Source organism: Corvus moneduloides, chromosome 10, assembly GCF_009650955.1.
Source record: "Corvus moneduloides isolate bCorMon1 chromosome 10, bCorMon1.pri, whole genome shotgun sequence".
Taxonomy (NCBI): Eukaryota; Metazoa; Chordata; class Aves; order Passeriformes; family Corvidae; genus Corvus; species Corvus moneduloides.
The window spans coordinates 23,763,797-23,881,424 of record NC_045485.1 but is presented as its reverse complement, the minus strand read 5'-3'; the positions used below and the strand labels follow the sequence as shown (position 1 = coordinate 23,881,424).

At 41.1% G+C, this 117,628-nt stretch overlaps 5 protein-coding genes and 1 long non-coding RNA gene across 20 annotated transcripts; 4 read left to right on the top strand and 2 right to left on the bottom strand.

Annotated features, from left to right (window-relative positions):
* Positions 1-6,651: 6,651 nt before the first annotated feature.
* SAMD7 (sterile alpha motif domain containing 7) lies at positions 6,652-24,902 on the top strand. Its single transcript, XM_032120209.1, has 9 exons — positions 6,652-6,812; positions 14,123-14,226; positions 14,933-15,059; positions 15,203-15,339; positions 16,432-16,510; positions 18,867-19,546; positions 20,211-20,332; positions 20,599-20,709; positions 21,368-24,902. The coding sequence occupies exons 2-9, from the start codon at positions 14,124-14,126 to the stop codon at positions 21,638-21,640; spliced, it is 1,632 nt and encodes a 543-aa protein (XP_031976100.1). The 5' UTR covers positions 6,652-6,812; position 14,123; the 3' UTR covers positions 21,641-24,902.
* Positions 24,903-30,600: 5,698 nt separating this feature from the next.
* On the top strand, positions 30,601-47,260 carry SEC62 (SEC62 homolog, preprotein translocation factor). The gene is made up of 8 exons (XM_032119638.1): positions 30,601-30,706; positions 38,594-38,702; positions 39,083-39,188; positions 40,204-40,414; positions 42,117-42,209; positions 44,226-44,286; positions 44,588-44,707; positions 45,264-47,260. The coding sequence occupies exons 1-8, from the start codon at positions 30,671-30,673 to the stop codon at positions 45,728-45,730; spliced, it is 1,203 nt and encodes a 400-aa protein (XP_031975529.1). The 5' UTR covers positions 30,601-30,670; the 3' UTR covers positions 45,731-47,260.
* LOC116448750 lies at positions 44,594-55,038 on the bottom strand. The gene is made up of 3 exons (XR_004242102.1): positions 54,952-55,038; positions 49,609-49,744; positions 44,594-44,938 (listed from the first exon to the last, which is right to left on the bottom strand). It is a non-coding gene; the product is annotated as an uncharacterized LOC116448750 (long non-coding RNA).
* GPR160 (G protein-coupled receptor 160) lies at positions 54,625-58,467 on the top strand. Of its 4 annotated transcripts, none has more exons than XR_004242101.1 (3): positions 54,625-54,886; positions 54,977-55,114; positions 55,489-56,160. XR_004242101.1 is itself a non-coding variant. In XM_032119639.1 (3 exons), the coding sequence occupies exon 3, from the start codon at positions 56,221-56,223 to the stop codon at positions 57,238-57,240; it is 1,020 nt and encodes a 339-aa protein (XP_031975530.1). In that variant the 5' UTR covers positions 55,023-55,114; positions 55,489-55,672; positions 56,167-56,220; the 3' UTR covers positions 57,241-58,274. The 4 variants fall into 4 exon arrangements, 3 of the variants coding, with proteins under 3 accessions (XP_031975532.1, XP_031975530.1, XP_031975531.1); XM_032119639.1 differs by lacking the exon at positions 54,625-54,886 and adding an exon at positions 56,167-58,274 and having other exon boundaries at positions 55,023-55,114; positions 55,489-55,672; XM_032119641.1 differs by lacking the exons at positions 54,977-55,114; positions 55,489-56,160 and adding an exon at positions 56,167-58,467.
* A 2,684-nt stretch (positions 58,468-61,151) lies between these two features.
* PHC3 (polyhomeotic homolog 3) lies at positions 61,152-86,995 on the bottom strand. Of its 10 annotated transcripts, XR_004242100.1 has the most exons (16): positions 84,938-85,025; positions 82,018-82,165; positions 81,124-81,282; positions 79,650-79,727; positions 77,970-78,128; positions 77,438-77,536; positions 76,084-76,318; positions 73,731-74,605; positions 72,155-72,305; positions 71,581-71,834; positions 70,722-70,878; positions 69,343-69,457; positions 68,466-68,616; positions 68,143-68,374; positions 67,886-67,986; positions 64,213-64,299 (listed from the first exon to the last, which is right to left on the bottom strand). XR_004242100.1 is itself a non-coding variant. In XM_032119631.1 (15 exons), exons 2-15 carry the CDS (start codon positions 82,141-82,143, stop codon positions 64,145-64,147), a joined length of 2,946 nt encoding a protein of 981 aa, XP_031975522.1. In that variant the 5' UTR covers positions 82,144-82,165; positions 86,744-86,995; the 3' UTR covers positions 61,152-64,144. The 10 variants fall into 10 exon arrangements, 9 of the variants coding, with proteins under 9 accessions (XP_031975522.1, XP_031975524.1, XP_031975516.1 ...); XM_032119631.1 differs by lacking the exons at positions 67,886-67,986; positions 84,938-85,025 and adding an exon at positions 86,744-86,995 and having other exon boundaries at positions 61,152-64,299; XM_032119633.1 differs by lacking the exons at positions 67,886-67,986; positions 84,938-85,025 and adding an exon at positions 86,890-86,978 and having other exon boundaries at positions 61,152-64,299.
* Positions 86,996-87,011: 16 nt separating this feature from the next.
* On the top strand, positions 87,012-114,167 carry PRKCI (protein kinase C iota). Of its 3 annotated transcripts, XM_032119636.1 has the most exons (19): positions 87,012-87,413; positions 87,920-87,964; positions 94,547-94,668; positions 99,087-99,176; positions 100,540-100,590; positions 101,714-101,799; positions 102,827-102,967; positions 103,813-103,867; positions 104,350-104,408; positions 104,876-105,052; positions 105,776-105,873; positions 106,851-106,937; positions 107,529-107,664; positions 108,172-108,259; positions 109,179-109,304; positions 109,408-109,487; positions 110,428-110,517; positions 110,820-110,935; positions 111,648-114,167. In XM_032119636.1, exons 1-19 carry the CDS (start codon positions 87,298-87,300, stop codon positions 111,733-111,735), a joined length of 1,851 nt encoding a protein of 616 aa, XP_031975527.1. In that variant the 5' UTR covers positions 87,012-87,297; the 3' UTR covers positions 111,736-114,167. The 3 variants fall into 3 exon arrangements, with proteins under 3 accessions (XP_031975527.1, XP_031975526.1, XP_031975528.1); XM_032119635.1 differs by lacking the exon at positions 87,920-87,964 and having other exon boundaries at positions 87,201-87,413; XM_032119637.1 differs by lacking the exons at positions 87,012-87,413; positions 87,920-87,964; positions 101,714-101,799 and having other exon boundaries at positions 94,546-94,668.
* The last annotated feature ends 3,461 nt before the right edge of the window (positions 114,168-117,628 follow it).

Sequence of the window (117,628 nt, the reverse complement as noted above, 5' to 3'; positions counted from 1 at the left end):
AGTCACTTCATGTGTCCAGGCATCTCAGCTATGCAGATGATGGAAAATCCCAGCTTTTCTGTTCGTAAACAACTGAATTTGACAGTTCTTCGCTCGTGCTTAACAACAGTGACCAGGAATGAAGCAGAGACCAAGGAACCCATGTTTGTGAACATGTCCCAAGACTTCTCAATGCCCACTGCAATTCAATGAGAACATGGAACAGAAATATTTGATAATCTCTGTCCTGTGAAACTGGAGAAATCTTTAAGCATGTTAAGCACTAATTACAGTGGTTAGCCTGGGCTAACTCACATGCTCTGATATCAGTATTTCAGGTGATGTGCTGCCAATTGAGCAGTTCTTTCACCATTTGAGGCTGTTGAATGACAGTGACAATACCCCACAGAACCATGACAGCATCCCTGTAATCTGGTGAGAAGGGAAACACGGTGGTCTCCTCTTCCTAAAAAGCAAATCTTTACCTTTTTTCACATCAGCTATGAGGAAAGAGGTGACAACAGGGTTATCCCCCTAAAAAAGCAGGATAATGAGGATGAGGTGGCTGCACTGGGCTGAAAACATGAGCATCACTCTGCAATAGGCCCAGGCTGTGCTGTGAACATGATATATCACACCAGCCAGGCCCAGCCGTGCCCTGTGAGCCGCTCTGTCCATCTCCTCCCTGCCACACTTCTGAACAGGTGTCCTGCTCCTGCCTGGCAGAGCCCTGTGTCTGCTTCCTGCAGGATGTCATGGACAGCACGGGGCAGGCTTAGCTTTTGGAGTTTAAAAATAATAGACGCCTTCTCCTTTCTATCCAGTTAAATGACCTGTGACCATCTGCCAAGTGCTCAGTGTCACACTTGTTTACATCTACTCTTCCTTCTGTCTAGACCTGGGGCAAGGTTAGGAACAGAACCAATTTTGGAACAAAATAGTTTAAGTTGCATCCCACACAGCACCCACCGGGGAGAGATTAATGTGGATTTTTGTACTTTGCCTCATTGTGACTCCTTAATCCGGCATATATTCCAAAGAAATAATGCCATTAGGGGATTAGTGCCACAAGTTCATTTGAGAAAAAGGATTTGCAAACACTGAAATCCTATATTCTATGTGCTTAATCACTGAGTATCATTTTGGGGATTTCCTCTCCCTTTAGTAGTGTCTCTTTCAATGAAACCCAAGCACATCAGCAACTCTGTTTTGGATGGCCCTTATTATCCACTAAAGGAAAACAAACCCCCAAGCATCTAGTTAAAATAATACAGAGTCTAAACACACTGGACTAAACCCATCCTTGCTGTTGTACAATCACAGTTATATCAGGGAGACACTTGGCCCAGTATTTATATAGAATGTAATTATTTGGGTTATATATCTGTTAGGGAGTTTTGATTATCTGAGTCCTGCAGCACTTAATAACACTGTGACCCTTGTTTGCTTCCATGGCCATTCCCTTCCCCAGCTTTGCCTCTGCAGGGTTCTCTTGCTTGGCCTGACTTGTTGCTGGCTGTGCTGATGAAATGGGGGCAGTTACATGGGGCAAGAAATTGGTGGGGTTGCAAAAATGTTCATTGCCCTGTGGCTAACTTTGCCAGTTCCAGGTGATGCACTCGTGGGCTGCACTGACTCAGAACACACATGCCAGGAGCTGCTGCCAAGGGAGGGTAAAGGAAGAGTGGCCTGGTCCAGCACCAGGTTTGCTGCCCTATTCTTTCCCAGACACATGCTTCAAACCATGATCTCTACAGCTTTCTTCATCCTCTCTCTCCTGCTCTGTCCCTTCCACTCATCCTCTGACTTTGACCCCTCAAAACTGAGGCAGGAGAATTCAGTGTTGCCCACACAGCTGGGAATCCCTCAACTGGCACTGATGCTTTGTTGCTCATGCCAAGCATCTGTGTCACCCACTAATTTAGTGTTGACTTTCTTTATACCCAGGCAATCGACAGAGCAGGAGGGATGGGCTTCAGAAGAAACTGCACACACAATGACCTGGAAGGACCATTCCCCAAGGAATGCCTGCCTGACCTGAAGGGGCTGCACACTTGGCAGGACAAGGCCAGGTTCAAGGCCAGGTTGGATGGGGCTTGGAGCAACCTGGGATAGTGGAAGGTGTCCCTGCCCTTGGCAGGGGGTTAGAACTGGATGAGCTTTAAAGTCCCTTTGATACCAAACCATTCTGGGAACCTATGACAGTCTTGTAAGAGCATGTGCTGGGTGAACTGGTTGTGTGCAGAGCTGTGTGACAGCCCCTGTTGTCACTGATTTTTAATAGCTGTAAGAATTCCAACCTTTGCATATTCCAGCATGATCAGCTAAACATGATCTATAGAATTCTGAAGCAATCTTTTTTTCAAAGCCAGAATTTACATTACCTACTATTAAACAGTAGTGACAATAAGTAGATTTTTCCAACTAAGTCATACTGAATATACGTTTTGAATTCCATAAAAAACAGGACTTACAGATCTATTGCAGCAAATGTATATTTATACACAGAATGCAGATACTTTTAACACTCAGATATCAAGTTACTCTTTTTTAAATGGAGCTACACAAATGCAAACTTAACTTTCAATCTCTATTACAATACACTAGATTGATAGAGAAGATTTTCAGTCTGGAAAATTCTTTTTGGTTGAACTTCTGCCAGGATTAATCCCCCTTCAGTTAATCATTTACATGAATGGGCAATCTGCAGAGTTCATGCAAGGCCTGCAAACTATATTAATTACTAGAAACCTAATTACAAATCAACAGAGTCACGGGATCAGTGTTGCCTCCATAGAGTACCATCTGGTACAATGGGGATGGATAGTTCAGCAAAACTCCTCATTGCATTCTGTGGAACCTCAACCTGGACATGTGTTGCCAGAGAGAGCAAGTTGATGCAGATATAGGAGCTGGTTATAAAGCATTTTTAGGCTCATCCTAAATGACAGCATCCAAGCCCTGTATTCTAGCTGCTGTTTCAAAAGTTACTTCAAAAAAGAGTATTTATTCAACACTTTTCTTTTTGAATGTGATACCAATGCTGTCATAACTTGCCTTTCCACATCCAAAAATACCCTAAATCCATACAAAAGGTAATGAAAAAAATCACTAAACAAGCAAATATGAAAACACGTCTACCATAAAATGTTTTAATTAAAGGTATTGCATGTATTGTCATTCACTTCACTAATTATTAGTCCAATTTAAAAGTTATGTCCAGAAATTCCATAAATGACAGGAACATGGCACAGTGCAGCTTCCATTAAAATGAAATGTTGCCAATACATTTGCTCTTTCAGAAAATGGCCAGTTTGAAAGTTTTGACCAAAACCTGTCAGTCTTGTTTTACACCATGTTAGCCAAACAAAAATTCAGATATTTGAAACCTCAACTTGTATGGTTTTCAATCCAGACCTTCTAAACCATTTTGATTCAAGGTCACATAAAACACAGTATTCTTTCCACAAACAATGTTTGATCAATTGAATTTTGGAAGGAATTCAAAAGAATTTTCAAGGGTTAGCCATATTTCGTCCCTGAGGTTCACTCATGGGCTTTTGGAATTGAGATCAGCCACACTAAGCACAATTCAGTAGCTTGAGTTTTGCTCAAAGTTCTCCCTGATTAATTCTAAGATTTCCATCAGGAATGAGACAGCTGTGTAATCCACCTAGTCTCTCCAAATTCTCTCAAGAACTGTAAAGTAAAGCTTTTCCACTGGGTTGCAATCTCTTCCCTTTGTTGACCTTGTCAGTGTGAATTAAGTACAGGAGAACACACCAAAGTTGGGCACTTTTTAGTGTCCTGCAACTCAGGAAAGAGCAAAAGCACCTACCCTGCAACCAAGGGATTGGGAAAAAAATTAACTCCAGAGGAGTGTTCCAACTTGAAGGACATTCTGCATAGCCAGTCCATTACAGTGATTCTCACACACAGGTTTGCCTGTTCCCTTCTCTGGTTGTTTTTCAATTTCTTGTGGACCAAGACCCCATTTCTAAGCCAGTGTATCACTGTAAAGTCTGATGTTTGTTTCTGATCCCAGGATCCGAGGACACAGCTTTTGTTCAAGTTCATTCTTGAACTGGTCCCAGACTTCCTAAACCATCCATCAGACTACCTGCTCTTTACTTGGCTTGTGGCAATTGTGCTCTTCTATATTAGACCTTTCTGGGGAAAACATGAAAGGAAGCGAGGTTTAGCTAAATCTGAACACAGATTTCATGTTGGAAAAAGACAGGCTGACCTGTGATACATAAGCCTTTTATCAAGTTCTGTATCAGTTCATTTCATGATACGTCTCCATTAAAGGGGAGATAAGTAGATTTTTATCTCACTCCAGTAAACTTGATAAGAAGAAACAGGGATTATCACTCCTTCACAGATTCCTCACTTATGACAGACAGTGTTTAGAAACAATGGATTAAAACCTGCTCAGGCTCTAGTTTAGCAGGTTCTCTACTTCTACAAATCCATTCCAGCACTGCATTTTGGTAACCAACATAATTCTTGAACTGGTAATAAAATTGTCTAATATAATTTTTACTTTCCATTTCTGAAGACCATAAATCCCATCAGCTGAGCTATGTCTGCCATTGATTTTGTCAAAAGAGAACAAAGAAAGTTCTGACCCAAATCAGTGCTAATAAAGTGTTTAGTGACAACGGTAAGACTGTATCTACCTTAGTGCGTAGAGCTAATTGCACACTGATAACCTATCCTGGTACTTTGGGAATTGTGAAAGATGCAAAGCAGTTGACATTTCTTTTGAAATTAATTGAGAGAATCTCCTTGTTCTAAATTCAGCTTTAGAATAGTACCCAGACTGCCCAAAACTATTCATGAATTTCTTCTGTTCATAGCTAATTTCCTACATGCCTCTCTCTCCCTCCTTTGGTGCTTTGCCATTTTTCCTAAGGTGAAGACAACCAGCAGGAACAGAAATGCTGAGGGGCACACAGACCAGTGTGCAATACAGAAGTGCACTCACTCCTGCCTGATGCCTGCAACATCCAGTGAAGAGCAACTGGCTCTTCTCTGGAGAGGGACCACTGAAGGGTCTTTATGGACTGTGTTTGTCACAGTTCACTACAGCGCACAGCAATCCTGCTTCTGTGCCAGAAACCAAGGGCTACGTGCCAGAGACCTTGCAAAGCAACATCTCTCTCTCCAAACTTCCCCCATTAGATAAAACAGGAAAAAATAAATATATAACCTGATTATATTGCTGGGTTTATTCCTACCTAAGGAAGTAATTTTTCCTGGTAATGAACTTTTTGTGGTTTTCCTGAAACGTGATTCACACAGACTAAAACATCTGATAGAAAATGGATGCTGATGCAAGGTTTTACTTTTATTTATTTGGACAATCCCACATCTTACACAGCATTTGCTCCAGCCTCACTCAGACAATCTTGAAAAAATCCCAGTAGAGGAACTTTTTTCAAGGCTGTATCTACTCACTACATTTCAAGTCACGGGTTTCTGTAGGCAGCTACAGACTGAGTGGACTGAACTGAACACAAGGTGAAAATTATCTTTAAGCCTAGAATGCTCCTTTGCTCCCTTGTCTGCCTGCACTTGCAAAGATTTGGATAACCACATGAAAATTATTTTCAGTTTATTGTAACTGGTCTCTAAGAATTTAATTTTTTAAAAGGAGGACCTAAAATTATTTTTAAAACCCAGTAGTGGATTTTAAAGCAGTATTTCTGGGTGTGATTTTCTTCTGTATAAAGAAGGTCCAGGCAGCAACAAAATAGTCATTATGGGATTTACAACAAAAATATTTAGACTCACAGTCACTTAAAAAGAATTAAATAATCCCACATTAAAAACGATATATTTTGTGTTATAATAATTTTTTTTTCTGTGAGGTTGAGAAGTATAGCAGAATTATACCCCTTTGCTAATGACAACACTTCCCTAAGAGTGATTTTCTATAGGAATGAGCCCACTTGCCCCAGGTTTAGGCGCTGTGTTAGTGTTCGAGAGAGAACAAGGGGCAATTTTTTGTTGTTGCAGAGAGCACCTGATGAATTTTAGGCAGGTGATTAAGGATTAACAAACATCAAGCCTGACATCCCATCAGCTGACACAGATATCGGAAGAAACTAAGCAGTCCCTGACATTCCAAACTTGCCATTTCTAGGCCTTGGTTCTGAGAGCCAACTCATGGCCAGTGAGAATTAAAGAGTAAATTGCCAGCTTGAGCAGTATAACCAACTGATCCCTGTGTTAGCCTCACAATATGCTTAACAGGATTTCCACCTTACAGCTCCCCTCAATCCCATTGGATACACAGCTCTGGGATATCACACTTCTGGGACAACTGCTTGCCAAGCCAGAAGTGCACCTTTTCTGAAAATCAGTATAAATAGGTAACAACAGCAAAGAGCCAAGCAATTGCAAACCTTATTTTGTATTTCTTGTTGGAACAGGAAGATTTTAAGTGAATGCATCAAGCATCTTAAAAGCTAACACCGGCTTAGCAGGTTAAATGTAAAATAGGTTTATCAGCTCAGTGTAGTGCTCTTCATGTAATTATGTTTTTACAGCCTGGTTAGGGGATGGTATTGGAGAAGAGCTTCTGATGTCAGAGTGGGGAGGGCTTAGGAGCAGGGATGAGGGCTAATCAAGACAAGTTCAGTTTGTATTTAAAGTAAAGTCAGCGTTAGTTAAGGCAGTTTTTGACACGTTAATCTTGATGTGTTTTAAAAGCTGACAAACACATTCCTGAGGCAGCCCAGAAGGACGACTCAAAGACGAGGGACACACTCTTGGATGTTCACAGTGGCTTCATTGTACCCAAAACCAAGGTCTGCACAATAGATGTAAGTATACATGAAATAAAATGTGCTGGGTTTTTTAATGTAAACGGTGATGAAACACCCGTTAAGTAATATCAAAACGTGTGCGATTTTTCAGATTAAATAGGAAAGATTTGTCTCACAGCAGAAATGGAGCAGATCAAAGCAAACTTGTTTGTGGTGACTATTTAAGAGCAGCACTTGAGTGCCCAGAGTAAAGTTAGGAACAGGCAGGCTGATATAGAAAAAATAAAGTATATGATTATTCTGATTTCTCAGCAATCTGCTATAGGTATTCTTCTGGGTAAATAATTCTGCATATTCAGGTACAAATGCTGTATTTCTTATGACATAACTTGATCATTTTAGAAATACTTAAAGATCTGTTTCACAGACGGAGGATTTTACTTCAGGAAGGCTTGTCATTGCATATTCAGTATTTTTCTAGAAGGCTTTGGATTCAGATTGCGTTGCTTGTTATATATGCACAAACATTTCCCTCTCTTGTCTATCCATAACAAAATATTCTTAAAAGTTAAGTGGTTGTTAATACATATATCTTAATCTTTGTGCTAATTTATCTTTTAAAGTACAACAGAAAAATCTCAATATTTTATAGTTATTTCCTGGTGCAGTGGATTTTCCAAATCAGCGTGCAGTCAGAGCTAATCAAGGTCATCATCACACAGATATATTTGGCTGCTTTAGTCTGATGTACCTACATTAGATTTACCCAGTGGAAATTTTGCCTATATGTGTACAGCCATCATAACAAACCCCAGTGCTGGCAGCTTTGTGGGACACTAATGTATGCAGTGGGATAAAATTTTTTAAAATAATATCATAATGTAATGAGGATTCCTTACATTTTGTTATTATCTGAATATGTGGGCAGAATTAGCTGTAGAACTGAGAAAGGCTTGGCCACTATTACATTGTCTTTGGAGTGAAAAATTCAAGTTCCTTAGTTAGAGAACCTGTGAATTTCCAGACCTCCACAGTGCACCAGAATATGGAAAGAATAAGAGAGGGAGGCAATCCTACCGCAAGTAATTCTATCTTGGTCTGATCCTTCAAACTGGAGCTGAAAATGTTCCGTCTGAGATGCTGAATTCTGAGCCTGTTCACAGGGTCAGGTGTGTAATTTCACATGCTTATCTCACAAGGAGAAAAAGTTTGTATTAAAACCTGTGACTTCATACATGAATTTGGATAATAATAGTGGGTTTAGTACCTGGCATCTGTGACATACATACATTTTAACAGACCTGTAAATATTTTTAAGATGTGTATGTGCTGTATTTTGCTTTGTAATAAAGAAAGCTGACCTGAAATGATTAGTGTTAGAAATCCACATCATTTTGATTTACCTTAGTGGTGGAAGACTCATCAAATGTAGAATTTTGGAAAATCCGAGTGATACTGCTTCAGTATTTAATATTCTAACTGAAAAGGGCAGGTACTGAGGATTCAGTACAAATTTTCTACATTCAAACTCTTAGTTAGCCAGTTAAGTTAGAGAGTTACTATTTAAAAATAATTTAAAATAGCCTACCTAAAATTTATTCCTTTTTCCACTACCTGGTTACTTTTGGCACTGGGAGAGTTATCATTTGCATTAATATTTCATGTAAAAGCAAGACACAAATCCCACTAAAATTCAACTGCATTTCATTTGGGAGTACTAGCCTGGCTCTCCAATGATCAGAAAGCTTTCTCTCCCACAGTTTCCATTCCCAGTACTCAAAAATAAAACAAAAAAGCAACACATTTCTTTTTAATGCTTTAAAAGTAATAATTATCAAAAAGTAAAAAAACCCAGAGTTTAGTTTCCTTTTAACTGATCCCACTTTTGCCATATTTTGCAATCTCTAAGCTTCTGAAAGTTAAAGAAAGAGGATAATGTTTCAAGTGTCATCCCTAATTATGAAATAAATCCACAAGGAAAACAAATGACATCATGCTTTTATCTCTGTGTATATAACTGGTGTAATTGAAAGACCCATCCCTTGTAAACATCTTCTCCTGTGCAGTGTGCCAGGATCCAGGGTGGGCGTACAGTGTTCTGTGTGTGCACGCACACCTTCTCCACTGTTTTCATTAGTTCTTGCTTAGTTCTTGTACTTAGTTTTTTAGCAGGAGTTGTTAAAGCCCTCAGAGTGATCCCAGAGGAGCCCTTGGGTGCTGCCACAAACACAAACAGGTATCAGCCCTGGGGTTGTGCAGAGACCAGTCCCGTGGTCACAGCACCGAGCTGAGAGGGAGAAGCACTCAGCACAATTCCCACCTCAGCTGCTGACTGTCCTGGATCTCTGTGCCTCCAATACCACATCAAACAGTAGGAATTCAGCTCCATTTTCCTCCACCACCTGTCTCTGTCACCTCATAGGCTTCGCAGGCCCTTGCTGTGTGTTTGTGCTCAGCACAAAGCATCTCTACCTGTGGGTTTAGCCCATGCCTCAGGCTGACTGCTGCCTTAGTGGTACACAGGAATAAGTCTCCCCTTGCCTGCAGCCATTCCAAGGGGCACAAGATGAGCCTCTCTCATGAACCCAGCTTAGCTCCTGAAGGATTGAATTTGCCAACACTAAGCCTTGACTACTTCCTGAGAACAGTGTGTTCCAAAAACAGTGACTTGCTCCTCACAATTTTACCAATCAGGTGGCTCAAGAACAGGGAAATATCCAAGACAGTGTGAAGGCATGCAACACAAACTCTGCTGGCTGACACACACAGTATAAATATAGTTATTTTCCTTTCTTTAGGGAATGTATCGTTCTCAATCCAGTTTTAGGATTACACTCTAATCTCAGTCTCTGAGCAGTCTGTGCCCACGTATCTAGGATTAGAATTTAGCCCCACAGCCTCTCCAATGGCACCTTACTCCAATTAATAAGACATATTTCATGCTCCTGTATGATATAATGTTAGTATAATTGCTTTTTTCCTTTCCAAAAGTTATTTATTTTGCTGACTCTGGATTCTGGAATAATTACAATCTATAGTTTTATGACTCTTAGCATAGATTCAGAGCAAGAACCCTTGATCCTACAACTAATAACATTAAGACTATTAATAATATTGGAATATTTATCTGTTTTTTAGAACAGCACCTGGTTTCTCAAGCAATCAGATGAGCTTTTTCTAAAAGGGAAGCCAATGGAAATGTAAATGAGATTATATATCTCATTATATATCTCCATTCATATGTTTAACTCACAAGCATGAATACATGTTCATATTACACGTTTGACTGATTTATCTGACACAAATTTACCCGAGCATTTTAAACAACATTCAGCTTCTTCCAAACAGTCTGTGGAGCCACTGCTGAAGTACACTAAACATTGACTTTTAAGAATGCTAATTCCATGTGTTTGATGTAAATAAAAGCAGTAATAGTTAATGAAATTTCAATGCATTTACCTAAAAAAACAGGTCTTCCAACAAGTCTATACTATATACAAGACTAAACTGTATTTTGCCAATGCAATTGATAACATCAACACCTAGACTGCTATAGACATTTTGAAACTGTTGCATGATCAGATTTGCCAATGCTTCTGGTTCATGAAGTTCGTGTCTTGCCACTTCTCATCTAATAAATTGAGACAGAATTAGTCCTGGGTGAGTGGTTCTGCCTGCTGCCAAGAAGGGTTTGCTAAGGGTAAGACTCTAAAGGTAGAGATTAACTTGTCTTCATCCCTGTAATGTGCTGTACAGCCAGGATTTGTGCAATAGGATCAGAGCAGAGCCATATATGAATCTAACACTGGACAGCTGGTGTGTATGAATTTATATGAACCCTGATGCCAGATTTTGAGCTACTCTCAAATCCCAGCTAATAAATGTATCAGAAGCATACTTTCCCTGTTCCCTCACAGATCCTCCTCTGCTGATGTGGTTTGTAATATGCAAGTTGTTATGAAAATAGTATGAACCTAAACCACCCTAAATTTGACCTGCAGGTCAGAACCCCAGCTAAGTAACTGAAAAAGGTGTTTTTCCAAATGGAATAACATGGATTAGTGAGGTTCAGCACCTCCTCCTGACACAGAGTTACATACAAATCTTTATATTAGGTTACTAAGCTATTTATCCCACCTTATCATTTCAATACTTCACTAACAGGAAATTCAGGGAAATAAAGAAGTAATTTAAAACAGATAACACATACATACAAAACATGTCCTTTAAATTAAGTTTGGACCATACTGATATTTTGCCATTCAACTTGGAAAAAGAGATTTGAATTCTGGTGGGAATAACATCTCAACTTTATATCACAAATACCAGAGTTATTTTTACACATCTGAGAAGAAATCCAAGATAAGTTAGATAGGATTGATTGGCACACCAATGAAAAAAACAGAATGATTTCACGAAGCAACTCCAGTGAAAACCTCATTAAGGAAGCAAACCCTCCTTTTGGCTCATGATGATGCAAAAACTGGGTCAGTGGAAGCAGTAAGCTACAGTTTTAGTGGAAGAAGATACCAAAGAACTTTTAAATCATATTATTCCATTATTTTTTCAATACTATATCTTTTCCATACTACATCTTTCTCTTCAAACCAACAGACCGCGTAGTCTGTCTTTGCAAGGATAAGTTGTTTAACTGATGCACGTTGTCTGAAATGGTGGTCTCTGAATCTTGGTCATCTGGTGGATAATAATTATCAGTAAATATGGATCACTTTGCTGTGGATGCTGCTGTAATCAGTACCCTACAATCAGGGAAAATACCAACATTTAAAAAAACCTCATATATAAAAGGAAGTTTTAAAGAAAGTTCTTACATAGTTTCTGCTTCAGCTCTGAAAGAAGGCAGTGTGAGACTGCCTGTCAACAGCCACTGTATCATCCTTCACATCCAACAAAAAATCCAGACTTATTTTGGGAATTGCACAGACTACACAGAGAATACCACAGTGATACTGGTGCTCCTGGTTTCTAACCACTTACTGCTGCTTGCTTTTGGATAGATATCTGTCAGAACAGGCAGGGTATATGGGATCCCACATGAGGGATTTGGGCCAGAACAGATGGCTCTTTTCCTATTAGGTTTTCCATGATTCTACAGTTTAAAGCTGCATCATATAATTTCAGTCACCAGTGTGATTTTAGGGGGAAGCGTAGAAGTTCTAGGAAGGCCTGATGAAGACATTCCCCCAGAAAAAAGCACATTCACAACCACGATTTAAACAGGGGACTGACACATGCTAGAAGATCCTAAAGAGCAAAAGTGGCACAACTTGTCAGTTATCTGACAGACAAAAATCTACCAGTATTAAAGTTCACTATTAATTTAAATTTTTTTCCCCTGATTTACAAGAATAAAAAGGTTAAAACCTCCTGGGTCTTTTTTCCATTATGTCTATCTGAACCTCTGATGGTTTCTTTGCACCTTCATATCACAGAATCACAGAACAGTTTGGGTTGGAAAGGACCTTTAAGTCCATCTAATCCAACACCCCTGCAATAAGCACTGACATCTTCAGGTAGACCAGGTTTCTCTAGTCAGGTGCACCAGGCAAAGGCCAGGCTGCAAGAAGGGCAGCATGAAGTTTAAAATTTCAGTTTGTTTTGCAGAGTATTCAATACAGATTCTTTATCCAAGAAAGGAAAACACCTAAGTGGCTACTGAACAACATGGTATGGCAAATACCATCATCCCAGTTACCACCTATTTTTTGAGCTGCTGAAAACTTTAGTCCAGCATTAAATCGCTTTAGTACTTAGCTTTAAAATGCTTTAGCAGCTCAGAAGCACTTTGGCAGCTCAAATGCTCTTCATGAGGCACCCAGCATCCTAAATCGCTTTAAGTCTAAAGTATCCTAAAAAAAAAAGGCAAATGGAAACATGTCCAGCAGCACACGTTCAGATACATATGTCAAGAACAAAGGCCATGGTGCTGGTCTGGGATTTGACAGACTTGTCTGCTGCCAGGACGACCTGAATCTTGGCAACACAGAATCCAACATCTACATTTACAAATGTAAAGCACTTTTTATTTTGGGGAGCACCAGTGATTTAGTCCAAGTTCAGCCTCTACTTTCAGTCTAAATGGCTGAAATGACTCACTTGTTTACCTTTTGGAAAACTGATTTTGAGACTAAGTATCTTCACCATACCAAAGAAATGGTAAATTCCTGAGGCACATGAGTTAGATTGATATCTATAACTTAAATTATTTTAAACTCATCAATAGGTCAAAGGTAATAAAAGAAGTTGTAATGATAAATCTAATTTATAAATGGCTTGGGTAATGAAATGAAGGACTTGGCTTTTATCTCATTTTTGGATAATGAACAGTGCTCCTGTCTTTGCATTTCTCCTGCTGTTATCTCTACCAAATGCTGGTTGAACTCCTGGAGCTGTAAGTCTCTATCTACAGGATGAGAACACTTCAGCATTACATTTCCCTTCTTTCAGAAGACAGAATGAATCCATTTCATCAGAGCTAAATAGGGATGGAAATTTAACTCCTTACTCAAAAAAAAGTTTTTAAAATCTAGTCATTTGCTGTGCAAGTCTAGTGTGAGATGAATGTACAGATGCTTCCGCTGCTGCCTTTGGAGCCAGCCTGCTCCCTCTGCCAACTCCTCAACTCAAAGCATTCCATACAGGATAGCTTTTTAACATCCAGGCTCTGGGTTACAGAACTTGCTTCCTTTATAATTACTAATTATATATATATATATATATATATATAAAATGGTATATATTAATTATATATATAAATTTACAATTAATATGAGTCTTACTGGTTTTATCACTACAAAACATGTTCTTCTATATTTTTACTTCATTTGGCAGGCTTAAGGGGCTGATGTCATTTGGAACAGATAATTTCTACCATTTTTTTCCATCTGCTTCACTTAGTTTACAGTAGACAGGGCTCCAAACTATTACAATTCTGAAATTAAACCAAAGATAACTGCCTTCCTAAGTATGAGCACATCACTGCTCTCAGAGCTGCTGTGGGACACCAGGGGCTAAAGGAAAAGGCTTGGGCTTAATCACATCCTTTTAAGCAGGTGTTATTTCCAGCATCCTGATTTTCCTTGCATAATAAGATCCAAGAACACTGAACAACTCAGTGTATACAAGGGCAACATTTGCATTGTCCTGAAAACTGGAAGTTTCTACATGGAAAACACTACAACCCACGAGCAGTGAAGGGTACGGCTGTGACCGGCAGGACCAGCTGCTTATCTGAGAAACAACCTGCATAACCTGCTCTGTTTCTCGTTGTTGAATGCCTTATTCCTCTCTTTGGTGCAGCTGCTTCAGTTCTTTACATCAGCAAAGTTGTTGCTGTCTCCCTGCAGCATGACGCCCAGGGAGCACATGAGGAAGATGTCCATCCTGGGGGAACAGGGAACACTGGAGGAAAAGCACCTGTACCGACTGGCAGGCGGCATGGCAGCAGGAGGTGAGCAGCAAGGAACCCACCTGCACACGTGGTTGTAGGACTGCTGATATCTGTACAAGCTGCAAGAAACAGCCAGCACCAGGTTTGGTGTCTTTAAAAGGTGTTTCAAATTTATCTTAGGAGTAACTGCAGAAACACTTCTTTTAAAGTCATTAAAAAGTTAACACAGAGGACTCCTGGAATTCAGTGTTTGATTAAGAGATGCTGAGCATCTGGAAGACAAGTGAATGTCACACAAGAGCTCTGAACAAAAGCCACAGCTGGACATTATGATGTTCTGGCTCACCATTGTAGGCTCTTTTTTCATGGCAATGTCGGTTCCACCTAGTACGATTTTTCTAAAAATGAAACTGCATTAGAAAGAAAAACCCTCTCAAGCAGAGAACTTAACATGCATGGCTATTTTCTTCTCTTTCATAGTGTTATATGAATTATTATTCATTGTAATTTGTCCTTTGGTACACTTGACTGAGCACATCCTGTTTATTTTTACTGCAGTTCAATTGCATAAATCTACATTATTTAAACGAAGTAGTTCAGGTGGCAGTGAAAACATGTTTTTAATTGCTGCTATTAAAAAAAAAGGGTGTGATTTTCACTTGAGGAAACAAAACAAAACCTTTTTTTTCTGGTAAAGTTATACTGCAGCCAGAACCACTTCCCAACTTACCCCACTGACAGCAGAACTGTGTGTGCTCTGTGTCAGAACTGCGGCAGCGGCAGGAGATGCTAATGAGGAACCAGCTGATGGCAGTAAACCCGCAGCTGATGGGGCCGGGCCCGCAGAGGATGCAGGCGATCCCCGCCCAGTTTGAGCCGCGACTGCTCGACAGGTACCAGGCACTGTTTGTCTGTACCAGCACTGCAGTTAATCATGACTCTGTGTGTGCTGTCCCTGAGGTTGTAAAGATCTTTGGTTATTCTTAACTAAACAATATCCTCTGCATATCTGGATGTATTTTTTTTTTCCTCTCAGAGATCTGCTACCTTCAACTGAAATGATGGCCTCAGCTGACCCCAGACAAATCCATATAGCATCCCACCTGGGACCCACAGTCCCACAGCACCCGAACATGCCAAACCTATTGGCCAACCGTGTCTACCAAGGCCCAGGTAACAAAGCACCCCCAGCATTCTGAGAAGTGGGAGCATGTGGATCAGAAAGCAAACTGCACGCACTAGTTTTCCATAGATTTATTGGTAGTGTCAGTAACAGTTAATTTTATTTAGAAAAACAGTCTCAGTAAGAAGAGGCAGCCTGCTCATCAGAGATTCTAAACTGTGCCAGTTTAGGTCTAAGCATGTCCATCCCAGCTTTTGTTAAATATACTGTTTTCAGAGTCTTTTGCATGTTTTTGTTCACTCCTTTTCTTTTTGCATTTTCACACCCAAAAAAACGGCTATAGCTAAAAAAGAGCTTCTCAACAACACTTTTACACTACATTTTATCCTTGCTCTTATATGAGCTTTGGCTGCTTTAATACTGATCATATTCTCTAATGATAATATCCCATGCCACTTAATTCATGTAGGGCAAATACATGTCCTTTTTAATAAAAGGCTCAAAATTACAGGGCACAGCTCCAAGGGGAAGGCTGGACATCACAACTATGGCACTCATGTCATGTTGCACACAAATTTACATATTACTTTATGCAAAGTGAGCTTAAGATTCTTTATTTGAGATGAGCGAATGAATTTTCAATGCCACACCAATCTACCAAGAAAAATGTCTGACTTTAGCTTTTTTCCCCCCCTTAACGTGGATCTCAAATAAGAGATTCCCTCAAGAGGAAATATCATTTAAAATTACTCAGCCTCCAGGCTTAAAGCAGTCTTGAAGGAGCAGGTTTGCTTTGCTCAACTGATGGCTATTATTTTCTGAGCAGTTATATGTACTTCAAAGTCGTAAGTCACCAAATAAAACCACCCTGCTGTCTCCTTCATTTATGGTTAGTGGCAGGTATTCCTAATTACCAATCTGTTCCTGAAAACACCTGATGCTGTACTTCATGTTCCTTCTACAAATTCCCACTAAAACAACGACTACAATTAGGATTTAACTTGAAATCCTGTCACCTTCCTGGTGAAGCCCGCAGCTGAAAACTTACAAAGCTTTTTAAAGTGTCTGCATTGCTTTGGGGTTTGTGCATTTGCATGAGGAAACAAGTGAATTTAAAAAAAATGTTTCCCCTTCCCTTTAAGGATACAGCTTTCTACAACCAGAATCCATGGAAGCTGTGGCCAGAAGACAAGAATTGGTTCAAAAGCAAAATATTGCCAGGTAATTAATAGCAAGCTTTACTCTGAGATGCATGCCATGATTAAAGCAGCAAAGTGATTGGGATTTTTTTCAAGTCACCCAGAGAAGCACAGGGTCCTTGAGTATCAATTAAGGCCTGAAGCTACTGACTTTCTGCTTGCCCTATTGTGCTTTTATTCTTAAAATGATACAACAAAAATAAATAAACCCCTTAGCTTGGTTAAGGAAAAAAACAAGGTACAGCTACAGCCCTTGAACTGTGGATCCAAACACCCTGAAGTTACAAAAGTTCAGAAACAAATTCAAACTTTACAGCTGTGTGATATCACACACAACACTTTAAGCCTCTGCAGCTGGGCCCTTGGGATGAGCAGCTGTGTCTCCACCCTACCGGGGTGGGCAGCTTTCCTAGTTCAACCAAATAGTTGGAATATCAGAATGACTGTAGAAAGTCCAGTTATTTGTACCAGTTTCAGTGTAGTCAGTAGCTGGTTAAGAAACCACCAGTGCCTTCCCTCATAGCCACACCATTTCCACAGAGGAACTCTACCCTCAGCTGCTCCTGCACTGGGCTGTAGCACAGTACTCAGTGGTAGTGTCCCTCACACAGTGAGACTAAGAGCAAAGAACAGAGAAGTTCTTTATGTACATCTGAAAAGAATTATGACAGAAGTGTTTTGCATTTCTCAGTCAGCAAAGCTCGATTACTGAACTCCTCCAAGCACAAGATGTGCATCAGCAATGTGTTTCCTATAGCTCTTGCCACATGGCAAAAACCCTGAGAAAAAACAAGTGAAATAACAAGCGGCAAACATGGCCATCTCATATACCCACAGCCACATCAGAGCTGGTCCTACCTGTTCAGGCTCTTCCCTCAGCCCACCAAACAGCAAAACTCCAACACAAAACAGCTCACCTAAACCTCAAAAAACTTTTAACCCCCATTTTTTGCCACCCTGGTAATTTCTACTCTGTTCACACAGCTTTCTGCAGCACAGGTCATCTTTAGGGCTGCACTTCCTCCTTTCAGCTATTCCAGAAGTCAGGTGTTGACAATCTCCTGCACTTGGTGCAGCTGTGCTGCTGAGCACCTGGGCCCAAATCCTTGTTCTCCAAGGGACTCTGCCTCATCCCAAAGCTCTGTCTGCTGGTCCTGGCAGGAACAGACTATCTCAGCTGGAGGAGTAGGCAGGAATGTAATGCTTTCTGCTGTTTATCTGCACCTCAAGAGCTGAGTGGGAGTAGTGACAATCAGGCAAAACGTACAAGGACATGGTACACAGACAAAACACTTCCTTTGTATCTCTGAGAGCAGAAAATCAATAACTTGGATGTTGTTTCAAAGATGAAAAGAAGACAGAGAAAAAGCCCTGAATGAAGTGATCAAATAATTCCTCCTCAAAACAAAAACCTGCTTTTGCCCAAATTATTTTCCTGACAATTTTACACTCTCCTAAAAGTCAGACTTTCTCTGACCTGTTATCCTCATTGCAGCTTTAAGAAAGCTATCTAGGTGCACTTTAAAGTGCTTTACTTCACAGGCTCTTTTCCAAAGATGCAGAAATCCCAATGAAAGCTCCTCAAAGCTCCTCTAGGAGCTCTAGCTTTCTGTTTGATCACTGGCCTGGCTCCAGAGAAAGCTGATGCCAGCAAAGGTTGGTACAGCAAAGACAAATACTACTACTTGTATTCTCTGTATCCCACTGGTAAGCCCTCCTACCTACTATGACAGGAGCAGGAAGCTGGCACAGACTCTGGAGCATTTATCCACAAGGAAGGAGGTCAGTTGAACATTTCCCACCAGGATCTCACCCTTTCACACCCTCAGAGTCATGCTCAGGTGCCAGGCACTGTGGAGAGTTACTCAAGAGACTTAGCTTTAGCTTATTCTGAATGGATGCACAGGTTTGATAGATTAAATCATTCTAGTTCTTTATCATTTACAGTATCACTGGAATTTTGCAGTTTTCAGTACAAATTTCTGACTGATAATGTAAATCAATTGTTTTCTTTAGTTTTCAACACTTATGACCTGGGAAACAATTTTCCAAATCCCAAGTGAATATAATCACCATGCCTGGAACAGCAATACACAAATAACACTTTTTCTGTCTGAAGTATTTTCTAGAGCCATCACACAGAAGATATGCTTTCTCCTTTTTTAACTCACTCTGTGTATCTGACAGCACATTAAATACAGCCAGGTTTGCCATTCCATATGCAATTTGTGCCCTCTCACACACAACAATGTAGCGGAGAGACAAAACAAACAGTACCCTTGCATATTCCTTTATCTGAGTTTTAATCTGCTGCTGAAAAAAAAAGGTGATGAAGGAACTGAGCTGCCCTAACTGCTCGTGCTCTGTGTGTCTCTTAGAATGGAAATGGAGATGAGTGCTATTTTTCAGCAAAAGGAAATGGAGAAAGCCCACCGGAAAGGACTCCTGGGCCTGGAAGCCCCTTTCCTGTACCACGGGATGCCAGCGAGTCCCATTGCTTTCCGTGGCAGGCACAGACTACCTGAAGGGCACCTTCCCAATGACCTGTATGTTCATCGTACCACCCTGGATGAAATCCACGGCAACACCATGCTCATGGCAACCAGCCCATACCCGCCAGTCACCACACTGCAAAGGGAGAGGGGACGCCGCCCAGGGAGAAGAGCTGGAAATCACAAAACTGCCGAGGGCAGCGCCAATGGCACAAAGAACCAGGCAGATGACAAGTCCACAGACTCTGCCTCAGCTGCAGTGGATGATGAGAAAGAAGACAAGAAAGAAGTAGAGGTGGAGACACCAAACAAACATGAGCAGATCAAAACCCAGACTGAGCCATCTGCAGTTGCCAAAAACTGTAAAGAGTTTGAACAAGGCTTGAGAAAAAACTGTGCTACTCATGAAATTCCTACTGAAACCACCAGCTGCAGCAACACAAATGAGAAGGAAGCCAACAGCTCCTGTGCTGCTTTTGATGACAAGTACCTGTACCCTTCTGCAATCCCATTCTCAGCATTACCATATGGATTTCCAGTGCCCAACAACCCATTGCTACCTTCAGGTTTGTCAGATCTCCAGATTACAGTTACAGTGGCATGTTGATATAATCTGCTATTGATTTGGTCTCTCAATTATTCCCTCTGATGTAAGTGAATTTTTGGTATGGTAGAGTCATTGCAACTAAAAGTAGAATTCCAATGCTGCAAACAGTAATATCTATATTCAGTTCCTGTTTTAAAAGGGAATTTCAATTAAAATAAAGAAAATTGCTGAATGAAGTTGTGAGTTAGCCTCTCTCTTCAGCCCACAATTTTTCTATATGTCCTAACTCACAGTAGGCACTAAGGACTAGCAAAGGCTTGGATCTGTTCTACTGAAATATTAGTCAAATCAAAGTAACAGTAAAGTCTAAAGAAGAAAAAGCATTGGATAATGTACTCATCAGAGGAAGTCCTGCAGCATGATTTATATGTGTAGTGACTGGTAGGTACAATGCCAGCAGTAAACAAAAGAAGCCACCAAAAAACCCAAAAGACCTTCAGAACCAGGTTCTGCTCATTACCCGGTGATTTTACATCTAGGATTCCTGTATCTGCCTGTTACTACACCCTGTTGTTAATATATTAGGGTCTGAGAAGGTGTAAAAATTGTCATGATAACAATAATTTCCTCCTGATTTGCCAGCAAAATTCTACCAACATAACTTCTGTGTTTCCTCCTCAAAGGAACTCATGGCCTTATCCTGAATGGAGAAGACATTTCTTCCATCGAAGACATTCGCAAGTGGACAGTTGATGATGTGCACAACTTCATCGTCAGCCTCCCAGGCTGCTCAGATTATGCCCAGGTGATTATAAACATTCACTACATTTTCAGGTCTTTAGGACTATCGGGATTTAAATGTCAGCAAACAAATGTAAATGTGAGCGGATAGTTGATTGTCCCAAAGTTGCAAATATAATAGTAGTTTTCATTGTGCAGTTAGGAGATAAATACAAAGATAAAATGGTAAAATTATTATTTCTTCTTTTTATTGTTTAATCCTCAGAGTTAAGCATGAAAAATAACAAAGTCTATTTTATCACACTATGATGTGTTTTATTATTTCCCCAGATATTTAAAGACCATGCTATTGATGGAGAAACACTTCCACTGCTAACAGAGGAACATCTCCTGGATACAATGGGATTAAAACTTGGACCAGCATTAAAAATCCGCTCTCAGGTATGACCATTAAATATATGCCAAGATGGTGAGTCACAGAGACATGAAAGAGCCAGAAGCTGATAGGAGGGAATTTTTCCAAATTAAAGCACTTTTTTTTCACTTGTAAGGTAACTGCCATAATACTGGGAGAAAAGAAATTACTCCAGCAAAATTTGCTTTACTTCTTTATATATTACCACAGCACACAGGGACACACTAAGGAATATGACTATACATTTTTCAGGAACAGACTGTCCCTCGCTGTTTGCAGTTTTCTTCCTTTAATTTCATCCATTAATATCAACCCTGTGTGTGTTTCTGTTGTTGTCTGGTTCTTTTCCTTTTCTCTAATCCCTTGTACTCTCTCACTCTTCTCTCATTCCAACCACCTTCCCCAGTCCTGGCTGGCAGTTTGCCTCCCCTCTGCACTTCAGGAGCAGGAGGATCCTGCTGTCAGGCCCAGCCATCCTAAGATGAGTATTGACAAGCTCCTTCCACAACCCGGGCCTAGAAAAATAGGAGAGAGAGAAAATGGAAGACACTTTTTTCCCAAGCATCTGATAACCCTTTGAGATGACTGGGATGTCCCTGGCATTGCTGCACCAGAGTCAGGCTTGATGTTTAATGGCTTTAACAGCAAGAAGTAATTGCTGCAATTGTGCCTTTGTCTTTACAGGTGTCCCGACGTCTGGGCAACGTGTTCTACATGATGAATGTCCCTCTGTCCGTGCCCCTGCCTCCTGCTCCAGGGAAAGCCTCAGAGCAGCCCTCTGACATGGCCTCCCCTCTGCACTGCAACAGCAGTGGTGACACACTGGACAGTCCCTGCTCCCAGGACCCAGAAACCTCCCAAGCAGTGGAACAGATCGTTTCAGAAAGCAGGGAAAATCCATGTGACACAGCTGGAACTCAGGCTGACTTCCAGATGATTGCTTTCCAGAAAAGTTGAGCTAAGTCCAGGACACAATGTGTTTTTAATAATACAGGAACCTCTAGTTACAAAAGTGTTTGAGAAGAAGCTATAGCCTGAAACCTCAGTAAGGCCGCGGCTGAAGGAAGTAAGCTGCCAATGCAGCATGAGGAAGTGTTGTATCTGAAAGGCATTAAAAAATGCAGCTACACGTTAGTGCAATTACTTTCAAGTGCAATTCATTGGAAACAATACCAGTAGGGTTAACAGGTAAATTGAATTTTTCATTGAAGTCCAGGGTCATCACTGAAAGCTACCAGAGACTCAGAGTGCACTGTATGTCTTACAGTGTGTTCCAGTGGGCTGCTGAGAAACTACACGGAAAAGTCACGGCTTCCAAACATAGCTGACTTCTGCTTCTGTTGAACAAAATTTATACAGAACATTCATATGGAATTCATTGGGAGAGTATGGAATTGCCTGCAGAATATAGAGAAATACATCCCAGACTCAGCAATTTGAGTTAATCCATTGCTATTCCAGAACAAAGCCTTTCTAAGTGCCTGGCAAGGGTATGCAGCTTATAAAGATACACAGATTGAACAGGAAAATACCATGTTTGACAGTAGTTTTAATTACTCCGAGGCATTCTTATCACCAGGGCTGGAATTTGCTTTGCGTGACTGCAAGATGAGATGAGTCACCATGAATGAAGTTGTGGCCATGAAGGCCAGTCACCGGGACAATGACATTCCCTGCAGGCAGCAGGCTCAAAGCCACCTGGTTCCTGCCAGCCTCTGCCAGAATGCCCTTCCCATCAGCTCACCTGGACAAGCCATGGAAAGCCCTTCCCTCAGCAGCACGTTTAGTGTTCTTTACTTTGGAAAAGGCCATCATCTTAGCCTGAAAGCTCCCTTTTCTCTGGAAAAATATGGTTTCCCCTCACTTCTGCCACTGATGTGACAGTCATTATCTCACAGCACACAAGAACAAGAAATAGAGCTTTTAGCTAAGGACAAATCCCCAGCATTTACTGTGATTCCTGTGTGACTTATCCTTGTTCCCTTTTTAGGGGTTTGGTCCTACACTGGTTTTCCACATAGACTTTGGAAGTCAGTACACTTCCAGTCTCTTCCTTGCAAGAACTCTTCTTTACTCCAAAAGACACACAAATATCTTTGACAAAATCAAGTTGAGGGCTGATAGACTGTGGACCTGCTGTATGTTGCTACTTTAGATTCTCTCCCCTTAGTTTAGTTTGAGTGGCCTCAAGTACTTAAACCCCAAGAAGTATGAAGCTGTTTAGATGGTGAGTGGCTAAACACACGAGGAGGGGAAGTATTCCCATATTCTATTATTTTACTTTAGCCAGAGATAAATTGTTTTATATCTTTGTTATATTTGTGCACTAGATAATATGGGATTAGATATTTGCAACAGCAACCTCAGATGTCCATCTTACCATACTGTCCAAACTTTGCAGCCTTTGGAAAAATGGCAAATATCTGTATTCTTTTTAGCACATGAAACAGTTTCTAACTTATTTTTTGTACAATTGACAATCATGTTGACAGCGTCACTTATCTAATTAAAACAGTTAATGACTTGGTTTTCAAATGGCATCCTACCTCCTCTCTGTGTGAAATACTCGACTCAATCCGCATGAGACCTTCTCCACCCTGGAAGAGGAATCTGTGACACTGTTCCAGGGGAGTCAGGCCACGAGATGTCGCTGCAAAGCTACTCGAGGTCACCTGCTGCCCCTCCGGAGGGAAACGCAGCGCATCTGAAGTACCGGGGGCATATTAAGGGCAACGATATGAAGAAACTGAACTTGTTTTCCTAAAGCAACAGCAGAAAATCTTGACTTGAAGTCCCATATGCCAGGGAGGAAGGACTGAAACGTGGTTCTGAAGAGTGTGATTATTTTTGTAAATGGGTCAGACATGAACAATGCCAAAAGCTGAGAAAGTTGGGATGCAAAGTTTGCAGTCTTGTATTACTTCTGCAATTAAAAAAAACTCCACGAAACATACAATCCTTTGCACATACTGGGCTCTTCTTCCCAAAATGACAAAAGGAATTACTTTATAGCTTCCTGTACTGGGGGCAGATGTGCTGGAGCAGCCAAAATGCAATAAGCCCTGAACGGTAAACAGCTGTGAAATGAAATAGGAAGGAAAGGAATTTACCTAAACAGACATAATAGATCCTATTTCTAATGGAGGAAATACCGCTGGTAATGAATGTTTCCTCTCCTACAAACGCTTCAGAGAAAATGAAAATAAAAGGTAAAAATAATAAAAAAGTACATAGAATCAGTAGACAGACCAGTATTTCCAGACTTTGATGTGTTTTCAGGAATTGTGTTTATGTGTAAACACTGAAGTTTTATTGACTCTCGTGTTCTTTTTTGACATTTATTGTTTATTCCAGCTGCAAAGGGGTTCAGGTAGCAATCACAGGTACCTAAGGAAGCTGGCAGAACTCTGCTTCCTAATGACTTTCTGGTGCCTGTGCCACAATTGCATTCATTTTTTCTGCCATGCAACAAAAATCCAATGGGATGCAGATTATGTGTTTTAATACGAGTTGCATCATTAGAAATGTTTCATTTAACATCTACTGCTGCATTAGTCCATAGCAGTGATGCAGTTAATGAAGAAGAGAATGTTTTCTGCGAGGTGTTGTAGAAGTTCCTGATTTTGTCTGTACTTCCACTAAATGTGTGGGCTCCTAGGGACAGAGATTTCCAATTTTTAATTTTTTTTTTAATAGGGCCAAGGTTAAAGAAAAGATTAATAAAAACGTACAACAAACATATAGGAAAATGGTCCTGTACCATAAATAACAGATTTAGGAAAGTCCTGAAGAGGAAGAAATGTCTTTCCTACAACAATCTGGGTTTCTGGCCTCATGTAGGCTGCAGATGATGATGATGTGGAATACAAACTCACATGGACCTAAACAGATAATTCTCTGATCAATTCCCCAGGTGAAAAAATCTATAAAAAATGCTATGAACATACCAAAGTCATGCAGAATTCCCATCTGGTCCAAGCCAGGCAGTCACTCTAATCCAGCACACAAACACAAGAACAGACAAGTAGGTCCATAAGGTGATGGTATTTCTAACTGACCCATACCCGTACCACCAGCTACTTTATAAAACTTTATCTTCTAAGACTTTATACAATTGTGAATCTGCCACAAAACAGTTTTCAAAATGTTAAATTATCCTTTGAGTGTGAAACAGAAAAAATACCCCCCTCTGGTTTTCAAAATCACCTCTAGTTTTAAACTCTCTAGAAATGTCTTGTATTTTTGACTTTCCAAATACCCTCATACAAAGTTGATTGGTTGTGCAGTGTTTTGAGTCACCTTCAACATCAGAAACTTTTCAGAAAAGCATCCAAAACTAGATATAACTCTTGTTTTGGTACCTTGCCATGGTAATGTTCTACCTAAGCCTTTTATTATTCACTGGAAAATAACAAGTCTACTTTATGAGGCTGAGTGTTCATAGAATTACAGAATTGTTTGAGTTGAAAGGGACCTTAGAGATCATCCAGTTCCAAATCCCTGTGTTCATCAGGGTTCTGCTGCCTCTGATGGTTGGTTTTGATTAGCTCTTCATGCTATAATAAATAGCTGTAGTTTTATTGCTATGGCAATTTCAGTATAATAATACATGTTATATTAAGAGAAAAGCTCACCTCTCCTTTCTCATTTGTTTAGGCTTTGGGGGGGTTTTGCAGTTTCCAGGCTCCTTTCATTCTTTGAGAAGGCTTTGCTCCTCCTATCACCTGTACTGAGGCCACAACAATTACTCTGTTGACTCGGTCCTTATGCTGTCCTTTCCTTTGTCCCATTCCTAAGATAATCCAAGTCTGTTTTTTCCCAGACAGACATGAATTCTGCTACTATCCCCATGCTCTTCTTGAACCACCAATTTCCCTGTTGGTGAGGAGGCAAATCTTTAATTCAGCCCAGAGAAAAAAGAACCTGTTGTCTATGTAGTATAGAGAATGATGCTGTATTTTTCCCCATAGTACAGCAAAGACATGAATAGACATTTTGATTCATCAAAATTTAAAACCACAGGTAGCATCTCTGTGTGTGAGTTATTGACATAAAGATCAACCAACCAAAATGGCAAAATAGAAAAAGCACCACTGACCATGGGAAAAGAGAAAGCATCAAACCAACCTGGTCCTTTGCTGCAGCCTTGGCTCATTAACCAATCTTTGCTGATTACCTTTCAGTTCCAAGGTTCCAACAGCTCTGCTAAAGGAGCACTGTGCAGCTGGCATTCATGGGACTCCAGCAGTCTCTGAACACTCTGCCCTGGAAGATGGTTTGTAAAGCACTCATTGGCTTCTAGTTCAGCCTGTTAAATGGAAGGATGCAAACTCGAGACTTGCATCCTTATATAAAAAGTATTTTTAACTCAAACACTTGTACTCATAACAAAAAATCTGATTTTATAAAACAATGACAGGTAGTTTTTTCTAAGGCTATACCTTAAATATTATAATTCTTATCCTCCCCTCCTGCCACTGGCAAAAAGAGATAACCCAAAACCTCAGCTGGTTCTTCCAGAAAATGCATTGATGTATTTTTCTTTTATGTGTCCATGTACATCCTCACTGACTCCAGCATGGTCTGATTGACAGTGGTCTTTAGAAAGAGCTGATGTGCCATCCCATGTCAGGAGAGACATATCCTTACTCAGGCTCACAAGTTATTGCTTAAATGAAAATATATTCTTTCAATGAACAAAGCTGGTATTAGAAATAGGTGCAATTAATTACAGAAGAAACAGAGAAATTAGGTTTTAGTTCAATTGGATTTTTGTCAGTTATATGTACCAAATAATTCTGGGTTGTGTAGAAATGAAAAGGAACTTTCAAGAGTGGAAGTATTTAAGAACTTTCTTAGTGAAAGATAATCATGGAGATTTGTCTAATAAACCTTTGTTATTCTGCTAAATTAAAAGCTAAGTGGCTAACTAAATATTTATAAGCTTTTGAGATGGAAGTGACTCAGGATATGTCTACATTGGAATATGTTTCTGAGTTATGACTCATGTATTTGTGGGTGGATTTTATCTGAACCTTCCTTGACAGTATGTGATGCTGTGCAGCACAAGGCCCATATTGTTTATATTCTGAGCCCATTCAGTGTTGAAGCTGACTGGATGAAAAGGGAGGTCACTCCAGAGCCTGCAGCGTGCTACCATCTGTAAATAATCTAGGAAATGGCTCCTAACAGAATTTCCTAATTTCCTTCCTTCCTTCCTTCCTTCCTTCCTTCCTTCCTTCCGAATTCCGAATTCCTTCCGAATTCCTTCCGAATTCCTTCCTTCCTTCCGAATTCCTTCCGAATTCCTTCCGAATTCCTTCCTTCCTTCCTTCCTTCCGAATTCCTTCCTTCCGAATTCCTTCCTTCCGAATTCCTTCCTTCCTTCCTTCCTTCCGAATTCCTTCCTTCCTTCCTTCCGAATTCCTTCCTTCCTTCCTTCCTTCCGAATTCCTTCCTTCCGAATTCCTTCCTTCCTTCCTTCCTTCCGAATTCCTTCCGAATTCCTTCCTTCCTTCCTTCCTTCCGAATTCCTTCCTTCCGAATTCCTTCCTTCCTTCCTTCCGAATTCCTTCCTTCCTTCCTTCCTTCCGAATTCCTTCCTTCCGAATTCCTTCCTTCCTTCCTTCCTTCCGAATTCCTTCCTTCCGAATTCCTTCCTTCCTTCCTTCCTTCCTTCCTTCCTTCCTTCCTTCCTTCCGAATTCCTTCCTTCCTTCCTTCCTTCCGAATTCCTTCCTTCCGAATTCCTTCCTTCCTTCCTTCCTTCCGAATTCCTTCCTTCCTTCCTTCCTTCCTTCCTTCCTTCCTTCCTCCCTCCCTTCCCCCTTTCCCCCCTTCCCCCCAAATCCAGAAGGATTATCTGTGGGTCCAGAGGACAAGCTGCTTGCAAGTTCATTTGTTCAGAACTGACACTTGCTTTGACTTCGAGTGTCTCTCCAGCTGTTTTGCAGAAGGCTGTGTGACTCCCCAGGTAATTAGTGACATGCTTGCCAGTAATTCCATTGCCAGCATGTGGCCTTTTCTTTCTGATGTGTCTGTAGTTGTGGTAACCCCACATCATTTTATGGATCCAGAATGATTGAACCCAAAGCAATCAGACATAGCACAAAGGCCAATAAATTGACAGGAATAAGTGAATACAAGGGTATAAGAAAATATGTACCACAGAGTAAAACACTACCTAATTCAGTGTCCTGTCCCGGGGCCCAAGACATGATACCTAAAGCAGAGCATAGGAACAAAGCAATAACAAATTCAGGATAATTCCTTTATTTCCAGGGTCAAACAGACAAAGAGAGGTGATGTCTATATTTAATAGTAGCTCATGATGCATTATTGTTCCATCAATGTATCCAGCTGTTTTTTGAGCCAAGCTTCCAGCATCCATAGTGCTGTATTAGATCACACAGCTGGGGTAAAGAAGAGGGAAAAGAAGTTAATGAAATGCTGTTGGTTTGGCTTCAGTTGAAAGAGGAAACCACTCCACCAGTATGCAACATCCTTCTCAACAGTAGTTCTGAATCTACTCTAATCACAATGGCAGTTGGCCCTTTAGGGGCTGTGACTTCACTGCCTGCTTCTGAAATGCTTCTTTCTGCAGCCTACCCCACAGCTGACAGACACTAACCTTAAACACAAGCTGTTTGAACCTTCATTTCCACTCCATGGCTTACTTGGAATTCAGCCACTTGCTTCTCTCCTGCTCTGCCATACCTATGACTGAGAATAAACTTGTTCCATGTGCAACTCAGTCATGATCTGCTCTTTGCTCCAGAGTGGTAGGAACTCACCATCCAGTGCCTTACACATTTCCTTGCCCATTTTCCATCCCTCAGTCCTTTCTTAGACATCTGCTTGAAGTGGTGGGTTTGTTCCCTGTGCTGCTCCATGCCCAGCTGTCCTGGGAAGAGCTCCTGCAATTAAGTGTTTCTCAAAGATGAATAAAAATTTTGTAGGGAAAAAAAAAAGAGATTAACCAGATATCCAAGGTGCTTTTCTGGCAGCAAACAGCTTGAGGTACTGCAGATAACACACCATGCCAAAAAACCTGCAAAATGAAGAGCTAAGCATTAAAGGTGGGTTTGTGAATCAGCAATAGATTCAAAGAGACAGAGGGCATAGAGGAGTAAGATCTTAAAAGATCCTGAAAGTAGAAGTATGAGGGATGATGACCCACCAGGAGGTGATTGCACCCTTCAGGAGGAAGCCAGAGTGCATCTCCCATGGAGCAGAGAGAGTTTCACAGCTGAAGCTCAGTTTGTGCCTGTGCAGGGAGAGCAGAGGGGTCAGAGCTACGCTGTGCCAAACCCCTTACTGCAGCCATCGTTTATTATTAGCAATCTGCAAGTTACAGATGGCTGAAACTTCTTCTGCAAGAAAGCCTCCGTGTCAGATGTACTTTTATGTTACTGTAAGTCAAGCACATGAAATAACAGTTAAAATTATTGCCAACTTAAAGCATGTATTTTTTAATAAATGCAGTCTGCCTACTTTTTACGAGGCATTGTTTTATTGTAACCGTAAAAACTTGCATTCCCTCTACCTAGAAGTTCATCTTTTGAATTACACTTTTCTAGTTCACTCACTCTGCAGTCAGTCAGCTTAATTTGTAACTTGTATAGATTTTCTGCCCAGCAACAGCAAAAGAAAAACATTCAACAGAAGAAGATGTCGTACCAGAAAGAGCACAAAACCTGGCACTGAAACTGAGGGGCAAATACATTGCTGGAAGCGTTTTTAGGTTCTTAATTGCCCAATTTTCAACCTGAGAGGTTTCAAATCATAGGAACAGGAAGGTGCAACACGATTTGGGGGGACTGGACAAGACGATGCAGCACTGCACATACTTTTCCACCCCAAAGTGTCAGGGTGTGGTTTGAAAACACAGAGCTGGGATAAATGATTATATATATTTGCTAACTCCAGTGACCTCATAGCACAAGTATGTGGGACAACCTCTGGCAAAAGGCCCTTCTGCTTTATATAGGTTGCTTTCTGAATCTAATTCTGTAAGTATGTGAAGAGGTCTGAGCAATGAGTCTGTTTAAAAATGTACCAGCTAACAAAGACACTGTATTGAGCATCTTTAAGGCCTTACACCCTATTTCGGTGTATCAAAATTTAACATAGATTTTTACGGTAAGAGCTGGAGCAAGGTCAAGGGCTGGTCAAGGCCTGAGGGGGGAGAGGGGCTGAGGGGTTCTTTTCAGTGGTGCCCAGTGACAGGAGCAATGGCCATAAACTGAAACACAAGAACTTCCACCTCAACATGAGGATTAATTTCTTCACACTGAGGGTGGCACAGCGCTGGAACAGACTGTCCAGGGAGTTTGTGGACTCTCCGTCTGTGGAGACATTCCAAACTCACCTGGACGCGTTCCTGTGTCACCTGCTCTGGGTGACCATGCCTTGGCAGGGGAGTTGGACTGGAAGATCTCCAGAGCTCCCTCCCGGCTTTAACAGTTCTGTGATTCTGTGATTCTGTGACGGGGGGCTGTGAAGAGAGGGCGGTGAGGAGCTGAGGGGCCGAGGTGTGGTGGTGAGAGCTGAGGGAGGTGGTGAGGGGTTGAGGCGGGATGAAGAGAATGAGGGACCGAGGCGGGATGAGGGGCTGAGGCGGGATGAGGTGGATTGAGGGACCGAGTCAGGGCGCTGCGGAGCGGTGATGGACCGAGGCTCTGAGGCGGGATGAGGTGCTGAGGGACCGGGATGGGACGAGGCGTTGAAGGGCGGAGAGGGGACGGTGAGGAACCAAGACGGGTCGGTGAGGGACCGAGGCGGGTCGCTGAGGCGCTGAGTTACGGGAGAGCTGCGGTGAGGGAGCGAGGCAGCTAACCGAGGCGCTGAGGCGCTGAGGGGCGGGGGGGCGGTGATGGGCGGAGGCGCTGCGGGCGCGCCCCCTCCCGCCCCTCCGCCCGCTCCCGCCGCCTCTCGCGAGGCCGCCGCCCGCCCCGCGCGCGTCACCGGCGGAGCGGACGGGGACAACATGGCGGAGCGGCGGCGGCATAGGAAGCGCGTCCAGGTACCCGAGACTCCCCCTTCTCCATCCCTCCCTCCCCGCCCAGCGGCTCTCCCTCCCCGTCCTCAGAGCGGCTTCCCCCGCGGCGTTCCCGCTCGACGCTGTTGCGAGGCGGCGGCTGCGGGCGGCCCGCGGTGAGGGAGGAGAGTGCCCCGGTCTCGGGGCACCGGGAGCCCCTCAGGCCGGGGCGGGAGCCCGGGCTGGCAGGTTTTCCTCAGAATTTTCTAGCAAAGTGGTAAACGCTGTGAGAACAGAGCGGGGGAGCTCAGGTAGGAGCGTTTCGGGGCTGAGGGGCGGCCGGCGGGGCCCCTCGGCACATTAGAGGCGCCCCCGCTTCATCCCCATGGGCTCTGCGCCCTCAGAAGTTCTTCATCTCTCCATGACCAAAAAATGAGATTTGGAGCTGTTCCCTATTTTTAATCGCCGTGTTACACTCAGAATCTTCCCAGTTATCAGTGTCGAACAATAGCTTAGTGTGGGTAACACCAAAACACCCGGGAGCTGCACCTTCACCCAGCCTGTCCGGCCCAGGGATCGTAAGCAAAAAACGTGGGACAGATGGTAAAAGCATCTTAAAAGCAAATGTGTCCCAACCAGGAAATGATGCGGGAAGGGAAGGAAATTTGTGTCTGGAGCACATAAACAAACAGGCACTCCTAAAAATAGACCTAATCAGCTTTGAGGTCGTGTTAAAATGTAGTGATAATTGTGTGGTGGCACTGAGAGGCAAACTGAGGGCTGCTTCGGTGTTTTCATTTACCTGGGAGTCTGATACGCCAGGGCGCAATTTTTACAGGGAGTTTTACAGAGTTTTTTGTGCATGTTTTGGGCGTACTTGCAGTATCAGTGACCATAACACTCGTTACTGTTATGTGTTATCAACACTCAGCCTAAATAGTGTTTGTTTGGGGTTTATTACTGTACTGTAAGAGCAGATAATATTCACGAGAGAGATCACAGAGCCATTCAACAATGCATGCTTCATATGTCACCCTTCTGCTTGGTTGCCCTCTCTCCTTTCTCATCCTTCCCTTTCCCAGCCCACTTTCCCTTCCCCCAGGAAGATGGAGATCTGCCTGTACTTGTAAAGGTTCCTTTTATTTCCCCTGTAATTCAAATTAGCGAGGCAGGGGGAGAAATGCAAGGAGTAATTAATCAAAATCTTGTTGAACGAGCCCTGTCCATCACAGCGTTCAATGAGTTATTGTAAAACATCGCAGAATTATTCTCTTTTTAAGATTTTTATAGGTTGTCCTTTTCCAAGGATGATGATAGCTCAATAAAGCATCCATCAAACCAAATTTAAATGTAATTTAGTGTTTGTATAACACCCAAGGCTGTGGTCTTGCAGGCAATTAAGCACATACTGAATTTCCAGGCTGTTAGCAGTAAAAGTATTTCCCAGATCATTAGTAATTAAATCGATGTCTGGGTTTTAACACTTAAGGTCGTGGCCTAAATTTGTGACATAATTATGTAAATAAATGTGTATCTTCATACGTTCCCAGTGTAGGTCAACAACAATGGGAAGACAAGACAGTGAACAAAGAATACTGGTGAATGCTCAAGGGGTGATCTTAATTGGTCAGTGGATAAAACAACTCATATTTTTCTTGGTAGTTGGTTTTGGGTTTCGTTTTTCTTAAGCTTTTTGAACTTTACTGGCATATTTGCAGTATGATTATCACGTTTTCAGGCTCATGCTGCAAGTGTCTTCTTTTAAAATGAAGTGTGGGATTTTTATTCATAGGTGCTTCAAGTGTTTCAACAGTGTGTACTTAATTTAAGGTGATATTGGCCCCATAAAGAGATTATTTATTGCACTGCATGCAAGTCTGACATCTGAATACCCTGCTGTCATTAAACAGAGCTGTATTTCTTGACAGGAGTGAGGTTCCTGGGAGAAGTTGGCGTAGTTAGCTGTGGAACAGGCTGATGTAATGGAGTTCAATTAGAAAAACACGGGCACAGAACCTGGGTTTGGAATGAATTTTACAGGATTTCATGCCTGCCATCAAGATTAGAACTGTGGTAGTTAGGTCAGAAAGCTAGACATGAGAAAAGGCTCAAAAAATAGTTCAAAGTTCTGTGTAGCCTACTCTGTGTTTCCCGTTGGAAGCAGTCACAGGAAGGATGTGTTTTATGGAATGCATTTTCATCAAAAGACATGTTGCCCAATGTGTGTTGCATAGCTTAGACTCTTCCTCTGAAAGTTGCAGAAGTTGCAAAAATTTTAACTTCAGAAGTTTGAACAAAGATATTTTAGAGGTAAAATTCTCTTAAGTGTCATTCCTGATGGTAATTTAACTGTAATCAACACGGGGATTAATTCAGACGTGCAGTAGTGAAAGGCGGCTGGTCTGTAGGATGCAGATTGCTTACCCAGTGGCTCCCATGTGATTCAGATGTCTGAAATCAAGAATGCTTGCTGTGTATAAAGGATTTACTGAAAGAAAAACAACATATGTTGTCTAATGGCTAGTTTAAGCTTTTTATTTTAGACAAAATACAGCTCAAAAGATGGGAGATAGCGTTGAATGCCTGTTACTCCAGCAACCTGATCAAAGCTACTTCATGTCTTGGAGCTGTATTTTTTTCCATATTGTGTCCTGAAATATTCACTTAACCACAAAATGTTGAGCATTGGTTCCTTTGACAGGCGTTGGGCCGGGTAACACGTGGCACTGTGCTGGCAGCTCTGCAGTTTGACTGTTAAATAGGCATTACGTTTTCATTACCTTGGCTGTGTTCCACATGCGCAGTTTTAGTCTGCCCGTGTCAGGTTTTGGGCTGATCTTTGCGTTAGGATTAACAGCACTTGCGTCGCCCCTTGGTGCTGTGTCCTGCACTCCAGAAATGTTAATGCACGTGAATACTGCTCCTAAAACCAGAGAAAACAGCTTCTGGGCAGTTTGGGTGTCAATGTCTCACTGCAAATTGATGGCTGAGGTGGCATCAGCGCCATTAATGACAGGTACTTTCCTTGTTGACTTTTTTCCTTTAATTCAACCTCTGAGATTCTCCTGATGAAGGACATCTACTAATCATTAACTGTTGTAGCCTACAGTTGTGTCCTGTCATGATTTGGGTTCTGCTGCAAGGAAAATGCAACAACTGCATTGCTGCTCCTGTGCTGCAGTTGTGTGTGAATGACTCTGAAAAGGATCTGCAGAAAGGGCAATGGAATGGTTTTCCAATAATGCATATTGTAGTCCAGATTGCCCATTTGGCTTTATTTTCTTCATAAATTGTAGTAAAGATGAGTGGGATGATAACTAGGGAGAATGGTTAAATTACATCTTCGAAAGCTGAGTGGTATCAGCTCATAGAGGAGGAAGAAACAAAGATCAAGGGGGCAAAAAAGAAGTAGAAAAATGGGAATTAAAAGTAGCAGCCTGAGTTGTCATTAAAACAAGAATCAGTTTTGGAAATCTTGAGTTACATTTTTGGAGGTGGGAAGGGAAAAAGTCAGAACAGCTGGCCTGGGGTTGGAAGGGGACTGAAGCTGGCATGTTTCGGCTTCAAAATACTGTACATTGCTCCTTGGATCTGTTTTAGAACCCTGTATGTTTACAGCTTTTGCTCAAAAAAATTAGCAGTGGTTGAAAAGAAAGAGGGAAGAAAAGAGATACTTTTGTTTTCATAGGATACGTACTGCACTGAAAATCATCTGCTGATCTTTTTCTGTGAAGAAAAGTTAATGTTTTGTGGCCAGCACATGGCCATGGTAATCCAGAAGAACTGGTTTCTCCACATGGCTCTGCCAGAGTTTCTTTTAAGAGACCTGGGGCAGTCCTTATACTGGTCATCAGTGCAGAAGTTGGGCAAGTTTATGTTTGTTAGTCACTGAAGAAAATAGAGATGGAGTCCTAAGAGCAAGTCCTAACACCCTGGTGTGTTTGTTTCCCCCCAACCCACTCCAATCATGCCAATTTGTGTGCTTTTTCTTTATCAATGGCATGCTGGTTTCTTTTAGGCAAAGTACAAATATCTCAGCATCACCCATTCCCCTGCCACAGAACATCCACTCTGAGGTCCTGACAGTCAACAGGGAAGGGAAAAAGATAATCCTGCAGTTCAGCCCAAGCTGTGATGTGCTCAGCACTTTCAGAGAAGAGAAGAGGAGGCTAATGCAGTTGTGGTGTCTTCATAATGAGAAGTGTGTGGAATGGAACCTGGGCTGACAGAGTGTCATTTTTGATGTAGCCTCTCAGCTTGAAAAACAGGCGCCACATGATAAATGTGCTTAAATTTTTCCTTTCCTTATCTGAAAACTGTGTAAACTATTAGGCTTCAGCAGTCTGCTTTGAGTCATGGTGTTCTGAAAATCTAAGAGCAAAGAAATCAACTAGATACTTGTTTCATTGAAATAAAAGAATTTTGATGATCCCTTTGAAACAGAGGAGCATAAATCCTTGTAATGCATTTGTCTGCACACAGAATAACTTGTCTTGCTTGTGACACTCATCATTTACTCTCTTCTGATTTTCCAGAAGCCCTGTATGTTACCAGGTTGTGGAAGGAAATTGTCCTGTCTTGGGTCGTACTTGTCTTCTTGCAGCTGTGATGCAAACGGGGAATAAAATGAGCGCAGTTTTCAAACCAGAAATGTGCTCTGCCCTTTTGTCATCCATTAAGTGTTCCAGGAGTAGGAAAACCTGAATAAATCATGCTTGGGTAGAGCTGAGGGGGAGAAGGAAGCTCATGAGCACACTGGTTTCAATAGCTCCGTTCAGATGTTATTTGTGATGTGTTCAGGCCCCTCTGGTGCTGCAGTCCCAGCTGGGGGTTGAATTAACTGGGAACTACATCCATGTATTGAAGTCCAGAAAGAACTGTGCTGTACTTTGATTTGGGAGGTAATGGTAAATTTGATGAGGATTTTCCCTTAACTTCAGTGGGTCTGGAAGGTCCCTGGGTTTGAAAAATCTCAGTGTCCTTTTATAAATTCATACAGGGCAGAATTGTGATTGAGAATTATTCTTAAAAATTTAACATGTCTTTGCATTTCTAGCAAGTCACTAGGCTGAGCACTACTTTTCCTGTCAGTAGGTGGAGTTCTTCTGTCTAGACAAGTAAGAAATTTGGTTTGATTTTATTTTTAATGGCCAGAGTTTGTAAGTTACCAGGGATTGTAAATCTCTAAATTTTACATGCTGTCTAGTGACAACATGCATTTTTCAGTATACAAAACTAAAGTAGATCTAAGAGTCTAAAACAAAATATGGAGCAGAAATATTTGGCACTACCCTATTTTTTTATTATTTTATAATAGTTTAATCATAGAATTTTAACATTCTACAGCATTCTAGAAATAGATTACACAAGATCTTGAATCTTTCTGTCCTTCCTATAAAAGCAAACTTTAAATAGCAGGAAATTTTCATACTCTTCTTAAGACTTTGTTACTTGGTTTAAAGCTTTGTAGTTTTTCAGAACTATCCCTTGATTAATTTGTATAATCTTTTCCTAAATGTCTAAGGAGGCTTCAGGTGCCTGGGTTTGGGCTATTTTTACAGCTGAACACAAAATTTGACTGAACTGCAACTTTTGAAAGTTGTGCTCAGGGTAATGAACTTGCCAGTACTTTTGTTGAAATCATTTATTGATGGAATATAATGCTATTTTCTGTCAGTCATCTATTTTCATATTTTATCAGAAGCCTGGCTCTGCAAACAAAGGGATGAAAATAGGATGAAAAACGGGAATTAAATCGCAGGGAACGCTTTCTCAGAATGAGCTCAGTTAAACTGTGGCAGTCTCACTCACAGGGAAGCTTTTTTTGTTTGGGCTGTTATGAAACTATCCCTCGTGGACAAAGCAGTAGAGAGAAAGGAGCAATAAAAAAATCTCCTGGTGCCAGCCCCTGCCTGTGTAGTGCATCACATGACCCAGCAGGATCATAAATATTTTAGGAAGAAAGGGAAACCACCTTAGCAGAGGAATTAACACTAATGTGAATATCTGCAGCTTCTCTGACTGTTTTACTGTCTGTGCTGTGAAGAACATTTGCCCTGTGAGTTGTTCCAAATTTCATTTGCTGATAGGAATGCCTAGAAAAGCAGCGTTTCACACACAGCTGCTGCCTGCACTCCCCAGTTTCCTGGTGCCTTAGCCCATGTGGTAATGATGGGACGCAGTCACTCGTTTTATTTCAGTGCATTGGAGCTCCTTTTGTTGCTGTTAAATTACTCTGGTACCAAGTTTGGTGGTTTAGTTTGATTTGCAGTTACTGGTACAACTGTACTGTATGAGAGGACCTGAAACCACCAAACTTAAATTGTGTGCATACACGCACTGTCAGGGAATAGTTTCTTTATCTGATGTTCAATACGGATTTTTAAAATTTAAAAATAAAAAAAAGGATTGAACAGGCAGAAGGAGGTAATATCCATTTGAGGCCTGTTAGGATCATCTGGCCTAACTTGGGCACATGTTTTTGAAACTAACTGGTGAGTGAGCATATTTCTGCTTTCATATGGAGGATTTAGACTTTTTTAAAAAGTCTCAGAACTAACAACTATGGAGTCTTGTGGTCACTTGGATACCTTGTGTCTGTATTATTCTCTTCAAAATTCTCAGATAGGAAAAGCAACAATCTCCTCTAGGATACTCATTAACCAGTTGGTTTTGAAAGTTAGCTGTTCAAACTGTTGAAAATTAACAACTCTTACCATCTGAAGCTTTTGTTCTGGTGTAACCACATCTATTTGACCTTGCATTTCCATTTAACATGCTGCTTGTGAGATTATGATTATACATCTTAAAAGCAGTAATGGAGCTTGTATATGTCTATTGACCTTTAGGAAAATTAGGTCTTTAAATAGACTCTGAAACTTTTATTCCTGTAAATGACCAATCTGGTTTGTGGTTTATATAATCTGTTTCTTCAGGCAGCATGAGAGGAACAGGTACAGAAAAGGCCCTGCAGTGTGGAAAGCTATCCCAGTGTTTCTGTGTTACTGATCCACAAGTAGCAGGGGGGGTTGGAGAATTAAACCTTATGGAAAAGAATTTTGAGGAAGTTAGCATAAGTCAGTTTAATATCCCAACCTGTGGTTTTTTCAGATACATTATTGTGAAGCAGGAGCATTAGAAAGTTCTTCCATTCCCTTTTTGCAAATATTAGATCTTAATTTTACATACCTGAAAATGCCTATCTCCATCCTTCTGCCTTACACATCTCAGAGTTCTGTTACCTCTCTGCAAGGTGGTAAAAGCACAGAATTTCTGAATGTGTGCAGACTAAGGGCTCCCTGTCAATAAAACACTGGTTTTGATGTTCATATTTAATCCTGCTTTGCTTTTATCCTGATGTTCTACTCTGTAGATTGGAAGAATCTCCTCAAGGGTACTCTAAAGTCTTATTCTGTAGTCATGCAGCAGCAAAGAACTTTTCTAGCCAAATCTTTCAGCTTCTTTTCAACATGGTTTTCTCCTTTTCATGTGAAATCTGGGCTGTTCTGTGTTCCGTCAGAGTGCGTACAGTGCTCTCATTTCATACACACTCATTCCTCACTCTGTTTTTTCTTTATTCCCAGCTTCACAACGGTTTCCCTCCCAGCTCTGTGCCTTAAGCAGCTTCCCATGTGCTGCTTTCCTCTTAGGTCTTCCTTTAGTTTGCTCTTTCTACATATCTGCTAAAGGAGTTTGTACTCCTTACCTTCAGTTCATCTGACTTAAGATTTCCTGCTTTTTGCTTCATGTAGACAAGAAAGTTCTCAGAAAAAATGACTTGACCTATTTTCACATCCTTTATATTTTATTTGTTATTTATATATTGCTGTGAAATAATGAAGACTTTGCAATACCTGGTTTTTAAAGCCCAAATGAGTGATTTTCTTATATGTTTAAAACTGTATTAATAATTTTTTACTTTTCCCACTGTAGGAAGTTGGTGAGCCATTCAAGGAGGAGAAGGCTGTTGCTAAATACTTGCGATTCAACTGTCCAACAAAATCCACCAACATGATGGGCCACCGAGTTGATTATTTTATTGGTAGGGTTGCTTTTAACTAGAGAATTAAGGTTTCTTCAAATATTGTACTTGGAGGGTGGGAGAGGCTGTTTTATTTTTATTAATAGTACTTTATCTAATAAGTACTGATCTTAGAGTTTGGTTTTGAAAACTTATCAAAGTATTAGGAAGTCATAAAATGAATTTCACTAGCCTGGAGTAAATGCAATAAACTTTACACTCTGTGATTTAAAGGTCTGTTTTGTCAAGAGGAATATTTTTCAGAATATTGATTAGTCTTACTTGAAAGATTGAAAGGATGTGGAACATCATCAGAACAGACTGGTCATTGTGGTTCAAGGAACATAGACTAAATGTTGAAAATAATTTTAATACACTTTAAATTCCATTTTTTCTTCTAGCCTCAAAAGCTGTGGATTGCCTCCTGGATTCTAAATGGGCAAAGGCCAAGAAAGGGGAGGAGGCTCTCTTTACAACCCGAGAGTCTGTAGTTGATTACTGCAACAGGTATGACCCAGGCTACTTCATCAGTGTCATTAATGACTGTAGTTGTCCAGACGTCATAGTTATTTAAGAATCAATGTAACTTGGGCTTTGTGCATCCTAAAACTTCTGTGGTTGTTTGTATGCAAAAATAATGATTGTATTTTTATTGCTGTGTTTGAGTGTGAAAATGGTGTCGTTTTATTATTTTTGTTCCCAAAACTCTCTCAGGCTTTCACTGTACTGCTTGGGGCAGCAAGGTGAACCAAATGAATTTCTGGAATTTTGACAATATTTGAAGTTAGTAGGGTCAGAGCTCTCAAATCTCTCTGTCCTTGCTGTCTGAGGAGCAGGATTCTGTACTGCTCTTCCTGTTGGGAATTCAGCTGTGCTCCTTTCAAGGATGTTTCTTGTTGGTGACGACCTTAAGAATACCAAGTACTACATCCTGGTGCCCTGCTGGCCATGCGTTTTTATCTTTATATCTACATACATATATAAATAATATATGCACTTGCAGTAAGGTCTGTTTGTAGCTGACAGAAAGGGAATACTTGCATATGTACTATAGTTTTAACAGAGGGGTTCTGTTCATCGTGCATCACTTACCAATGATCTTGATGAGCTCTATGTCCACTTCCTTATTTTGGCTATGAAATACATTGACATGAACTTGAAAATAATTATTGCAGAAATTGCATTAATGGGAAAGATAATTGAATGGATCTGGTGGCTTTCTGCATCCTACATCTTGTGTGTTCATTTATATCTGCAAAATGCTGCCACAGAAAAGTACAGTTTTTACCCAGTTTTGAACAGATGAACCAAAAAAAGCAATGCAACAGGCAAGATACGAGATAATTAGGTCTGGTGTATGTAGCTGTAAATAGAGCAGATGATGGTGACCTTGCCTTTCAGTCATGCTGGTCATGATTATGTTAGAGAGATGATCTAGAATGGTGTCTAATAACATAATTGAGTGTAAATGTTGTTCTCACAGCTGCACTTAAATGAATCATTTAACTTCTTTTGTTTTAAGACTCCTGAAAAAACAGTTCTTTCATCGAGCATTGAAAGTGATGAAAATGAAACCTGACAAGGATACAAAGAAAGAAAAGGAAAAAGGAAAGGCTGAAAGTGGGAAAGAAGAGGAGAAAAAGAGCAAGAAGGAAAGTGGCAAAGATGAAAAAACTAAGAAGGAGAAAGAAAAGGAAAAGAAAAAGGATGGTGAAAAAGATGAGTGTAAGAAGGTAAGTACTCTGTGTGTGTAAGAGAAGAGACAAACCTGTAACAAATACATCGACTGATTGTTAAGATTGCACTGGCTCAAACATTGGTTATTCTAAAATATGCCTTGCTTTTTTTTCCTGCTTTCATCTCTGAAATATGCTGGATTTTTTTGTTACCTTTTCAATTCTTATTTTGGTCTAGATCAAAAAAGAGGCTTCAGTTGGCCTTTATGTACCTCGTCATCTTTTAATGTGGGCTGAGTTAATCAAAACCTGTTTCTCTCCAGTGGCAGCAGGCAGGGAGGCTGTGTACATCAGTTACCATAGAATAACACATGTGCATGTGACCAAACATCCAAACCAGTGCAGCTGCATGAGTGAAGCACAAACAGTTTTTCGGTGTTTGGTAACAAGAATGTTTGGAATGTCACATTTGGTGTGTGGGACCTGTAACTGGCTGTGGAACAGCAGCCGTGTTGTGTCACAGCTCCGTGACTGAGCTGCATCCTGCCTCCTTTCACTTATCTCCAAGTTTAAACTACTACTGCTGTATGGGTTTTAATGTAAGTTTGTTTTCACTCCTGATTGGTTTTATTACTTACTTATTATTAGCAGAAGAGAATTTCTAAATTAAAATGTTGGGAAACTGCAGGAGAAACTTGATGAGTGAATATGGTGTTACTTCTATACACAGTGGTCTGAATCAGTGAGAGTTAGTAGGATAGTGCTCCAAAGTTATTCCCATTCAGGCATTCCTAAGTGAAACAATGGCACATCTAGTGAGAGTTATAGTCTGTCTACAAAGGTTTGGGTGTCAGAAGAAACCTAAATGGCAAATAAAAGAATTATAAACAGAACATTCCCATTGCAGTCCCAACACAGTGTAAGATTACCCAACTCTTGAGGTACTGCAAAATGCTGAGTATGAAAGTAACAAACTCCTCCAATCCACTGTCATCAGGGGAGGTGCATTATTAAATGTATGTTAATTTTTAAACTAATCATTATTTATTGAACAGATATTTAGTGGATTATATAAGCCAGTGGGTAGGAACTTGAATGAAACACAGGACCAAAATCACAAAGTTAATTTCTCACAGCGAAATAAGCAGAGAGAAGGAAACAGGAGACAGAAGAGGAAGCACAAGATCCAAAAAGAGATTGAGGAGGACAAAGAATAAATGGGCAGAAACTGATTCTGCCAGGATGCCCGTTTGGTAAATACTGCACTTAAATAACAAATAATTCTAACAAAGTCAGTGATGGTGAAGTGTTGTTCCCTGTTCACGATCCCTGTACAGACTTCTGTTAGTATCAGCCCAGCTTTGCTAGGCATTTGACAGCACAGTGTAATCCTGAAGTCATAGTCTAGTCCTTAGACACTAACTAAGAAATTTCTACTTGCTTACAATTTTCCTTGATTTTTGAGGTACCCAGTTGGTAATAAATAAGAACAGGAAGAAATAAAGTATCTTTACTTAAAAAAAAAAGTGTGAACATGATCTTAAGTTTGTGAAAAGTTATCAGATTAAATATATTAACAGATACTATAAATTAAATAAAAATATATCATAAAAATAATATACAATATTAAATATAGAAATTTTAAAATCTTAATTTTTTGTAATTTATATATATAATTATTTGCATATGTATTTTTTTATATATTATAATTTATACATATAATATATTAGATATAGATAAAACACTTGTTTGTCCTCAGGATGACACCCCAGGAACACCCAAGAAAAAGGAAACTAAGAGGAAATTTAAACTTGAGCCACATGAAGACCAAGTTTTCTTGGATGGAAATGAGGTAAGATTTATAGGTGCTTTTCAACTTTGGGTGTCACCATGCTATTGTCAGATAATAGCTTAATTTACTAGATTTCTGCAAACTCCTTCGTGACATGTTGAAAGAAAAATTAATGGCAATGTGCTGTCTGATCGTAAAACCAGATTTTCAGATATTTGCAAGGAGGTTAAAGACAGGTAAATATAGGACAGTAACTTCAAAAAAATCCCAAAGAAAACTTCCTTACCAGTAGTTGAGGTGTTGGTGGCCATGAGGTGAAATGTTTTTCCTCAGGGTGGATTCAGGGGCTGGTGGGGACAGGAAGGTGGGGACAGGAGGGTGGGACAGAAACTCCTGAGGTTCCTCCAGCTCAATTTATCCCATAGCCACTGCCATGCCAAAGTTGTTCTAAACCAAACAAGCCTTCCAGGACACCGTGTCCAGTTGCAGGAGGGGAAGTAAAAAATACCTGCCTGGCTTTGTGATCCGAGCAGACAGGTGACCCTTTGGCATTCCTGAATGCTCATCCTGGCTTTAGCACTGAAATTGTGGCCTTAAATTCTTCTCTCTGCTTTGCTGTTCTGGAAGACAAAGAATTTAATTATTTACCAGCTCTGTAATGTACAGAGTCACATTTGTGTTTCTCAAGTTTGGGATAAGTGGTAAGTTTTACTGTGCTGTGCTGTGTGGCTGTACTGGAATCTCCCCCAGGATTCTTGTATTCCTTTGGTTATAAGATATACATGGCAGCAAATTCTGTAAATAAATCACTTGTGCAGAAAATATGCTTCCTATTTGTATCTTGATTTTACCTTTCTCAGTTCTTCTACATGTGCTTTGCTCTGTTTCATCCCATCTCATGTGGAATCACACCCAGCTCTGATCCTCCCTGTCGTCTTTACATGAAGTGCCCATTCCAAATGAGGCTGCAGACAATATTTGCAATATCACAGTATTTACTGCTTGTCTTAACATCACTTACTCCTCTGGTTATTAATGAGCTGACATTTTTTAACAACTGCAACTCACAAGAGCTTTTTTTAAGTAGTTGCTAATTTACAGCCAGTCCTTGTCTATTTGCCTTTGAGCTGGGTTTTCCCTTTTCTTCATTATTTTGCACTTAGAAACACTGGATATCCCCCACTTATTGCTCAGTCACCATCTTCAGCTTGCTTGGGCTCACAGAGCAGCCGACTGGCAGCAGCTACACCTGAATACAGCCAACTTTGGCATCCTGTGAGAAGCAGAGTGTTAAATATTTATTGCATCACACGGAATCACCGCTGCCTCCCACGTGTCCTTCCAGTAGTTGGTATTGACACATCTGCAATGAAGGTTGCTGGTTTCTAGTAACCAGCAGCTTCTTTTCAGTTAGAAGCTCAGATTCAAACTGTTTAGCTTGCTAAGAAAAAAATAAGATTCTTCTAGTTCAGAAAATCCTGCACTTTACCAAGAAGTTTCTTGTTTATGGATGATGAGCTCAGATTCGAATGGACCCACAGTTCTCACACAAACATTGGCTCTGAGTGTTGCAACTGTAGACATTGAGGTAAAAGTGCTGTGGGACAGAGGGTACAGTGACACTGATGTGAGCCTAGCACAGGGCCTGCAGTGAGCGTTCCAGCTGCATCCTTTGTTCCAGGTGTTCAGTCTGGGTGTTTTCGAAGTTCACAGGACTTCTTGTTTCTACTTGGTGGACTTGGGAAACTTTTTTATTTTTTGCAGAAGTTTTTTTTTGCTTCATGCTGAACGACGTTAATGAATAAAGATACAACCAAATCTTGATTCAGTGATACTTCTGAATCTTTCATTTTCCCGTCAGTTCTGCTGTCTGATTGTTTTCCTCAGGATTACATCACCTGTCAGTTACCCTTCCTAGGAATCACGACCCCTTGCCCTGCCCGGGTGCTGACCAGAAGGCCTTTTGCTCAGCACCAAGCATTGCAGCCTGGCAGTGAGTGTTTGGGTGAGGGAGTACATGAGATGTTTATCAGAGAGCTTGTTTTCTGAGTGTAAACCAGATCATTTCTGTTGTAGGTGTATGTGTGGATCTATGACCCCGTTCACTTTAAAACTTTTGCCATGGGACTTGTACTTGGTAAGTCAGAGTCGACACAAGTTGTTTATTTGTTGCCTGAAGCCAACCAGTGAGTTGTCCAGTGGGCAAATGTGGGTTATGTAAAAATATGAAATATGAATGATAGATTTCTGACCCTAGAACTTGTATTTGTGTAGGATAAGACAAATCAGCTAATTTTATTTTTTTAATCTGAAATAGTATAGATGTTAACTGAGTCTAAGGCACTGCTTTGAATGAGCAGTAAGCCTGGAACCTCTGTACATGTACCAGGAAAAGCTAATGATGCTTCTCGTGCCTCTCTCCTGCCCTCCCTGCTCAGTGATTGCCGTTATAGCCGCCACCCTGTTCCCGCTCTGGCCAGCCGAGATGCGTGTCGGTGTTTATTACCTCAGCGTGGGCGCCGGCTGCTTTGTCGCCAGTATTCTGCTCCTTGCCGTCGGTGAGTATCGGCAGGCGGGGTCTGAGAGGGCGGAGGCGTAGCCCGGCTCTTTCCCGAGCTCGGAGCTGGGCGGTGCCGCTTCCCGGGACGTTGTTCAGCCGCAGCCGGGCGGATCCTGTGTGCGCTTCCCTCCGGCCAGCGGGTGTCACAGTTGTGCCACGGGAAGAGAGAGAGCTCAGGCTCGTGTCGCCTGTTGGTGTTTCCTGTGTAGTGCAGATCTGTTTACTGCCTCTGGTTAAACAAAAAAGTGCAGAACAAACTCGGAACGGCACATACAAACAGATTTAGAGGTGAGAATGGTGTCACCAGGATTTTAAAGCTTTCTGTAGCAGAGGGGTTAAGAGCTAAATCAGAGATAAGATCCATGGTTAGTGGGGTGGGGAGCACGTGGTAAGAACAAACTACTCCACACAGCTATTGTGGAGTGAGAACTTTCCCCCCAACAGCCCCCAGTCCCTGGTTGGGGGTGGGAGTTAGCAGTGAACATCTCTTACACCATGGTTGTACACTGTGTGTGTCTACGACAAAATCCAAAATTTCCCTTGTTTTCACACAGCTCGCTGCATCCTTTTCCTTATCATTTGGCTCATCACTGGAGGAAGGCATCACTTCTGGTTCTTGCCAAACCTTACAGCAGATGTGGGATTCATTGACTCCTTCAGGCCTCTGTACACACATGAATACAAAGGACCAAAAGCAGACTTAAAGAAAGAGGAAAAATCAGAATCCAAAAAGCAGCAAAAATACGACAGCGAGGAGAAATCAGATAGTGAGAAGAAGGAAGAGGAGGATGGAAAAACAGAAGCCACGAGGAACTCGGGAACAGACGGCTCAGGAGGAGAGCGACATTCAGACACTGACAGTGACAGGCGCGAAGATGACAGGTCCCAGCACAGTAGTGGCAATGGAAACGACTTTGAAATGATCACAAAAGAGGAACTGGAACAGCAAACAGATGAAGGGGATTGTGAGGAGGAAGAGGAGGAAGATACCGAAAGTGGGCCTTCACACGGAAAATCATAACTCACTGTGGTTTGGGACTAAGTATGTGCAAATGGTTGGGATTTTCTTTGTTGGCTGATCACCAAAACATAGACCATACAGTAGCATCTTCGTTTGCTGAAATATCTGTGTTACCAAACAGTTTTATATCTAGTTCCTACATTTTTTTTTAACCATTAACTTGATTACTTGATACTATGTTAATCATTAATATCCATTTACGGAAGTTTTATCAATTTGACAAGTTTTCTATTGATTGATAGATTGCCCAGATTGTCCTCAAACATACTGAAAAACATCATTTTCTGGTACTTGCATAACTGGTGAATTAGTTTAGCTTCTCAAACTTGCTTTTGTAAACCAGATAAAAGTTGAATGACCAAATCTCAGATTATTCCTAGTTATACTCATCTGATAGTTAGGTAAAGCCCTTCTTAGCCCACAGCCTTCTTGATATTTTTCTTGATTTTGTTTTCAAAAGATTGTGAGAACTTTCCTGAGAAAACTAGTTTTAGCAGAAGTATTTTGCTGACAGTAGAGGAGCTGGTAGTGCTGAATTTGGCTGCAGTGTTCTCTGTTTCTCCAGCCTGTGTGCCAGCAACTGAGGAAATCCAAACTGGTTTTGTGCATCTGGTGCAGAGAAGAGATGTCATCTCCAGCAGGTGAAGGAAGCAGCATGGTTTGGAAATGATGGCTGTTTTCTTTCTCCTGCTCCATCATAATTAAAAAAAAAATGTATTCTGTACATAATTTACAAATAAAGCAAACCATTTACTTTAACTGCTACTTATTATTTAGAGATTTGATCCAGCATTCAGTTTGTATTATTGAAGCCATGTTGTGGTGTATCTATCAGAGAAATGCAAGTCGAGAGGACCTCACAGAGTATTTGTGTATGATTGGTAGCTGTTCCACAGAAGCTTTAGTTTTGTGCCAACATTCCATGTATTTGAGTAAATTGATCTTTATTAAATGAAAGCAAACACCAGAGCTGTATGGATGCCTTAATGTTAAACCTCTCTGTACTCTGGAACTGGAGTAGTTTTAAGCTGAAGAGGCAGGGGAGTGTTGGTGTGCTCCCAAGGCTGGGTGACTCAGAGCTGATGTGAGATGACCATTAATAACTTGTTTGTAAATCCCCCGGAGGAGCCGGTGCGGTGTCTCCTGCACATCCCTTCCCACTGGCTCTGTGGAGGATGGACTGGAGGTTCTGGCTGACTGAGCATGGAAGAAGTTACAACTCGGCCTCTTTCCTCTCAAGGACTTTATAGATTTGATTGTCTCCCCAGCCCACTCAGAGAAGATGAGGGTAAGAGAATTTTTTTTCCTATCCTAAATTGCTTCCCATCCTTCCAGCGTCCACATTTTGGATGAAGATACTAATTTTTCAGATTGTGCAAATATATACATCATCATGGGTGTGTTGATAAACAATTCATGAATATGGTGTATTTGCTTCTTAAATCCTGAATAGTTACTCCATAAGGAAACAGATCAATTGGATCATTTTTTTATTAATATAGCAAAAAATTAAAGGACCCATTAACTAAACAGATTGACTCCTGGCCACTTGTGTGTTATCACTAATTAAAAGAGCTAACGAAGTCCTGTTGTACCTGACGGGGGTGTGCACAATGTGACGGGGAGAGCAGAGCCTGCACTGGGGCATCACAGGGCAGCCAAGCTCTGGACAGGGTTCTAAGAAGTTAATGCAGGGGGTTTTAGTTACTTAAGTACATTTCCTCCTCCAAGTGAAATAACACCTTCAGGGCCTTGCTGAGCAAATCAAGTGACAACGGTCAAATAAAAACTGATGTTGCCATCTGCTCCCTGTTCAGGGGCCGTGTGCCACGTGCCAGCGCTGCCCACCTGGGGACAGGGGTCTGGGTCTCAGAATTAACCATCAGACACTTGTCACCTTGACAGAGTTCCAGGCTCCTGCAGCCTAGAAATGGAACTGGCCTTAAACTCCTCACTTGATCTGCTGTGAACAGCTCTGATCTCTGAGGTGGGGTAAGAAAGATTTGGTCAGTGGTTAAGGAAAGAACTTCATGACTCATTACTGTAAGGTAGTTTTCCCAGAAATATCCCCCAAATACTTCTGAAGTATTTTGGAATAAGGTAATGAAAAAGAAGTAGTTACAGCATGCCAGTAATAGCAAAATTATGAGTGGTCTTAAGGTATCATGACCAAAAACTTCCAGTTCAAAGAAGAAATCACAAAAGGACTTGGCCACCTTTAGATTTTTATATCAGGCATTTCAACATTCTTCTTAATGATTTTGATTTTTAACTTGTAGAGTCTAGGGTGACCTCATGAGAACAAATACACAGATATTTAGCGGAAAGTTATTCAAATAACTACACTACTAAAATGTCCTTCCTGCAATAAAATTTTATACTGGTCTTACTGATATTCCTCCCAGTATAATTTTCTGATTTTCTTTCTTTGCAAGAAGATATGATTATTCCTACATATTTTAAATTAAATAATTATTGATAAAACACAAAGGAGTATTAATGCAGATCAGTGTTTAGCAGAGATGCTACACCCCAGTGTGCTCTGCTCTGGTACAGATACAGTAACCTCAGCTCACCTGTCGTGTTCTGGGGTCCTTAAACAGAGGCAGGTAAAGAAAACTGGAGAATGTCTCAGTTCCTCAGTTCACTCTCGTTACACTTTCCCAGGGCCCAGGAGTGTGGTGGCAGAAGCATCTGCCCCATGTAAACGCTAAGTGTAGACAATGTAAACATGAACTGTAGAAATGGAAAACACCTGCCAGGCTTAGCTTTTATGTTCCTTCCTGCAACCCCTGGCAGTTCTCACTGTGGCGCTGAGCCCTCAGAGCCTTGCCAGGTTCCCTGCAGCTCTTCTGAGGATGTAATTCTTTCCTAACAGGGTCTCACAGTGACAGCAGAGCAATAATCCTGCCTCACAGCTGGCATCAAAAGCCCTGGGCAACAGAGAAACATCCTCTTCCAGCTGAGGTGATTGACTGGCAGCAGTTGGAAGTCCTGCCAGAATGCCCCCTGAATTTGTTGGCAGAATCAGTTCAAGGGAGCTCAGCTTACAGAACATTTCCTCTCTGTGCCCTGCCCTGTGCCTCCCTCTGTTGAGCTGTTGAGCTGGGTACCCCTTGCAGTGTCCATGCCAAAATTTCTATCCCAGCCACAAACATAAGCAATTTACATAATAAAATACACCTAATACCTGTTTTCCCCCTGGAGGGGCCATGGTGAGGACAAAGACTGACTTCACCTTCACTGGGTGTCCCAGAGCCTAAATGAGCTCTTGGTCCTGATGGGCCTGACTGTAGATGACACAGCCCAGCTGTTTGTAACAGGGACCTATCCTTCCCCTCCCTCTTGTCCCCAAAATCTGCCTTATCCTGACCTAGATCAAAGTTTCCAACAGAAAATTCGACATGTATTACTTCCTTGAGTTCTAGAAAGCTTGTGTTAGCCTTACTTCCTCGTATTCGAGTCTAAATTCTTCAAGGAGTTGTACTGGGACAAATTCAGAGTAGATCCACAAATTAGAGCCACCACAAAACCAGAGCAGGAGACAGATTCTGGAGATAATTTCCTGCTCTCACACAGTAGTCACAAAGGAGATGCTCAGGACCTGCATGTCCTCTCACTGCTCCTTCTACCCTTTCCCAGCTGCTGTGGGAAGAGAGGGCTGTATCACTTACTCCTTGGCTGACATCTCATCCAGCTACTTCTCATACATTTTTAAAACCAAACCTTGAATCATGCAAGCTTGAACACCATTCTTTATTACACTATTTGTACAAGAAAGTCTGTATCAAACATTTCCCAAGATCCAAAGCAGTTGAGCTGCAGTTTCTCAGTGGTTTTCATGCAGGGCTTAGCATGGACAATAGTGCTGGACTCACCTTTTCTTTAAAATGAGGCTGCTCTTGTTAAGAATTAGTCTGTCCTGGGAAAGAGTCTCCACCTACTTGCCAGCACTGCTGTGATAGATGTGTTGGCTTTTAAGTACAGCAGAGACGGATCAATTCTCTTGGAGACCTATAACGAAGGAGTGGTGACATTTAACTCTGTTGAGCAAGGCTGACCCCCAGCTCACTCCAGCGCATTCCTCAGGCTGCTGAGGTATTTTGTCTAATGAGAAAGACTCACTGATTCAATTCTCGACCTTTCTGATCAACCCCTCTCTATAGAATCAGAATCAAAGAGGCAATTTTTACCCGTTTTATCACTGTCAGGATAAGCTGATGTTTGCAAAACACTCAGATGCAAGGCCTGGGACACTGGTTTCTAACAAACTTCTACAAGTCCAAGGTACTTAATTACTGAGCATCACTGATTACTGATTCTGACCAAATCTTCCCCAGGGAGAGAGAGTGGTGTGAGATGGTCCAAGGCACTGTGCCCTTCTCAGAGCACAAGGAGAAGGGTGAAACAATCCTATCAGTGTAAGTGAACTGAGACTGAAGCAGCTGCTGAATGTTTTCAATGGACTTCCTGGTAATGGCTGGTACAATTTCATTAGGGCTTCTCATTTTATTTAATAAAGCATTGGATTATTTTATTTGTAATTCAGCAACAGGTGCAGGAAAACAAAAGGCACATTTCCTGATAGTGCCCACAAAGAGTCCATTACTGCCTGGCTGACACAGAGGCATTCCCTTTGCCATGTGTATTTTTTTTTTTTTTTTGTATGTGAAAATCACAGAAAAAATTGTTTTGTGATAAAAGACTTCTGAGAGAGGAATTACTTTTAGAGTTAGCAACAGCACTGTGCAAACAGTTTCAGTGCAAGTTGAAGTAAAGAGGGAACTAACAATACTGGGTTAAACACTGATCCTGCTTTAGATAAAGGTCAAAGACTTTCTGCAGGTGGTAACAACCATTAATCCTCATCATGTACAACAGAAGGCAAACACGGGAAAGGCTCAGCTTGTGATCCCTGAAAGTCCCCTGTAGCCTGGATCCAGTGAAGGATGGAGGTGCTTAGGAGAGAGACACTGGCAGTTTATCATTGCTAATCAATAAAAACACAGAGCAGAGCCCCAGGTGACTCTCACTGGCCTTCACAGTAAATTCTTACTTTCTCTTTCTGGCATGTGAGTGTTCAACCAGTAATTAGGCTGTTTGTTGGGAGTCAGAAGATGGAGTTTTGAATTCTTCACACTGAGGGTGGGATTGGAATTGCATTTCCCCCTTTTTAGCCTCCTTTTAAATTTAAGTGCCGCAACAGCGGTTAAAATTGAAGTCTACCAAGAAGTACTAACATACTAAAAGGTTGCAAAAGATTTTGAGCTCTGCTTTGATGTTTGTGAGCAACACAAAGAGAGTTTGATCACACCCTGCACTCCATGTTGGCTTCAGTCTTAATTTTAGTTTTGTGTTACAGTGACCAGTAAACCACAAACTGGGTTTTTAAATTACTGGTATGTGTAATGTAGTTTTTAGGGCTTTGCTCGTACCATCTTTCTTCCAGTTTCCCTGAAAAATTATTTGTGTCAAAGACAAGACAAAAACCCACCAACACTGCAGTGACATCTTGAGCACTAGGAAAGGTTACGTCTTGTGTAGTGACAGCACACAGCAGGGACACAAACCAAGGAAACACCATTCCTGCAAATCCAGCAAGGCTGACACCAGCTCTGTACTGCATTTTCTGGATTTTCACTGAATAAGCAGAATTAGAATTCTATTTAAAAATGCCTTCAAATTAAAAATACTATGGAAATGTGTTTCTTCTCAATAAGATCTTCCTAAGAATGAACTTGTTACTTTTGAGCACCTCAAGTGCTCTAAATGAAGATCTACCACATACTGTCTGTGCTTCTTTTAAAAAGTTCTTGAAAAATAAAACATCTTGCAAATGGGACATCAGTCAAGCATTTTCTTCCTTAAAAGTAAAGTTAGTTAAAAATCAGTTTGGTTAAGTAGTTTACTGGCTACATATTCTATTAGTTAAATATTCAATTAAAATTATAAAATCTTCATAAACTCTCTCTCTGAGCCATGCAACCTTTCAGGACCAGCAGCTCCACGACCACTTGCCATTGCAAAACTCGGGTTGCTAATCCAGTGCTGATAAGGCACAAGCTCTGTCAGGGCATTAAACAGGTTCAGCTGGGCTACACCCAGTTAAAGGCACATCCAGGGAAAAGGGGAGGATGCAGGCAAGGCTGTCAGACTGGCACTCATCCCACAGACAAATGTATTCCAGAGAACATTCCACAAGGACCATGGTCCACTGCCCCTGGCTGTGGGGACCATCCACCTCCAAAGCGAGTCACCCCCAGCCTCTTGCTGCTCAGGAGAGGGAATGTTCATAGTCATCTGTGCAGGAGTTCACAGTGTGCAGCTTCCCCCACACATGACACCAAAATGCACAGAAATTCATTTGATCTCCCTGTCTTTGCCCACATGGCTTGAGGTGTCCAAGATGCCAACATAAGATTGCTTGAAATACACAGAGGTGAGATTTAAATTTACTCCCCTGCTCAACACAGTAGAGGGACAGGTTGCAATGAGCTTCTAAAGCACAGCACATCTCCAACAGGAAGAGCAGGGGGAAAGTAAAGACTCAGCTCTAGCTGCACAGGAAGCACAGCCCACACTCCTCTGTGTACAGGAGCTGTATTCATTATCTGCACCTGCCCCTGTCTGAAGGAAACCTCCTGCCCTAAATCAGGCAGCAACAACATGCAGGGACTCTCCTGGTCCATACTGCTCTTCCTAAGTGACTTCAGAGGCTGCAGTGACCCATGGGGCTGCAGTGTTGAGTTCCAGCACAGCAGGGAGGAGAGGGTCGAGCCCAACACCTGTTCGGTGGGACAGTTTGTTCAGTCACTGCTTCTTTCAGAAATGATCCAGTTAGATTTGAAATTAGAGCTGGTCTTTTTTCTTGTTCTTTTCCCCTTTGTCCTAAAATCCTATTGTTAAGGTTAAGTTGAACAACAGAACCCAAAATATGAGCAACCAGCAACAGGAAACAGCCCCGAAGAAGGAAGGAAGCCTCTATGCAAGTATCTCAGACGACACAGAACCACTACATGAGCTTTTAATACACAGCTTTTACAAGAGATTTTCTGTATTATTTCAGGTACTCTCCTCCTCGAGGAGGAGTCTCCTGTCTAGTTTTCACATACAGCTGCCTTCATGCAAATATAAACAAATTTTTTAAACCTTTCTATTGCTGCTCATGGACATAAATGCAGCCTCTTTGACTAAGCAGGATGGGTTCAAGCCATTATTTAGCCCATGGTGCTTGTCAAGTACCTGCAAGTTTTCCTGTGAAGGAAGAGGCAGCCCCTATCCGACATGGAGTGAGCAGCTCCTGACAGCAAGAAGGACCTGCCAGCACCAAGCCCTGCATTTGATTTCCAGACATCCCATCTTGCACCATCATTTCTCTGGGATGGAAGGTGAGATGCAGCACTCAGGAGCAGAAAACAAGAGTAATCAGTGAGTACAAAGCAAGCTTCCAAACAAGCACAAGGTGGTGGAGGGAAAGGGAAGCTGAGAAGTGCCACAACACCAACAGGGGATGTAATGCAGGCTGAGGGCCACGCTGAGGAACTTCCCCAGAAGGCTCACTGAACACAGAGCCGACACAGTCTGGAGGTCACACACTCACTGAGATTTTTATCAGCAGAAAAAATATGTCTAAACTGTCCCTGTGCCCTCCTGGTTCCTCATTTCCACCATCCACGCATCTCCTCACACAGGCCTGTGCAGAAGTTCCTGCAGTCCAAAAGAGAGACGTGAACAGAAACAAACCCAGACATACAAACAGTTCATTTGTTCCCACTGGGAAAATCACTTTCACTGCTTTGCCCTGGGTTAGAGCTAAACAGAAGATGACTATGAAATCATCAGTATTCACATACCTGTAGGTGGACTGGGTGCTCAGAAGGTGCAATACCCCTCTCAGGTGTAAACATTTTCTTATTATACTACAATTTGTGCAACAGTGCTAGTAAACACTGCGTGGATAAGTAACTATGGTCTGCATGAACGTTGCTGAAGATTACTTTAAGCTGTCTGGTTGTACAGAGTACTGATCATCTTGTTTTTCCACAAAATCCCAAACCAAACAAACCTCAGAACTTTTTTCCCCCCTCAGGTTTTTTTAATCCTTAAGATGACCCATGGAAGGAGAAGAAGGAAGGGGGAAGGAGAGGGGCAAGCAAAAATAGAGGGGGGGAAAATCACAACTTACATCTGGATTTAATTCCAGAGAGTTAGTTGCTTTCAGAAGTCCTGCCAGCTACTTGATACTTTCGTACACAGAGATACATCAAACAATACCCACCGTGTGGGCACAGAGCTTTCCAAAGGGAGCATGCTGTGCTCCCTGCCATGCAGGAGGACCCAAGGGCTTCCGCTGAAGCCTCCTCATGCCCCACCATTGCCTTTTCTCCACACACACCTCACACATTTAGAACCCAAAATATTCATCTGCCACTTTTATGAGGATCTTGGCATCCCACCATGCTGCACTCGGCACTGGGGCACCATGAGGCTGCTTCACCTCCCACTGCCAAGGGATCAAACACAACACACTGAACCTGTTCCTCAGGGTGGTTGTGATATATGTGCTATGTGTGTTATATGTGCTATGTGTGTTATATGTGTTATTTATGTTTGTTACGTGTGCTAAATGTTATGTGTTATGTGTGCTATGTGTTATGTCTGTTGTGTGTTGTGTTATATGTTACGTGTCATGTGTGCTACATGTTCCAGCTGTTATATGTTATATATGTTCTGTTACATGTGTTATATGTATGAGTTACCTGTGTTATATGTGCTATATGTGTTATATATGTTATGTATTACCTGTGTTATGCCCTGTTTTCCCGGACACGAGCCCGCACGGCCGCTCCCCGCCCGCCTGGTCCCGCCCGGTCGCCGCGCCGGGGCGGGCGGGGGTGGCGGCTCCGCCGGGCGGGAGCGCGGAGCGGCGGCCGCAGGTGGGTGCCGGGCCGGGCGGGGGGAGCCCGGGCGTCCCTTCGGAGCCCTCCGGGCCGCCTCCCTCCCTGTGGCTCCGGAAAGGAGCAGGAGCCCGCCGGCAGAGCCGGGGCCAGCGGCGGAGCCCGTACGGGAGCGTCCGGGACGAGGAGCGGGCGGCGCCGGCAGCCGCGGGGTCCTCTGTGCGCAGGATGGGGGCTGTGCCCGCACGGCCCAGGACAGGTGACTCCACGTTACAATATTTATTCTTTTTATTACTACTATTATTATTATTATTATTATCTTACCGAACGGGACCCTGTTGGCGTGCAGGTTCCCTCCTTTCTGCGTACGCAAGTGCAGCGTCCGGTACATGAAGACGAAGCACACCGGAGTTAAGTCGTACTGTAAATCCAGACCAGGTTTCAGAGGATGCACTTGAGCAGATGAAGAGTGAAGCGGTGAGCCCAGGTAGGCTTGTAAACAAACTCCGGGGATGCTTCTCGAGTTGCGCTGCCAAGGACCTCTAGTTGCTCTGCTGTAACTCTGCTCTAACTCTGCTCTCCGGACACACAAACTCAAATGTGCACTAACACAACACTGACTGTCTGGCAAACCGGTCACAAAGTGCAGGTGTTTGTTTAAATCGAAGCGATTTGCTGTTAACACAGAGCCTACGAGTCAGTTCCTTTTTACAACTGCCTTGGCTCCTCAGCTCGTCTTTGCTCTCACTGACATCACTGACACCATCCTGCTTCTTTAAGGAAAGAGAGAAGAAATTCAACAAAGCTGTCCGTGCTGTTTTGCTGACATACACAGAGCCACTCTATGTTCATTTTCCTTAGGAATTAACACTTGGGAAAGAGTTATCACAAACAAACTTGTGGAAGTCTGAAGGGAAAACCAGCTGTTCCGAGGTCTCTGTCACTGTAGTACTTCGAGATGAACAAAAAAGCCCAATTCACTGAATGAAGCCCTTGTGCTTTGGATTGCCTCGGAGTTCCAGGATTTTTTGCACCAAAAAAGGAGGTGATGCTTGATGCTTTTTCTGCTTTCAAGATATTTCTGCAGTCTTGACTTCCTAAAGATTCTATGAGCATAATGAACTGTGAGGCTGTGCTGTAGCATCTCCTCAGTGTCTTGTGTGATTTTTGTCCTGTAATTTCTTCAAAATACGTAGGCATTCTGAAACTTCCATCCCTCTGCCCAGCTGGACAGAAAGACCTCTCCATGCTTTCTAAAGGAAAGGAACATAGTCAACCTTATTTCCTAAACCTTTCCTTGGGTCAGTAGCTAGAAAAGTAAATTATGTTGACCTTTTAACACTCAAGAATGTAATTCAAAGAAAATAACATTTAGGCAGTTGTTGATAATTTAATGATGAGTTAGTGAAACTCTTTACTCTTCATTAAAGAGCCTGAAAAATATCAGACAAATTGGGTAGTTGCTGTGATGGAGAATTAACTAATTGGTAGAGGTACACAGAAATGAATTTTTAGAAGTTTTTTTTTTTTTCTTTTCAGAGATGAAGCACTGTGCCTTGTGATATTTATTTTTGCTGTTTTCACCACTGGAGGATGGCTGCCAGACGCTGTGAAAATGGTTCTGGTCAGTACCACTGCACCCACACCAGCCAACCTCTTGATATCAACTACATGTTAGTCCTGATTATGCTTGGAAAAGTCTTCCTTGATTTCTTCATGTTGCAAGCTAAGCTAAAACCCGTGAAAACCAGTTTTATGGCATGCTTTTGCGTTTCAGTGGCACTTCTTGATTTCACACTGCTGCTGAGTATCTGCTTCATTTTCTGTTTTGAGGACTTTGCACTGTGGGGCACGCGATTCACAAAGTACCACATCTGCCTCCTCACTCAGATCACTTCTCTGACCTACGGAATTTTGCATTACCCAGTGTATCTTGTGGCTGCTCTGGATTATTACACCACCGTCTCCCAAACATCTCAGTTCCCTAAAAGAGCTCGGAAGTTACTTTATGTCTTTGTTGTGGCAGTGATATGGATTTCAGGGTTTTTTTCCACTCTTGAAGCTCCTGCTGTCGCCGAAGAGCCAGAAATGCAGAACAGTGTTTCCCCTTCGCAGTGCCCTCTCTCTGGCAGCCTGCAGAGCTACTCAGTGTCATGTGCCATGGTGCTGCTGCTGGGCACGGCTCTCCTGGCTCGCTGGAAGGAGGTGACGACCATGCTGCTGTCTGCCAGGCTCCTCTCCTTTTCCAGCCAGCCTGTTCTGATGTTCTCCTATGTGCCTAACAACACCACCACTTGCTTTAAGTGGCAGCTCCTGAGCAGGCTCCTCCTGTGTTTCCTTGGCACTTGGGCACCGTTTGTTGTTCTCCAGGCCGTGGTTCTGCTGCTGGGTGTGCAGATCCCGGCCTACGTGGAGATGAACGTGCCCTGGTTGTACTTCATCAACAGCTTCCTCCTGGCAGCAGCCTACTGGTGTCGGTGCCACGATGTGGAGCTGACAGAGGAGGGGTGGTGCACAGACCCATTTGTCAGCTGGAAATTTTGCTTTATGCCATTCAACAATGAAAGCACAGAGCCAGCTGATAAGCCAGACACAGGAATCGTCATCTGTTAATGAGCTGCCGACTGAAAAGGCTGCAAATAAGCAGAACTCTGATGTTCTGTGGCTGGGTCCTTACGGACAACACAAGGAAACATCTCCAGTGTCCAGCAATACTGTAGTGAATATTGCACTGGAGTGCAGGACACCGAGGCCCAGTGAGCAGCAAGCACTGCCAGCCCAGGGAATTCAACTTCAAATTACATGTTTAAAAGACCACTGCTTATATAGGACAAGGTTCCAGTTAAACCTCATGTTTCTCACTAGAATTTTACACTTCCTTTAAATGGAATTACCTCAGGTTTTACAGTACAAAATGCAATAAAGTCTTCAAGGCTGGAGTTACATACAGATGCTGACCTAAGGTTCAAATGATTTTTTGAAGTGTATTTTGTTGTTAAAATGTGGATTTTTGCCAGCTTGATGGAAGGCAAGGGTTGCTGTCTGTTTAACAAGAAATAACTGGTTTTAGTTAAAGTTACAACTCTTACAGAAATAGAAACTTTGTTTACACAGTACAAAACCAGTGCAAGATGTGCAACTTCCCCACCCACGGGAGAAGTGCTGTTTCATTGTTTCTTTGCTGCTGCTCCTCAAAGGTATATGTACAAATTAAAAATTAAATAATTAGAGCAACAAGCATTATACATAAACACACGTCCAAGGTTAAAGAATGGTTTAAATTAAAATATAGTTTATTTTTAAGCCAAAATTACTTTAAAATAGTTAAATATGAAGTGGGACTACTTTAGCAGGGAAAGAATTAGTCAGGCTTCTAGAAAAAATATTCCTAATTTTCAAATTCTTACAGTTTTATGATGGACTTGATTTGATTTTGTATATGAGAAATAAATGATACACAACCAAAGCAGACAAATGAAATTAGCATTTATTTCTGAAGCACTAAACTCACAATACAAGGTTGTATTGAAAGAGAAACTAAGTAAATGATGCTGTAGGTTGGTGAATCGTCCCCCAGACCCACAGGGAACAATGATTTCACACAAGAATACTCATTAAGAAAACTCTGCAGATAACAAAAGGTGCAATTACAAGCAAGTTTAAGCAGCATAGTTTAAGGTGCTTTGTTTCAGCATTTGTAGGATGGATTTTACCCATTAACAGACAGATTGAAGAAATTTCACTTTTACAGATCATAACAAATGAGAGAATCTAAAATTCATTCACATGCTAGTTGGTAATAGGAAAGTGCTTCTTAAAAAAAATGATTCACAAAGTAAAGATCATACTTTATATAGTTCATTGTGTGCTCTTCAACTGTAAAATTTAAATTCTGGGTAACAGTTTACATTATTATATATCAATTATAGAGATAGATTTAATTGCAGAATTTAATACTATATGGGTTAAGTTTTCTTATAAAAGAATACTCCAGTATTTCACTCCATAAGAATACACAATCACATCTCAATCCTAAATTAATCTTTTGATTTCTGAAACATATAAAAATCCGATTATTTTGATTTATTACTTCACCTCACATAGTGCTTCTTTCACCCATAGTCTGTGGTAAATTTGAGATTTCTGTGATATAATCAAAAGGGGACAAGCATTTTTCAGCACTAGAAAGTGGTTTTGGGGGAAAATCTGTTAAGAAGGCCATCAAAAGGACAGTAAATGATCAAAAACTGAATTTTAAAACTAGTGCAATAAGAGGAGGCAATGTTTAGCAACATAGTTTGAAGTGTTTGGCACCACAAATTATTTCATTTTTATGCTGGAAAATGTACTTGGAGGAAATTCTATTTCCATGTTAAAAGTAGGAAAGCACATGCAATGTTAACTGGAAAAACAACCTTAAGCAATCACTCCCTGCTCTCTCAAACTGTAATTGCTGTTAGTAAGTGCTGGAGATGCTATAGGATAAACCATGGCTAAACACAGGGGTTTGACACAGCATTTCTTCAGGTTCTATAGAAACTGGACACCCACTGAAATGGGGCTGACAAAATATTTACAAAACCTAATTCCATTTAAAAATCAGCAAATACCTCAAATATAGGAATGCACCAGGCATTTCAGAATCATGAAATAACTAATCCCTACAGACTCAGCAGGCAGGGGGAAATTCCTCTTTTAAAGTTCATTCAACACCAGATGAAGGCAAAGCTGTTTTCAAGCTTGTTTCAGGTGTGTTTTGCATGGTAAGTCTCACACTTCTGAATCACTAACATGCACAGAACTGGAACTGCAACCAGTTGGGTGAGGCTGCTGACATGTTTTATTTATCAGTGTGGTTCAGCTTCCCAAGCCCTAATTAAAGTTTACACAACCCTGTCTGCCCTAACGTGCCAGAATTCCTGTAGCTGCTGCAGTGCTCCTAAAGCCACTTGAAGTTTTTAACATTTTTTACAGGGAATCCACAACATGCAGCCAAAGCAAATATTAATGGATTGATGTTACATCACTGTATTACTTGTCAGATTTATTCTTCCTTACTTTTTGTGGAAAAGTGCCAAAGAGCATCAACCTTTAGGCTGTCACCTCCACCGAGGAGGCAACAGTGGCACTGCAGGTCTCCACCAACATCCAACTGTGGTGCCTCAGCCTGCCAAGTGACTATTTTAAAACATATTAGTGGTAACTCTCTTTGCAAGCCCACTTTTACCCTTGGCATTCATGGAGGGAGACACCAGCTGTGCAGTGATCTCCATCCTATTGCATTCCTTACAATTATGTCTTTTCCTCTGCGCATTTTTTTTTTACCTGGTGCTTCTGGGCAGTCCCAACGCTCGTGCTTGGGTCCAGCCACGCAGCCCTGGACCATCCCTCTCTAGAACAGGGTGCCAGTTTCACTGCCAAAGAGGCCAGAAGCTATGCCAGGAAGGTGGTAATATCTGAAATAAAAGAACTACAGATAACCACTGCTACCTCTCCTCTGTGCATCACTTCTTGTGCCTTACACCATTCAAATACCTTACTGTCCTTAACTCTTACAGGATTATTTGATATTAATGCTAACAACAGCTAAAGTGTTTACCCCTTACGGGAAACTTCTGTACTTTTCTCATTTAAAGAATCTCTTACAAATCAACATTGATTTTAATGAGATATCCTATGTGTTTTCAAAACCAGAGTATTTGGCACTCAATGACAAAACCCTTCATCTTTATACTCATCTTTCCTGGTCAGTACTGGCTCGTTCATTCTATAACACAAAGTCTACTTGGAAAGGAAGTTGGGTGTGCAGAATCCTTCACTGTTCTTTCCAAAATTGAATTTGCAAAAAGCTGCCAGAGGATGAAAACATCCCGGCTGGGTAGTGGAGGACAACACAAGCCTTCCACAGGCTGCCCAGGCTTCACCCACAAAGTAGATCTACCTCATGAATCAAAGACATTTGTGCTTTGAGCCTAATCCCATAATCACCACAGATACCCTGCTTATTACCTAGCAACAACACTACAAGCCTGTCAACAACCCTATGTACCAAAGCAGTGCTTCATAGACACAATTAGAATGCTCCTTCAGTGTTACATTTTGCACGTAAACAGCGTTTATGATCACCATTCTATGAATGCACAATTGTGCTCAAGTTACAATTACATCTAGGTGGAAAAAATCTTCTTAAATCTCATTTTTCTAGTTCCTTACTGTTCAAAGTCATTTGGATAATTCAGCGTAGCCTGCAACACCAGAAGGCTGAATACAGAAAGCAAAATCCCAGGAAATAAAGCTAATAAAAAAGGTTTCTTGTAGATGCATCCTGTGGGAACAAGTGTTAAAAACTAGTTAAAATCTTCAATACTACTTCTTTTGCAAGAGGGTACTACCTAATGTGTGGGAAAGCCATGGGAAATGGTAGTATAAGCCTGGGAAAACATCACCTATCTGAACAGCAAGTGGCTGGTACGTAAAATGGTTCTGGAGGACTGTTACCCTAAGTATTACATTGTTTTTTGAGCAAATTCATAAACTTCCCAAGTAGACTTCAGCTGCACTTGGAAATTTTCCAGCCTACTTTCACATACAAGTGTGAATTTTTTAAAAATTGATTTTATTGACATGGCTACACTGGCAAACACTCCCATACAAGTGCACTTCTATCAGTACAGGTTGGTATAGCTGTGTCTGCTTTTAAGTTCCAGTTAATTGCCAAAATCACTGAAGAAGAAAAAAAACTTTTAATATGCTGAAGGCCCACATTCTAAGTTGTTGCATTCATGAATATTTAAAGCATAATTCATTATCTGCAGTTCTCCCAAACCCACAGGGAATGTTACATACCAGAAGAACAGGACCAGATGTGCCTTACTGGGGTCTGCTCTGAGCTCCCAGCACCTGGCAGTGATTATGGCTGAGCTGGACACAAACACTAGCTGAAGAAGCTCTCCTCAAAGCTGTCTAGTAAAGCAAAATTAAAGCAGCCATGAAATTCTCATGCAGGTAACACTGATTAACTACAGGTCTAAATAAGACCCCTAAGTCCACATTTTCTAGTACACCTTAAGCCATTATCAAACCACATTTATGTATCCCTACTTTTTACATTGCCTAAGAACAGTACAATCAGAAGACAGATTAAAAATTAGCCAGTGAGATTTCTGTATAAAAATAATAAAACTTTAAGACAAAAGCCAAAGGATAAATATCTAAGATATCTTTAGTCTTCAGTTAGCTCATCAAAACAGAACATATCCTTTAGAACATATGTTACAGCTATGCTACACTGTGTATCTTACAGAAATGCTACAAATGGGAACCCACTGTCTCCATCATTTAAATGTCTTTCAAATGAACATTAGCAAATGTTGGAACTTCAACTAAGAAGTTTATTTTACAACAGTAACTGAAAACAGAAAAAAAAAAAACAAATTAGAAAGTGCTTAGCAACTTCCCTCCAAAATAAATCCAGGCATCAATTCATCCTCTAAAGCTTTGGTGCCGTTTGGATAAGGGCTCTCACCACATACCAGCATGTAGCTGTAATGTGTTGTCCTAACTCGCAGCTTCAGTGGTTAATAAAAACATTAATAACATCTGCTATTAGCAAGCTCAAACAGTTGTAAGTAAGAACAATGATTCTAATATTGATCTCCGGAAGGTAATGGTAGAAAAGTCTGTTAGTAGAAACAAAGCAATAGTCTAAGTAAAGGAAAATGAAGCACAGATTTTTCTGTAATCCAAATTTACTCTTTAAGGTCATCAGTTAAATAATATACATATTAATCTGTCTGTCACAAACCTGCCTTTTAGCCAGTGTATGTGCATTGACTCCTTTTGATCTAGGGCAGCAGTTCTCAAACTTTAGGTCAGTTCCTCCTCTCTTCAGGAATACTGTACAGTCCCCCTCAATACTTCCCTACACAATCATATATTATGCATTAATTTGCATAAAATACAAAAAAATACATTATTTGCAGACACGTACACATATTTAATTCAAATATACACAATGACTATCAGCACACGTACCCTTCTTTCCCTAGACAAGAGCTTAGGGATCCAGGTCTGTATATAAGGGGAGTGGAGCTGCAAAAGGGAGGGAACAGAGGTAAAAAATACATCCATGAGCATCCGTGCACAGGTGGTGGGGAAGCAAAGGCCAAGAAGGTGCTGCTGCCTCAGAGCCCAGGCAGCTGCCAAGAGCATCAGTAACTGGGGAAATGTATTTGTTCCACAGAGTGTGAGAGAGGGAAGATGGAGGGGGCACTAAAATCCTACCACCTGCAGCATCCAAGACAAAATCTCCTGCCAGAGGGACAAAGCAGGGCCCCTGGATATTTATCCCAGAGTCGCCAACGTTGGTATTCTCCCTGCTGACCTGCAGCTCCAGGCTCCCTCATGGCAGCAGCAGCTGCTCCTGCACAAGCTCTGAGGGGGCCTCACTGCTCCTTTCTCAGAGTACTGCAAGCACAGCTCACACTGGCCACTGGACAAGTAAAAGGTGCCTGGAAACGTCCAGTGGGGCAATGGGAATGCACTCCAGGGAAAGACATGTTAGAAGAAGTATCGAGATAAAGAATATCTGAGCTATGCTGTCCCTTCTCTACCCCCAGTCTCTAAAGTAACTTGTCTCAACACAAGCCGGTCCTGGCTACAGTTTTCAGCTCCTCACACCCAGGCATTTGGGAACCTGAGCCCTGAGTGCTCAGACACCTCCTCAGGGTCCACTCTGAACCCTCATTTGAGAACTGCTGGTCTAGCTTAACTAGCAGCATGTGAAACTACAAACCTAACACTTAATGCCCCCTTAGTGCATAGCAGCATTCAAAGAGTAAAGTAACATGTGCTTCAGTTACCTCTGGCAGGAGTGTCAGTAGCCTGATCATGAGGATTTTGATGAGACATCTACATGGTTTATAGTATTTTACAGACTTCAAGAAAATACTATAGTGGCAGAGATGAGGGTAAACCTACACGAGGAAAACCAGCTGCCAACCTACCCCTTACAAACAATTTGCTCAAGACTAAAACAAACTCAGAGAGCACAACTAAATGCATAGCATTTTACTGGTACTAGTGCTTCCACAGGGCCTGTGGACACTTCTGTTAGTTCAGTCAAAACACTGCTGTATGTGGGAAAAATCTTTCAGAATACAGCAACACAATTTAAATGGTGTCTAGATTGGGGTGGGGACTGGGGTGTTAATCATAACTCATAAAATGAAGTACACGTTGGGGAATATTTAACCTATCACAGCATATTTCACTTCATGTTTTTCCATGAAAAATTTCAACTCAAAGCATTACTCAGGCTTTACCATAAACCTATTAGTTGTTGAAAACCACAGAGGACTCCTGGTATAATCAAAGGAACATTTTAAAGTCTTTATGTGGGGAGAACCCCACCTATTTAACAAAACATCACAGTAACACATGCCACAGTGAAGATGTTGGCATATTACTGTCGGTTCTGTCATTGAGAAACTGTTGTTTAAACCTTCGTGTTCACCTCCTAGGATTCTTTCAAGGAATTGATACGTGCACAGATTTTCAGTGCAGGTCCAAGCTTAATATTCATTGCACTCATAAGGTGATCCTCCTTCAACAAGAGGAGAGCTTGTCCATCAATTTCTTGTGCTCTAAATTCATCCGCAATATCTTGACAACCTAAAGGCAATAAAAAAATATGATTACTGGTTTAGAAATGTCCATTCTTAGATCCAATGATTTTATCCACACTAGAGCTTTTCAGCTACACATTTTCCAGTGCTCATCCCTTCAGCTTGTTGAACCTAAATTACATGCAAGAGTACAATATTATGATGGGAATTCTGAAATAATCTGAAAGTAATTTTTACTACAGCCTCTAATTACACTGTGTTTATTGGAGAACTACTCATCGGGAATTTCAAGTCCCAGCAAAGACAGAATTTTCATTTCATTAAGAGGAACAACCTCTCATCATTAGAAGAGACTGGGAAAACAGCACTGAAATAGCAATCAGAAACATAATTCAAGTGGGTTCTTTCCAGCAATAAAAAGATACTATTATCTAATTCTATAAAAAATAACTATATTACACTGCTACGTGCAAGTCAATGAGAACATTCACATAGCTACAATTTCCAAAAGGAGTTAATTCCATCTGTGTATTACACCACTGGGTTAAGGAAACAAAGTTTTGATGTATGGGCTTTGGCACAACCATCTCATGAAGGTATTTATCGTTAGTTATCAAAATGAATATTCTACACACAGCAGTAATTCACTTCAAAAGTGCAAATTTAAACTGGTTGGATCTTTTTGCCATGTTAAACTCCTTTTCTCAATGTGAAATACCAGTCTCAGGTTACTAAAGCTTACAACATAAAAAAAGACTACATGGGTTGGACTATCCCAACTAACTGAGGGACCCTTTCCACTGAAGAGCACTGTAGAAATGAAGGTTTCTCCAAAGATGTTCTGGACATGTGTTGAGCAGAATCATCCAGTTATGCCTTGCTCTGTGGCAGCTCTGTTAGATGGATAGATGTCTTCTAACAATGTCCATGAGAGCACTCATTGTCAGTTGTTTATTTGAAGCTTCTTTCTCCCAGCCATGTTTTTAATGGGGGTTTTTAATACATTTGTGTTCTCAATCCAGCAGTCTCTCCATCTGTCTGAGCCTTTCAGACACACTTGAATTTGTACCCCATCTTCCATTCCTGACTTCAATTATTTCTCAAGTAAGCTTATTTTTTGGCATTTTTACATCTTCCCTTTTTAAAAGTATGCTATTACAGAGATACAAAATTGCTGTGAAGAGCTTTTCTACCTAGATGACATCAACTAATTTCATATTCTCTTGTGTGTTCAGATTTAAATTCTATAAAGAATTGATAGTCTAATTTCCTGATGGATTTACAAATGTGTACAAGGCAAATGGAAAGGAAACGTGGAAGGAAGTACCAACATCCAAACCTGAATTCATTTGAATTATTACTGTGTGAAGGTTGTAACATTCAAGGTTGGAAAAAGTTAGCTTTTCACAAAGAATAAAGCACTATTTTTTCCTTAATGATTTGTTAAACAGACCTTGTGCAACAGTTAGCTCTGACATCATCATAAAGGTTTTCTTATTGAAGTGCTGGCAACAGATAAAACATCTGTAAGTCAAGTATTGAGTATTTCTGGGAAAGGTATCATGGCATGTCTGATTGGAGACCTGAACGTTGTGATTGTCAGACCACACTATTTACAAACAATCCAAGAGATGAAGAGAAGTTCTTACATTTAAGAATAAAACTGGTCCTATTGAAATAGGAAACTGGATGTTTGTTGTTGCCAGCTTTTTCCTTTAAGCAGGACATGAAGAATATCCATTCAACTTCTTAAAATACTTTTTATCAAAGTCATTTTTGGAAAAGCAGTGGATGGAAGTTGAAGGTACTGCAGCTCCCTCATCCAAGCACATCTGGGTGTATTCTTAAGCACTTCTGCAATTGTTTGTTGTGCAATAAAAAAAAAAAAAAAGGGTGGGGAGTGGGTAAAAGGTCATTTATCTTTCAACTGAAGAGAGAAAGGAGAACAATTCTGCTCAGCTTAAGCCATTCTGTCTCTTCCCCCAGAAGAAGCAGCTAACAGTGCAAGTGTCCTGGACACTGACTTCTCCAAAAGGCTCCAGAGGAACTCAGGAAAAGCCTGACAAGGACACGAGTCCATTTCAGCTACAGATTGTGCAGAAACAAAAACAGATGTCCCTAATCTTTATGGAAAAGTGATGAATCACCATCTCCTATAAAACAGCAGATGGTCTGCACAGACTGCACCAAATAGATATATAATATAAAATGCCATAATGAAAATCATCTATATTATTTCCTGCATTAATCAATCTATATGATAAAATATTTTTACAAGAGAGGGACTTGGGAATTTACTGAAAAGAAGAAACCCCAAAATTACCAAAAAACCCAAATGCAGCAACATAGCAATAAAAATTCTGGCAGGTTGTGAATATAACTTTAAATATCTATTGAACTTTAAAAAAAAAAAAAGTATTTGAGAAACTAGGCATTCATATGGATAGGAATGAGTAATTATAATAAATTTTCATTAAAAACAGACAAATATAAAGTTTGTTTAAAATCAAAGATCACCTTATTTATAGAATACAAAAAACTAAACCAGATCCAACAGCTGGTGAAATACTGTAAAAGTAATGGTTCCAAAACAGAAACCACATTTTAAGAATAAGATTTTTGGTTTTATACTTGCAAGTGAATTGGGTTTATGCGGCACTTCAATTATTCTAGCACAGGAGCTACCATTTATTGAGAGCCTAGAATCAGTTATTGAATTAACTAGTGCCTCAAATCTATAAAAACAGTAACTGAAAACAGCAGTGATATAGCTACACTCCATAACACAGCTCAAGTACAGAAACAGGAATGACCACATCCTAAACCTAAGGAGCTTTGCTTGTTTCTACAGACATCACTGCAGGTTCCCAGAAGCAGACACTGTTACTGAATTGCAATAAACTATCAGAAGAAAGGTACTTCAAGGATGTCTTTTGCCAATTTTAGACATCTCTTACTCAATTCTTTGCCTGACTTGCTACAAAAGACTGTCATAATGCATGCGTATGACTTAGCAATGAAGATACACTCCTTACAGGCTATTAGTCAAATGGGAGTCACAAAAAAAGGGTACAGCATTCCGGAAAAAGTAGAAAATTAGGAACAAATGTAGCCTGGGTTTTAATAGGTAAGCAACAAAAATTCTGGTATGACTGCTACTGTGGAGATCTGCCTTGTTATCTGTAGGGATTATAGTGTCTGATCAGATAAAATGACATCCTTGGGAAAAGGTGGGGAGTGAAGCTTTAAAGGTTATGATAGTTAGGAAATGGTAAATGTCAAATAACCTGAAGATGACATAAAGGTAACTGTGAATATCGAGCTACAGAAAAGGTTTGTGAACAAGGAGAAACCAGATTATTTTTTCTGAGAACAAACTGTGACTAGCAGTATGCAGAGTCTCTAGGGAGAAGATCTCTGAGCAAAGCTATGCAAAATAAAGTTTAACTTTATAGCAGAAACTTGCTTATTCTTTTTTAATGACTTGTATCGTGACAGGTCTTTCAAACTTTACAGTTGTATCAAGGGAAGTAACACTGCTCTTGCTTTTTCTACTGAATAAGCAGTAAGGGAGGAGGGAAGAGAAGAAAGCAGTGTAACAGGAAGAAAGTGTGTCTGATCTCTCTACTGACCTCTTGAGAGAAGTCAGACTGAAGGAAGGAACAGCTCTAATCTCCATCAGCTGGGATGCAACAGCAGAAGTGGGACTAGTTCTATCAACATGGGATTTGTGCTGAAGGAACAAGCAAGAGGAAACAAATCACATTCCAGTCTCCATCACCAGCTAACACTGCTGCTGTTACCACACCACCTCCTCATCACAATGCTGCTATAAAGCAAGGAACTTCATTGCTAACACCAAGAGAACAAGTTATTGTCCATTCCATACCAGGCAGAGAATGTATAAAGGCCCAAACTTCATCGACAGTCCATACTGAGGGGTCAGTTTGCACCACTGGTAAGAGGTCAATGCTCTCCGGCATTTTCCGCATCCTCAGCTCCCGAAGCTCCCGCTCCCTCTCCCTCTCACTCTGCCTCCGTAGGCGCGTGGTCATGGCTGTTGGAACAGCATCTTCATGAGGAGCCAGATCTTCTTCTGCAGATGGATAAGTAATTGGAAGCTGGAAAATGCAGTACAAATACACTACAGTATTAGGCTTTATTTGCAATTCCCAAAGCAATGTCATAGTTTTAAGCAAATATTCCACAGACCTGTCTAAGAAAATGATCTCGTGACGCCCCCTCAGGGCCGCTCGGCCGACGCCCGCGTCGCCCAAGACTTTGGCTATCTGACTTCCGATTCCAACGACTGGTCTTGTCTGATGGAAACAGCCCAAATTTCTTAGTGCAACTAAGGCTGTGCCTAAAGAAGTAAGATATATTCAATAATGCACTAGTAGTTTTTTGGACTGAATTCAATCAAGTAACCATAAAATCACAGTGTTGTAGAAATGCTGCTTAATTACAACAACAGCTGTCACAGAAATATAAGAGAAAGGTATCTCAAAGGCCATTTACTCAAAACCCTCATCTCAGTGTGGGATCAAGTACATCTAGATTACCCCAGAAGATGTCTGTCCTTACGATTCTTAAAAATTTTCTCTGCTAGAAATACCTTTGTGTTTTATCACCTAGTACAGTTCTGCTCTAAAATGTCCACTGAAAATCTAAAATCACATTGTATTTTCTGTTTTCATTTTCACTACCTAGCTGATACCCCATCAAAGGAGGATAGAGGCAAAAATCCCATGTTAAGATTAAAGGGCTAAATCCCTTTAAGATAATTTTGCTTGTGGTGTCCCAAGAAGTACCAAACCAAAAACATGTATTCCCACTACTTAAATGGGAATGTAGCAGACATAAGAGACAGGTCATGTCCAGACACACTGATGCCAAAAAAGAGCTAAGTGGTGACTAGAAATGGAAAGCTATTCCCCATTTCTAAACCTTATGGTATTAAACATCAACTTTCCAACTGTAATAATGGAAGACTTTGCATTCAGATGTTGACTGTGAATTCTTGCTCTCTTAACCAGGAGAGGTTAATCCATTAACCAGATAATAATAAACAATAATTACATAGCGTTACCTTTTGGCACAGGATGTGGAGCAGAATCTTTTTGACCGCAGAAACTTATTGGGATATCCCATTTTCCCACAAAATTCACACTTCAGAAGATCATTTTCAATTTCATCCAGTCCCTCTAAAGAAAGGAATGAGGAATACAGAAATCAGTTTCAATGACAAAATTATGTTCACATCTCTCACCTCAAGCAGGCAAAAGATCTTCAAATATTTAACACATTCAGTTAAATACTTTGATTAACAGACAATTACGCAAAGCTAAGCAAGTCATAGATTTCATTCTGTCTAGAAAAGATCTTAAGCAAACTGAACCTTAATGAATCTTCAATTAAGTTATTCAATGAACTTAATCAGTTTTTTGTTGAATTTCAAGCCATCCATGAGCAGGTCTGCCCTCAAACACAGCAAGCAATTTAAGAAGAAGGGTTACAGTCCTCATGAATTGCTTTATAAAGAGTTCATTAAGAGAACCAAGCCTTCCACAGTCTAAATGCAAACTCCCCTGTAATGACATAATGAATTAACCTTTTAAAGTACTTTCTTTGAATAAGCAGCTGTTACAACCAAAGGGACTTGTGAAAGCAAGGAAAACATTGAATCTTGAACATATATATAACATTCAATCTATGAAAAAGATAAGCTGCACACAATAAAGAAAAGGATTATGGCATCTGCTGATTTGAAGCTTATTGTTACAGAGTATTTTTCTGTTATTGGTGAGGTGAGATGGCCCTTTTCCTGCACTAGTGCAGCAAAGAGCTGGAAATACTGAGAAAGGTATTTGAAGGGTGTTTCTACCACACACACAATCATACCCTGGTTTACTACCAAAAAATCTCCTCTACTCAACTTCTGTGTATGTGGATGTTTCCTACCAGCTTATCCAATGAGTAGTTACCAATTCTCTACATAAACCTAACACCAGCTGTCAGGAACAATAACTAAAACAAAAACCATGAACATTTGAATAACTCCACAAAACAGACAAGCTGTCTGAAATCTGAGACACAGTATATTGTTAATACTGAAAAGAAAATTGAATTAACATCTAGTGAAACAAATTAAGGACAAAATAACTGCTGCAAAGGGTTTTGGTATGGAAGAGGGAATAGAACTATTCTAAGAGAATGAAAGAAAGAGTTGCATTAAGACATTTAAACAGACCACCAAAACCAGCTCTGGTGCAGTAAGGATACAAGCTGTGGGAAAGAAAACCCAGAGGTGGCTAAAAAATTCTGAACTTTCAAATCTTAGATGAATTTATACAAAATGTATGTTCACAGAATAATTTGGCTTTTCTGGGCCAGGCCACAGTTTGATTCCCACTTCATAGCACACAGAACTAGAGGGGAAAAATGGGCATTTAAACAAAAACTACAAACCTTCTGCAATCATATCCTCTATCTCCGTGTCTGAGGAGTTGTCTGCATGTTTTGTGTTCTGCAAGTCTGATTCAACACACACCACACTCATGATCTGACCCTCCACCAGCAATCTCTTCTCTGCAGGCTGTTCCACCAACAAAGATGAACGACTGACCTATTGCAATAAAAGCAAAGCAACAGTGAGTAACTAACATTATTCACAACAGTGAATAATTAAAAACAGTATTTCTGATTTAACAGTTGTAACTAACAGGATGATCAGGTTCTACTCCATATCAATGAATCGTAATTATATCGTGCCAAAGCTCATTCCTCAAACAAATTAAGACTCACTCCTGTTCTGCAGAGTTTGCAATTATATTTACCAAAGGAAGAAACACATTATATCTACAGAAATGAAGGAATGGGAAAATGAGACACACATGAAATTAGTAAGACAAGTTTTAAATTGTCAGTTTGTGATTTAAAATTTTCCACAGTAATTCTTACCAGACATGGAACTAATTACAACTAGCCCAGTTACAAGTTGCCAGTGCTTGAAACAACAAATTGCAGCATTTTAGAATTTTAACACAGACTTAGTTCTGAGGTTTAAATTAACGTATCACTTAATTGAGGGATCTGGGAGACAGAAAAATGTAAAAAAATTCCAAATGGTAGCCTAAAACCATTCTCTGTAGTTATCTACAGATACTGCCTACTACTCCAGTCACCAATCAGTGGAGAAAAGGTCAAAACCAACATCTGAAACATAATTCAAGATCTAAATATCTACTAGCCAAAAATAACATCATTCTTACAAAGAGTTTATTTCAAAGATTAGTAGTAAAAAATTCCTAGCAACTTTTAGACTTACAGGGAATGGCTCCAACCCCTCCTGAATCACAAAGCCTTCGATGACGTGGGTCAGGATCTGGGGCTTAACAATAGCCTGTGGAGGTTTATTTTCTAGGCTGGGAATGCTATTGGGCATGGATGTGCTGTTGCTCCTTGTCGTTGCTGCTGGAAGCAAAAGAGGTGGTGGTGGAATAGAGGCATGTGAAGGATCAGACGGAGATTTAATTACTGAGGCACTGACTGATGATGTCACTGAAGGCAGTCCCCCGTGTTCTGCAAAAAATAACAAAGCATGTTATGTTTTATCACTTATATCCAACCTAATGGGCTCAGAATTCTGGAAGTAAGAGGTGATAAATCCCCAAGACCCATCTCTCCATCCATCAACCCCTAACGCAGGCTCTTCCCTAGGCTTTATAGATTCCACTTTTAAAAGAAGATGTTTTATCTTGACAGACTATTCCACAAACACACCCTCTTCATACAAACAGTTTCCTTTACTCAGTATCTACTAACTACAAGCACAGTTGGCCATTACTTACTTAAACAAACCATAAAACCAAAAGCTACCTGAGCCTGGCATTTGTCCTCACCTGACAAAGGATCTTCTGAATTAAGAGCCTCTCCATTGCCCAAGGTTATGGCTGGGGGAGACAAGGTGGGTGGTGTAGGTGTTCTTGCCATGTGGACGCAATCTGAGTCCTCGGGCATCTCCTCTTCACATACATTCTCCACTTGGTAAATCTGCATCCAACAAACTATTGCTTTAGAGAGATTTCCATTCTATCTTAATACCTTGAAAGAGTTGCATAAATACAGTTTTAAAAATAAATTACCAGTTAAAATATGTTAATCTTTTAATAAAATACTTGTTTCCAAACTCCATACCAAACAATGAACTTTGAGGACATCACAATATCTATGACAGTAAAATTAAAATATGTCGTTACAAACCGCAATATATAAAGAAGCACAGTTCTCCAATCAAATAGATCAGAGAACCTGACTTTTTTAGTATCTTATGTGTATAGTTTACTGTATTTTTATTTATACATACATCTGATGTTATTTAAACACATCTGCAAAATGCAAGTTTAATGACAAGTCTGCAAATTGTTCTATCTTATACAGCAGTGTAATCAAACTGACTATTTCAGAGGAGTACACCAAGACTATCAAGCATTAGTGGTTGTAAGAGATTTTAAGGTCTTTTCCTCAAAAGTGTTGAAATAAATTTACATAAATTCCTGACAGCCAGTTTAGCAGATTAAAATGTAAAACACTACCCTGTCAAAAGCAAACCTGGCTTCTACTCTTTCGCCCAATTTCTCCATGAAATATCAGTTGAGGTTATTACCCTCTTAAAATAAATCAAAGATGAACAGCACACCTCCTTCCTTAACCTGTTGATAGCCTCAAAAAAGCCTACAAGATCTGCTAATTCTTTTGCTCAACTTAATCTCATTAGCATTTTACCGCTAAAGCCCAGCAACTCCATCTTAAATGTCAGCATTATCTGCATATCACTTTATTTTCCCATACACTATTTTAATCCAGTGATTGAAGCCAAAACCTTCAATTACAAACTGCAGACATCTGAGACAAACACTGAACCAAATTAAATGGCGGTGATGGGTACAGTACGAAAATTCCCCTATTCTTTTATGAGGAGGATATTTTTAATGTTAGTACAAAATTAATTATCCAGAAACCTATCATCTTAATAACCTGCTATGCACCTTCCACCTAGTACAGATGATTCTCCTAATCAAAATCTATTTGTATTGAGGTAAAAGCTTACAGTCCATGTCACATTTACCAAATTCTTTATGTAAGCATTGTCATATATTTACTTATATTTTTTAACTTCAAATGCGTTGTAATTTCATTAAGAAACAAGATTTTAGATCTTAAATCTGCACTTTCACAATTTCTGGTTGATATTCTTGACTGATGATCCATTACAAAAAGCCAACAAAAAAAACCCCAAATCAAAACATGAAACAGAAGAAAAATGTCTATTAGTTTTCTTAAAACTCAGTTCTGTAATCAACAGGTTTCTTGTCCTCTGTCTAGCACCTGATTTAGCTCCCTTTTAAGTCAACGAGCCAGACTCACAGCTCTGGAGAAGCCCAGGGAAAGAATAAAGGATGCAATGTTATCACTCACCACTGGAGTTTCAATCGGAACTGACGGCTGCACCTGGAGATTTACTGCGACAGTCTGTGGCGGTGGAAGAGTTTGAAATGGCAGCTGGACCAGAGCTTCTGCAGCAGGAAGTTCTTCCTCAGAAACCAAAGTGTTTTGAACCAAAACCTGGCCCTGGGACAGAATTTCAGGCTGCACTTGTAAAGACTGCACAGACTGCAAGGGTAGCGGTTGAATCTGGGTTGAGGATGCCGAGAGCTGAGGCGGAGCTGCCAGAGGGATGGGAGCGGATTGCAGGGCTGGATACTGCTGGTGTGGCGTGGAGGACACGAGCTGCTGGCCCGGGGAAACCAAGCTGGGCGGCTCCACGGCCCCGATGTGCACGGCAGGGGAGGGCGGGAGCGGCAGGTGCGGCGGGAGGCTGAGCGGCTGCGACGGTCGCACGGGGTTGGCGGCAGCCGCCTGGGGAGCGGCCGGCTCGGGCTGCAGAGCCGCCGGCACCAGGGAGCTGGCCTGGGACTGGATAAGGGCTTGAGGGTGAATGATTATGGTGGGTGACTGACTCGGGGAGTGCGATGGCGGAGGGGACACCACCACTGACTGCTGAGCTGACTGGGATGGGGTAGGAGAGAGCGTAAGAGGCGGAGGATGGATGTGGATAGGGGAGCAGTGGGACTGGACGCCGCTGGGAGCCGGAGGCAGCGCATGGCTGGGGAGGGGCAGACAGTGCTGGGATGGAGGCGGTTCCTGGCCCGGAGGAGTCTGAAGTGCAATCGGCTGGACTTGCTGCTGCTGCTGCAGGATCAGCTGATGATGGGAAATCTTTGGAGCTGGCGAATGAAGTGGGATCTGCTGATGTTTTACTAGAGAATGAGGTTGCAATGGAGAATATGAAGCTGTGAGGGAAGGGAAAAAAAGTGACAATTAGTATTTATTTCTTCAAGTTCTGAAAATATTATAAAACACCTCAAAAATTCTCACTTTGAAGATCAGTACAATTTTTTAAACATTTAGTATTTTAAAAATATATTTGTTTAGAAATATCTTCTTTGACAGCATATAGAACACAGGAACAATTTATTAGGGGAGTGTATCAATTTCCAAAATAAAATGCATAAATGAATAAAGGAATATGGCCATGCTTTTTACATATATGTACTTTCTATAAAGAAGTATCTAAACTTATCTTTTTGGTGCTAGGTCTAAGATTATTGCTGATCCAGCCTTATTTAAGAATTTAATGCAATTTTAAATGGATTTAACTTTTGCTTTGAAACAGACTTGAATAGAAATTATAAGCACATCACAATCAACAGGTTTTGGAGATAAGTGCTAAGTTAAAGTGTAGATAATACTGTTTTAAGATACCAAATAAAACTCCAAGAGTTCAGTATAAATTTAAACCATTGAAAGCATTTGCCTGAACTTGAACACAGCAACTGAGAGGTACAAATCTAAAAATAGTGCAGCTTCCAGAGAAATCACATCACCTTTAAGTGAACCAGTGACTCACCAGTCATTTCTTACAGCACACATATATATTGTCTTCCACACGCAAATCTCTTCTTGCTTTGTCTTGTCCACTTGAGAAACGACTCATTTGTGTAGGTTTTTTGATTTGTTCTGTTACTAAGGACAGATTTTCTTCTCACCAATTTGAGTTCTGAGAGCATTAGGGTTCAATACCTCCAGAATGTCTGCCTCCAAGTCCCACTCTTTCTCTAAAAGCTGTCACTAAGCCAAGCTACATTCCACAGAATTCAAACCAATTGTCTAGACTACCATCACTTCTTCAAAATAAGAAAGCTAGGATGCAGATATGCTGCATGCAGTGCAAGTGCCACTCTAACCAAGTGCAGGTTATTTGGATTTCTCTCAATACAAAATACTGAAATTCTGAGCATTGTTACCTATGGGTTTATAAAAGTACCTGATATAAGAACGTTCTCATGACACAAACGACACAAGAAAAGAAAAACCAAACCACCAACAAAATGGATTTTGATGGGAGCAAGAGGCTTGAGATGGTTTCAGCCCACATTTTGCTGCCCGGAGATGTCAGGCATGTCCTGACAACAAACACACAGAGAGAGACCAGGAATGAGAATCATGTCTGTGCTGTGACTCAACAGGATATTGCAGTTGCTATATTGTGCTTGTATTGTGATTTAAGAAAATTCCTGCCTCTGCTTAATCAAAATCCTGTGCAGCATCCAATACCAACAAATAAGTGAATTTACTAAGAAAATTTGAACTCTATTCATGTGGAATATCTATAATAACATGGCCAGAGAGCACTGAACTCTGACAGAACTGTGATATACAAATCAGTTTTAAGTAAAGTAACTTTCCTATAGCTCTGTTTTCATCCCACCTGGTGTTATTAAGTGGTGTATGCTGGATGTCCGTGTGACCGGCGTACTCCGACACTCCGGAGCTGGGCTCTCGCCTTTCCTATTGCTTTCTGAGGGATCTGGCTGGCTGCCCTTGGAACTGCTGACAGGTTTACTGGGGCACAGGGACTGAGTTTGACTGCTGCTCTTTGGTGGGCCATTCTGTGAACTTGACAACACACCCAGCTTCTGACTGCGCAACGTCAAGTTCTGAACCTGGGAAATGAGCAAAACATGAAAAAACCCAAACTCTATAAATACCTATGACAAAGATCAGGCAAAAACAGCAAAAAAATTTACATTTTGTAATGCTTCTCATCCCACGTGATCACAAGAAGCTAAAAATCTGCATATCAAAGTATCTTTAAAGCCATAAAATTTAGAGAAGGATAGGGATCTTTATTACTTCAGTGATAAATACAGAAGTCTTTTTTCCCTTATTGAATTTTTAAAAGAAATGGAAATTTTTAATTAATTTGAATTAAAGCTTTTATTTTTCTCTTTTATTGTGCCTTCAAAGTAAGTGACACAAGGCATCTTAAGCAAAGGCAATTTTATTTTCACACAGACACTGCAGAAGTGCAGTGGTCTGTGAGTGAGCTTCCAGACACCAACATAAGCTAGAGGCTTGGGTGGACAGTGGGACCAGAGTCTCCTCTACTATCTGTGTGTTAACAAAATGGAGACCTTTGTTTCTACACCAATATTAACCTCCCTTCTCATCATGACACCTCCAATATCACATGAAACAAAAGGTTTTGTTTTCTGAAATGTAAATCAGTCAGGGACCACTTTCCCTGAAGTCTGTTATATCACACCCAGATTCTGTACATAACGATCCCAGATCTCCAATCCTACGTGCTGAGCTAAAATTTCATTTTCAAGGATAATGCCTACCCTCGAAGCACTAATTCACATCATCTTTTACATGAAAAAGAAGACTAATTGTTATCTTGTTATCACCATCCCCTATTTTGATTACATAATCCCTTCCCCACTCAGCAGTTAGTACCTGTGTAATGAACAGCTAGTTTACATTTCACTTCTCACTGCTCCGTATGTCACCACAGGGCACATTCAAACCCAACTTGTTTCCTCACTGGCATGCAGGAGGCATTCACTGCCATTCTGTCCCAGTGAGGACAAATCAACCTTCAGCACATCTTCACAGGTAAGGTGACTCAGCTGGAGCTTGGCAGACCCGCCCCAGCAGCTCATCTGCTCTCTGGTCTGGGGTGCAAGTAAAGCTAGAAAAACTTAAGCGCAATATTTCTTTACTTTTCAGTTTTGTCCCACTCGACTGGACGGACCTTTAGTAAGCTTACACAAGCTCACCTGAGTAGCTGCAGACTGACAGGAAGATGAGGAGGATGAGGAGACAACAGGAATGTCAGACTGGACAGCAGCCACAGTGGTCGCAGGAGTAAAAATAAGCTGTTAAGCAAGAAAAAAGGTACATGGTAACAGACTGAAATTTTTAAAATCTGTGAAAGAAATGAAGTATCTTAAAGAGATACATAACTTACACATACTGATGTACAGCTTCTAAAATTTACTTTTCAACTTCTAGATTAATTTATTTAAAGAACTATTTATCATGATAATTTAAATAAACAAAACTAAAAGAGAATAATGTAAACCAAATATAATATTTGTTCTGCATATTGAGAAAAATCTTTGAGATAAATAAACACATCTATGATCTTTCATACAAGCACTTAAGAGAACTTTCCCTTCAATACTACAAATTAGTGAAAAAAAGACAAGAGAAGAGCCCAATATCTATTATATTTAAGAAAGAGAGCTTAGATCTTCCAATAAGGACAGACCAAAGCCAAACTTTGTAAGGACTGCAGTCAAAACTTACCATCTGAGCTCGTAGATACATTTGGGCCTGGCTTGCACTCAGGGTGGGAGAGGTGCTGCCCAGCAACATCGTCTGTTGGGTGATGCTGCTGCTGGTGGTGTTGGAGGTCTGAGAACGGCTTATTATCTGTGCAGGTGTAGGAGAGGTGGAGAGGTTAATCTAAGGAAACAAAAATATTGCTTCTGTCATGGAAATTCCGTCACCCTAGGGTCTAAAGCCAGAAAGCCTTTGACAAAAATGGCAGGGGCAGTTGGAATCTCTGAACTGTAAAGGTATCAAAAATATATTGAGCCAATCATCATAAAATTGGATTCTGGCAAGACTGTACGTTTTTATTCTTACACTGCAAGCAACCACTTTGCAGTAAATAATAATAAGCAGTCACAAATATAAACAATGATAGGAAGTCTGTAAAATATGCCTCATAGAAATACACATTTATTGAATATGTAGAATGAGTTTTCAATATTTTAAGAAAAACACCTGAACTTTAATATTTAAGATCTTTAAATGTTTATATTAACTGCCTGGACTGGTATCTTCCATTATGCAACCTGATCAGGATGCTCATTTGTGCCACCACGTATGGACTTTCAATCCTCATTTCATATATGCACACTAAAAAATGACTGAAGACTAAAACCTTCTCCAATTTCATATTAAATGCTCCTCAAGAACCACTCTTTAGCATCTTCTTAAAAAAAGAAGCTGTTGTGATTTTGCTTTTCCTTTTTTTTTTCTAACCAGTCTAACAGAGTTAAGTGCCCAGCTCTTTTTCATCACTTACTTAAAAGATTTCCTTGAAAAACCCCAGCCCAATTATTTTGTTAAGTTTAACATCAGACATCTTAATAGACTTTCCCTCCTAAATTTAATGAATGAATGGTTTTAGTTCTAACAGCTGTAAGCCAAGCCAAGCTATGAGAGCTTAAAAAAAATACACAGTTAAATCACTGAAGCTATGCACTGGAGTCATGAACAGCTTGAGGGTGTGATTAATAAGCCGGATGTCTGTAGGACTAACAAATCCTACTTCACATAACTGTAAAACTGTACAGAAGAGACTGTGCATGTCTGATAATGGCACTTAAAGAAATACAGCATGAACTGAACACAGAGCCACTCACAACTGAAACCTGAGCACATGCCTAGAATATGGGAAGTGAAACTGCAAAAAAGATGCATGATAAAAGATGATAATCAATAAAAGAATGAATGCTATAAACATTTAATCACTTTCATAAATATATGTGAGCATTGACTTAGATTCTCTAGATTTAGTGCTATTTCATCCCTGATACACAGTTACAATTTTCACCTACAGTAGTGCCCTGAATAAAAAACTAATGTAGAAAATCCAGTAAGAAATCATGTAAGAGATGAGAGCTCAGGGAGTGATTTCTACAGGAGTTTGAACAGCCACTGGTGCTTGTGGAGTGAGCAGCTGCCCCTGAGAGAACCAAGAGGGGTCTGGAACTGGGGAAGCCAACAGCGGCCAGCAACAGTCACACACAGCACCCGACACTTATTTCAGAGTCATCATACTTCTGTTCACTGTGTCTGTAGTACTGATTTTAACAACACAAGCTGAAATGCTAAAATATTTTCTGCTTTTCCCTGCAGCCATATAAGAACCAAGCGGGGTTGGGAATGGAGGGAGGGCTTGGTGCAGTTACGTACCGAGGTCTGCGACATGCTTGACTGCTGAGTGACACTCCCAGTGGGGGAAGTACATTGCCTCCCACCTGACAGGCTTGCCTAAATAGCAAGAATATGTGTCAAATAATGAAATCAGAAAGTGCTTAAGTGATGTTCATTTTTTTGTATAAACCATGAGAAACAGCCCTCTCTACCTTTACATTTTCTCTGAGTTAACAATAAGAATGCTTTACTTGGTGGAAATAGTTTTCAGCAAAGTGCGCTCTGCACTATGGGATGCTACCTGCAAGGTGCAAAATTCCTTGAAGTCCTACCAAATTTCAGGCATATAATTCTTTCAGATCAAGACTTGAAGAAAAACAATCAGAGGTAAAGTCTGCCAAACTGCTAATGATGTAGCTAAGTGATCACCTCCCTGCCTATGGTGCTTAGAACTTAAAATGCAATATCATTAAGAACTGTTATTATTAAAACTCACATCATAATTTTATTGTGATTAGAATAGTCTAAAACAAAGCAAACTTTATAAATGCTGTAGAGAACAGCCTCATATTCTGGAATGGTAACTTATGTATGCACATCTAGCATCTACCACTGGATTCTATTCCAGCCCTTCAGATGAACAACAAGGACAGTGATTTAGGTTTATGTATGAACAGAACCAAAACTTTCCCAATCTGATTTTCTTTGCTCTGTCTCAGTAGCTGTATGTCCATATAGAAATCCATCACAACAAAAAAGACAAATCAACATATTACCACAACCTAATGAAAAAGGTATAGAAGAAAAAGCCAGGAGCAAAAATTAGTCAGTCCAGCTCTGACACCAAACAGCCATATCCCTGAGGTCTTTAACTCCATTTAGCATTTCCCTGTGTAAAATCATTAACAACCACCTCTCTCTGCAAGATCATATTCTCAATCCAAGGCCAGCTGAGGTCAAAGGAATTCTTGCCACTGCTTGAATTCAAAATGGGCCTCCTCCAGTGATCACTGATGTTAAAAGCTGTGTTTCAGATATGAAATGTCATTTACCTCCTACATTTTCACATTCAGGGTTAAAATTTAATTTTACCATTACTTATAATGCAGCCAGATGTGAGGCAAAACACTAAGATGCCAGATGTTCATTATTTTTTATTTCACTAAGATACAATGCTATTCATTGCTCCCCCCATCAACTTTTAGAGAAAATCATGGGATGAAGATTGAAGTAGTCTATTTTTAATATTTATTACTGCTTGATGATTTACATGATGCATTATAATGTATGCAATAAAGCATGGAATGGTTGCCTACTGGAGCATCTATACCACTGGACAAAATCCTCCCAACAGTTTGGAGGACGATACAATTTAAAATAACAACGTCATTAAAATATAACAGTGAATTATGAGGCACTAAGCTCAGGCACTTAAGCTGTTATTACGTTTGACAACAACTGTAGCCCTGCTCTAGATAATACGCGGTTCTTTTTCAGCAATCTTCACTCTCACCTGTGGAACAGTTGCCAGACTCTGAAATTGGGTACTGCTTAAGTGCTGCTGCTGCAGAGCAGCAGTCTGCAGCATTAGATGCTGCTGTTGGGCTGCATACATCTGCTGGAGGTACTGAGCAGCTGAGCTAGGAGGACGATGCAAGGCCTGCTGAATAACCTGTGATGAATCAGTAGGTAATTAATTACAATTACAAAGCACACACCATGCTGACATGATGTTGAATTTTATCCTTACAAGGAAATAAAAACAAATAAATTTTTTTCACATCAGTTATGAAATACTGAACTTGCTCCCTCACTGTTCTTGACCAAGTCACAGAGTACTGTCAACATCAATATATTCACATTCTCAAGGACAGCCTGACAATACAGCATCATTCCCAACACATCATCCCAGCCTCTCAGCTGCTTGTCAACACATCCTACACCATGTTCTGCTTTTTGAGAGATCAGAATAGTGTGTGAGAAATCCAGTTATCAAACACAACAGAATGGACTGTACAAAGTTCAAGGAGACCTAATTTCAAGAACAGCAAGAGGGGGCTGGATCCCACATAGCACTTAAACCCACACAAATACCTTGGATCCCTGTAGTCAAAGTTGGTCAAACAAACAGCTTTATTTTGCAAAGGTTTATGTTAATAATCCACACCCTCAGCAAATGGTGAACAAACCAAACTTTCTATCATAGCATTTCCCCCTCTCTTATTTGGGAGACTACGCTTCAGTGGTCTGATACCCTCCAGTAAACACCTCCTGAAAACCAGCAAGTCAGCTATTGAGAAAGACAACAGCAATTAGGAATGAAGAGTTAATCCTGTGTAAAGTACTGCACAATGCCTGTATTTAGAGCTCTGTACAGGACAGGGAGGAAGACCCCAGAGCCCAGTACCTGGACAGCATGTCTGTCAGAGCCGCTGTAGACAGAGATCTGTGGCAGCGGCGTGCGGGAGGTGGAGGTGGTGGTGACGGTCGTTGTGGATGCAGAACATGTTGTTGTGTTGGGTTCATTCTCCATAGCTGTGCAGCGTTCGTCCAGCCTGGCAGGAGCGACACAAACGTAGTTCACAAACAAGGCCAGAACACGCTGATTTTAATGCAAAAATTACGTTTTGCTGAGACAGAACAATAGACAATTTTCAAAAGATAAGTTTCACAGAATCACAGAACAGTTTGGGTTGGAAGGACCTTAAAGATAATCTCGTCCCACCCCCTGCCATGGCAGGGTCACCTTTCAATACACCAGGCTGCTTCAAGCCACATCCAACCTGGCCTTGAACACTTGCAGAGATGAGGCAGCCACAGCCTCCATGGGCAACCTGTGCCAGGGCCTCACCAAACCTATAGTAAAGAATTTCTCCTTAGTATCCAATCTTAGTTTGTAGTATTTGCTATTACTTGATGCAGTCTCTTGAGAGATATAGTTATAATCTTCTAAGATCTATAAAAAGTAGCAATAAAGAACCAATTTAGGAATACATCCAAGATTTCCAGCCAGCTACACAGGACAAGGATCACCTCCCTCACCCCCATGACTGAAATTGCTGGCTGACCCTGGACACTGAACAAAACCTGCTCTTGGCAAAAATCACCAGTGAAATACTCTGTTTGGGGAGAGAGGGAAAGGATACAGGCAAAATTCCTTTTAACAACACCTCACATAATACAGCAAGAACCAAGGAACAAACTACCTATTTAAGCACCTCAAATGATCCTCCCCAGTCTTATGCGACTTCCTTCTGTTGCAGAGCACAAAATGTCATCTTTAAAACTGAAATGAATCACAAACCTCAATATATGTTATGGGGGTGTTTACTGCAGTTTCTTTTTCAGTCTTTGTATTATGATTAACAGGAAATAGCATAGTAGCTGTTTATTGCTTTCAAAAGGATGCCAAAAAAAGGGAGAGTTGAGAAGATGTGTTTCCTTCTTACCATAAAGAGGGGCTCAGAGAAATAATCAGAGAGAGCTGCAATATACTAGAAAAAAAGCAGCTTTGCCAAGTTCTTAACAAACCACCCATTGGATGCTGCATCAAAAGGGAACATTATCAGGAGTTTCAACTCACACAGCTGGAAGAAGAACAGGACACTGCCAGGCTGCCACCCTCAGCTCCCAAAACACGACTACTCTACAAGCAGAGGGCTGCACGTGATGCTGCAGTTCCTGAGGACCTGCAACAGCTAAACTTTAACAGATACATGGCCACCTAAAGACCTCTTGCCTACCCTTGCATTGGGCACTTGCATGGACTTTGCCATCAAAGAAAATTCGTGGCAATAACGGATGCTCTAAAAGCAGAGATCCCTGCTACTAGAACTGAAGAAAAAATATGATTTGTTGTTAAAAAATCAGGTCTGTTGTGCATTACTGATGCCAGTTGTCTACCTACATCAGGGCACAAGTTAAGACACACAGCTTCCCACTCCAACTGCAATAAACCCAGCATCATTCCTAAAACCCCTTTACGTTAATTTCACATCATGAAAAGTATCTTAAAATAAAAAGTCCTGTCTCCTCCAGTGGACATTAAAAGCACTTCAAAATATTTACACCTACAACTTGTCTAGCTGGTTTTTGCAGAGTTATGCAACCAGTTAAATTAGCTTAAAATATTAGATGTCTCATTTCCTTCATTCTCAGCCGTGTTTTGGGTGTGTTATGAGCAAGATGTGCAACATATCCCACTTAGTAAATATTCCATCACAAGTTCACTCCAAGAGAGCCGTTAATCCTTTAGCTCAAAATTATTTCAAAAATAATATTGTCATTGCTCAGGTTGTTCTCACAAAGGATGCACAATGAAAACAGTAAAGAGCTCCCAAATTTTTGGTCAGCATCTCCATCTATCCTCTGACACCTCACCTCGAGTGGGCATCAGATGTTAATTTACAAGAAAATTAATTTTGTTTAATGATGGAGACCTTGCGATGATGCTCCCTGAACAACTTTAATTCAAAACAATCTCTGTAATGCAAAGCAAGTTTTAGAAAACACATTGACTTCCAACAACCACTACGCATTTAAGTGAGCCCAAAACACAAAACACAACAGAAAACTATATTGAAAATATGTATTTATTCAAGCAGTAACAGTACAAGACACCACATAACTTCAGGTTACATTGTGCATAAGGTAAATATTCCAAAGTTTTGTTTCTTTATATTTTTCTTGGTCGAAGCAACCACCTGAAGTAAAAAAATACCTGCTATTCTATACCGATTAAGAAACTACCCTCACGGTGGACACGCGAATGTCATTACTCATGTTGTGGAAAGTTTTGGTAAATGCCATGGTAATAACAAACCCTGCTGAAAACCCACATCCACAACCACAACCATCCACAACCACACAGTTTATTTCTTTTTTCATTCACAACCTCTCCCTGCAACTCCAAGGAGACAAACCACAAAAAAACCCAAACTAAACAAAAATTTTCTCCAAGCCTAACCCCTACAGTATTCCGTATTTGACAGAGGGCTACGAAATAATGAATAAAATAAAATGAAATAAATAACGAAGGTATGCTCTGTGGGAATACCCCCCACGGCATGCGGAGTACCAGCCCCGCGCTGAGGCGCCCCGGTGCCCCTTCGCCGGCCGCCCCCCGCCCAGGCCAGGCTGACCCACCCTCAGCCCCCGCCTCGCCCAGCCCGGCCCCGCCACCGCCCCCTCAGGAGAGCAAAGGCAGGCGGGCGGGGCCGGCCCGGCGCCGGGGCGCGGTCAGGGCGCGGGTTCCCCGCCCCCGCGGCCCGGCCGGGGCCCCGCAGCTGCTGCTGCCCGCGCTCCGCGCGCCCCGCCGGGACACTCGCCTGGGACGCGCCGCTCAAGGCGCCGCCGCCGCCGCCATTTTCTCGCCTCCCTCACGGGGGAGGTGCCGCGCGCGCGCGGGGCGCGGCCGCTGCCGCGCACGTGACGGGCCCCGCCGCCATGTTGGCGGCGGCCGTGAGGGGCCGGTGCTGAGGGAGACCTGCAGCGGGCCCGGAGAATTGAAATATGCGGTGTTTTCAGCCCAAATAACCTATCGACTTCTATTTGTAACAAAACAGGGAGCGTCTTTCAAGTGCTTCCCGGATTTAGCAGCTGTTGCTCAGACACTGTCAGCAGTGCATCCATCCTAATCACAGTGTGAGCATCTCAGGTTTCCTTTTGGAGGCTCTGCTTGCTTCCTTCCACCCTTCCTGCCACTCACCAGCTCAAAGCACTGGGTGAATATGACTTAAAGTAATCATCTCTGTTATCTCTTGCATCACGCCTCTTTGCTTTGGCACCTGATACATACACGCTTGCAAATGTTTGTACTGTACGTACAGGAAGCCTGTATTTGGATGACTATGGGAGGTGCCTTCAGGCTAAATCCTCTGTAACTTGCACGCCTGACTGAGTTCAAGAAGTGTCTGGACAATGCAGTCAGGCACGTGGTGTGGCTCTCAGAGATGTCCTGTGCAGGGCTAAAAGCTGGACTTGATGATCCTGATACTCCTTTGGCCATCACCACAGGAGCCAGGCTGGGGGATCCCCATGGAAGGGTTGGGGATGTGGGGGCCACACTGGGGGACCCCAGAATGGACTTCTGGAATTCCATTCGGAATGGAAGTCTATTCGATACCGACTGCACAGGGAGGTAGTGGAGTCCTCATCCCTGAGGTGTTCAAGGAACGACAGGACATGACACTCAGTGCTCTGTTCTGGCTGACAGGGTGGGGATTGATCAAAAGTTGGGACTCAGTGATCTTGGAGGTTTTTTCCAGCCTAAATGATTCTGTGGTTCTATGATTGGGGGGCGGGGGGGGGGGGGGGGGATGGGAAATTGCCACATACCTACCAGCTAGTTGGGATAGGTAAGTTCTTTGCAAAGAAAAGAGACTCAGCAAGTGTCTAACAAAATTCAAACACCTCCCAAGGTATTAGAGATGAACTTAAGCTGTTGACAGGTGAAGCAGTTGCACTGAGCACAGGTGGGATGCCTGTGACAAGTAGTGACAATTCCACAGGTCTAATGAGGATGCCTCATTTCTGTAAAAGATGACGTGATTCAGCAACCTGTGTCAGGGCTTCATCACCCTCACAGGGAAAAATTTCTTCCTAATATTTAATCTAAACGTTCTCTCTTTAAATTTAAAGCCATTCTTTTTTGTCCTGTCGCTCCATGCCCTAGTCCCAAGTCCCTGGCCAGCTCTCTTGGAGTCCCCTTTAGGCACTGGAGGGTGCTCTAACGTTTCCCTGGAGCCTTGTCTCTAAGCTGAACAGCCCCAACTCTCAGCCTGTCTCCAGAGCAGAGGAGCTCCGATTCTTGGACCCTCTCCGTTGCCTCCTCTGGACTCGCTCCAGCAGCAACTCGTTCTTCGGTAAACGGACCAGACCTCAGAGCAGGACACAGCACAGCAGGACACACACAGTATGAGGTGGAGAATCCCTGCTGCCCACGCTGCTGGGGATCAGCCCGATCGGTACTTGGGTAGAACAAGTTTTCCTCCTTGGCTCCCTGTCACGGCAGCCACCCGCGGCTGAAGCATCCCGCATCCTGCACCCTGCATCCCGCATCCCGCATCCCGCCCCGCCGGCGCCACAACCGCGCCACCGCCCGCAGTCCCGTCATGCTTTGCGCTGGGCCGTACCAAGTGTGGGTGGCGGAGTGACGCACCCCGCGGTGCCGCCCCCGTTCCGGACGCGGCGGTGGGAGCGGAGGGACCCGGGTGCGCGTTCGCACCCTCCTGACCGGGAGCGGCCGCTGTGGCGTCTCCGCTACGGGGCCTCCGGTTACCTGGGTGCCGCCGCCGCCGCTTCCCCCCCTCCGCCGCGGCGTGGAGCATCCCGCTCCACAGGTGTGGAGTCCCGCCGGGGAGAGCCCATGTAGAGCGCGGGGGGACACCCACAGGACTGACACCCACATCCGGGGGCGGCGGAGCTGCTGCCCGGCCGCTCTCGGGGCGGCTCCTCCGCCCCGACGGGGGACATCCGGTGCTGCCCTTCCGCGCCGCCCCGCGCGGCTCCGCGCTCCCTCCCACCGCCGCTTCTGCGCGGTCCCCTCCCGGCCCCCGCGCGTGGTGCCGCCCGGCGCGGGCGGGACGCGCTGGAGGCGCGGGGGTCGCGCAGCCGCCGCCCCGGCCTGGCTCGACCCTGCGGTTCCCCCGCTCCGAGCCTGCGGCTGCCCTGGCCCGGCCCGGGGGCGATGCCGACACAGCGGGACGGCAGCGCCGGCAGCACCATGTCGGCTCCGGGCGGCCTCGGGGGCAGCCTCGGTGGGGACGGCGCCCACCAGGTCCGGGTGAAAGCCTACTACAAGGGGTGAGTGCGGGCGCCGAGCCCCCGGGGGCGGCCGGGCGGAGAGGAGCAAAGCGGCCCCGCGGGTGTTCGGGGTACCCGGCACGGGCTGCTCTGGAGGGGCTCCCGTGGGTACTCCGGGCTCAAGCTCCGGGTATCCCCGGACTTGCAGGGGAGGGGGGAAAGAGCGGAGGAAAAACACTCCACGACCAACCAGCCGTGCTGAAATGGATGTCAAGTGCAGGACTGGAGTTAGGGTTCAGGGGGGAAGCCGGATCCTCCCTTCTTCTGGGGTGGCCTTCCCGCTGAACAAGGATGTGCCTGAGCAGCCTCTGCCCTGCTCACCCTGCTTCCCGTCACCCCCAGGCCCTGGCTGTCAGTAATAAGTACATATTCCTTCATAACACACGCCAAAAGTCGCACTTGGTATATTCGGAGTGCAGCTTTGGTCCTGGTCTCTCTATGTTAAGTAATGTTCAGGACTAAAGGAAGAGGATGTTTGTATGAAAATTTGTTTCATGGATTTTTAGGCTGTTTGCCAGGCACCGAGTGATTTCCAAGGGAGTCTGTGAATGGTAAGCCAGATGCATCTACTGTCAATTATGTTTTTTCTGTTAAAAAAACCCCCCAAAATACTAGGTGCCTGCAGAATGGAAATCTGAATTTTTGGGCCTAATTCAGTGGCTCTCCAGCAATAACACATAAAGCAAAAGAAACATCCTGCCTTGGGTTCACAACACCCTATTAAATAGTAACAGTTACAGGACTTAATAAGTTTCGGTGCAAGGGTTGCCAGTGGTTCATTGGGCCATTAAGTCTGAGGGGAGGTGATCTAAGCAGAAAACAATGTAGGTTGCATTTTTGGATTGAGTGAACACATGATGCCCTTGATAGCTTCCTTCCAGTTATCTGTGTTACCACAAGAAGAGGTGTACTACATTTTCAGTATTTACTCTCTGCTGTCTCTAGCTGTGTAATTTTAAGGAGAAGTATAGGAACCACATTGAGCATTTGGTATTTGCTGCTGTGTTTGGTTTCTGGCTTGTGTCTGCTTTGAGGCTTTTCTTGACAGAAGTCTGTAGAAGTTACTGTAGAGACTGGCACAATCTGTGGCTTTAAAGGACATGTGAGACACTGTCAAAGTATGTGAAATTCTGAGCTCTTTGTTTTACAGTCCCTTTAATCCACCTTTAAAGAAGTGAAGATGCCCCTGGCTATCAGCTGGCAGAAGTGTTCATTTGGTCAGACAGTGAACTAAAATGGGAACTGGTCTGGGTGAAAACCATTTATTTTTCTTCTGTTGGGTCAGTTTTAATCTTGATCACGTCCACATGCAATCACATGGATTCTTGCTTTAGCACAGGGAGGTTGTGGAGCAAGAACAGGGAGGAAGCAGCCCAGGGTTGTGGGAGTGAGGAAAAAATCTGCTACATTGGACAGGAATGCTGGCTCATGACACTGGTAATAATTTCACAGGCGTTGGAATGTTTCTTTTGAGTCCCGTCCATTGACTTTTTATCTGTTAATGCAGTTATCAGTTTAATAATGGCACTGAGTCACAGAGGGTGTTGGTTAACCATTGTGAATACCAGCAAACTAGCAAGCTGAATGCCTTAGTCATGATTTATTTTGAGATATAAGCAAATTATTCTCTCCACTTTCTTACAACAGAAAGTCTCAAGCCCCTTCTCAGACTTGCACTATCAAGTGGGTATCAAAGCCAAACATTTTATCTGCACTTACCCTGAAATGACTTGGAGACTGAGGACTAAATGCTGATACCAAAGGCAGCTTTTCCCCCATTCTTCAAATAAACTGTCTCAGAGCTGGATCGAGGAATTAATGGGAAACAGCGTTAATCAGGAAACGTTAATCTCTCCTAATTTTCTTTTAATGGAGGCATTTGAGTGGGTTGTAGAAGTTATTGGGAAAGTCTGGCTCGGAAGGCCTTTTCATCTTCCAAAAAGAGTTTCTGGTTGAAAAGAAAAAGAAACAAAAAAACCACCAAGCCAACCCAACCCAGCCACTTAGAAGCACAGATTTGTTCTTGAAACGTTTGGGAATCTGATAGTTGGGATACTTGCCTGGGGCAAAGAGCTGAGCCTGAATCCCCAAAACTTGGCTGGGTCTGGCCGGGAGCCCAATTACTTTCCTCAGCCAGGACAAAGACTTCACACAGGACCTTTTGAAGAGTCTTTGTTTCATTGAACTGTACAGTGGTAATTCTTTGTCTTAAATTCATGAAATATGTTAAAACAGGATGGAAAATTTTCCTAAAAGCGAACAGAGATCATGAGAATAAGGGGATGGAGAATTCCCAGAGACTTGGGAATTAAGGCATTCAGTTGAGTTTTTCCAGGTACTTCCTTCTCTCAGGTAAACTGTGCTTATCTTTCACATAGGACTGGTTGTTTAAAATGCTTAAAATAGTGTTATCTATTTTAAAGAGTTACTGTGATCTGTGCAGTCTGTGTAACAGAGGTTCCTGAGGCAGTTTTTAGGAATTCACTATGTTATTCCAAACATGGGGGTTTTTGTTGATGCAGTAACAAAGTATAGCAGCTCCCGGTGTATGGCACTGATCAGCATCTGTAATTACAACCATTTCAGTGCTCTGATGATATTCAAAGTTTGCCTTTTGTCTTACTTCATTTGCTGGAGATGCTTTTTGTCAGGTCAGTATAAGAAGTTGTTATATTATTCATACATATGTTGTGGGAGTAGAGAACAGGTAGGAATAATTCACTGCTCGTGCTCAAGGAATCCTGTAGAATTCATGCTGATTTAGAAAAGAAGCAAGACCAAACAGCTATAATAATTTTTCTGTCATGATTAGAACTGCTAGCTTGTATTCTTTCAGTGCCTGACACAGATTTTATGCTGGTTTTAGCTGTGTAGGCTGTAATGTAGGTTAGATTTTTAATAAAAAGGGGTAGATACCAATGCTTTGCCCACCTTCAGTTTGATTTGGTTCAAATGAAGAGCACGCCTGACAGTCCTCTCATGATACATGTTAAACCTGCTTATTTTCTTGATTTTAATGTAATTACATGAGTGGAAAAAGTGTGAGGAGAAAATAAATTTTAGTTGTTAAATCAAAATGTAGCTCCATAAAGATTTCCAGAAAATTTATTTCTTAATGATTGTTGAATTCTTCCATAATTTATTTTTATTTTTATTTATCTTGGGCACTTTTTGATCAATTCTTCAGCACAGTGACTTCTGTTGTCTGTTGACATTCATGTTCTTCACAGGAGAGTGTTCAGCTTAAGAAGACTTTGGACTAAGCCTGTGAATACATTTTCCCCCCTTCTTGCTGTTTCAATATTGATTTAGCTTTCTGACAATATGTTTTTCCAGAAAAACAGACTTGCACAGGGGAAAACAATGCTTTAAATGGTTGTGAATGGCAGTGGCTGCACCTCACGGTGCAGAAATGACACTGACACAGCAGAATTCCCCCAGAGTCCTGTGGGGCTTCATTGCAGTGAGCTCTAATTAGACATTTTCAAAAGCCTTAATGACTGGCCCAGGTGTGTGATACATGCATGGATATGTAGGTAATATGTATGATGTATCTGTACATTTCCACGTACATAACATGGGGTATATGAGGCTGCAGGTGGAAAAGTCTAAAGCAGTAGTGTCTGTTCTTACAGGGTTGTTCTCTCACAGGAGTTTAAGCTCAGTGAAAATGAGTTACAGATAATTGTATTTAATTGTTGGCATTGGTTTGGGGTTTTTTGTGTTGGATGGTTCTTTTTTTGTTAAAGGATATTACAACTCTTGGATGATTTGTAAAAGAAAATGAGGAAAGCTGTTTGATCTCAGGAAAGGTGGAGAATATGGTCTTCTAGATGTATTTAAAATACATTCTCTAGTGTGTTTAGATTTACCATTTGCCTTTTCTCAGTCTTCCTAAGATTTATGTTTACTGATTCTGATGTTTGCAGGATATTGACACAGGCCTTCTAGTAGTATGCATTAAGTTATCTTTATTAATATTTATGAAAGATAGAAGTGATAACATTTTCAGTGAAAGTAATTCAGGACAAGTGCTGTCTTGTTTATTTGCATGTTTCCTACACACAGGTTCCTGATTAAGACCAACTATAATAGTGCTAAAACAAATTGTAAAAAGTCTGGTGCCTCCACAGTAGGAGTTAATTGGCACCTCCAGATGTGGTGATACAAATGTGTGCTTGAATCAGATTTTCTTCTCATTTCCTGTGTGTGCCAAGAGGTGACAAATAAGGATGTTTATTTCACCTTGGAGTAGTTTCATGACAAACATGATTATTCCAGGCAGTGTATAACCTTATCTTCATCACAAGGAAAGGCCTATTGTCAAGAAAAGTTTTCCCACATCTCAGTAAAAGAAAACATTTTGTATCTTTAATGCAAGTCAGCAGGCTATGGTCCATATTAACTTTCCTTTGTCCCTTAATTTGGCCTACTAACTTTTATTTAAAATACAAAATTTTGTCTCAATAGAGTTTAGCTTCTCCTTGGCTTGAGTGAATCCAGCTTTTTCCTGGAGGAAGGCATCATCAGTGCTATTAGGGGCAAGAAGTGTGGAGACACGAAGGTGTGACAACAGAACCACTGTGAAAGTGAGACCTGTGTCTCAGGAAATGTCAGGGTCATCAGTGGAGTTCAAATGGCAAAATAAAGTAGTAGGAAGACCTGTAACCTTTCAGTTCCTGTGTTTGTAGATGTTGTTTGTGGAACCTTGTTTATACTTAACATCATCTTTCTCTTGTAACATTGCTATTGGCTAGAGTTCTCTGAAAGACTGATACTGTCTGCTGTAGCAGAAGAGATATTCCAAATTATTTAGTAACTGATACATGTCCTGCTGGAGGTATTAGAGTACTAATTTAGAGAACATGCTTAAATTCTGAAATAATTAAACTCTCATTTTTTGTGAAGGACAACTGGTTTGCCACTTGAAGGTACCAACAAGTAGTAAGAGATTTTTTTTTTCAGTTGGTACCAGCTTTTACTTTAGAGATATGAAGAGATTCCAAGGCTGTTCAGTACGTCTTAACATTGTGACTTTTCCTGTTCACTGCAGTACAGATAAATCTATTTCAAGTGAACTTGAATCATCAAATTTGAAAATATGCTGAACAGATTTTGATAATATATATATAATTTAATCTTCAGTTTTTGCTGAAACATCAGTGATTACAGTCTTTAAAAGTGTGGTCTGTAACTCTGGTTTTCTGGCAGTAACAGTCATTCAACAAACTTTCTACTGAATAGTTCAATCCCAAAAAAACCTACAATGTAAATACATAAAAATATAGATACTTTGCTTCTCTTCACTCTTCAGAACTAATTTTTTGTTTAAGAACATATTCCAAAGTGGATATATCTGTGCTAAAATGTGAATAAATGAAGGAATGGTAAACTCTAGCACCAAATCAGTGGAGCTGCTAAGTAAGCAATGCCTTTTTCCTTCCCGGAAAAACAGGAAATACAGGTTAAGGCTTTGCCTCCTAATACAGGGTTGCTCTGTGGTGGCTGCCAGTGTGTCTGTGACAGTAACACACTGTCAAATCTGCCTTCTTGGCATTGGGTTCCCAGTTGGTGTTTTTAGAGAGGATGTGAAGGGAGACCTTTGTGTCTGAGAGACCTTTGCCATGTTGGATGGATGCAATTGGGACTTTCAAATAAAGCCCTGTTTGGTCTAAATGACTGTGCTATGTCTAAATACTGGGGTTCAAATGTTGTTCTGTTTTGCATTTTGTCTCATGTGGGAAGAACAGGAGTGATTCCTCTACCAAATCATGTAGCAGCTTTTTGACTGCTTTATTCAGATTATTGAAGAGATGTCATGTTTATCCTGGACACACATCTGCCCTATTTACTGCAGTCTGTCCCCTAACTAAACCCAACTGATGATGCTCATAAATCCAGAAGCAGGCTCGCTGTTCTTCCACAGTGCTTAGAAATTGCCAGTTAAATTTATTCCTGCTGCTGCTCTAAGAGGAGCCTCAGGCAAGCAGTTTATTTTTTGTGTGCTCTCCGCCCCTCCTGAGCGTTGTTCCCGTTCCATGACCACAGCATTTTATGTTAAGTCACCTTCTTGATCCCAATCTGCCCATGCACATGATGTTTTAAAGATATTTAACTTGCTGTGTGTGTACACTTCAGTCTGGTAGGAACCTTGATGCCATTTCTGACCAGGTGAAAACTTTGTTGCTTCAATAATTTACTTTAGCTCTCCTCAACAATCATGGGTGCTGGCACCCACTGGAGCAAATCCAGCTGGATGAGGTTTTTATGGGAAGATTAATCTTGTAGCTCAAACATGGGGCTTTTGTGCTATGTTTGAGGAGTGTGTTGTAAACAGCCTTCCTCTAACTGTACCTCACAATTCCTTTGGTTAAGGGACTGAGCCCTGAGTCACCTGTTCCCCTTTAAGGCCCAGCCAACACAGTGGGTCAGCATTTTTTGCTAACTTATTAAAATCAGGTTAACTCATTTTTAATTGTAATCATCACAGAAATACTCCTTCTGCATAACAGTAAAGCAGTACATTTCAATTCTAAATATATGTTTCTCTGTCAGCCTTCCCCTTCATTATGTGAAGCACCACTCTTCTTTTAAAGGCACTTTGAATATTTGGCACATCCCCCCAAATCTGCTAGGAAATCTGTTTAGTATTTGTCATTAATTTTTCATAACATCTACAGAATCAAAATTTAGTTGGGGTAGATGTATGTGTTTTTACATTTTGATATCTAATAACAAAATAACTGTTAAAGAGGAAGTAAAACCAGAAATATGTTATGATCATAATTTAAAACATTTGCAGCATTTCATTCTTGAGTTTCCACTGGTGTAAGAGATCTAATTTCTCTCTGTGGTTAATGTCTGCTGCAACTCACTTCATAGTTAATTTGGGCATAAAATCTGAGGTTTTTTGAAGAAGATACCTGGAGGATTAAATGTCAAGTAATAAAAATCACTTAGAGCCTGACTTTGCTATAAGAAGGGAACTTAGGTACTTTATTTTACTTTAACATTTTGGAGGTAGTTTAATCAGGGATGGGGTTTATATTAGTGGTATATGGAAGGTGATAGAGATGATGATCAATGTTGTGTTTTGTGAAATAGTTTCTGAACTTTATTTTTCTCTTGCTCAGGGACATCATGATAACCTATTTTGAGCCTTCCATCTCCTTCGAGGGACTGTGCAGTGAAGTTCGAGACATGTGCTCCTTTGACAATGAGCAGCTTTTCACCATGAAATGGATTGATGAAGAAGGTAGATCAATGCTCATCAATACATTGCTCTACATCCTACCTTTTCTTTCCTTTTCATCTTTTCCTTTCCCTCTGCCTTCATAAGATAACCTTATAAAACATAGAATCTGACTCCAAAAATAAGTTATCCAATGCCTTCTTAAGTAGAGCTTAATAAAGAGGTATTTGTTTCACAATACTTAGTGTGTAGCTTGCTCTCTTTTTAAACCAAACAAGACCTCAGTGACTATTCAATGTTAGGACTTCTCATGAAGGCAACAGAAAGTATTCCCTTATACTGTTGAAGATTCTGTTTATATCTTATGTCTGTTTAACTCTTTCAAAAATATTAGGTTTTACAAATTGCAGTATTCATCTAAAATATTGATACAATTTAATGTATAGTTGAGTTGTATGTGTAACCAAAAACATTTTATCTCAAGTGTTATTATCAGCTGTTACTTTAGCAACCTAAAGTCTATTAACACATAGCTGCTAATAAAACTTTTTCTAAATACCAATGACATGTAGTAACTTTTCATCAAAGTGCAGAGACAACCTTGACTGAGAACTCTTCACCTCTAGTGCTTACATTATCCATCCTAAAGTTTACCTTGGATGAAAAGAAGTCCAGTGTGTTCTCCCTGTTAACAGATGTCGTCCGTTGAGCGGTGTGTGTACAGTGGTAATTTTTTTTAAAGGTTATTTGTAGGTTCTGTTTTCTCAGTGGAATTAGTTCATTCTACATGTAAGTTTTGAGCTACAGCTACAACGAAGAGCCCTCTGAATTATGAGACTGCTGTGGAGTTATTTTAGCTGATGCAGTACATAAAAGGCTGCAGTGTGCAGTGATTTGTTGGCTGTGGTTGGTGTTTGCATGCAGTCATCAGCATAAATGGTGCTTATAGAACTGTTTCCTCCCATTTAAAACTGGGCTACTGCCAATTTATTCAGAGCTTAAAGTTAAACATGGAGCAAAGCTGGTGTTTGGAAGTGCCATGTAGGCAGGTGTGTTGAAGATTACGTGGTCTTGGGAGTCTGAGCAGGTGGGGTTTTTTCTTCCCCTCATCATTCCAAAGTTATTTATACCAGGCAGATGCAGTACAGTAAAATGAGCAATGTTTATGACTGAACTGTGCAGCAGAGCTACTGGGAGTTGAACATTTACTTTATAATAAGCTGGCTGTGTTGTCTTATCATCAGGAAGATAATGGACTCGTCACTGTAGAGGAGTTTGCAGTGTCAGTCATAGTAAGAAGTATATATATAATTTTTTAATAAACATTTTGTACTGATTCAATAATTTACATGAAGCCACAGTTTGTTCTGTCTCAATTTCTGCTCTTTAATTAGAGTTACTTTTGTAAAAGAAAAAGCAAGGCTACAGTTCAACTGAATTATTTTCATGTGTTCACATAGGATTTGATTTTCACAAGCAATCCATGTTTGCTTTAATCGTTGACAGTTTAATGTCAGGGGAGAAACAGTTAATCTGCCAATGAGGAGTGTGTTTAAAACAAATCCTCCTGTCTTTAGTGAATAATTCTTGCATGTACAATGCATGGCTTCTTGCCAAGCCCCCTGCCTCCTCTCTCAGCACCACTCTGTAGTGTTTTCAGTTGATATTCTTTCTAGAAACCTGTTTTCCTTTACTGGAAAATTCCTATATCACATCCTCTTCACCAAAACTGAAGTTCGCTGTTTAACAGTAGCATGAGGAAAGGTATGTGCTGTGGGCTGGTACTTGTTACACTATTACTCATGCTTTTTATAGTGTAAGAGAAGATAAGGGGTCTGGGGCATCACTATTTCCTGACTAAACTGGATTTACCTGGTCACTAAGATTTTGATTTGTCATATAGTAAATGCCTTTGCAAGATGAGGGCATCATGTATAACTACTCTGATTTCATGGAGGTAATGGCACACAAAGACTGATCTAATTTAATTGAGCGGAGTCATCTCCAAAATCCTCAGATGCAACTGGAAAACAGAATGAACTTGATTAGATTTTAGACAAATTTCTATTTTTTCCATATATGGTCAGTTCAGCTTCACTGTGCTTTCTGAAACATCCTGTGGGATGGACCCTGGCCTTGTGTGTCACTTCAGTCTGTTGTTTCTCAGTATATAACTCAAAAGTAAGTATTTTCCTATGTATCCCAGTTGTCTTTGACTGCAAAATTTGTACTACTCAAGCTTGTTGAAAGAGATGTCCATAAACCTTCTGTTCTGAGTTTGCTTGTTCTTGAGACCCTCTTTTGCTTCTGCCAAAAGGAAACACAGAACTGTTTGCACAGGTGTTGGAAACAAAAGAAGAAAAACTAGTTTGTTGATTCCCATAGTGAGTCTGAGTAAATACAATTGTTCCTTCTCCTCCCACCCTGCTCTGCACAGTGTGCGTTTGTGCCGTGGGTGGGCACTGTGGTGTCCAGGTATCCAGCTGTTGGGGGGGTGGTTTGGTGGTAAATGACTGTAGGTGGCTTCAAAGAGTCATCTTTAGGATTTTGATGTGCAGAAAACAGTAAAGACAGAACACTGAAAATGGACCATTTACATTTATTACTGATATTTTAGCAACAGAATAGAATGCATAGAATCACAGAATGGGTTGGGTTGGAAGGACCTTTAAGATCATTTCATTCCACCCCCTGCCATGTACAGGACACCTTCCACAAGACCAGGCTGCCCAAAGCCCCATCCAGTCTGGCCAGGGATGGGGCAGCTACAGCTTCTGTGGGCACCCTGTGCCAGGGTCACACGGCTCTCACAGGGAAGAATTTCTTCCTGGTATCCAATCTAAACCTACTCTCTGTCAGTGAAGTCATTCCCCCTGTCCTGTCACTCCAGGCCCTTGTAAACAGTCTCTCTTCACCTTCCTTGTCGGCTCCTTCAGGCACTGGAAGGCCACAATTAGGTCACCCCAAAGCTTCTCTTCTGCAGGCAGAACAATCCCAATTCTCCCAGTCATTCCTCACAGCTGAGTCCTCCATCCCTCTAATCAACTTGGTGGCCTCCTCTGGGCTGGCTCCATCAGGTCCATGTCCTTCCTGTTGTGGGGGAAGATACATTAGAAACAAATGCATTGTGATACATTAGAAACAAAACAAATTATCTGAAAAAACTTCTGGGGGCTGAGTTTAAATACCCCCGGCTGCTGGGTGTGTGATTCCACTGAAAAGCCTTAGCAGTGCCTGTATTAATTTAGAAACCTTGCCATATAAAACACAAAGAGAATAGCTGAGAGTCTGTTGCATGAGAACTTTCTAACTGTGGCATCGACTGAGGACTCAAAGCAGTAAAATTTCCAGATTGGATCCAGTTTAGCTGGGATGGAAATTACTCTGCCTTCTTCCAGTTTGGTTACCCATAACCAGTTTGCCACTTAAAGACATGGAAAGTAGTATTTCTGTTAAAAATTAGAAATATGGAAAGGCAGACTTGCTGTATGGGATTTGGGCTAAAAATAAACTTGTGCTCATGCTGGAGGATGAGCAGGCAGAAATAAATCCCTTGTTCTTACACAGAACATCTTGTGTAGATGAAAAGGGGGAAGGAAGTTAAGCTAATAACTAAGTATTTTCTTTCTTTGGGGCAGTGATGACTGGGACAACATTGTTTTAAAAATGTTTCAGTTACAGTAATATTTTGAAAAAGGCTTATTCTTTTAGGGGGCTAATTTTTTTATAATGTTACTAATCTGCATCAGACACCAAAGAAAACAAGTTTGAGATAAAGTTTGAGAAACTTTATCATCAAGGATTTGGCATATAATTTAGTCTGCACCATCACAAATGGTCAACAAAACTGCAACGGTTTTTCTAAAAAAAATAAGAAACAAAGCCAACCAACTCCCACTTTTTTTCTGCCTTGGTGCCCTTTCTTTAAAAGATTTTATTTCAAATAGCCCTGTGAGTGTGAAAGTAGTAGTTACAAATCAGAAAAATGGGGTGTCGTACTTAGTTTACATTATTTGTCAAAAGTTTCCATTTTTGTTTGAGGAAAGACTTGAGCACTCACTGCTTTTGCAGCTCCTGGTGCAAGTCTTGGCAGTGCTGAAGCAGCTGTGAAAATAGAATTGACTCAGTTCTAATTAAAAAACCATGAAATAAAAGGTAATCTTAGAAGGTTTTTAGGTGCTAGAATATAGCCTGCACTTCCTGTACTGAAATAATGTGTAACCATGCTTGTAGCAATGATGGTTTGTTATTATGATCTGCTCACCTCTTGGGAATATCCCATATTTTTATTTTCCCTGGAAGAATTCAATATGACGATTTTCAGATGTACTCTTTGAACAGTGTTAAAAAGAAATACTACCACATTTGAGAATATTGGATTTTTGCTACAATAATTATCTTGGAACCAACTGTGAGGGAACTCCTGAATGGTATGGAACTAATTGGGTTGAGTTTTGTGTTGTTCTGTTTTCTTTCCACAGGAGATCCATGTACGGTTTCCTCTCAGCTGGAGTTAGAAGAGGCCTTTCGGTTGTATGAACTAAACAAGGATTCAGAGCTTCTGATCCATGGTAGGTGAAATTTACTGAAATTTACTGCTGCTCATGTTAGTACCTGTGAATGAGTGGAATTCTTACCTTGCATTACCTGTACTTTTGGCAGCCTTCTCCCTTCAGGCCTGTGGCCATCCTGTCAAGGGATGCTGATGACCATTCACTGTACTTTTAGCTCTTCTTTATTAAATTAAGGGAGGAAAATATACTTTGCTGTTAGTTTATTCATGAAACCCAGCCCCTGTCTTTTCATTCATTCAGCCCAAGTGCCTTCATACACTTGCTGGCAGTGAATGGTAGAAGAGATAAGTACAATTTATTTATTTATTAGATGTATATATTATCCTGAAGTTGATTATGGATAAGTGCTTTAGAGCAGCATCTCTGTTAGGAAAAAAAGTTAATGAGCTCCATTTGTGATACCAGATTAATGAAAAGTTTGACTTTTCTAAAATTAAGTACTTCAGTTTTAAACTTAATAATATTATGCCCCTGTTGAATGTGTAATTGTTCAATTTTTATTCTTCAGGGTTATATGTCTGTTTTGGCAGCTTCTGCAGAATATTTTTCTAGCTATTTGTAACTTTTTACCAGTAGAAGGTCGGTCTGGGTTTATCAGAGATTAGAGCAGAGAAGTGATCATTATGAAGTGTTGCTGTGTTACACTACAGTGTCTTAACAGGCTCCTGCTCTTAAAAAGATGCAAAAAATCTCGTTTGTCGTCAGCCCATTTGAAAGGAAAAGACAGCTTGGCAGCTTCCCACAGAGAGTTTTAAAAAGGGGAAGAATATAATCCCTTTGTAGATATGTTTCACTGCTTCTGTACATATTACTTGAATTTTTGATCTGCCCTTTCTCCATTATTTTTTGTGCTTGATAAGCTTCTGATTAAACTGGCACCAGGGCTGTCTCTCCACAGCTATACTTCTCTCTGATGATTACTGAAGCCAAATAAACTGTAAAAGATGGGTAGTGTTACTGAAGCTAAATAAACTGTGAAAAAAAAAAAAATACTTACATAGTCAACATCCTATGTAACTGTTAGGACACTGTCACATAATACATTTATAATGTTCGGAAATCTTGACTCACTGTGAAGATTGGTCACATGAGAAAACAAAATCATTACTTTTTCTAGTTACTTTCTTTAAGAAATAACTTGATTTATTCTGCCTTTTGCTTGTATTTCTCACGTACGTCATTGCTATGCCCAGCAAAAGGGCTTTGTGATGCTTTGCAGCTCACCTGTTCTTAAACAGTTCTGTTCTTCAATGCTGTTCTCTAGATGGTTGAATGCCTTTCAGGAGTGTTGTATTTAGCCCAAAGATTTATTTTCTGTCTGAAATAAAAAGCTAATCAGAAGTTAATGTCTTTCTTGCAGTATTTCCTTGTGTCCCAGAGCGGCCTGGCATGCCTTGTCCAGGAGAAGATAGTAAGTAGGCATTTTAGTTAAGGAATACAGAAAATCAGATTTCCTGTTTTAACAGATTTTGATGTTTGGTTTGGCATCCTGCAGTTATGAATATTAATAATGCAAATCTGTACAAATCAAATATTTAGAAGGAGTAGAAAGTCCTGCTAAACTTAATGTTTGTCACTTCTGAATCATTGTTAATCAGCATTTCACATTCCTGTTAACTACCCATGTCACTCTGCTTTCCTTGCTTTTGCCTCTTCTATCATGACAGTTTTTTATCCTATTCTTGTCTTTTTGGGAGTTGCCAGATTGCTGGCTGACAACTGTGAGCAGAGGCTTATAACCAATGATAACGACTTGTGTCACCATTTACAGATCCATGGTTAATTCATTTGAAATTCAGGAGGATTCTCCAAAAGCCTCCCTTGTGTTAACTAATGTTCTAGACATTAAAGAGGTAATTTCCCCTCAGTCTTAAAGTTTTATAAAAGAGTGTGTGTATGTTATGCACTGACACATCTGTCAGCTTGATATCCAAATCTCTGACAAATGTAAATGTGCATGTTTAAAAGTTAACTTGGGCAGAATGGGTAATGCTGGTTATCCGAAAAATGAGGTTGCAGACTGAATCAGATTTACAGCTCAGTGTAGTTTTTCAGTTTTGTCTTCTGACATGCCTAAAGTAATGAAAAATAAAGTAATAGTTTAAAAAAAAAATAGTGGCAGCTGTGGATTTAAAACACTGGAGTATTTGTCAATCAATCTTATAAATCAGGACATGCTCCCGAAATTCACCTTCCTTCCTCCTTTCCCTTCCCCACAGCTCCTCCCCAAGTTGAGGTGTATACTTTGCACACAAGCACTTGTATTGTTTGGACAATTTCCCTTTTCTTGACTCACTGTTCCTTTTAACTTCGGAAAATCAGAATTAACTTTGAGTTGATCAGGATTATTCTACTTCAAATATTCTCCAAAACTTAAAAAAAAGGAAAAGATACTTGGAACATTCCTCTGTTTCTGTAACGTGTAGAAATGAAACTTTACTCTGCAAGTCACTCTACACAGAAACCTCCAGGAGAAGATGTTGTGGTTCTGTACTTGTATTTGTCTGGATATAATCCTGTGTTTTTCCTCTTAGAGTCCATTTATCGCCGAGGCGCCCGCCGGTGGCGAAAGCTCTATTGTGCAAATGGTCACACTTTCCAAGCCAAACGATTTAACAGGGTGAGACTCTTGTTGGGTACTTAAAGCCATGATACAGGGATGTCTTACTTTGATAATGATGATGCCACTGCCTTGAAAAGTTATCAGGTAGTTTTATTCTCATTTTTGTTGTTTGTCTATACACTTTTGGTAATCCTGTATTTTCAGGAGACCTAATCAATATGAAATCGTCAGGAACTTAAAATAGAAAAAACCAAAACAAATTGGTTGCAATTCACTGTACATATACTCTGAAAACATAATATTAAAACTCCTGTGTTCACTTAAAATCTTCCCAGAGTGCAAACTGGAATGTATTAGATGGCTAAAAGTAGGTTTTCAGTTTTTCAGCTTCTGGGAGTAAAATGGTCTGAACTTGCTTATGATGCACAGACTTTCCTTTCATGACTTTTAGAGGGGAAAGCTGTGATGTTTCTCCAGGCAGCCTGTTTCTGGTGCCATGTAATCTACTGAAAATAGCAAACCATTCAGAATGTTTTCAGGAAGCAATGGTCAAATAGAATTAGCTAAGGACCAAGAAGGCTCTGCTGTGTTTAAAACAGCAGCAGCAAAAACCAAACCCAAAATATTTGGGTAAGTCAGGTCCCTTGACAGCTTCAATAATCTTTCCTTCTTCTCTAAGCTTAGTGTATTGTGTGCTTAATGCTTGAGATTGTCTCCACTAAACTTCATCTTGAGCATCCTCATGTCTAACTTCAGCTTTTTTTGTTGTTGTTTTTTGACCTCATCTGGGTTAAAGGCTGTCAAGGCACCATAGTTAAATCAGTTTCCACTCTTGCCTCCGTAGGCGCCCTGTTTTCATGGATCTTTGGAGTTGTTTTGTGAATGTCCTTCAGCGAGTGTTGATCTTCCCATTCACGTTGTCTGGCTGTTTAAGGTGTTGAAGCTTCTGCTCTCCTGCCTTCCTCTGTAAGGACTCACCTACAGAGAGATGAGGAGATGAGCTTGGTTCATGCAAGTGTGGCTGGATAGTTTTTATTGTTTAGTTTTGCTCTTTAATTAGAGTTGTGTTGGTTTCTGATTGCAGAGAGCTCACTGTGCCATCTGCACTGACCGGATATGGGGCCTGGGGCGCCAGGGGTACAAGTGCATCAACTGCAAACTCCTCGTTCACAAGAAGTGTCACAAACTTGTCAATATTGAATGTGGCCGACATACACTACAGCCAGTAAGTAAAATTGTTCTGAAAAGTTACCTGGGAAAAGCAGCAACCAACCAATCAAACAAATAACCCTCCCTATTTTATACTATTGGTTTTCAGGCTGCAGCCTGCAAATAATTGCAGTAGTTGAAACATCATTTTTATGGTTACCATGACTTTTGTGAGAAAGTTTGGGATTCAAGGAGCAGAGTTGCAACTTAGTAGCAAGACAGGAGTCTAATGTGCACATCTGGTGTTTTTCCCTTGTCACATATGAGGGACATTTATCCCACTGTTCACAGGGATGTTACATAGTGTGTACATATGCACGCACACACTATTTTACATCTTCAGAATGGACTACAGGTCGAGTAAATTCTCTAAATATCTGATACATTATTGGATTATTTCCCATTTACAGCAAAGGAATCTGAAGTGCAGAAATTTTGACTTTTCTCCCAAGAAATTCAATCATCTTCAGTTCTTAAGTCCTGAGAAAAATTGAGATTGTTACTGCTCCTGGTTTAATAAAATGGACAGCTACAAGTCCATATTTTGGGAATTCTTTTGACTAGTATGTATACTGCTGAAGGACTTCAATTTTTCTATCTCACTTCTCATCTCCTGTATTTCTTTCTCTATTGTACCAAGTTGTCACTTCTGCAGCTTTTGGAAACATGTCATAAGTTCCAGAAAATAGGGAAAATAAAGAATGCAGTGGTTTATTTCATTGTGTATGTTTTAGTAACTATGTTGACTAATCAAGTTAAAAAGTAGCTAGATTATATTCCTCAAGGGTCGTTAATTTAGTTTATTGTCCAAGTGTCTGACACTTGGACAGTCTATTACAAAAATCCTATCTATGTTTGCAGGAACCAATAATGCCTATGGATCCATCATCAGTGCATTCAGATAATGTAGAAACAGGTAAGATCAATAATTTTTTTTCTCTAAATTACTGTAAGTTGCTGAAAAGTGAACTTTGAAGTAAAATTATTTTAAAAACCCCTCTTTACTTTTTCATAGAATACAAAAAGACAGCTTCTTCATGCTAAGGAGCATATAAATGTAAAAATTCCAGTATTGTATATCTTATCAGTTTCAGAAACTTGATTAAAAAAAGAAGAATTTAGGCTATCAGTTACATTTAGTAAGCTGAGTACTTCAAATGTCCTGATCAGGCAAAAAAACCCAAACCCTTAACAGCAGTAGCAGAGCTTCTGCTGGAGTGGAGGCCAAACATGTTTATTCTTGTGGCAGTCAGAGTGATGATCCTAATGCAAACCTATCGGTTTTGAATTCTTGCAATAGAAACATTTAAACTGTGTTTCTCTGAATGTGGAAATTTTAAGGCAGAAGAAAATCCTGTTGTGTTTCATTGGTCTAATAAATTTTTCTTGCACTTCCAGTGATTCCATACAATCCCTCGAGTCATGAGAGCTTGGACCACGTTGGTGAAGAAAAAGAGGTAAAATACCTTAACCAGGCTAACTCTCTACATAGGATCACAGAGTATCTGAAGTTGGAGGGAACCCATGAGGTTCACTGAAGATCTTAAAGCCTGTGTGTTTTAATTTCAAGATTTTAGTAATTTAATTTGTCACAAACTGAAAATTAGCACAAAGGGCGCATTTGGGTTGCTCCTGAGACATGTGCACGTATGGCTGGCACGCTGCTTTATTTTGAACCTTGAGATGTGCTTTGATTTAGAAAGTGTTCCATATTCTTCCAGTTTGGTTTGTTTCTTATCTTCCAAGTCTCTTTTGCTTCCTTTGTTTCCCAGCACATTCCTTTCCAGGACAGTACAGTCTTAAGATAACAAGTGTTAATTGAATTACTTGTTTATATTCATTTTGAAATGTTTGACATGCTGACTTTTGCAGTTGCTGACAGTGGCAAGGCTGCTTCCTCATTTCAGTGCAACTTTATCCACAGGCGATGAGCATTAGGGAAAGTGGCAAAGCTTCCTCCAGTCTGGGCCTGCAGGATTTCGATTTGCTCCGAGTCATTGGAAGGGGCAGCTATGCCAAAGTGCTGCTGGTTCGGCTGAAGAAAACCGAGCGCATTTATGCCATGAAAGTGGTGAAGAAGGAGCTCGTCAACGATGATGAGGTGGGCAAGGTGTTCTCAGTGAATTGGGCAGCTCTTCCAGACAGCTCCAATGTCCCCCACGAGGTGGGAGCCAGGTCTGGGCTGCAGCACTCAATGAGAATTCTACACGTGGTTTTTTGGTACTGTTCTATAGGAGGTTCACAAGGCAGGTAACCAGGTGGAGTCTGATTTTCATATGTTCAAGTCTGGGTTTTTGTCACAAAGAAATCTCACCATATTATTTTAATTGCTTGTTAAATCAGACTCCTATCTTAATTTTTGCACAGTGATTAGTAAAAACATGTCAGAAATTGCACTATTAAACTGCTGAAAACCTCTTGTTACTAAGGATTTCCCCTGGGTTTCTTTAGGCTACTCTGAAATGATTGAAGTGACTGTGGCTTGCTGTCCAAGAGATTTGCATTTATTTCTCAGTCTACCATTGATTCCTTCTGCATTTCTTGGTGCTATTTTACATTTCCCTGCACCAGTTTATCTTTTATAGATCAGTGTGTTTTCATTCCCAAGGTGGTTACACAGTGAGGCTAACAGTAAGGGACATTGAGGAAAAAAATGTATGCTGTCAGCTGTTGCTTCACATTTCAGAACTATAGAATATTTAATTTCTTGCAAGTAAAACAAGGACAGCAAAGCCCTTTTGTGTCTTCCTGCTAATTGTCATTAATACGTGACCTAAGAAGTGCAACAGTCCTTTTCTGAATGTCACTTTTCTTCAAAAAATAGGATATTGATTGGGTTCAGACGGAGAAACACGTCTTTGAACAGGCCTCAAATCATCCCTTTCTGGTCGGACTGCACTCTTGCTTCCAGACAGAAAGCAGGTAAAGGTCATAAATTAATAATAAGATAGTCTTATTAAAAACACCTCATCCTATCAGGCACCTCAAAGGCCTATTTAAAGCATAAAGCGTTAGGTAGCAAAGTCAGTGTTTTGTAAACCGTTGTAGTATTTTATGATCCAAATGCCATGTGCATCTAAGGTTTTCAGATGGGGAATATGCAGAAGAATGTAGAGTACTGGTAGATGTGGTGGGGAGGATTCTGGAAAGGAAGAGAAGTGCAGCTAGTAGGAAAAAAAAAGGATTGAGAATATGTCGTAGAAGAGAACATAGAAGGAAAAAAGGCATGAGGAGATGAAAATCCGAAGTACAAAAACTGAAGAATAATTGTCTCAAACTTGCCTGGATTCTCTGAAGATGAATCTCAGAAAATAGAATCTGAGTTTTCAAAAGGAAAACTGAGTAATAGAGATGAAAATGATTATTTTTCTATTCTATACAGTAATAACTTTAAGTACATATAAAATACAGCTATTGTATATTTGAACAGTATCCTTGCTGTTTCAAAAAGGTGACAAGCTAGTGGAGGGAAGTGAGAAGAAAGAGTATTTGTAATACACTTACTGTATTAACCACAAACAAAGGAGACTAAAGGGATCAGGAAGGAAAATTAGATTTTAATTTTTTTTTTTTGGTTTGTGCATAGAAACTGATGTGGCTCTATACAGTCACATGTGTAGTAATGACAAGCAGTACCTGTAATGGATGAGGAGTATGGGAAGGATTACTTACATTCCTTTTACAATGAAGGAATTACCTAGAGAGCCTTCGAATACTTGATTTTTAACTTTGGAAATTTAGTCAAAGAGTGGTGGGGGCGGGGATGGGAATGGTGAAACCAGCCTGGTGCCAGAGAGATGGGTAGAGTGGAATGGGCATTGTTCTACAACAGACCTCTAACATCTCACACCTCTTTCAGCCGTGCACACAATCACTTGTAACAATCCTGTGTGTTCCAGGTTATTCTTTGTTATAGAGTATGTCAATGGAGGAGATCTGATGTTCCATATGCAGAGGCAGAGGAAGCTGCCAGAGGAACATGCCAGGTGTGTCTCGTTCCAGATTTCTTGCATCAAAACAGTGGTTTTCTGACACAGTGCAGCAGTGCAGAGATTATGAGGGATGAGCCAGCAAAGCCTCTCCAGATGTTAAGGATTTAAGAAATGTGAAACTGCATCCTCCTTTTGCTGCTGCAAGCCACTGTGTTTGTGTTTCGAGAAGGAACTGTAATAGCATTCAGATGCTGTTTGCATTGGCATTACTCTGTATGACTTCAGTCTGCTATTTTTTTCTAGAAAAACAGTTTTACAGGGTTTTTTTTAATGTCTAATGATATCAATGTGTTTCTTGTACAACAGCCACTACCAGCTGTCCAGGCAAATGCTGAGTTCTTGGTGCATATGCTTAATCTCAGATGGTGAGATAAAAGGGATGATTGCAGTAGACATTACTATTAACTAAAAACAATTTTTGAAGTGCATAGAAACATTTGCATGACTATAAACAATTTGCCACTTCTCTGTGGAAAAAGAATAGAATACCTGGGATTATGTATAGAAAATATCATACTACCAAGACTGTGTTATTGAGCTTTGAGTTTTGATTACTTAAGTAATCAATATTTCTTTTTACACTAGGTTTTATTCTGCTGAAATCAGTCTAGCATTGAACTATTTACATGAGCGAGGGATAATCTACAGGGATTTAAAACTGGATAATGTGCTCCTAGATTCTGAAGGTCATATTAAACTCACAGATTATGGCATGTGCAAGGTAAGATCTAGTTTTTTGCTAACCAGGAAAATCAACAATTAAGAAATGTTATAAATTAAAAGATGCAGAGACTTTAAAAAGTGAAGTTTCAAGTTATCTCTTTGTACACAGTGCACACAGGCTGTATATTCATTTCACTTCCACACGTGGAGAAAAGGCAAATGCCAGAGTGCACAGACCACACTTGCATGTACTGTTTATGTTTTTACAAAGCTTCTGGATCAACTTGTCTGGGAGGGGTTGGCTGAAATAGTCAGGATAAGGTGATTTCAAAAGAGGTTGAAATTATCAGTCACTTGCTCCTGTTTGGATTCTGTGGCACTGCCCATTTCTTCTGGGAAAACTTTTGTCACTACAAAGACACTGGATCACGGGTTTGATTTTGCTGTGGAATTGCCATTATGCTGGTTATTCAAGACTTAAATTAATTCTAAGTAAAGCTCTTAACAGAGGAGTGTGGGATCTTCAGTTAACTGTAAAGTATTTTCTTCCCATCTTTTCCTAAAGGAGGGGCTGAGGCCCGGTGACACAACCAGCACATTCTGTGGGACTCCAAACTATATTGCACCTGAGATTCTCCGAGGAGAGGATTATGGTAAATGGAATTTCTTGATGCTACTTTATAATTTTCACCTTATCTCTTCTTACTGGAGTTGTTTAGCAGTAGAAAGTAAAAATCTCCATTAGACACATAATCAGTCTTAATTCAACATCCTGTCTGAAAAAGTAAATAAAGCCTTCAAAGGAAGAGCAGAAAACTTCATACAAAGCAAATGAGATACTCTGCATTCCACATTTTAAATTCTTTTGACCAGTCTTGAAGAATAGCTTGAGTCTTCCAAATTTATTATTGTTTATAACTATTTTAGATAGTACCAATGATATACTTGCAGTCTGGCATCGTGTTTGGTTTTGGAGCTTTACATTTGGCAGCAATGATGGATTAGATATAAATTCATTGCAAAAGGCCTAGATAGTAGATGTCCCTTTACATATTTGTTTTTAATCTACCATCTTATTTCAGTCAAATGTCTCTTTCATACTGGCTTCAGATATTCCTGCTTATCACAAGCTTGCTAGGCCAGCCAGCCTGTATGAGCCCCAGCCTGGCTACTGGGGTTTCCTGTAGCAGTGAATAGTAGGGGAGATAAGCTTTGCTCCATGAATGACTGACTTACTGCTATTAAGACTCACATAGTTCCTCCTTAGCCTTATCTCCCACCCTGGATAATGCACTGTAGGTTAGTAATGACTAGGCTTAAATATTATCTATTTGTTAAGGTCTTAACACCAACCTTTAAACTCTTTGCATTTCCTCTGTACAGCATCTCCTCCTGTTGTCTACATAATGATCCACGTAATGTCTGGTACAGCCGTTATCTCTCCTTTATTCAGCTAATTGGAGAACTGGCAATACTTACATTTTTGAACTCGTTCTTCTCTGTCTGTTTTTAGCCCCAGAGGTGTTGGTATTTTTTGTTGTGAAATGTGGTGTTTTCTCTCTTGAATTCCAGGCTTCAGCGTGGACTGGTGGGCCCTTGGTGTGCTGATGTTTGAGATGATGGCGGGCCGGTCACCGTTCGACATCGTCGGGAGCTCTGACAACCCTGATCAGAACACAGAGGATTATCTCTTCCAAGGTAAGTACCATGGGTGTTCCTACACTTCAGTGCTTTGCTTCCACTTAACCTTTAAACTAACTACAAAGATGCAAAGGCTGATAGGAACCTTGTTTTCTTGCAGTAATTTTGGAAAAACAGATCCGAATTCCCCGATCCCTCTCTGTTAAAGCAGCAGGTGTTCTAAAGAGTTTCCTTAACAAGGTAAGAGCTGATGTACTTTATCTGCCACATACAGAAACAGGGTAGAAAAGATGAGAGCCTAAAGCACAATTTCAGTGGGGCTGGGGGCCCTATTCTAGATACTTCTCTTAAAATCTGAAGCTCCTGGTTCTCAGGCTGGGATTGAGTGTAAGTTTCAAAGTGAAAGGCGTAGAAATGCTCCAAGTGATTTCTTTAAGCTGGAGAATTGAACGAACTTACCAGATTTATTTTGGTTCTGAGAGAAGCAGCTTAGCAAATCACTTGGACAGCTTCTGATGACTTCATGGAGCGAGATGCAGAGGCAGGATGTGCTCGCTGCTTGCTGGAAGCTCTCTAGCCTGAGAGTCAGAAGGTGCATGTGTGGTAGTGGATGATGAGTCCAAGCACTTGCTGGCTTTTAGTGAGTGTTATGTGAGTGGGAAGAAAGAGATACAGGAGAAACCAGATTTGGTAAAGTTATTCTAAGAAAGTAACACTGTTCACTGCACACTGTTACAACTCCCTGGTAGTGTGTGCATGTGTGTACATGGAGATGGAATTGTCTTACTAAAATAACCTCCTTTCCACACTATTTACCAGGAACTGCAGTTACTGGCCCAGTGTGATTTCCTGGCATAGTCTGTTCAGGGAGGAGCAAGGGAAGGTGGGGAGAAAGAATCAAATTCATTAGTAATCTAACAAAGCCTGCTCTGAAACCTATGGTATGTTTAAACAGATCTGAATGAAAAGGAAGAAAAGCAGCATAGCCATTTATATTCCTTATATTCCTGCCTATTTCAGAGGGTAAATTGGAGCAGTTTCCAAAATAAATAATCCTAACCTAGTTCTTTAGTGTTCCTTGTAATTCTGGTGTTTCATCTCTCATGGGATTTGTAATAAAGGCATTTTATTCATGTATAGACCATGGCATCCATTTAGAAATATTTTCTTCCTTGCCCAGGATCCAAAGGAACGCTTGGGCTGCCATCCTCAGACAGGGTTTGCAGATATCCAGGGACATCCCTTCTTCCGCAATGTTGATTGGGATCTGGTATGTGAATGCCCACTGCCGTGGCTGAGTTTCTTTGCATACAGTGATGCCTTGACAAAGTTGTTTGGAGCCTAAGATCAAAATGGAACTTAAGATCAAAATCCTTAAGATCTTAATTTATGTTGTACCAGAATTACCATACACAATCTTTTATCCCTTTTACAGACAGTAAGTGCAGTAGATTAATAGAATGATTGTAGAAAGTATAATAAATAAACTTAATAGTAATTTCCAGCCTTGTTTAAAAATAATTCAATAGGTTGTAACTAATTCTCAGTGTGACTAAGTGCATTTATTCTTAGATGGAGCAAAAGCAAGTGGTGCCTCCATTTAAACCAAATATATCTGGAGAATTTGGTCTGGATAACTTTGATTCCCAATTCACCAATGAACCTGTGCAGCTCACTCCAGATGATGAGTAAGTAATGTAGAATTTTAAGAAGTTCAGATAAGAGAAGACGCTTTGTTTGGCTTGTTTGGGTGTTTTACACTGTTGGTAGTCAGGTAAGATTATCCTGGCTGAAAAACCTTTATAAAAGGCATGATAATGTGCTTGATTTTGGTAGTGGATTTGTGGTTCTTAACTCTTGAAGAGCCCTGACCTTTCTAGCATGATTGAGCTGCTGTTGTTCACATTTTACAAATTCTTGTAATGTTTTATATAACATTCACATAGTATGTAAACACGAACAGTCAATATTAATTGTTACCTGTGCACCTTAATCAGGTCTGAAATCCAACTTCCTTCTTCATCCCTTTCTAAAGACAGACTGTACAAAAAAGGTTTAGAAAAGTTGCTGATGCAGGTGCAGTATCTATCACATCCTAATGTTTTCAGGTCCTTACAAAACTGTCTGTTTAGGGCATAGTTTTAAAACTGCAAACCTTGCAGACTGCTTTGTGGGAGAGTGAGTGCAGCCCAGTCACTGCTTTTGAGGGGTTTTGTGTTTTGGTACCATTATTGGGGTTAAAAAAACCCAGTGGTAACTGTAAAGGTAGAGAGAGACGAAAGAGAGAAGGGAAATGTTCTCAACTGCAGTCCACTGTACAGGTTTTAATTTTAAGTCAAACTATCAGTTAATGTTATCTTTTTAGTTTTGCTGAACTAATGACTTTTTTAATCCTAACAGTGATATTGTGAAGAAGATTGACCAGTCTGAATTTGAAGGCTTTGAATACATAAATCCTCTTTTGATGTCAGCTGAGGAATGTGTCTGAATTCTCCATTTCTTAACTGTGCCAATCGTTACTCCATTTGTTTCTGCATGGATAAACATCTCTCCATTTGGATGCACTTGCATAAAATGAGTAACTCAACATCCTGCCCTTGCCACCTAGTGTGAATTTTCTTTTTGTATTGATTGTTGTCCAGGACAGTTGTTGTGCTGAACCTTCAACTGCCAGATTTAAAATGTTAGAACTTTCTAACAATTTTGCCAAATTTGAATTTTAATACAGGAGTTGGTCTCTGGGGCTCCTGACTGCACAAAGGGTCTGGCTGTATAGTTTGCCAGTACAATGTTCTGAGCAAGGAAAGGTTTTCAGTGCTTAATGAACACAAATTGTATCAGGTGATGTAATAATCCTTCAAGGATTTCAGATTTTTCAGCAAGATGAGTAAGAACTTATCACTTCTGTAGTTCCAAATGTCTTCTCTCTAAACATCTGATATCCCTGTTCTAGACATAGAGATTAGAGCTATGTTAGTGCCCTTCAGACTGAAATGACAGCAAGGAGAGCAGATATTTACACTGAATAGGTCAAGACTCTCTGCTTTCATGGGGAATATTGATCCTATCCTGAAGGAGACTATTAACTCCATATCAGAATTGGTAGGCTTTGCTCCAAAACTCACACTAGGAATTGTACACTGATACAGAGAGTGCCTTTCTATCCTGGCCCTTTCAGCAAGGGTTGGACACGGCATCAAGTGTCAGTTTAATTAAAGAATTCAGTTAACAGTTAGAGAAGTTAAAATCTGAACAGCATAATTTAGCAGTAATGAGCAGCTAATACTGAACCTCATACTATTTATTGCTTTTATACTTGCTGTCTTAACTGCATCAGAACTGCACACGGTACAGCCACAGCCTGGAAAAGGACATCAGTTCCTTTTTTATCTTACTGCCACACTGCTGGGAATGAGTTCCACTTTGCCAGTGGAAAAAGCATATCTAGAATAAAATAGGTGCTGTCCTCAATGACTCCCATAACTTCTGCCTTTAGAGATGGTGATCTGTACTTAAAATCAAACCTGAAATGTTGGTAGCAGGCTCAAAGAAAGCAACTGAAAGAATGGTTCAAACTAGGACTAGGAGGTGTGTTCCTTACATTTCATGTTAGGAAGCAGTGTAATATACAGCACAGATAATCCTTATTTTTAATGCTAAAGCAGTAGTTATGAATGTGATGGGCTGAAGAAATGCCAAATGTACCACTTTTTTTTTACTATTATTTTGGGGAAAAGGGATTAAGAGACACTGAGGAAAGGAATCTGTGTTATGTAAGAGCCACAAGACAAGCTAAGTGTCACTGAAAGCAGATCTGAGTATCTGTAAGCACAAGTTGGCAAACATTACCTGAAGCTTTTAGTAGACTTTTGCTGGCCAGTGTCTTTCTGTGAAAATCCTAATTTTCACTAATTTCATAGCACAAGTTTTCTGGTGTATGTCTGTTCACTTCCATGTCAGCTGCCAGCAGAGAGATTGCACAAATCCACACTGGTGTCACGGTATGAGATTTAGCTCATGTTTTTCTTTGCAATGTGAGTAGGAAACTCTTTAGTATTGGGCTGAGTTTCCAAAACTGGGAAGTGATTTGAGGGGCTTCAGTTTCAGGGAAGCATTGAACCTTCTCACTGTTAAAAATCAGGTTTCCTTAAATTCCAGTTGTGTCTTTTCAAATGTAAAATACCAGAGTGAACCTTCCTTTAAAGAGCAGCTAATGACTTCAGCACATTTAATTTGGGTCAAGTGAACTGCTTACGTGCAGTTTTGAAATGGTGATTGTTTAGCCTCTGACTCCTGCACCCACATGATCAGTTTAGACATCAGGGCACAACTGATATTAAACTGGGAAATCATATAAAGCAAACAAGAAAAGCCTTGTCTCTACAGTGGCATAATTTCCTATGAGGTATTAAGGAAAATGGCTTTATGTAAGGAAGGGCATTTCTGCCATTCATCAGAGAAGACTAAAGCAAAAGTTAATTGGTTTTTTTATAATGTCACAGAAAAAATACTTTTTCTATTTACATATCTAACCATGAAGAATGTTGCAAAGTGACAAGTAAATTACTGTAAATCCATTTTTAAACTTTAATTTTCTCCAAAGTGCCATGATATTAACTGTTATTTTTCATTGTTAAGCATATAGTAACTGTCATAAATATTCAGAAGGGACTTTGGGTGTAAACAGTCCAGTGCAGTAGGTTTTGTTTTTTGGAGAACGTGTCTGCATCAGAAGCATGATGTATTTATGTGGAGTAACCTCCTTTTTGTATGCGAGTTGGATTCCTATGGGTGCTCTGCTAGTTAATATTGTCACTACTATTTTCCTGTTTCATATGGAATATGGTCTTGAGCGTTGTTGTGTAATCATTCCCTTTATTTGTGCACACTTTTTACTTTAAATAAAACATTTCTATTAGACCTCTGTGTGTTAAAATCTCAGAGAAATACTGTGAAATGCTGGTCTTTGCTTGGGGTCATCATCTGACCGTTTTTAACTATCCACATCCCATGGGAGCCTTGTTCTAATCTTTTCATTTCTTGTAGAAAATTGCACTGGGATAGGCCACAGCAACCCAAGAAATGCCTTTCTCACCCTGCATTTACTAGACGTGTCTGAGAGTGCAGGTTCTGCTCCAGCATCATTCCCCAACCTCATGCTCATCTTGTCCTTGGGAAAAATACCATCCTTGTGGGTTCTGGTTTTCCTTCCACCACCAGTGATGAGACAAAAGCAGTGAGGCATCAATCCTTTGCAGAGAGACAGAAATCTTCAGGGAAAATACAAAATGCTGCTTTAGCCTGTTCGTCCAAGGGCCTCTTTCAACTGGAACTCGTACAACATCATCTCAGCTGCCAGAGCTGGGATTTGGAGTTCACAGCAACGCTCTCTCGTCTGCTGCACTTACTTCTGCATGATTTATTTCTTTGTTTCTTCAACTCCTCCCCTGCATGCTCAGATTTCTGACACAGAGGGTGATGGCACTTAGCTCATACCCTGCCACAGTTGCAGTGGTTTAATATCTTTTTTAAAAGAGATTTTGTCTTGCCTGTTACCACGGGTGTGTGTCGGCAATCCTGGCGGGTGCTGCAGATGGCTGCGTATCTTACATGCTTAACCTCCCCCCACGCACGCTCCCTGTTTCTGTTCAGTTGGGTGCCCAGCTGCTCTCGCCTCAGTCTGAGCAATTGTTTACACTGAGGCACTCTATGAAGGAAGCTAATAGCTTGGATAATCTATATATACACTTGATAAGTGCTAACCAAGCATCCTCACTTCAGCATGGATGGTGGAAGGCGTGTGAGTAACAGAGGTATCTGAAACTGGCCACAGAATAATGATGTTTCCCTGGGAAGAGAGAAGGTAGGGATTGGAGCCCCGTTGGGAGGGAGATTTTACCATATCGCATTTTTTTGCAAAGAGTTCCCCATGGGTTTATTTTAAGAATTTTTTTTTTCTGCTTATGATAAAGGGATCTGGACTGCATAGTTGAAAGGTGGACTCTTACAATTTAATCAGCAATAATTAAAGGTAGAACAGCATCTGCATCCTGGGCATGTGCAGCTTTTTCAGGCATAAATAGAACCAGGAATCTTTTGTGTCCACGTTTGACTTCTAAGTATGAGCAAAGTGTCTGCGCTTATACCCCCCTTACACCAGAGGAATAGTTCAAGTTCTTCAGTTTTGTGCACTGTCCCCACTCTGACTCGTCCTGTAAGATGTGGTGTCTGCCAAAATCTATCAACTTTTTGTGCTTAAAACCCAACCTGTAATAAGGTATCTTATTTCACAAGAGTGAAACTTCCTATGACAGATTAGCTAACAGTCTGAACTGTTACAATTTACTATTACACATTGCTACCAAAGTGGTTTTTTTTCTTTGAAAAGCACAATAAAAGCTCATCAGAGAAGAAAATGCACCATCTTTATTCAGTTAAATTGTGCTCTCCAGGGCACAGTTCATAGTTAAATTGTGTATCTTCAGGGACTATGTATCAGGGAAGTTTGTGAGCTTCCCCAGACCCTCAGCACTTCTTGAAAATTCCGACACTTTATTAATCAAAGCAAGATTCCTCTTGTGCTATTAATGCACTTTATTACCACTTGCAAAGGTCTGTAACTCAGGTTTTAGTCGCAGTGTCTTCAGAACTGCTTTTCACAGTCCACAGTAGAAGTTGTAGGCAGAGTTAACATCTTTTTTTAGACAATCCTCTACCTACAAACTTTGTCTTCCATTGCCTGATTATTGTAGCTCTATAGCAACACTATCATTACAGCACAATAGTTACCAGAATTTGCAACCTGAAATGGAACATTTCTGCAGCAGAACCTGAAAAAAAAAAAAACAACCAACAAATTAAACAATGCCACTGAATCCTAAACTTCCATTACATCAGTAGGTCTAATAAAAGATGGAATATCTGCCTACATATGTTGTCTTCCTCACAGACATCGATCAGTCCATCTCTGATGTTAGACACCTTGCATTTTCTTCAGTAAATTCAAAAGGGATTATGACGCAGTGCATTTTACTGATTGGTATTTGAAGAGATTTTTTTTTAAATCAGGTCCTGAGGCCTAAGAGGGTGAAGCAGAAAGGAATGTCTGGAATGCCTAGATAATTCCTTCACAGGTCCATGTCTTTCAGAATTAGCTCCAAAAGCTGGGGGATTCAGAAGTCTTGTTTTACTCTGCCATATTGTGGCTTTTAAGCAGACCTTTGTATCTGCTCAATAAATAAGTACCCGGTGTTAGTATCCTTCACAAATGTGTTTGCTTTTTTATAAATTCCTTATGGTTTGGGTTGGAAGGGTCCTTAAAGATCACTCAGCTCCAAAGATATTGTAGATATTGTTGCAGGTACCGCAATTTATGTGGTGGTTTAAGTGCGAGTTAAGTGGCGACTTGTGAAGCAGCTTTGCAGTGATGCTCAAGAGTCTCTCCATCAGCGAGCCCGGCCAGCCCAGAGGAAATCTGAGCATATCAAAGGTGCGAAGTCAAGGATTAAAGAGCACCAAAAGCCTCTCTCAGCTGATCAGCAGCGAGGCAGGTTTTGTGCCTGTGCCATAATCCTCCTGGGACGGCATTAGGGAATAGCGCGGAGGGGATCTCGCCGGCCGCGGGCAGCGCTGGCCGGTGCTAAGCGGTGCCTGGTGGTTGTACAACTGCCCTATTTTCATGTGCTGTGCTTTTGTACTCGCATCAAAATATGTAACTGTGTGGGATGAAAGGAAACGGCAAATTGGATTGCGCCGTAATCCCAGCTGAAGCGCTATCTTCACAAAGATGTAAACTGAAAAGCTTTGGGCTTCTTGCAGGCAGAAGAAACTTGTAATACATGAACAAGTTGTACAGCGACTAAGCTGTCCCTGAAGAGCATCTTCCCCGCCTCTCCGCGGTTTGATCATTTCCCAAAACATCTCCTGCGCTTCAGCATCTCCTACGAGCCCGTGGCTGGAGGGAGCGGTCTGTGACACTGCTTCGGGGACAGACACCATCACAGTCACCCGCCTTCCCCACGTCTCCCCGTCCCCAGCAGTGGGGTGTCAGAACACAGCCCACCCTTGGGACAGCCCTCGCTGGGGGTCACTGAGAGACCCTTGCTGAGGGACCCTCTTTGAGGGACAGTCACTCAAGGACTCTCACTGAGGGACCATCCTTGAGCGACCTTCTTTGAGGGACAGTCGCTGAGGGACCTTCTTTGAGGGAGCCTCGCTGGGGTACAGGCACTAAGAGACAGTCACGGAGAGCCCCTCGCTGGCGGCCTCTGCCCGCCACCGCGCCTCAGGGGAGCGACACGCCCGACAGCTCCCCGACAGCGCCCGGGCCTCCTCCCACCGGGCTTTTCCTCTTCTGCCATGGCCGCTCTCCCTCCCCCCCA

Excerpts from the sequence above, each read along its gene's own strand:
- SAMD7 (XM_032120209.1), top strand. The coding sequence starts at position 14,124 with ATGACGCCCAGGGAGCACATGAGGAAGATGTCCATCCTGGGGGAACAG. Across the intron at positions 20,333-20,598 it reads GCTGCTCAGATTATGCCCAG|ATATTTAAAGACCATGCTAT; the intron begins GTGATTATAAAC and ends TTATTTCCCCAG. Across the intron at positions 20,710-21,367 it reads CATTAAAAATCCGCTCTCAG|GTGTCCCGACGTCTGGGCAA; the intron begins GTATGACCATTA and ends TTGTCTTTACAG.
- SEC62 (XM_032119638.1), top strand. The coding sequence starts at position 30,671 with ATGGCGGAGCGGCGGCGGCATAGGAAGCGCGTCCAG. Across the intron at positions 39,189-40,203 it reads GTAGTTGATTACTGCAACAG|ACTCCTGAAAAAACAGTTCT; the intron begins GTATGACCCAGG and ends TTTTGTTTTAAG. Across the intron at positions 44,708-45,263 it reads TATTCTGCTCCTTGCCGTCG|CTCGCTGCATCCTTTTCCTT; the intron begins GTGAGTATCGGC and ends GTTTTCACACAG.
- GPR160 (XM_032119641.1), top strand. The coding sequence starts at position 56,221 with ATGGCTGCCAGACGCTGTGAAAATGGTTCTGGTCAGTACCACTGCACC.
- PHC3 (XM_032119633.1), bottom strand. The coding sequence starts at position 86,978 with ATGGGCTCTCCCCGGCGGGACTCCACACCTGTGGAGCGGGATGCTCCA. Across the intron at positions 82,166-86,889 it reads GCGGCGGCGGCGGCACCCAG|GCTGGACGAACGCTGCACAG; the intron begins GTAACCGGAGGC and ends CGCTCCTGCCAG. Across the intron at positions 74,606-76,083 it reads ACACCACTTAATAACACCAG|CTTCATATTCTCCATTGCAA; the intron begins GTGGGATGAAAA and ends CTTCCCTCACAG.
- PRKCI (XM_032119636.1), top strand. The coding sequence starts at position 87,298 with ATGCCGACACAGCGGGACGGCAGCGCCGGCAGCACCATGTCGGCTCCG. Across the intron at positions 100,591-101,713 it reads GCCTTGTCCAGGAGAAGATA|AGTCCATTTATCGCCGAGGC; the intron begins GTAAGTAGGCAT and ends TTTTCCTCTTAG. Across the intron at positions 110,518-110,819 it reads GCAATGTTGATTGGGATCTG|ATGGAGCAAAAGCAAGTGGT; the intron begins GTATGTGAATGC and ends ATTTATTCTTAG.